Source organism: Talpa occidentalis, unplaced genomic scaffold, assembly GCF_014898055.3.
Source record: "Talpa occidentalis isolate TD23 unplaced genomic scaffold, MPIMG_talOcc4v2.1 talOcc4.4, whole genome shotgun sequence".
Classification (NCBI taxonomy): domain Eukaryota; kingdom Metazoa; phylum Chordata; class Mammalia; order Eulipotyphla; family Talpidae; genus Talpa; species Talpa occidentalis.
In genome coordinates, this window is record NW_023604295.1 from 138,762,929 (window position 1) to 138,907,107 (window position 144,179).

A 144,179-nucleotide genomic window follows, 5' to 3' on the forward strand; every position below is an offset into this window, starting at 1 on the left:
TGAAGCCTGGAAGTCCCAGATCTAGGAGTCAGCATTGTATTCCTCCTCCTTGGTTGGCAAAGTTCTGCCTTCACTCCGTGGCCTCAAGTGACCTTTCCTCTGCTTGCACGTATGTCATTGTCCTAATGCTTTCTTCTAAAAGGACACCAGTCAGGGTGAATCAGGCCCCACCTACATGTTACCTCATTTTCCTTGTGATTTATTTAAAGGTCCTCTCTCTAGATATATTCACATTCTGAGAAACTGGGTGTTAATATTTCAGCATACAGTTTTGGGGAACACAATTCAATCCATAACATACATAATGGGGAAAAATTCTTGAAAATTATATATCTGAAAAAGTTATTATCCAGAACACACACACACACACACACACACACACACACACCCCTCCTACAAGTCAACAACAATAAAGCAAATAACCCTACTTAAAAATCACCAAAGGACTTCTGTTTCTCTAACATAGGATACACCAGTAGCCAAATAGCATATAACTAACGAGGAGATCAAAGAAGAAATTAAAAAATTCTTTGAATTGAATGACAAGGAGGACACCAATATCCTAAATGTATGGGATGCAGCAAAAGCAGTAATAAGAGGAAAATATATAGCAATAGAAGCTCACATCAAAAAACAAGAAAGAACTCAAAGAAACAACCTAATCTCGAAGCTCAAAGATCTAGAAAAAGAACAACAAAAAAACCCCAGAACCAGTAGAAGAAAAGAAATAATAAAAACCAAAGCAGAAATAAATGAAATTGAAACTAAAAAAACAATCCAAAAGATCAATGAAACCAAGAGCTGGTTCTTTGAAAAAATAAATAAAATAGACAAACCCCTAGCCAGGCTCACAAAGGAAAAAAGGGAGAAAGCACAAATACACAGAATCATAAATGAAAGAGGAGAAATCACAACGGACACAGCAGAAATCAAAAGAATAATCAGTAACTACTATGAACAGTTATATGGAAACAAGTTCAACAATCTAGAGGAGATGGACAAATTCCTACAACTCTACAATCACCCAAAGCTAGATAAAGAAGAAATAGAACACCTAAACAGACCAATTACAAGCAGCGAAATTGAAATGGTAATTAAAAACCTCCCCAAAAACAAAAGCCCAGGACCTGATGGATTTACAAATGAATTCTACCAAACATTCAGAGACGAATTAGTGCCTATCCTTCACAAACTCTTCCAAAAAATTGAGAAGGAAGGGACAATACCAAACACGTTCTATGAAGCCAATATTACACTAATACCAAAACCGAATAAGGACAACACAAAAAAGGAAAACTATAGGCCAATCTCCCTAATGAACACTGATGCAAAAATCCTCAATAAAATTTTAGCTATCAGAATCCAACAATGTATCCATAAGATAATTCACCACGACCAAGTTGGATTCATTCCAGGGGCACAAGGATGGTTTAACATCCGAAAATCAATCAACGTTATCCAACACATCAACAAAAAGAAATATAAAAACCATATGATAATATCAATAGATGCTGAGAAAGCTTTCGACAAAGTGCAACACCCATTCATGATAAAAGCCCTTGAAATTCTTGGGATACAAGGAACATACCTCAACATCATAAAGGCCATCTATGACAAGCCAACAGCCAGTATCATTCTCAATGGTGAAAAGCTGAAAGCAATTCCATTAAGATCTGGAACAAGACAAGGATGTCCACTCTCACCACTGCTTTTCAATATAATACTGGAAGTCCTAGCCAGAGCAATAAGACAAGAGAAAGACATCCAAGGAATCCAAATAGGAAAAGAAGTCAAACTATCACTATTTGCAGATGATATGATAATATACATAGAGAACCCCAAAATCTCCACAGAAAAACTAATTCAACTCATCAATCAATTCAGTAAAGTGGCAGGATACAAAATCAACACGCAAAAGTCAGTAGCCTTCCTATACACAAACAATAAATCTGAAGAAGAAGAAATCAAAAAAACCACCCCTTTTATTATCGAAACAAAAAAATCAAATATTTGGGAATAAATCTAACAAAAGAGGTAAAGGACCTATACAAAGAAAACTATAAAACACTGTTAAAAGAAATAGAAGAAGACACAAAGAAATGGAAAGACATCCCCTGCTCATGGATTGGAAGAATAAACATTATTAAAATGGCCATCCTACCAAAAGCAATATACAGATTCAATGCTATTCCAATCAAAATCTCAATGGCATTCTTCAAAGAAATAGAACAATTATTGATGAAATTCATATGGAATCACCAAAAACCCCGAATAGCCAAAGCTCTACTGAAAAAAAAGAAGGAAATGGAGGCATCACACTCCCAGACTTCAAACTATACTACAAAGCCATAATCATCAAAACTGCATGGTATTGGAACAAGAACAGATATACAGACCAATGGAATCGAATAGAAAATCCAGAAATAAACCCACAGATTTATGGTCAACTAATCTTTGACAAAGGAGCAAAGACTATGCATTGGAGCAAAGAAAGTTTGTTCAATAAATGGTGCTGGGAAAACTGGGTCGCTACATGCAAAAGAATGAAGCTTGACCACTACCTCACACCATACACAAAAATCAACTCAAAATGGATTAAAGAACTAGACATAAGACCTGAAACCATAAAATACATAGAAGGAAATATAGGCGAAACACTACGGGATTTGCACATCAAAGACATCTTTACAGACACATCACCCAAAGCAGTGATAGTGAAGAGAAAGATAAACAGCTGGGACTACATCAAATTAAAGAGCTTCTGCACAGCAAAAGAGACAATAACAAAAACAAAGAGAAACCCCACCAACTGGGAGAACATTTTTGCACCCAACACTAATGATAAAGGACTGATCACAAAAATCTGCAAAGAGCTGATGAGACTCAGCAACAACAAAGAAAATAATCCAGTCAAAAAATGGGCAGAAGAGCTAAAAAGAAACTTCTCTGAAGAGGAAATGCAAATGGCCAACAGACATATGAAAAAATGTTCAACATCACTTGTAATCAGGGAAATGCAAATCAAAACTACCATGAGATACCATCTCACACCAGTGAGAATGGCACATATTAAAAAAACTAGCAACAACAAATGTTGGCGAGGATGTGGAGAAAAAGGAACTCTTGTGCACTGTTGGTGGGAGTGCAAACTGGTCCAACCACTATGGAGAGCTGTGTGGAGATTTCTGGACCTACTAAACATAGAGCTTCCATATGATCCAGCAATTCCACTCCTAGGTATTTACCCAAAGGACACAGAAACATCAATTCCAAAGAGCACCTGCACTCCTATGTTTATAGCAGCACTGTTTACAATAGCTAAGCTTTGGAAACAACCCAAATGCCCAAAAATAGATGACTGGATCAAGAAGATGTGGTACATATATACCATGGAATATTACTCAGCATTCAAAAAAGATAAACACATGCAATTTGCAGCAACATGGATGGCACTGGAAGGGATCATGCTCAGCGAAATAAGCCAAAAAGAAAAAGAAAAATACCGGATGGTCTCACTCATAGCAGGAATCTAGAAAACTTAAATAAGGGACCAGGAAAATGAATATAAGAAAGTGAAAATCAAAATCAACAAAAAACTATGAACCAGAGACACTTTTTGGGGGTGGGGGGCGGGAGGGGAAGGATTGGGGTCAGAATGGGGCGTTTGCAATTGTATGGGGGAATATAAAAAAAAAAAAAAAAAAAAAATAGGATTTAAAGCAATTTGATTTTCATTAATATCAGAAATAATAAAATGGTTAGGAATAAATTTAATGAAAAAAAAAAAAAAAAAAAAAAACCTGCCTGATATTACTTGTTAAATAAATGGAAATCAAAACCACAATGAAATACCATCTTATGCTGACTAAGGTGGCTCCTATAAAATAACCAAAATAACAAGGATCAATGAGATAGAAAAACAAAATAAGTTTTATATTCCTGTTTCCTAAAATTAAGGTCTGAGTAAAAATTTTAACTGAGAAAATAAATCCATGCAGAATTAATTAAAATGAGATTAAAATTAAAGTATGTATCACAATTTCTTAGTAAATCTTATATTTAAAAACTAACTGAGATGTACGACAGCTTTGAGTTGGTTTTCCTGAACTATCATGAAACCATTCCATAATATCCATAGCAACTGAGAAAACTATTGAAACGTCTTACTCATTCTCAGTATTTCAACTGCATTGTCACTATACCTCAGTACTGGAAATAATTTCATTAGCCTTGCTATTTCTCTTAAATTATTAGTGTTTTACAGATGCTTTTGGGGTGTTTTCCAAGCTAAGGGGCAGATTCTGCTCCTACTGTGGAAGGGCAACATTGCAAATGCTTAGGCAGGGAATAGAATCAAAGTACTGTCTGGGAAGATTAGTGGTGTTTTATTTGAAAACTTGTGAAAAATGGAGGAGAAAAGACTAGATAAAGTAACACACACTTGGGGCCTCCCTGGTGGTGCAGGGGTTAAAGACAGTACTATCAAGCTGTCGCCAGCCACTGCAGCACAAGTTCCATCCTCAGCTGGCCAGGGAGCTACCCACCCGGCCAGACCTCTCCTGTCTCGCTGCTGCTCCCCTCAGCAGTGTGTCTCTGTAGATCTGCCAGTTCTGCTCCCCACTCTCTCTGGTGAATCCTCTCACCCCCTGCACCTCTGGTCTGCACCTCAGTTCTTGTATGCATAAATAAATAAATCTTAAAAAAAAATGTTTATTCTTCACATACAAGAATGAAAGATATTTAGCCATATACAGGGACTCATCAGAGAGTCAAACCAACTTTACTGAAAGCATAATATAATAAACTAAGTGACAACTAACAGTATTGTTTTCTTCCTGAATAAAAGACCCACACGTTTCTCCACAGCGCTCTAGAAATAGCTTTATTTACAAGGGAGCTGGTGTCTGTAAACTAGGTTGTCTTTAAATAAAGTCTTTGTCATACAAGCTAGTTTTAAGAACTAGCCAAACTTAATGTTTTCCATTTAATTGGCAAAATATTTTTTTGACTGGTAGTTTGGATTACCAGTGATTAGGTGATTGATGGGGTTCTCCGCCGCAGGGAAGTGTTACATGGCGTGATTTCTTTCCCTGAAAATACATGGGCCAATGCAAACGAATGAGTAAAGGATCAAAGAGAATTTGGAAAAAAATCTCCAAACAGGAAAATGATTTGCCATTCCCTTTAGACAGCTAATTTTATAATTTATCTTAATGATAAATCTATAAACCAGCCATCTATTTGTTTTAAACCATATTCTAATCTTTGGCTTCAGCTGCATTTTCAAAAGGTAGAAAATTTCCAAGAGTTTAAAATACTTTCTTTAATCGGAATAAAATTTTAGAGTTCTCCATATTCATATATTTCCAAAAAACTTACAGCTTTATTTTTTCCTTTTTAATTCTGTTAGAACCCAGCTCTGTGTTTCCAAATTTCTGCAATAGTTGCAAGAAGGTTGGTAAAAGTGCCAACTTTCTGGTCTGGGCTAGTGTGATTATATTCGTGGTAGTTTTTGATAGTTGATGCATTTGAATCCATTTGCAGGAGAAATAGAAGCTTTTTCCTTTCTTTCTTTCTTTCTTTTTTTTTTTTTTTTTTTTTTTTTTAAGAAAATGCACTCGTGTAAGGCATGTTTTTCTGGTTTTTTTTTTCAGTATTGTGGAAAAAAAAAACAAACCCAGGAACATCTGTTTTCCTTCAAGTTTCTGTGACTTGCCATGTCCATTCCTCAGTTATTACCAACAACTGGTTGTAAAGTGGGTGATTTTTCTAGGATGCTAAGGACAGAAGAACAGGGAACAAATACACTTGGGAATAGGATATTTTTGAATCCATAAGCGGTGCACTCCAGATTGGCAAGCAATTCTCAGTTCTTAACAAACCAAACTGGGATCTGGGTTAACTTGTTATTTGAATCTGGTTTGGGCTTATCTCATTCCATGCATTCAAGGAAGGAAACATTTGGAAGATGTGGGCATGACACTCAAGGCAGTATGAGGGCCCATGGATTTGTGTAAGCTTTGGGACTTGTTCTGTAGCAAGAGACAATTATTCTGGCATTTTCCTGATACTATCATGAACACATTTAATGATCCTGGAGGAGCACCTTAAATTATCCTCAAATTTCATTAGGAAAATGGACATCAGTGTATTTATATCACTGGGATTTGGTGAATCAATGACAAATATAGATATTCAAAACTTAGGTAGTGGTATACCCAAAGTTAGTTCTAAGTATTTTCTAGTGGTTTATTAGTCTGCTTCGAGTATGACATAAAGCAAAAATTTGACACATGATGGATGTCTAATAAAAGGATACTGGTGAGTGACAAGGACTTGAGCTAAACCCTTTGCCTATAATGCACCTGCAATTTTATAGACTTGCTCACTGAGCTTGTGGATTTCTTTTGAGGGCCTGTTAAATGCAAAGCATAGCATTATTTTATTTTGTTATTTTATAGTTACTACTAGTTCACTTGGTTATCCCCCAGACCCTGTAAAATGTGTATTATTTCCTTCAGTTCCCTGCAACATAGAACTTGAAGTTCAATGTGATGAAAGGACATCTCAGAAATGAATTCAAAATTAGCCTCACTCTGAAACTCAGACCCTATTGATAGGTTTCAGTTACTACGAATTAAAATTGGCCATCTAAGGAGAAAGGGGTGCAGGTTTTGATTATGTTACATTATACAACAAAAGGGATTATGCAGATGCTAGGACTGCTCATCAGTTGACCAGAAAAAGGGGAGTTATGAAGGTGGGCCTGCCCTAATCACATGAATTTTTAAAATCTTTCTTCAACTGGTTGAAGATCAGTAAATCCCAGAGAGTCTAAGCATGAGAGAAACTTTATGTAAGGGAAATTAACTACTGCTAAGATGGTGGTGATGCAAGGGCATGGGAGAGGTCTCTAGGAGAAACTAAATCCTGTCAACAAAATTAGTGAAGACGGAACAGATTCTTCCCCCAAAACCTGCAGACACAGTCCAGTCCACCCAACAGCATGGATTCAGCCTTGAGGGACTTGGCAAGAGGAGTTAGCCCTTGTAGACTTTTGACTTCAAGGCATATAAGTTAATAAAAGGCTATTGATTTCACCTGCTCAGTTTCTGCTAATTTGTTACATAAACATAGAGAACAATATATTGAGTGGTCAAATTCAAATTGTCCGTACTTAGCCACAGATGCCAGGATTGTTCTGGCAATCATGAATTTGGTGACCTACTTGGTAATGGCATCATTTTATCATTGTCCTTCAATAAGAGGAGATTTGTTCACCTGGAGGTAATGCTCTTTATTCGAGCAGGCTGACGTGTGCCAAATCAGAATAATGAGTGGATTATGTCACTTTTTAGGTTTTCTATTGTTTGTTTAAAAAGAGGCTAGAGTTTGGTTTAAAACCTGATATTTCCTAATGCACGAAAAGTGGGCTGTGTTTCCAGTAAGAGAAGTGAAGATGGACCTGGATGTTCAGAGCTTCCTAGGAAACGCAAGCACTGATGTTCAGAAAGGAAACAAATGATCACGAAAAAGCATCTTGTGTACTGTTAAGAATTAAAAATGCTTTGAGTCTACTGGACTATCTGGCAACTTTGCTATAAAGTCTTGTTTTCATTAAGATGGTTTGGGCTGAACCTTTCTTTGATAATTTAAAATTCCTTCCCTCTCTCCCTGCAATCCCCATGCTAAAAACATTATTGGTATGTTGGCAAATTGGTCGAACTTAAAAACAAAACTACTTGCTTACATTTTGTCAAGCATCTGTCTAACAATCACACAAAAACATGGCCATGGGCACGATTCCTCAGGCTGCTATTGTGCATATATTTGATTTTGCCCTTCTTACTGTGAGCTGTGTAATGCATGTAGCACTAACTGCCCTCATCTCTTGCCAGGAGACTTAGAACCCATCAAAATCCTAATTGTCGAAATTGCTGAGACACGGCCATTAAAGCATCCGTCGTGTTGCTGTCTGTTCACCTCTCCAACATTTTAGTAATTTCTTCCTTTTCTCTGAACTTGTTTTGGTTACTAGAATTATGTAACAAACTACAACTGTAAAACTCCAATGACTGTATTATGCTCACTGATTCTGTGGGTGAGGAATTCTAGAAGCACCACAGTGATGACTTGTATCTGCCCCATCATGTCTGGTACCTCAGTGGAGAGTGATTCAAGTGTCTGAGGGCTGGAGTCCTCTGGAGACTTCTTTACGCACTTTTCTGGCCTCTGGCTGGTATGATTCAAAGGCTGGATTCAGCTGGCACTGCCACTGACCTCCCCATGAGGGTTATGATACGTGATGGAGTGGCTAGATTCTATGAGGCGCATACCAAGAGGCCAGGCCCAAAGAACAAGTGCCTCATATGACCCTGATCATAAAAGCAACACGGTGTTAAGACCCAGTCTAGAAAAGCACATTGAAGCACTTTCACCGTATTCCAGTGATCAAAATGGCCACAAGCCCATCCAAATTGAAGGGGAGGGAAGTGGATTGCATTTCTTGATGGGGGGAGTGGCAGACATATTTCAGAGGGACGTTTTGGATGGGATAAATTTGGCGGCCATCTGTAGGAAACAGTTTTCCACAATCTTCTCTCTGACCAAAATAATTTTCATCCCACCACATACAAAATATAGTCACTCTCCCAAGAACCCCAAAAGTCTTATTTTATTTTGACTTCCATCTCAGACTTAAGGTCCACTATCTTGTCATCTAAATCAGGTGAAATGTAGATGAGTCACTCTGAATGCAACTCCCCAACCATGAGTCCTCAATATGATCTGTGAATAAAAGAGGCAGGTTATCTGTCTCCCAAACAGCAAACGCAAAATGACCAAGCAGATTTATAGAGTTATAACCACCATAGACTCTTCTATTCCAAAATCACTGCCCCTCATGATTCTGGAATCCATCCAGGATGTTACCAGTTCCCTGATGAAGACTTTGGTTTATGACCTGAGAGATGTTCTTTGTGGCTTTTGGACCTATCCTGAGCTTTTTGTTCTACCCCCTAAATCTTTCTTTCTTTTTCATAAGCCATAACTCATGCTTATACTTGAGCAGATTTTTGTTGGTTGGTTACTTTACATTTGTTTTTATCCTGTGTCATGTTTGTAGAGAAGTTCAGGGATTTAAAGAACTCTTTTGATTGTGCACAGTCTCTGTTCTAGTTCCAGCAGACAGAATTTTCTTTTTAAAAAATTTTGTGGGTTTGTTACATGTCAATTTATGAACAAAAATCTATATTCTCAAGTCTTATATTTTAGAGATAAGCCCTTTCTACTTCGAATCCTTTGTGTGACTCTATGGAATAACATCCCTAAGATTCTTAGAAACCTATTTTTTTTTCTTAACAGAGACATGCCCCGAAGACCATCAGAAAGCTTTTTGTCCTTCTGAAAGTGTCTACAGGGTATTAATGTGAGTTTTTCTCTGGTCTTCATAAAGGTTTTCATCTTCACTCTGAGACAATGTTTTTTCTGCTAACACTTTGTGTCTGATATTTGAACCCAAGATCGTGTCTGAAAATGCTTTCCTAAACATCTATAGTCTCTTGAAAACTGAACTCCATTTGATTTTTAATCTCTCAGCTCTTATGCTCTGCTGTAGTCAACTAGACAAAGTTGCACGCACCACAGTTTCTCTTCTGAAACCTCCTTGCCTTGCTTATTGAGTGGGTTGGTATATTTCTTATTTTCCGCCTGACTCTGTGTTTCCACTATTGTGTGAGGTTTTCCTGTCCTCTGCCTTCCATTAGCAATCTCTTTCAAACACTCCTGACTCTGCTTGGAGGACTAGATTATTTCTCTAAGGCTGCTGCACCAAATCACCACAAGCTAAGTAATCTTTATTCTTTCACAATTCTGGGGGACAAGTCTAAAATTAGTTTTACTGGGCATCAGCAGTAAAAATAATGGCATCAGCAGGACCGCAGAGTCCTCTGAAAATTAGTGGAGAATCCATTCTTTGCCCCTTCCAGACTCTGTCATGTGTGGCTATATCACTCCAATCTCTGCCTCTGCTTCCACCTTGGCTGCCTTCTCTTTCTTAGAAAGACACTTATGATGACATTTAACCAACCTGAATAATCCAGGATCATGTTCCCATCACAAATCTTTACTCACATCTGCAAAGAACTTTAAATAAAGTAACCTTCACAGATTTCAGGGATGAAGATACAGATTTTTTTGGTGGACATTTCTTTAGCCAACCACGAGGACTTTTTGGACTATTTGACCTGGAGCATAATCTTTTTTTTTTTTTTTTCCATTTCTTTTACTCTTTCAAACTTATATTTGAGGGCCATGACACATGATGGCTTTTAGATCTTGGTGAAGACAGCCACGTCCAGGAACTGCACACAGCCCTCAAACGCCGTCATCGGCTCCTTCAGCATATTGGTTCCAAGTTCACAGTCTTCAGCCCCACCCTGTACTTGAAGTTTCTTAGTTCCACACCCCCGGGAACTGCCTTAGTGGAGCCCCGAGGCGAGCGGGACACGGCGCAAGGTGGGTCTTTTGGTGTCTTTGACTCCAACTATGTCAGACCTTCTGGTAGCCTCTCGCTCCTTCTCGTTCCTCTTCAGCTCCCAAGAGCTCAGTGTCCTCCGCATCTGGTACCTGGAGCTCCCCGCCTGTGGTGTCTTCTGGGGTGCCCAGTGCTAAGAAGCAAACCAAACCAAACCAAACCAAACTGAACGAAACTAAACTAAACTAAACTAAACTAAACTAAACTAAACTAAACTAAACTAAACTAAACTAAACTAAAAATAAAGGCGGGGGCAAAAACCTGCTGATTCCTCATATGGAGATGAAACTGTTTTCTACCCCACATCCTGCCAAAGGTTACAGGTTAAAGTATCTTAATATTGTCAACTCTCAAAGTAAATCCTGGGGACTCTGAATCATGGTGTCTACAAATTACCGGTGGATTTTTCTTTGCATTTGGAAATAAATTAAGGGGGCACCCCTTATAATGTGTGCTGAGCTGTGTATATGGGGGGGTTACTTGTTTTCTGTCTCTTGTCCTCTAGCCTAACGTGCATTTTCTCTCTTTAGGATGAAGGGCAGGTGAACTGAGTAAACTCCGCATTCACAAGGAACAGGGCTCATTAGTAATTACAGATGCCGCTAGAATGTGCAAACAGCTTCTGGCTTTGTCACTTGAGTGTGCACTTAAGCAGTCCAAAAAAATACCATGGGAGTATTTCACAATTTTTTAAAAGTTATCTCTCTGTTATTTTTTTACTTTCCTCCAGCACCATCCATTGCATTCCCTTCACCCTGTCATCCCTTCCCTCTTAACTTCAGAAATCTCACTTTGCTTATTAATGTCTGCTAGTGTTTATGTATTTCAATGCTTTTACATTGAATAGCTATGTAGTTATAAAGTGAACTCAGTAGGCAGGTACCTGGGGTTCAATTCCCTCTGATATCATTTATTAGCTCCACAGTTTAGGAGAATTTCTGTAACTGTTTCATGCCTCAGTATCCTTATTTCTAAAATGGAAATAAGGGGCCTCCCTGGTGGCACAAGGGGTTAAGCATCAGCACTATGAAGCAAGCAATCCACAGCTACTGCAGCACGAGTTCAATCCCCAGCCAGACCTCTCCTGTCTCACCTGCTGCTCCCCTCAGCAGTGTATTTCAGTACATCTGCGTGTTCTATTCCCCACTCTGTCTCTGGTGAATACTCTCACCCCACCCCCACCTCTGGCCTGTACCCCAGTTCTTGTATACATAAATAAATAAATCTTTAAAAAATAAAAAAATAAAATGGAAATAACCTTTACCTACCTCAAGCGATGATGTTATGGGGCTTAAATTAATATCTATGGGCAAAGCACATAGAGTAATATAAAAATAACAAGCACTCAATTCATTCATATTAATAACTCAATTTTGAACTCTCCACACCTATACAATGGCTAAGACTAGACACTTTCCCCCAGACACCTGACCCAACACACACACAAAGAAACGATTCCTTGTGAAACAAATAGCTAAGGAAAGTCTTGTTACTAGCTGATGTGAGTTTTGGACATAATGAACACAGAAGGATTGTTTAACACAAAATTTGAAAAGTCACCGAAGAAAAATTTATATTTTAATACTACGTGTATCGCTTTCTTTTTTGTCTTCATAATTCCCTAGAACGATTGAACTCTTTGGAATGTCTAAATAACTCTCCAAGATGCCTAGAAAAATTTCTTCCTCATTATTTGTTCCTCAGCATCAGCTTTCAGAATGACTTTGGTGACATGACGATAATTATCTCAGGTTCAAGCTTTTGAACTTTGATGTTTGAAGAGGGCTTGAACAGTGTACTCTATCGTTAGTTTGCTGTTTGTGCCTGGGGCAGAGGATATGTTGAGAATTATATTTGAAGAGCATGGAGAATTCACTCATAAATGGGTATCCATTATTTACTTGACATATTGTTCTTCATTGCAAATTTAAAGGTATTCTCTTTTTATGGACTCAAACTAGACCCATTTTAAGAAAACTTACAGCCATTTTGAGAATGAACAGTAAAAACTATGATACTAGAATAATTATAATGTTAATAAAATCAAAGTAAACGAGGTGTGGGGTAGGAAAAGTTGGACATGACAAGTCCCAGAATTTTCAAATATGAGGACTTACTATGTAAAGCACTTAGATTAAGCTTTTCCTTTCATAAGAAGTTGGCCTAAAACTTTTCTGGGTGTAGTTTTGAGCTGTCAAGAATGAGATAAGTAATTTTTGGTTTTCTCATGACCTTTGATCTGTGGCAACATGGGTTTGCCTAGATTCCAGCACCTCCAAAATGGCATGTGAATGTCATCCAAGTTGTTTTGTGGACAAATGATCCTCCCTTTCTCAACTCTCCTCTGCCACTGACTCTTCTATGTGAGTATTTTTCAGTTTGGAAATCTTCCAGTTTCCCCAGAGACCTATTGGTCACTTTGTCAGCCTGTGAAGATATCACTGCCACTCTCAAAGAGAAATTGCTAAGAAAGAGGTTTGTGGGGCCTCCCCTGATGGCCCAGCAGTTAAGCACTGGGCTGCGAAGCTGCCTGCAGCCTCCGCAGCACTGGTTCGATCCCCGGCTGCTGGCGAGGTTCCCACATGGCGCACAGACCTCTCCTGCTGCCCGCTGCTCCCCTCAGCAGTGTACTTCGGTCCTTCTGGGTGCTCTGCTCCCCGCTCTGGCTCTGGTGAATTCTCTCACCCTCCTGCGCTTCTGACTGTACCCAGTGCTTGTTTTAATAAATAAATAAATCTTTAAAAAAAAAAAAAAAAGAGGTTTGTGACCAGAGGTAATTTAGACACTTTTTGTTTCTTTCCAAATTGTGTTTATTGAGGTAAACTAGGCTACATCTTTGTATCTCCTACAGGGGCTATGGGGTCATGTATCTCCTACAGGGGTTATGCGGTCAAACCTCTACAAATGTGTTCTTTCACCCCCTGCCCATCACCACTGGTCCTGCAAACCTCCACAATATTCCACTGGGCTCCTTCCCTCCTCCACTCTCACCTCCTCCTCTAGTTGCTTCAGTTTTGCAGCCAGATGTTAAGAATTTATTATTGGTTTGGTTTGGATTAACCCTTTGTTATCACCGTCATCATCTTCATCATCATCTTCATCATCATCATCATCATGGCTGTCATCATTGTTATTGCTATTTTTGTCCAGTGGAGCCTGGTGGGGTGCTGTTGCAACAAGGGGGCTGGCCATCTTTTTTATTTTTTTCAACTGGGCTGCTTGAACAAGGGGCCAATTCCCAAGCAGTCACCTGTGTGTTCTTGATTCCTGGGATCTCTCTCTCTAAACCTCTTGGTTTACTTTCTTTTGCTGACATGCGTGAGTTTCATTGTAAGTCATAATTTTGCTTGGTAGTATGTGACCCTTGCAATGATCTTTGTGTATTTTACAGTCATAATTCTATGGGGCTAAAGCTGAACATTGTTTTCTGTGATTTATAATGACATGGGAGGAAGATTAGATCTCTCACATAATTATTCAAGGTTTGGCAGATTCTTGAACGGGATTTTACATGATTAGAAGAGAAAAGTTCATTTTGAGCAAATGCCCTTTCACATCCTGGTTTTATTGTGTTTTTGCTTGAGTGCAGCTAAATATGTCTGTAAATATATCAATGTAGTAAATATTTCTGAGCTATTTCCCTCTTATTTCTCATCAGCTTTTGAGGGAGAGTGTTCCAAGAAATATTTGACTTATTGCCTTGATATAGAACCTGAATCCTTCAAATAATTGGTTCACTCCATCAGTTTCCTCTTTGTCATTGCAGGCACATTTGATTTCCTTGACCTCCTCTTTGAGTTTTTACATCAGTCCTAAAGATAAGCACAGTTGGGATCTCCAACCAACTGATAAAATATCTAAGACTTATAAAGGTGAGATAAGGAGTTATTTTGTCTTCAGAATAAATGTTTTTAAGCACTAGCTCCTCATTCTCCAAACCTCTAAATGTAATACTTAAAACTAAAAGGCTAGGATGTTAGAGATTTTTTAAAATCGTGTGAAACATCTAATATGATACCTAATTTATAGCAGGAATTAGCCTGCTATTCTCTCATGTAGCGACTGTGTGATACCAATAGATCAGTGCCTTTTACATAGTTGTATATCTTATAACTTTTTTAGTTCCAATATTGAAATTTCAGTAGTTAAATATATTAATTTTCCAAAGCTTGGCTGTGAAAATGATGATCTAATATCACCTATTTTCTTCTCATCTCTGACTGAAAGCTTTTTGTGTCTACTGGACTAACAAGGATCGTCATCTATATGGAATAGAGTTTAGGTAAGGTTTTAGGTCTTTGGATATTTTGATAGAGATTAGAAGAGATTTCTTAACTTTTGGCTGCTCAAGAGATTGTATAATATCACCTTCATTTGGGGACAGAAGGCAGAAAAAGCAGACTATGTTGAGAAGAGCTGGCTTTCTGAGCTCTGGGGAGATATGTGGGAAACTCTCTATCAGTCCCACATTATTGACGTGATTCTCAAAATCCAAAGAGGAATAGAATCTGCCTTATCTTGAATCTGGGAAGGTAAAAGTCCTCCAAGTGCTTCTGCAGAAACACAACTTCCTAACTACCAACAATGAGCCATAAGGATTAAAACAAAAACATACTTTTGCAAGTAAACAACTCAATAGATAAATTGCAAGAGATAAAAATCACATTTGAAGCTTGAATACTTCACTAGAAGATCAAATGCAAAAACACTTCTGTGTCCATAAAAATACTAAGAAACTGAAAATCTTGATGAAAAGAAAACACATTTGGGAGAATAAGTTTAAGAAGCCAAATATATGACTGATAGGAATTCTGGAGAAGGAATTGTAAAATGGTGAAGAAGCAATAAAGAAATAATATTATACATATATTATGAAAACTGTGCTGTAGTGTGCACGAATTGGGGCTAGATACGTCTGTTGAAAGTGTATTCATTTTTGGAAATGTTTTCGTGTTCTGATGTCATCTTCAACTTGGCAGATATATTTGGATATAGCATTTCCAGTATAGAAATAGACAAATATTTTTCATTCATTGTTTCAGTTTATTTATACTGTAAATGGCAAAAGATATATTGAATTTTCTCATTTGTCAATTGGTTGACTTTTGAACTGTGTCTTACCCTAATTCATCAGTTCAATGACAAAGAAACCCTTGACATCAGTGCATAACATCTGAATCTCCCAAAAAGTATGGTATTGACTCTCTTTTCCAGTAGTTCAACTTCCTTATATTTTTTTGAAAGGCTTGAGCTGAAATTCAATTGTTACCATTTGGTTTCTAATTGAATCAGACTTTGTATTACACACAATAGTTCTGTCAGGCAATGCATTGAAAACAGGAAATATTGAAATGAAACCCATTCCTTTAGTCTGAGACAAGTAAGATTTTCTTTTTAGATATTATCTCGAAAGTTAACTTTTTGAGTTGACTTGGCTATGGGGAATGCATTTCAGAGAATATGAAATTACACGGAAATTTCTGGTTTCATATAAATAGAACTATGTGGCACAGAAGCTCACCAGGCCATAGGGAATTTAAAGTTATTTTGTTATCAAAGGCAGACTAGTTCAACAGACTGCACTCGTGAAAGAACTAAGTTAGCAGGAAAATACGAGAACAAACAATCTGCAAAATCCTCCCTGCGCTTGAGAGGGCACAAGATGGAGAAGGTGCTGTCTAAAGTACTGAACTTACTTTTCATTTGGAATAATCTCATGGGGAGAAAAATAACCAAATTCTTTTGGTGATTAAAAAAAATTGATGAATTGCATTAAATGTATTTAAATTGAAAACATAAATTAACAGTTGACTATTTTAGTCTGTCTGAGGAACACACAAAATAATGGTTAGAGATTTATTAAAAATACTAGCTAAAATAAAATTTGACAGCTTAAGGCTACTTCACACAGATGACACCTTAACAGATGGGATCACTGAGAAAGGGGATGTCTCAGAAGGCTTGTGAGAGGAAAAGAAGACAACAGGGCAGAAGAGAAACATATTTGAGGTGATTTCTGCTAGAAAACTTCCTTTCAAATATGATGATTGTTCATAACATTGTGTGAAATAAAAATACATGGAAAGCTGCCAAACACAATGTTTTAAATTTACTTTCTTGGGCCTCCCCTGGTGGCGCAGTGGTTGAGTGCTGGGCTGCGAGGCTGCCCTCAGCCTCTGCAGCGCCAGTTCGATCTCCGGCCACTGGCGAGGGTCCCACAAAAAAAAAAAATAAATAAATAAATAAAGAAATTTTCTTTCTTACCTGAAACATTTCAACTTCTGTTTGGAAAATATAAATGACACTGGAACCAGAAGAGCCATTTCATAGATCAAAGAGGTCAGAGGTTGCATTTCTGTAACTTTTTGGACCTGAGGAATATTATCTTTTGAGATATAATTCAGCTGGTAGACTGGACAAATCCAGTTGAGTGTCCTAGGCACACCTTACAGCTGCCTCTTAGGGGGGAGGTGTTTGGACAGGGAAGGGAATGAAGACTAAGGACTGTTTATGTCAGACACTGCGTGTTCACCTTGAGGGTGTCCTGCGTACTGCAGTCTGGAAAGAGGTATAATGAGGGAAGACAGAAAAACCACTAGCACTTTCTAACTTGCACTATTAGTTGTATATTCTCTTTGCATCAATTTGGCTTGGCATTTTAATATATTTAAGGACAATCTTCTTGAGAAGTGAGAAGTAACTTTTTGAAACATCATTTACAACCTTTTAATAAGGTGCATCTATTTTAGTCAGAATTTTTTTTTTCAATTCATGGTTATATAATTCAAATTAGGTCATTTCAACATCGTAAGTTAGGACACAAAATGAATGACTACATATTTCTTCATTGTTTGCTCCATAGGCCATTGAGAATAATGATAAAATGTGGAAAAATTAATAGGAACTCTAAGAAAAGTGATTGAATCTTGTGGAATGACTCAATCAAAAAGAATCAATAGAAATTAGATCTGTGTGAGCCAACTATTAATATTCAGGGCAAATGTAACAATTTTTTTCAAGTTGCTTTGGTAGTGACTTTTATTTTTCAATTCTGTTTAATGACATAAAATTTCTAGAGCAGACAAAACACTATGACACAGTGGGCACTGTATATGCAAGAAAACCAGAACGGGGGTAGGGGGGCAGAGGGGAAAAAATAAAAACAGAATCCCACAACAAAGATGTGATCTTATTCCTATAACAAAAACTTAGTGAATCTTGCTTGCATACTTAAAAACAGGCATATTTACAGCATGATTTTATTATGCTTAAAAATCCTCACTTTAATTTCTTAGATGAGTCAACACCAAATAAGAGTTCAAACTATTGGTGATAAGACCCTCCATTCCAACTGATTTCAATCTTTAGACACAAATTATACCCAAGTTGAGCCTGAAGTTCTGTCCAAATGGGCATGAGTACAGGAGGAGAGCTCTTTCTGGAGGACAGTATCAGGACTATGTATCAAGACCTCTAATATACTGATACCTTCAACACATAGGTTCCACAAACAGGAACTAATGTCAGGAACTAGAAAGCACAATGTAAAACACACAGTGTTGCAATAGGAACAGTAAAAATTATAAGGTAAAGAAATGTTCAAATGTAATAGAATAAGTCATAATTTTTTGATCAACTGTAATATGAAATTGTGCAAAATTGAAACACTGTGAAAATGTGCACAAAAAGTACTAAACGTATGAAGCAAATATGTATTAATCACATGACCCCAGTTTTGTATATTCATGAAAATCATCATAAAAATCTATAATGCCAGCAATGACTATGTTTGGATAGTGTGATTGGAAGTCACTTTCATTTTCTTATATACACACTTTTGAATTTTCTACTATAAATGTTTTATTTCAAGATCACATTATTCCCAAATGTATAAAGAGTGAGTCATTAAAGAAGATCATTGCAGAATTACAGTAAAATAAATGTATCACCTGAAAGGTGAAGGTAGTCAATAACATTTAGGCTTTCTCGAATATTCTAGTACGTGGAGGATGGTCTATTTTTTTTATTAACATCAGAGTCAAGTCCAATTTTACTTTTCACTTATCTGTTAGTGTTTTAAAATTATATACACACACATTTTTTGGTCTGGAGATTTTTGTAGTTATATTTTTAAATTTAACTATATTTTAAATAGTTTGATCTCCTGTCTTCCAAGATATCACCATTCTCCACTTTAACTTTTTTTTTAAAATAGAGGCATGCTTTATTTATTTATTTATTTGTTTGTTTGTTTGTTTTTGTTAATACATGCACTGGGTACAGTCAGAAGTGCGGGAGGGTGAGAGAATTCACCAGAGCCAGAGCGGGGAGCAGAGCAGGCAGAAGGACCGAAGTACACCGCTGAGGGGAGCAGCGGGCGACAGGAGAGGTCTGCGCGCCATGTGGGACCCTCCTCTGGTGGCCGGGGAGCAGCTGGGGATCGAACTGGTGCCGCAGAGGCTGCGGGCAGCTTAGCAACCCAGCTCTCAACCGCTGCGCCACCGGGGAGGCCCTCACCTTTAACTTCTAACCCTTTTCAACAAACTATGTTTTCAACCACATGACAGAGCACTCTGCTCACCTTTTAGAAAAGGTAGCCCTGATTTCAGTAGACCCTTATATATTCATTTTCCTTTTAGAAAGGAAAGTATACAAATTTAAATTCAAATATTCTATAAATGGAAGGGAATTCCTAAGACAGCTATTTTTGAGCATAGTTCATATTTCCATAAGAACTGTTAAGTAATTACATCTAGTCCTATAAGCAAGTAATAGACTGAGGACATAGTGTTATTTACTTTGTGCATGGCTCAGTGATATTTTCCAGATCACATTGCCTTTTAAAACAATTCCTTCATATGTAATGTTTCAGGAGTGTTAATTTTTTTTAATTAAAAAATTAATTTATGCATATAAGAACTGGGGTACAAGCCAAAAGTATGGGGGGTGAGAGGATTCACCAGAGACAGAGTGAGAAACAGAACAGGCAGATCTACTGAAATACAGTGCTGAGGGGAGCAGTGGGCGAGTCAGGTATGGTCAGGAGAGGTCTGGTGCACCATGCGGGTAGCTCCCTGGCCGGGGATCAAACTCGTGCTATAGTGACTGCAGATGGCTTCATAGGTTGCATCTTAACCCCTGCGCCACTAGGGAGGCCCAGAAATGTTAATTTTAATGGAATGCCTAAGGCTTATGAGTAAAATGCATTTTATTAAAAACGAAGGAAACTCTTACCAAAATGATATGAGGAATTCTCAATCAAGTAGAAATTTGAACACAAAATTTATCTCCTACTTAATGTCATTAATATTCAGACACTTTAGAATTTTTTTTTGCTCTTTTCCTTTCTTTCTGTCTGTATTTTAAAATATTAATACTGCTCCTTATTCTTAGATATTTATCTTGTTGGTTCATACTTACTCTCCATTCTTTGTATATCTGTATAACTTCTTGCATATTGAAGGACAACTAGTTGGGAAAAATATATTAAAAATACAACATTTCATAATCTTATTGGATGAATGAATAAATTCCAAAATATATTACAACATTGCTTTATATCATCCTTAAGTGGTGATACTTGATTCTATAAGTTTACTCCGTTAAATACTTACATTTTCTCAAGTATTTGCTTTCTCAGAACTTTGTTGCAATTTGTAAATGAAGCTGAATTTCTGAACACTTTAATTGTGGTTTTAAAAGAGGATTTGACAAGCCTAAAATGCTTATAGAAATTACTTATTGAGGGTTTACTATGGATCAAACACTACTTTAAACATTAACTTAATTGCCAATTTTACAAACATCAACCAAGGAACTAAAAAAGTACTTTATTGAAACAACTGTAGCTTTGATTCTTGGTTACCCATGGAATCCCAAAGTTGAAGAGGGTCATCCGTTTGTATCCTTTGCCTGGAAAACCATGGACAGATTGCCATATTTATCTGCAGAATTCGTTTTGCCAATTTAATACTGTATTCATAATAATTGACAGCAACAGTCCTCTGATTAAAGTTCAATATAAGCTCATTACAATATGAGGTGCCTTGATGTATTAACCTTTCAGGCAGAAAAATTTATAATTCATGTTGGGAGCAAAATCCAAGTTATACTTCCAGATACTTTCACAGAAAGCTCAGTCTAGTTTTTAACAAATTCTCTCAGACGGAGTTTCAGGTATAACTTGGGTGTTCTTGAAATAACTTTTCTGTCTACAGAGTTTATTTTTCTCTCATACCACTAGCCCACACTATTCACATTCTCTGTCAGTTCTGAAAGAAATACTTTCTTTGGTTTCAAAATGTTTGATTCATATTCGATTCTTTCTTGCCAATTACAATTTGTACATGACAGGAAATGTGACAAGCTGAATGTTTCCTTTCCAAATTTGAATGCCAAAGATCAAGTCCCCAATTTTTAGGCATCTGGAGATGGGTCCTTTAGGGATATAATGAAGGTTTAATGAGGTCACAAGGGTGGTGCTCTGATAGTGTCTTTTGAGGGAAGTGAGACCAGAGATCTTTATCCCTCTTCAGGCAAAGTTCTCATATCAGGACATGGTAAGAAGGTGGGAATGCACCTGCCTACAACCAGAAAAGAGGTCTCCCCAAAACCAACCCTGACTGCACTTTCATCTTGCACTCTCATCTCTAGAACTGTGAGCAAATAGCTATCTGTGGTTCAGCCTCCCAGTGTATGAAGGGATTCTGTGAAGGCAATGGGCCAGATTAGAGCAGGCCGGAGTGTGGTTAAAATGAAAGGAGGGGCCTCCCTGGTGGTGCAAGTGTTAAAGACAGAGCTATCAAGCTATCACCAGCCACTGCAGCATAGAGTTTGATCCTCAGCCGTGCAGGAAGCAACTCACCCACTGCTCCCCTCAGTAGTGTGTTTTGTGTTTCAGTCTGTTCTGCTCCCCACTCTGTCTCTGGTGACTCCTCTCCCCCTCCCCCCCCACCTCTGGCCTACACCCCAGCTCTTGTATGCATAAATAATTTTTTTTTTGAAAATGAACTGAGGTACCCTCTTCTGACAAAAACTAGGCATATCTGGAAGAGGGAAACTTCGCAGATTCAAAATCCTTGTAAAGTCACTCTTCCTAAGGGAATTCACAACAGTCATTTGCTGAAAGAATTTGCAAAGTCTCTAAAAAAAAAAAAAAGAAACTACAGACCTTCAATGGTCTGTCTTTAGAGCAAAGCACTATTTCTAGGTCATTGCCATTGTCATTTTCAGTTTAAGAGGCATAGGTACAGGTGTATCCTGGACGAATGTGATAATGAAGACTGATATCATGGGGAACTGCATAGTGATGGAGAAAAAATGTAGGCAGACAGAAGTGTGATTAGCACTTCACCTGCCCCTCGCCCCCCCCATGTCCTAAGAAGGTGGACTAAGCCATGTAAGGAGTTTCATGAGCTTTGCAAGAGGCTCAAACAATTGGTGTAATGTGCACTGTTATGTCTGCTGCCTTTCTCTCACCCGCTGAGTGAAATTCCTTAGAGTCAGTATCCCCAGGTCCAAAGAGGTGACTGTGTGACTCTCCTCCTCCTAAAAGGGGGTGAGCCAGTGAGCACCTTCTTATAGTCACAGGACTCATACTTCTGTTTTGTGTGGATCTGGAAGCCAAAGGTTATTTTTCAAAATTCTAATAATGAAATGATTCACTCAAGCAGTTAGCAACTCTTAAAAGCCCCTTCCAAAAAAATAAATCTGGAAACTAAATCTTATAGAACTGCTTATCAAAATATTTTTTCCTAGAGTCCCTTAAATGGAGTGTATAAGGTTAGGTTTCTACGCCAAAAAAAGTTTATAAACTTTGCAAGATTGGATATATTAACTGTTGCCATGTATGCCAGTGTTTTCTCTCATCTTTAGCCTTTAGACTGACTGGATTGGTGATTCCAAAGCCTTAAAGAATATAACATTCTTTATATATATATATATATATATATATATATATATATATATATATATATATAATATAAGCATTATATATATATAAGCATTTTGTTCAATCATATTTGCTTATTTACTAATAATTGTTTCGCTGTCTCTCAAGGTCATCTTCTTAACTGGCACCACCAAATTGCAATGGCTATGTTGTAGCAAAGTGAGATTTTTACAGTTCATATAAAATTGCAAGAATCTCTGGCAATGTTTTGTCTCATCCATGTTATTATTGCTTTGTATCAAAATGATTACATCTCCAGGGACTAATAATTATTTCTTCTGGCACTCCTCAGCCTGTAATTTTTAATTTAGTGATTTTTTTTGGGGGATGGTTACCCTTATATTCTGAGAAGCCATTTGTTAACCCACAGAATTTCTTTAGGATCATCATTTAAATAGTCATTGTATCATTTTCTCATATTCCTTACATGGCCTCGAATTAATTTAAACTTAGATTTTTTTTTCTTAGCTAAAAGAATGAATTCAGATGTACCACAACTCAAAATGATTGTCCAGATTGCTATAACAGATTACATCATGTTTGTTTACTTGGCTCAAAAGAAATGAAAAACGAATTGAATCCCAGCTGAATTTCCTAGACCACTTCAGGCACCAGTTGTTGTCTCTCGCCATCCGGTAGAAAGATATCTCCTTTTGTTATCATCCCTGAATTTGTTCTCTCAGATATATCTTAATAAAACTATACCTGTTGTCAAATTTACTTATCTTCTTTTAGTTTTTTGTTCTTCTGTTCTCAAGTTGGAAAATTACCTAGACCTTAGCTGGTGCATAGAATGTATAATATATATTATTTTCTGCCTACAGAGTCATCTTTCCTAAAAAATAGGAAGATAGTCTTAAGTGTATAATGAGAGAATTCCAGAAGACTACATTTTCCCCACCAATACATGAAAAATCTTTGCAAACTATAGATGTTAAAGTTGTACAAAACAGATAACTGGAATTCAGTACACATTGTATGCAACAAAAATTTTAAAGTCAGTCTTGAAAACACAAGATATTTTTTAGGGTATCAATCACCTAATTAAATATTTCTAATGAAAACAAGTAATTTTGTAGCAAACATTTTGTATTGCACTGAGAAGTCACCAAGTTACTTAAAATATTTTTGCTAAATTAAATTTTCAAGCTTCTAGAGAGTTATCTTTATGTTACTTTATAGAATCTTTCTTCTTTCAGAACTATTTATTTTCTTATGTACTTGTTAGTAGCAATGTCACCAGAAAATAATCAGTCCACTATCAGCAATCTGTATTTGTTTGTATTTATGCAGGCACAATATTTACTCCTAGTGAAGAGTATTTTATGTGATGACTTTTGAAGAATGAGCATTTTAATCTTACTTTCAGTTTATTTTAAATGTATCATGTAGGAACAATTCAGCTCACCAAAAGTATTTTAGCTAGTCAGAAGAAGTAAAATCTTTGGAAAATGTTTTTTTAGTATAATATGTTAGAGCCATTTTAATACATATTGAAGGACATTATACCAACTTAAGACCCTGAATGTGCTCAGGGTATCATTTGCTAAACAGACTCTCTATAAAATATGTTCTTTATGGATTCATTTGGTTATAAATTCAAAAGTATCTTGTGCTAAAATCATTAAATATATTGAGATGAATTTGAGGAACATGTAATAGCAACAGCTGTTCCACTGATATTTCTTTTATAGAAACACACTTATTCATAGCCATCAAACCTGACTTCCTGTTAGAGGAAAAGAAAAAGAGCAGAAGAATATGAAGGTTTTCATAATATCAAGTTTTGCTTATAGTGTAAGATGATAATAGAACGAACTTACCAGCTTATAATACAATTTTCATTTTATTTTAAACATATTTTGCATGATATAAAAATATTGAATCACAGTGAGCTTTACCAATTGTTATTGCTATAAAAATGAATGCAGAAACAATATTTTTAGTGGAAATAAATTATATAGTCATTATTTTTAAATCACAAGAGAAAAACCTCGGCTGTTTGGCCATTGGCAGAAAACCAGTCTTTAAAAAAGGTCTTTGCAGGTGAACTCCAGTCCATTTCTGTAAAGTTGTCCACAAACTTCTGGAAACATTGACTTTCATGTTTGTCCTCAGGGTCCTACAAAGGTCTCTCTGTTCACAAACAGTTCTGAGGTGGTGACACAGATTTCCATGATAGGAAAAGCTGGAACTACGAACTGGAGAACGGTCCAATCTTAGTTCATGTGTGGCCTTTTCCAATAGGAAGGGACACAGCGACACACCTCTTCACTGAATGAAAGTCCCTGCTCACAATGCTTGAGCCGATTAGTACACGGTCGTCTGTAACAACTGGGAAAACAAGGAGTCACACACTCGTTTAAAGATCAAGGTGATGAATTCTTCCTGCTATCATAAATTGCCTTTCGTGTTTGTCTCAATTCCAAACAAAAGCAAAATGACTCATTTTATCATCACATTGTTCTCAGCTTAGTACATTGTTGAAGTTTGTGCTCAGAATTAAAACATAAGAGGGATTGGAAAGCCTGAAATAATAACATCTTGCTTGCTGATATAACACATGGGAAAATGAGATGTTCTAGGCGCTAGTTCTTTTGAAGTGCCCTCTGTTTTGTGGATGAAAGTAACATAAACCAGAGATTATTTAGGGTCTGCCAATTGACTGTGACCCTGTGAGCATGGCAGAGCTGACAAGGGTCTGGGATTTGGATGGAACTCATATATCAGGGATGGGACACAGTCATTTTGGCAGAAGGGGGGTTTTGGGGGGCAGGGAGCACTCCCACCCAAGGTCTCCATGGCAACCATGATGGTGGCTCCCAACTTCTCCACCTGGGCTCCACGTGACCCCATGTGGCAGGATGAATTCACCATGGTGGGCCCTCTCCTCCCACTCTAGACTTCCAGTTTCCAGGAGTGGTGAAAGGACAAATGAGTCTATAACAGAGTAGTTCTATTGCTCCAACAAATCAGAAGTATCTCTGAATAACTGGAGTATAACTCTAGCTCACATGTGCGAATGGGAGTGATTATAAAGGGAAAAATCCAAAACAGCCTCACTTGAGCACACTACGGAAAAGTTACAGATGTGGTTTTGAAATTGTTTCTTTTGCAAAACGAAAAACACATTTAGTTAAATTGTTATTTCTTTTCATTGAAAATAATACATTATGACAAGACCACAGATATTATTAAGTAAAAGGAATAAATTATCAATGAAAGTTGCCAATTAAGGCAGTAGCCCAAAGAATACATACTCTGCCAATCACCTTTGGGAATTTAATATTTATTAAGAGAAAGTGTTATGAAAACAAAACAGTTCAGATTTTCAATATAGTGTAGGTTCATCCAGAAGATTATATAAAATTATCTTTAGTAAGATTTAGTAGTTCTATTCTGTAGTTTTGAAGCATCCTTTAGGTAATTACGTTTATGCAAATAAAATCAGAATATAGTTATTGTGCAAAATATTCAAAAGAGGAAAGAAAACAAAGGTTAACGAATGAGTCTTAAGAACCTTTAACAATATATTATTTCTCTAAATTCCACTAAATATTTAGTGTAAATATTTGCATTTCTAGAGACAAATCTATAGTGATGGTACTATCTTATCATATGTAAATTTTGCAGAAGAATGTTCTATGCATTGAATACTTGTCCTAAGTGGTATCTGATGGTATGTTTTTTGGTGAGGGTAGGTGTACATTGCATAGGCTTATCTTGACAATTCTCTACAGGTGTCTGGGCATTGCATCTGTCCTCCATTGGTACTACCTTAGCCTCCTACCTTAGCCTCTGGGACAAGGATTTCCAGTAGATTCTGAGCTTGATTCTAGTTTGATTCTCAGGACTCCTGACCTGCTTTTGGGAGAGCAAACCTAGTCTCATATAAGCTTAGAACTGGGTTACCAAGTATCAGAATTCATTTTCCAGGCCCACTGGTCTCTTGCTAACAAGCAATTGCCATTTTGGTGAAGAAAACTTCTTTGGACTGAGAAAAGTCTCTCCACTCAAAGAAATGAATACTATGTATGAAGAATTCTTACCTGCATGTTTGATGCTGGAACCTCTTTCCTTTTAAGAAGCATTTTTGGTGATTTTCTGTACATTCACAGGCACATTTTGCAGGGTTTAGGGGCTGATTTCTTGGACAGGTCCTTTTACATACGCACTGGCACGTCTTTTCATCAAACTCTCTGTGGGCCCCACATGAGTTGGGGAAAAGTTTGTTTTTACAGACACACTGGCATGAGTTTCTGTCTAGTTCTTTGTGGGGTCCACAGCTGGAAGGTCGGAGCCCCCCTTTGCAGACACATTGACAGGTCTCTTCATCCAGTTCCTTGTGGGGTCCACAGATGTCATGAGATTCATCTGGAGAATCTGGACAGATGCAATCAGAGCAAACTTAACTACATCAGACTCAATTCTGGGGTAGAATCAAATCAAGCATTTATTTATTTATTTATTTATTTATTTTAAAGATTTATTTTATTTATTTATGCATAGAAGAATTGGAGTAGACCAGAGATGTGGGAGGTGAAAGGATTCACCAGAGACAGAGTGGGGAGCAGAACAGGTGGGTCTACTGAAATACACTGCTGAGGAGAGCAGCGGGCAAGACAGGAGAGACAGGAGAGGTCTGCTCTCTTCTCCATGTGGGTCAGCTCCCTGGCTGGGGATCGAACTCATGCTGCAGTGGCTGGTGATAGTTTACAGCATGGAGACTTAACCTCTGTGCCACCAGAGAGGCCCACCACAAACATTTAAAAGTGACTTTTTATGTTTCTCATGAAAGGCGTGGGCACAAACATGGATAGGTACCTTTACAAATATAAGTTCTAAATGATGCCAACGATGAAGGAGAAAATGTTCCACTGTTTAGTCACTTACATGGTTTTAATATTAAATTATCAGTTACTGAAAACAGGGACACAAACAAGGCATTTAGTTGTCAAAGCATCATTCCGCTTACCATCTCCAGCATTTGAGGAAAAAATAAAATCTTGCTGAGCCAGGCATCTGCAGATGTGATTATTCCACATGTAATTTGTGGGGCAAGTCTTGTTTGCAGCCTGACACCTTCGGAAGAGATAGACCGGTTAAGTGACAGGAAAACTGGTACATAGAGGGGGGTCATCTCTTTCTTACATATAGATTACAAGGCCAATACGTGATTGCAGAGGAGTGTCAAGTAATGTCAGACTATATCAAATGAAATGTCAAATTTCCCTCCCCCATCCATAAGTGCTGTCAAATTCTAGTCTTAGAGTTGACCTGAAGTGGTACCATCTTATGTCACTATCAACCTTGACTTTTTCAAGCAAATACATCTATTGGTATAATCATATAGTGTTTTCAAGCACAAAGATTGTGCTTGCAATTCATGTTTTTTAAAAATAGATTATTGATTCTCAAAAGATACCTATGCCTATTTTTAGGGGAAATAAAACCCATTTCATATTGATATTTCCAAATCTAGTTTAACATTACTGAGATTTTAAACTTATTCCTTTTATTTCAAACTAATAACTACCATAAAAATCATGGTTTCTAACAAAATAATACTTATTTGCTTTATCTTACATATAGTGTATGCCATTTCTTAGTTTTATTTCTTGAAAATATGAAATGTGATTATCAGTTAAAATTACGAGAAAAATGTATATTCAGAGAAGTTCGTTCTGATCCATCTCCCCAGAATGTTGCTGCCTTTCTTAGCTTTTGGTTTATGTACTTAGTGTTTCTTTTTGCAATACATGTCTGTCTGCCGGTGTCTATACATGTATGTAATTTTTGTCATTGTGTTACCTAGAAGATGGCATCCCTTACATAATGTTCTAGACCTTATTTTTTCATTTTTAATTAACTTTTTGTTTTTTACATCATTGTTCATTTTTAAACAATATTTGCTTCCCCACCTCCTCAGGTGTAGTCCCCACAGAATTTCCTTCCCCAAGGCACCTGCGCACCATCACCTCAGTCCCCTGAGCTCCTCCCTCCCTCCAGCTGATCCCTTTCCCTCCTCCCCTGCAGGATGTCTCTGGTTTATAATTGTCTTAAACATTATTTTTTTTCCTCAACATTTCCTGGAGAACACTGTTAAATGTTAAAATGTGAAATCCTACAAGATACCAGTAAATTAAAAAAATATATATTTTAATACAGGAGATTTTCATAACTGCTAAGTGAAGGTCCCTGCTATAAAAGTGATTAGCAAGTTCTTAGCACTCTGAGCTTCGGAGCAATGGGAGGTAAAATTCCCAAAATATTGCTATTTTAGAATGAAAGGAAATACTGCCTTGGTGGGTAGAAGTGTCAGTACAATGTACTTATCTCCTACATATCTTAATCTCCAAAGTGTTTTATCTGATGAAATTTTCTCTTCAAGTTCTAAATATAAATGTGTGCAAAAACATATTAATATTTTATAAATAGGCCATTTTGTATGCTGTATTTGTAACACATATTGATTCATAGACATTTTGCCTACAAAGCAGATTATTTGTTATGTGGATCTGTGTTGAAACTCATATATAATTAACTTACTTTTTATTCTTACTTTCTTACCTTTTCTTTCCTGTCTATACTCACCCAAATACACCATCATCCTGCTTATAATTTGCATTAAGGCCTTGGATACTTTTCTAAGAATTATTTCATTCATTATTTTAAAACTTCATCGGACTTTGGTTGGGTAGTTATTGTTTTTCGCTAGTTTATATCAGAGGGAAACCATTCAAGGCATACGTCTTAGAAAACAACAGATTTAATAAGATCAATCTTATCTTCCATTATTTCTTCCTCATATTAAAAATGAAATTTTGATAGGTTTATATGTTCCATGTAATTTCTGTTAGATTAAATTCTATGTATTGGGTAATAATTAGTAGCTCTTTGAACATGGTAGGCTTTTTTCTCCATAACTTTTTTTATTCATGTCTTCTACTTTTTGGCACTGAAGTTTTCATATACTCAGAAATTCCCTGACTCCCCAAGTTCATATTTAAGGGAATAAGATGCTCTACTAACTTCTGTTCAGCATTAACTATAACTAAACTGAAATATCACTCTTTTTCAAAGAACTATAGTCTTAGTAAAATATTTCCACTGAAAAATTTCATTGCATCCTGAATTATATTAAGCTACTTAATAGGCTACGATACTAAATATCTCTTAAAATGTGTCATAGGTAATTAAAAAATGAATACTAGCATTAATTGAACACAAATTCAAAGTCTAGTATCCAATCTCTATTTTAAAAAGCAATTCTTTCTATGGACATAATTTGTACTATTGATCAATTAATCCCAACTTCAGCTCTTTTAATAAGGCTTCTTCTACTGACTCTGTGGCAAATAAAGTCCATAAATGGGATTCTGAAATTGCTACCTCAACTAATCTTATTAAGTGTAGAATGTGATCCAGTACATTGGTGAAAACATGTACTGAAAACTATCCCACTCTCCTTCAGAGTATCTTTATATCATTCCAAGGGACATCCAATAAGATACTCTGGATTCCATTAAGAAGACATTATGATTAACATCATTCAAACCTGTAATTAAACTATGGAAGAACACCAATCCACAGCCTTTTTGCTCACGATTGACATCTGAGTAGCAGCTGGAAGAGCAACTATATTCTTTTATTATCATAGTTAAAGAGTGCTGGGTATAATGTTTTAACAGTTTTATCCCAAATGTCTTTGAACTGCTATGTTTATTTTGAGTTCATCAGACAAGGCCCTTGGATACACGTAGCTATATCTACACAGATGCTGATTTTTCTCATATAATTGGGAGAATAATTAATATTGAATGGAAATTAAATAGCTAAAGTCAACTCATGTTTACATTCCATGTTATTAATCAGTTCCAGTGCTCTAGGTAGAAATCTGAATTATATTTGTTAATGTTCCATATATGTTGTCTAAAATAAAAGGAATATGTTTAACAGAAACATATTTAGTTAAAATGAATCTGCATAGGGGCCTCCCCTGGTGGAGCAGGCGGCTGAGCGCAGTGCTGTGAAGCTGTCTGCAGCACAGTGCTGTGAAGCTGTGCAGCCTCTGTAGCACAGGTTCGATCCCGGCCAGTCAGCAAGGGTCCCACATGGTGCAGTAGACCTCTCCTGTCTCGCCCGCTGCTCCCCTCAGCAGTGTATTTTGTCAGTCTGCCTGTTCTGTTCCCTGCTCTGTCTCTGGTGAATCCTCTCACCCTCCTGCGCCTCTGGTCTGTACCCCAGTTCTTGTAAATAAATAAAAATCTTTGAAAAAAAAAGTATCTGCGCACACTTCCCTTCTATTGATGTTTATTGACTTCACACTAATTCATGTTTATGTTTTCTGTTGGTGTTAGTATTTGCCTGTGTTTTATTTGTCTACTGACTGGAAGAACATTGGAGATGGGGTTTGTTAGGATATAAAAGGCATTCGGATGGATTAATGAAAATTTCACCGCTTTCACAATTTTTCAGACTTACTATTTAAAATGGCTAACACAAGTGTTGCGTTACTATAAATAAATGAGCTTATAAGTCTAATCTTTCACTTTTTGCGTGAATATAGATGATTGTTTTAGAGCAGAGACCTGCCACCTACAGGAGCTTTTTTTACCATCCGAGACTTGAATGTGAAACAGGAACCACACTGAGCTCTCTCTAGTCAAGGGCAGGTTTCTGGTTGCTGGTTGAGCAAAGGACGGCTCGTTTTGAGTTGGATGGTGACTAGAATTGGGGCAGGGGCACAGGAGAGCAGAAATAGTCTAGAAACTCGTGTCTCCTTTATTAATGTCTTTAGAATTGTTCAGATAAACAAGGTCGAGAGAAGTATGATCGGCTGAAACCCTGAAAATCTAGCTACAACTGTTTTACGTCTTGTCAATTTTTATTTTTATATCTATTTCAAACTAACAAAATTGAATAGAGAGTTGATAAAGGCAAGTCACCAGGACGAATGTCGTTCAAAACAGCTGCTGGTGTTATTAACAGAAAACAATGAAAACAATAATGAAAGGAAACTATGCCCAAGGCAGGAGAGTGCTGATATGACATAAAAATGGCTGGGTGATACCAGGGATAGGGGGTGCTGGGAGGGGTTGGGGGGAAGGCAGGGCTGAACAGGCAGAGCACAGGGGCTGTTTAGGCCAGTGAAACTATTTTGTCTGCTGCCATAACAGTGGATACTTGTCAATGTGCATTTGTCAGAATCCATGGGATGCACAACAGAATGAAGGACCAGAATGCAAACTGTGATGTTAGTTAATAAATATCAATGTTGGTTCATCCAACACTGGAACAAATGTACTACACTATGCAAGATGTTCATAACAGGAGAAACTAGAAGGAGTAGAGATAGTATACGGATACCCTCTTCCTCTCTGCTTTCTCTATAAACTCAAAACTGGTGAAAAACACAAAAGGTTTATTATGAATTTTTAGAAACTTACTGATAGAGTTAATCTAATATAGATATTTCTTTATTTTTTAATATGGGTGTTTTGTTAAAAACAATCATAAATATGTCTTGTTTGAACTTGACATTATGCTTCACAAAATCTTCACTAATAGCCCTCACCTCTAGGTAACATCAGACACAAATTCAGTGCAGATGAAGACTTGGCAGGACCTTCTGAGCCATAAACATTATGATGCAGTTTCTACCAGTTAATCTTTATGTGCTGTGCTTTCTATTATTACTTATCAAAAGGGAGAAACCAGAGTACAAAGGCAGGCACTTTATAGATAGTTATGCTGCAGAATTTAGAATCTCTTATCTGAATTCCATTGGTAAATTGATTCATGTCAATAGTGCTCATTTAACAGTGTTCTACCAAATTTAGATAGTGAGATTTGTAGCACAGAGGATGTAGAGACATGGGAATTAAATTTCAAAACTGTGTAAGAATACAAGTGTTTTGAACTTGCAAAGAGGCTATTTCCAGGCAATAAGGATGCATGCTTTAAAATGCTAGGGAAAAAATAGTTTCTGATCCACTAGTGTAAGACTATGTTCCAATTCAATCAGCATATATATTATGTGTGCATTTCTGTTCTAATATAGTCTGTTAAATGATCATCATAATCTGTTTATCTCTACTCTTTGTAAGGCAACAATGTGTGAACTAAAAGGGAGAGAATGAAAATTATAAAATGGATAAAAGAAACATTAATGGATATTTAAGCTTCTAATCATTTGGACTGCAGATCTGTTCTAAATTAACAGTCCAAAGACACTTAGCAAACAAGTTCTAAATCAAAGGTTGCCTGCCCTATAAATCCACTCCGTGCCTTGGAGTAGAAATGAATTTGCACAGGAATGAAATTTTCCTTACTTAACTTCAGTAACTATAAATTCTTAGAAGCAAACATATTTTATTTATTGTCTTAGTTAGCTTGACACTTTTATAAAAGAAAAAAACAAATAAAACTCAAGTGAGTTTTCAGGCTAGACTTACTCATTTTCTCATCCTTCCTAGCCTTTTCTCCCTTTCTTCACTCAATACGACTCCTTCCCAAAGGCTGATAGAGTCTCTTTATCAGGTTGAAATAATACCTATCCTCTGGTTGTATTAGCCATTAAAAAAACTGAAGATATCTTGGCTGTACTGAACACCAACTTGTCATTCTTCTACCCCAAAAGCTTCCTGTGCTATCTCAACACCTCCATAGATAAGGTGAAGCTCCCTGGACAGATTCTCACAGCTTCATAAACATAGCATTGCCTTTGAAAATTAATCTGTCTACTATTGCTTTCCCAGATGAAATCCAATTCAATTATTCTTGTCTATGCATTGTCACCAGAACACGCCATTTCCTTTGGGAACACTGTCACTGATAACCAATTAACTAACCAATAAATTTGCCACTGTGTAACATTAACTTCAAGGTACTAATTTCTCAACTGTGACATCATTTGTCCATGAGTTGCCTCCTAATATTTAGTATATTGTTTTCCCTTTTATATACTGTCAGAAAATAGGCACACAACTCATTTACTGACTTACCCATTTATACACCAGAACACTCCCATGCCATTAAATACACATACTTGACCTACATAAATAAATATGATCACATCTCAAAAACATACTGTTGAAAGTGAAAGGTAATGTCACCATTTTGACAAAAAATGCCAACAGTCAAAGCTGCACTATGTAATCTCTGGTGGTATGCTTACACGCCCAGATGTCATAAAAATAGAAACACAGGAATGAGGGTAATAAAACACAGAACTGCCAATACACAAACTATGCATGCAAACACGAAATTCTCCTCTTCAACCCCTTCCTGTGAGCAAGTTCCCTGTGGTTTTGAATATCACCCCTCAACTTCTTCCTTTCTTTAAGTTTGATTTTATATATTTATTTTCCTATACCACTGTTCACTTGGGGCAATATTTGATTTCTCCCCTCAGGTATAGTTACCTTAGTTCTCCCACCACCATAGCGCATGTGCCCATCCCCACAATCCCTTGTGCTCTTCCCTCTCCTGTCTTTTTTTTCAAAAGATTTTTTATTTATACAAGAGCTGGGGTACAGGCCAGAGGCATGGGAGGGTGAGAGGATTCACCAGAGACAGAGCAGGAAGCAGAACAGGCGGACAGACAGAAAGCACTGCTGAGGGGAGCAGCGGGTGAGACAGGAGAGGTCTGCTGCACCATGTGGGTATCTCCCTGGCTGGCTGGGGATCGAACCTGCGCTGCAGAGGCTGTGGACAGCTTCACAGCGCTGCACTCAACCCGCTGCACCACCGGGGAGGCCCTTCCCTCCCCTGTGTTGTCCCCTCTCCCTCTCTCTCCTCTGCTGTGTGCCTCAGATATGCGGTCAGCTGGCAAATTCTGTGTTTTTCCCTGACTCTCCCTCTTTGTTTCACCACATATGCAGGTCCTTCTATTTCAACTGTCTTTCTGCCTCTTTCCTTTCCATCGCTGTCTACTGCCTCAGTCCCCACTCTTACTGTTTCCTTACATACTTCAGAAGCTTCCCTTCCAATAATTCCACATCTTACTTTGCTCCCTAACCCACCTAGTATATTGCCACCAGGTGCATGTTCCATAAGAATATGTGGACATCAAACTCCCACAGGTATCTTTTAGTGGTTCTTGAGAGACTTTAAGAAAAAGGTCACCCCCAGTCCGGCATATGCAATTCTCTTTACCAGTTTGGACTTATTCAGGTCTGCTCCACTTCACACATGCTGCAGTCACACATCGAGCATGCTTTTTTTACACACGGATTTCAGTTATGTTTACATGCCTGATACATTTATGGGGTTACCTCTCGAACACTGACCTATCTATCCTTCTATCTCTATAACCCAGCACAGCATTAGTAGTAGCATAGTAGCAGGCACACAGTAACCGCTTGTTGAATGACTGCCTGAAACACAGCATATTGTTTAATACACTCATTATATTACAAATATCTGGGTTTACCTGTACTCTTAAACATGCATTCCTTTTTTTTTTAAATCCCATTTCCTAATACAGTGTTATCCACATAGAGGACTCAACACAAATATCTCATCAATAAACACTACATAGATGTGACCAAGTATGCAAAAAGATAGTATGGTTTAATTATTTTTAAGTATCACTAGCTACATATTTTGGAGGCTATTAACCTACCTGAAACATCTCCCCATTCAGTGTAACATTTAAAGACCCTATAAATCCATACAAGGACAGAGTAAATCCAGTAGTCGCTAAATCCAGTAATCGCAAATGTGGCGGTGATTTTCAGGTAAGATGAAGGCAGCATAATGCCCTCTGTCTATACGCTGAGAAATGAGTGAGGCAGAAAAGAAAGTTTTTTTTTTTTTTATTTTTCAAAGCCAGGGTCAGAACAGAAATAAGATATAAATCAGGAAATGAGAATGGTGTTCAGAGGGTCAGACTTTGTGAAACACAGGCTTGGTGAATAATGGGAGAGAAACAAGAGAGAAGGCTGATGTAGAAGAAGGAGGTGGGAAACGTGCTCCAATCTGTCAGCAACTGAAAGTCACAGATAGTTTCTGGTCAGATGAATGAAAGATGCCGTTTAAAGCCTACTGGTGACATTGTACAGATTTTGGAAGAGTTGATACAAGAAAACTAGTAATGACACCACTGCCTTAAGTCACCCACACATGCAGAGTGAAGTGGATGAGGATGGCAGTGACAGCAATGAAGCCCAACTTACGCTGTCCCCCCCAATAATCGACAGAGCTTGGGTGTGATCGAGGGGACATAATTAGTAACCACAGTGTGATGTGAAGGCATCAGAGAATATGAGCCAATGCTTTCAGTAAATCATTAATAAATCTGGTAATTAACATAGAGTGATATAATTGTAATATATTAACCTATTAGAGTTCCCTTAGTTATAAATAGAGCAATATAAGATGAATCTAGATAAAATATTCTATTTTTTAAATTTTATATATATTTTACATTAGTCTTCCTTTTTGCACAATGCATGCTTTCTCCTCTCAGGTGTAGTCCCCGTATAATTCCCACCACCCACTCACCCGTGCACCATCACCACAGTACCTTGTGCTCTTCCCTCCTGTTGTGATCCCTCTCCCTCCCCCTTCCCTTGCAGAATGTCTCTGATTAATAGTTGCCTGTTAATTTTGTTTTTTAATTTATTATAATTTTTTCCTGATCCCTTATTTGGTTCCCTTACATTCCTCCTATAAGTGAAACCATCCGATATTTTTCTTTTTCTTTGTGGTTTATTTCACTGAGCATAATCCCTTCCAGCTCCATTCATGTTGCTGTAAATGGCATGAGTTTATCTTCTTGGTTGCTGAGTAATATTCCATTATATATATGGACCACATCTTCTAGATCCAGTCATCTATTTTTGGGCATTTGGGTTGTTTCCATATATTACCTATTATAAATAAGTGCTGCAATAAACATAGGCGTGCAGGGATCCTTTTGAACTAATGGATCTGCTGCCCAGAGACAAAGGCTGAGCGCAGAATGTGGGTCACTAAGGGAGATGATCTGTGCAGACTCTGGACATGGACTCCTGGGCAAGGTGCTGCCTCCTCTTGTGTCAGCATGGATATATCACAGGTGTCTGTAAGGTCTTTTCTTTTTCACTTGGGAGGGAACAGATCTCTATCACATAAATGAGACTATTCCCCAGTTTTTCCTTTGTGTCCTTGGAAAATTAAGGCCTCCTGTCTGCCATACTAAGTAAAGCAGCACAAAGAGATTCCAAGGAAAAGGTGCTATTGACATGTCACATTATCAAGTCCCCCAAAATGAGGGTTTTCTCTAAAATTTTTGAAATATATATCTTCTCTCATCAATTTATTTATACTTTTTGTTACCAACATTGGAATTATGTAGATTTTATCCACATGCCCATTCCATATGCACTGGCTATTCTAAAGAACAAAGAGCTACATCCTCACTTTGGGGCAGAAATCTCAGGTTTTAATTCAAAATGGTTCATCATAAACCAGTCACGGGTTCATCCCTGGCTGCTCTTTCTCTGTCCTATGTGATCAAATGAAGCATATGCTGCCACTTACCAATCTAAAAAATTAGGAAATATGAATAACAAATACTGCTTTGAATGTTAATTGGAAGAAAATTAAGAGAAAATTCTTTTATGCACTTAATGAATATTTAAGTATTCAATCCTTGTTGACATAGAAATATGAATAGCTTAACACAAGGAAATAGGTTGAAAAAAAGCAAGTAAAGTGCTGATAGATGTAAAGCACTTTATATATCTATTTTTCTATCAAGGCTAAACTGTTTTTAGCTTTACCATCCTTTGTGAGTTTGTGAACCAGACTTCATGAATGTTACATCTGCTAGCTAAATGATGATCTGAATATTGGTAGGATGTGTGTAAATCCACAGAAATATATATTTTTAAAGATTTCTTTATTTATGCATAGAAGAACTGGGGTGTAGGCTCGTGATGTTAGGGGTGAGAAGATTCACCAGAGAGAGAGAGTGGGGAGCAGAACAGGTGGATCTACTGAAATACACTGCTGAGGGAAGCAGCGGGCAAGACAGGATAGGTCTGCTGTGCCATGTGGGTCACATCCCTGGCCAGGGATCAAACTCGGGCCACGGTGGCATAGTGCTGAGACTTAACCCCTAGGCCATCAGGGAGGCCCCAGAAACACTTCTTTTATAGTGGGAGCTACATTGTCAATAAAATGGGCTTCCTTGTTTCAGCTGAATTTTATTTGCACACTATTAAAATTGTCTTATATTCAATGCAAAGTTTACTAGAGCAAAAATTCTTTTAATGAAAGTAATTTAATTGGAAGTAATTTCATATTAGAATAGGATGCAGGACAAAACCAGATTTAATTCATACTCACTGTGGCAGTGTTGCTGGCAGGGAACGTCTAATAATTGAATGGACTTGTCTGTAAACATCCAGTTTAGACATGCACCGGCAGGAGGTGTGATTGGCAAAACTGATGGTTACTGGTTTGGGGCCTTGAGAGAGAGGCACTGTAATTTCAAACAACTACAAAGAAGGGACAAAAAAAGGGAAAAAATTACATAGATGCTATAGTATAAAGCATTTTTATGGTAAGTCTTGGAATCCAAAAAGAGTGAGATTAACTCTTGATGATTAGGTACTGTTGCATAACATATCCAGGGCACAAAGTTCTTAATGATTACGATGTAAAATCTGTTCTTGCTTCTAATCAGCATTGTATCAGAATAATAAATAGTCCCCGTGCTTATGTCACTATTAAAAGTATAACTGAATTCTGATGGTCAAGGAATGATTACAGAGCAGAGATGTGACAGACACTACGTTTAAGGAAAAGAATTGTTTCAGAGTCCTAAATTATTTGATATCAAAGTTCGTAATATTCCAGGATTTTAAAAATTGCATAGATATAAATATCTTTGTGATGTTTGCGTGAGCTTTGGTCCACAACCTGGAAACATTTGGTGAAGACCTATTTTGTGAAAATTGAATATCTAGACATTATATAGATGTAAAACTGATTTTCATTCCAACTTAATTTTTTACTCACAGTAGTTTTACATTTATCTGAGATCTTTTATAAATTTAAATACAGGGACAATAAACACACCCATTATTTAATAGTTAACACTGTGTTTCTACTATCTTGATATGGCATTATGAAAATTATGAACTTTAAGGTAAGGCATTTTACAAGATTATGCATTAGAGTCTCAAATGTTAGTTCAAGTAAAATTCCTATTCTGAACGCCTTACTTATGGAGAATTTCAGTTCTCTTTCTTCTCCAAGAACAACTTTTAAATTGAACATGTTAATAAATTATTCATTAAAACTAAGTGGATTGTAATTCTTAATTTACTTAAAATCAGAATTACATCAGTTATAACAGGGAAAGTGAAATCCTGGTCATTCACTGTTTGATAAGATCAGTTTGTAGTAGTTAAACTGCGGTTGAGCCAAGTGTTATTTGGAAGCGCCTGGAATCTAAGCTGTGCTAACAAAGATGACATGCTGCAGAGCCTTGTCATTCAGCCCCTTGCTGTAATTTCATGCCTACACTTGACGATCACTGAATGTACTTAGGAAATAGAATGAGTTGCCAATTTTGTCCACACCTTTCGGAGAGATTTATTTAAATGGAAGAGTTAAAGAATTAAAATTGATTAGAAAGTTGTGATTGAAATCTTGGATATTTTCAGTTGGGCATGAATTCGTGGGTGTGATTAGTTGGTGAGAACATTCTGAATGAAAAGAGAAAATGTCTCATAACAGAAAGCTGGGGGATAGGCATATTTAGAGGTGAAAAAAATGCCAATGTCCTAGTAAATAGGGAAGAGGTATCAGGTGAAGATGGAGAAACAAGAGGGGGTGTTGCAAAGTCAAGGGAAGGCAGTGGAGAACATCCCAGAGGCACAGGGCCAAATAGCTCAGCGATTTCAAACTTGAGAAGGATTGAGAGGATCCAACTGGGAACCCGAAGTAGCTCTAAGGGCTGGGGCAGGGTGGGGGCTGCGGACGAGGGGGCGGTGCAGGTGAGGAGACCAGAAAGCCCCACGTGCCAGGAAGAAAAGGTTCACAGGGTCAGGCCACAAAGAACACTTTTGCTTACAGAGCACATGTCATCATTGCAGGATTCGGCATTGTCTTAAGAGACACAGCAGACGAGAGCCTGGCACTCAGGACACAGCATTACTTGTTATAACAGCAATAAGGGAAGGGTTCAAGATGGCTCCAGCCCTGCACCTCAGCGCACCTTTCCTGGTCTCCATGATGGCCACCTGCACCAGACTCCACCTGGCAGCTTTCCAAAGAGAAAGGAGCTCCCAAGGAGCAGTGTCAAAGTTCAGGGACGGACTGCAGCCATTCTGGGGTGAATGACGTCCACAGCCAGGGCGTCCCAAGTGACGTACGTGTGTTCAGGAACTGGGGCTTGAAAGAAAGTACTAGTGAAATGGAGGGCAGTTAAAAGCATGTCAGGAAAGCATATTTCTGAAAAGACAAGCCTGGTTCTGTGCTTTCAAAAGGCGGGCGAAATTTGTGTTGGTAATACACTGACTAAAAGCATAAAGACACAAGAAGCACACACACCCCCCCAAAAAAAAACTGCTTAGAGAAATGTTTTAGCTTGTAAGTTGAAGGCTTTGATAAGTGCTAAAACTTGTACAGTTTGACAGACAAATGTAATTTAATTAAAGGAAAGGAAAATTCAAATTATCGATGCTTCCTATCTTTAGTTTGTGTCCAAGGTGTAGGCAATTACTGAGCTAAATTCAGTCATTCAGTAATTACATCATGAGGAATAAACTGAAAATTAAAATAAAACCCTTTTTCTTGCCTTGAAACACATCCTTCATCTCCAAATTTGACCTGAGATTTTCAAGCAGCTTCTTAACGTTTTTACTTGACTGTGTCAGTGAGGGAAAAGGTATTAGAGTCCAGAGAAAGGTGCCTTTGACCAATTTTAAAAGCAGAAGGGTTCTTGGTAATTGAGGTTTATACATCTTCCAATTTCAGGAAAAGGGGCATCATCTACCGAGTTATGTGCAGAAGGGCATGGCTGAACCTTAGTTCTTATCACCCATGAAAGGAGTGCCATTCATTCTCCAATTTTTCTGCACTGGCTTTAAATATACTTTTAAATATACTTTCTTCATTTAAATGACTAAAGGAGATTTTTCTACTACTGTTTTAAGTTTAGTGAATTCTGTTGTCTTGTTTATAGACTAATTCATGAATGTCAGGTTTAACCCCTATGTCTACTGGCCCTTTTTTCCTAATCAGTGTATGTACCTAGAAAATGTAAACCTCTTGAACTAAAAAAAAAAAAAAAAATCAGAATTACACTATCAAGTCACATGTCCCCCTCCCCAAAGAAACACGTACACTTTTCAAATACCTGGCAACTTCCCCTTCCCTGCTAGAAACACAAGAATAAGCAAGAGTTTAGTCTTATGAAACAGACACTGCATTTTGTGATGACTTGGGAAATTTGTTTACCTTTCTGCACATCCATTTGTTTATCTATAAAATAGGGATTATAAGACTGGGGATTGTCAGGGGTCTGGTTCTCATCTCCCTGCTACCTGTACCCTCGTCATCACCCCAGACATTTGTTAAAATATTATGATTTTTTAATTTCTCTTAAAAATCTTTCTCTGTTTAGTTTTCAATAACTATTAATTGAGAACCTATAAAATGCCATGTGCCAAGCCCTTTTCCAGATTTTTAGGTTAACAGTTATCAAGGATTCTTGCCCTTATATGAAACTAGTAGTTAAATAAAACTAACAGTGAGAGTGAATTAGAAAAACATATATAGAGTTAAATATCTTCCTATGTGAACATAGATACTATTCTAGAATATTTACAATATCAAATAATTTACCTTAAATGCTCTTGGTGAGCAAGAATCTGCAGTTTAACTTAATTATGAAATCTGTGCTTGCCATTATATAAAGATTTGCATGAGCGCAGTAGCCAGAATTCTCTATCAAGAGTTAAGGTATATCCAGACACATCTGTGTTTGAAATGATAAATATATTCTTTATATTTTAACAAAATAAAAGTCATAATACTATTATCATACTATTATGTGCTTTAATGTGTGTAGAATAGTATTTCATATTTTAGAGTTAAGCTTATACAGTGCAAATTTTATCTATTATGTTGAGCATTAGTAATAATTTCAAATATATATGTGTTCTTAGCCAATACCAATTGATGATAATTATCATGTGACATTTTGAATATGATTTTCCAAAAATTATTTTGTTAAAACATGAACTGCAAATAATATTAGCTTGTATTATATTTAGCATCTAAATATTAGTAATATTCATTACGGGGATTGAAGCTATATTATCAGTATAGGCCTATTAAAAGATTTGCTCATTTGGAGAAGATCAAAAGCATTTACATAAAGAGCGCATAGTCAAGACTGGACATCTTTACAAAATCTGATTGTGTATTCTGCAAAACTGTAGTAAACAGGAGGGAATGGCAAGAATTCCGACTAACAGGTTCCCAGTTGTTATGTACTGGAATTCTTTAACAAGAATATGTAATAGTCAATTCTCACCCACAAGAATGGACTTCACATTTTGAAACCCACGTTTTGAAACAATAGGTTGTTGATACCAACATAGCAACAGTGGTGAAGCAATAAAACCAAGTCATTCTTATCTTGCAGGCTATTCAAGAAAAAAGGTGTAGAACTTCCTACTGAGAAGATCCTGGGATGTAGTTTCCCACTCAGTTCAAGAGAAATGTTTCTGTGGACACAATTATGATGCAAAGATTCCTTCCTTTACATCTTTATGCCCCAATAGACAACCAGTTTCTTTTCGGAGGATGATATCTCACCACCATATTTAATTTAATGTTCTAATATGATTTATAATTGTAAAATAAGAGAAAAATCACATTAAATTGAAGGACTAATCCCTAAAAATAGGAAAAAGTGAAAAATGAGGGTTCACTGTTAGCATTTCAAGTGAGAAGACCAACCACATGACCAGCCATCAAGACTCCTGGATCTTTAAATTGGCTCTGGGAAGACCAGGGAATAGCAGGTCCTATCAAATTTACACCTAATCATAACATATTATTATAGACAAAGTGTATACTTGCCACATAAAATGTAACAGTGCTGCAATTATAATGAAGATTTAAACTCAGAAGTCATAGAAATACTGAATATAATATGCAGTGAGATTCTAGATTAATTTTTTTTTCTTAAGGCAATTGTTATTTTTAAGGAAATTTATAATAACTAGTATTGGCACAGAGTTCTTTTCTTACATCTGGATGAAACCTGATTGTGCTCGCCCAATATTAATTAACTAAAGATTCAGAAAAATTCACATTCCATTTGTTGAACACACATGCATGTAATAAATTAATCTTTCAGAATGCCCCAGTGTTCTCTTTAATTAATGAAGAGTTATCTCTGCTGTGCAAAATAATACCTCTCATTTGCATTGGAAAGTGGCACAATTTTCTGTGGCTTAAATATATTTTGCTATAAAAGAAAATTTCATAAAATAGTTTCATTCAAATATAACCTGGAATGCTTTTGTGTATATCTATGCTTATTTCTTTATGAAATAATAAATAAAAATAGCTATTTATTTTTAGTATGGCAACTATTTCTTTTTAATCTGTTCATGTAAATTGGAGTGAGCTGGTAGAAACCTAGGTCCAATAAAGAGCTGGCTCCTTCAATCTGGGACTAGAAAACACAGCACAAAGACTTAGTTTCCTGAATTCTACTACTAAGATTTCCAAGGAAGCCTCATAGAGTTAGTAGTTTTTTAATTCATTCCTATCTTGGTAAAAGTCTGTAAGGTAAATAATGACATTTAAATAACTGTGTTATCCAGCTGTTTGCCTGGGAAGATGACTCTCCTCAGTTCCTTCAGTCATCAAATAATTTACATTGTGCAAAATCCGTTTCCTAATTTTTGGTTATAGTTCTTAAGTATACAATTTCTACTAAGATAATACACGGACAGCATATGTTTATGAAAGAGGTCAGAAAGGCATCCCTCCCAATGACCTTCTCAGAGCCACTTAGCTATTGGGGGGAGGACTCTGAAGCAGTTGTTATTGATTAGTTCACTTTGGAATGTTCAGTGCATATGGTTTTACTTTTCAGCTGACTTTAGTTTGCTCACATTCTGATAACCTGCCTTTGACTGAGCTCCATAAAACATTTCCATGAAGTTTCTGTAAAAAACAGGATTTACATTACTTAAAGTACATTGTCCTTACAATTTATATGAAAAGTCACCAATAGGTGACTTTTGTTGCTCAAAGATGTGTCTGGAACTCCTTTAATGAAACAAAAACTTTTTTTTTTTACTTGCAGAATATAGAGCAGTAAGAAACTTCTTTTCTATGTTTAAAAAGAACTCATCACATTTATTTTAGCTTGATAATATAATAAATGGAATAAACTCAGAAAAAGATGTCATTTAAGAATTAGCTTTTTCAAAGTGCAGTAAGAGTAAAATGTTAAACAGAAATGGAAACATTGTCTTCTGGAATTTCAAGTGTTACTCTGGCTTGCTGTGTAAGCCTCAATAGCCCCATCCACAAACCTTTGCACTGATATTTCTTCTTCACAACACTTTAGACTACTTTTAATTACTTGATAAATGTGGATTCCCCCTGCTAAATTGTAAGCTCCATCAGTGCATCACTGGGAACTCAAGAGACAGCAGCATGAGAAGCACCTGAAGGGTTCTCCAAGCATACTCATTTAATGCATTAGATTCTTCAGATGTGGAGTAAAGACTCTCCTTGGCATGGATTTTGATTTTCTCTTCTGACACATGATTCTCTAAGTATTAACGACCACACCAGGGCTGGAGCCATCATTTGTCAATGGGATGTTTTCCAGTAAATCTCCATGTAAAGATCCAGTTGGCACTCTGTAATTCTAGAATTGTCTGCCCCACCTTTTTCTGCTCTCCCCACTTAAATACCTCTCAGATCTTCAAAACCAGCAGATTCAAAACTTTACTGTTGCCTCTGTTCCCTTTTATTGTGTTTTTTTTTCTATTTAGTGCCAAGTGTTTACATGTGGCCACTACTGTGCTGTGCCCTTGGGCAATAGTCACAGACAACCTCTGGTTTCACGGCACTCAGAGCTCCGGAGTTAAAACAATCTGAGAAGCAGGAAAGGTAAAGATGCTAAATACAGGGAGTAAAGAAAGTCATCAGAGCATGAGAGAGGATGCCAGGCAAGTAACATTTTTTTTGAAGATTTTTTATTTATGCATACAAGAGCTGGGGTACAGGCCAGAGATGCAGGGGTGAGAGGATTCACCAGAGACAGAGCAGGGAACAGAACAGGTAAACTGACTAAAATGCACTGCTGAGGGGAGCAGCAGCCAGAAAGGAGAGGTCTGCTGCGGCATGTGGGTTGCGCCCTGGCCAGCAGGGTATCGAACTTGTGCTGCAGTGGCTGCGGATTGCTTCATAGAGCGGTGCTTAACCCCTTACACCACCAGGGAGGCCCAGGCAAGTAACATTTAAGTATAGTCCTAAGGACTCTCCACAGTAGGAATTAGCTAAGAGTGAGTGAGTGTGAGTGAGTGTGAGTGTGTGTGTGTGTTGTGTGTAAGATGCTTCAAATATACAGTACAGCACTCAGAGGTGCCTCAGGGGCAAGATACATTGACATAGTTTAAGGAGTAAAAGAGTTTGGGCACGGTGGACAGGAAAATTTGAGGGAAAGAGCAGTGCCATTTGTAGCATTTAATAAAGATTTAGGTAGAAATCAGATGATGAAAGTCCAGTAATAGATGTTAAAAGACTTAACCTGAAGAAGAGCAGCATTCAAAATATTTAACAACTCAGAACACTTGTGTCAGCCAGTCAGTCACTAAATGAGTTATGCAATTAAAAAAGACCAGCGTATAAATACACTCGCTAATGCTGGTGCAGTCTCAACAAATGCAATGTTACTGTAAGTTGTTTGCAGTATCTGATTTATCATTTAGAAAAGAAAAAGGTCACTGCTAACACATCACCAATGGGTTGGAGGAAGTGAGAATAGGCTACGAAGCCAGTCAGAAGACTGGTGCAGGTACAGTGTCCAGGTGGGAGGTGAGTGTGGTCTAGACCAGAGTCTAGGGCAGCAGAATTGACACTGGGGTAGATTCTAGAAGTGTTTTCAAGGCTTAACAGGAATTACTGATTGGGCTTAAGTGAAAGGAAGAATAACTTGGATTCACCAAGTTTCATTAATTGAAACGGAGAATACTGGGAAAAAGAAAAGGATTTATTAGCTTGAGAGGGCAGGGTGGGTGGGAAATAGGTTGTAACTCCAGTGTGATGCAGATCGACTTTGACCTGTCAGAGCAAAAGTCAAGTTTCAGGTCTGAGTAGGTGGTTTGGAGGTCACGCTAGGAGTCTGCACTGGAAATGAAGATTGGGAAGCGCTTATCAGGAAGAGCACAGAATGAAGAGAAAAGGAGGAGACTAAGGAGAGAGTGTGAAGTCACAGAAGACAGCGTCTTGAGAACCAGGTACCTTGTTTTCAAGCCACTTCAAATTTTTAGTTCCAAAAATCTGTATATCTTTAACACATTGAGATGCTAAAATGAATACTGCTCAGATGTTATTAATAATGACACATAAACGTAAAGACACTACAGTTTTGTAGACCAGAATTTTTAAGATATGCAAATATTGCAACTATCAAGCTATCAAAAGGCATCAAATCTTGAAGCAACATGAACAATCAGGAAACAGAGACTTCAACAATTTTATAGGAAGTTCTGATTTTTCATGGGATCAGATGATTACGAGACAGCTGATAAAATTAATAATATCAACATTAAAACTCTATTATAAAGGTAATACTAAAATCTGTGAAGTGTGGAGGTAAAAGAACTGACTCCCTATGCTCTAAGGTAGACTTAGTTTCTTATGAAAAGGAAACACTGTATTTGGATTTTAAGTAATGAGGACACTGGATCAAATTCTATTTCACCAATATGTACTTTAAACTTAGCACTAAATATTCTTCCTAGCCCTTCAGACTTTAATTTCTAAAGCCCAAACCTTCTAAAGCCTTGAACTTGAAAGAAGAGTTCGTATGTTATTGAATAATTACCCTTGAATAAGGACTTTCATGCTGATACCAATTAAGTGAATATGAGACCTAATTAGACCAACACAGAGAATAAACTCAGTGGTCGTAGGAAAACCAGTAAAGAAGGCTAAATTTATTTATTCTGTTTTAACTATGTACATTTTGTTTCCCAAGTTTAGATTTTACCTGAAGGGTCTCCTGCTATTTAGCTGACACATATGTAATGTAAACATGTATTTGGTATAAACCTGAAGTAAGTGAATAGAGTGTGTACTTTTCCTCATATTAACTACAATAAGAAAAAGGCAGAATTAGCTCTTATCTATTCAACAGCTATTTTTAAAAAGGTTGAGCTAAAATATATAGCATACTCTTTCATTGGGCATATGGTGTTTACTTATTAAAAAGTTACACAGGTGAGTTAATGATTTGATTATTATTTTAAAAATCTGGTTTTATTATTATTATTAAAATTATTACTATTATTTAAAAAATCTGGTTTTTATTATTATTAAAATCTGGTTCAACAGATAAGGCCTAGGAGGGCAGCTGTGAATCCCTGATACTGATGAATACAAACTGTAGTTTATGGTTCTAAACAATAGTAAAGGCTTTGAAAGAAAAGCATGGCACACTGTAAAGTATTCAAACAAAATAATGGGTCTAATAAAGGAGGCCAGAAAAATAACCATCAAGGACTTCCTTGAGACATGCAATACTTGACTTGAGATCTGAAGAATTTGAGCCTTAGCAAGGAGAATAGAGGCCAGGATGACTTCAGGGCGTGTACAAAGTTCTGGATAGAGGGAGCAGAATGGTCACCAGGGACTGAAGGACCAGAAGCAAGAGAGAGTTGTGTTAGATGATTCCACAGAGGAAAGCAGAGGTAGACATTTGGGCTGTGGTGAAAATTTTGGTCTTATTCTAAAAGCCCAGGGAAATCAATGAAAGACTTTTATGCCAGAGACTGTTGACATCTGATGATGTTAATTCTAAAGGACAAAGGACAGTTGCGAACAGGGAGCCAGATGGTGATGCCATTCCAACTCATTAAAAATAGCTTGGAGAAAACTTTCAAGTCACCAGGGTTTTGTCTTTCAGGGGGAAATTTGCATCAGCCCAGGCGGCAGTTCTCCCAACATTGCTGAGCAGAGGCTGGGCACACAGCGACTGGAACAACACCCCAAGATTGTTGCCAACACATAAGCATGCCTCTGAGAGCCCACTTCCTCTCTGTGGAAGTTCAGGCTGCTCTGTGCATCTGCTCTGAAAATCCTGGGTCCAAATTGAACCCTAGCACGTTCTTCGGTTCTATTATTTAGAAGCTTAAGATCTAATGGGATGGATTTTACAGGCAATTCAGAGTACTTGGGATTTGATGTGAGGATTATTTCCTTTGCTTTTTTTTTTTTTTGAGGGTAGAGTTTTATGAATTTTTTCCAAGTTATGTTTATGGATGTAAAGGAGTTTATAGGTTCCAACCTCTAGAAATATATACTTTATATTTAGTGTGCTAGTTTATTTCAATGCAATATGACTGATTCACAGAACACATACGTGTACTTGTATATTTTGAATCCATAATTTATGCTCTCTATAGTCAAAAGACCATCATTTAAAGGTTTTTCATTGTCAAATGAATGTGTTTATTCTTAAAGATTACAGTGTGTGCATATGATAAGTAATAAGTATATACACAAATGTATATACATATGGATATACACATTTATAGCACATACACATACACACATACATATACAGACACACATATGTATGTAGATTTTTTATGTTCTCCACTTGGCTTTGCTATCATTCTATGAAACAGAGGTCATAAAGCATCAGTTACTTTCTCTGCAACATTATTTCATCAAAACCATGAATCATTGCAAAATTAACCTCATTCCCTACAGGAAATACAATCAGTTTTAAATGAATTCATGCTATTTTTAAAGGACCAGCATTTAGGCAAAAAAATCTGCTCAAGTTGAAGGGTTCTGATGGGGAGGGCGCCCAGGCAGAGCGAAACACCTACCGTCTTGCTGAGGTAACTTGTGCTGGTGTTCATGCACTGTAGCCCCTCGCTGTTGCAGCAGCCCCCACATCTGTAGACGGACACACATGGAGGTTTAAAGAAGGTGTTTGTGGCTGCTCCAAACTCCTTCCCCACATCTATACACACCTCACGTGGCATGCATTGAGTCTTTCTCCACTCATTATCAATACCTGTCGAGTCATAGGGAAGTCCATAAGTTATAGAGAAGCCACGAAGGGGAAAAGGCCATGACAGTTGAAGTCACACACATTTGATTTCAGATGTTAAGATCAAAGTATAATACACAACTTTAACGAAATAGTTGGCAGGATTATAAATGGCACTGTGAACTGGAAAACCATGCACTTAACCGAGCAGCCAGAGATGTTTTCTACAACAGACTTATTTCTGATAACCAGCTTAAAGAGGATCATGTTTTCTGGAAATTATACCCATATCCTACAGCACCTAGGCTGGTTTTCTTTACTCAAGAAATGCAAATGTAAATATAGATTGTTTGCAAGACTTGCAGAGGGTGAGTCATGCCAGTTTGTTACAGTATATACTGTAACAAAGCAAACATCAACAGTTTCATTGCATTCTTCTTTTTAAATCCAGATGTAAGTGAGAAGATGCCCATGGTCCTGGATTCAAAGATTATTTCCAGGCAGGCTATTTACAACTTTGGGTAATGGCAGGGTGGTAGCTACTTGAAATGTTGGAGTATTTTCCATCAGCTGGGACGTTGGCCTGAAATACGATTTTTTAGGACAGTAAAATTTTCCTATTCTTCTCTAATTCTCTTTTTGGAATTTTATTTCCAGTGAGGTAGTTGCTTACTTCTAACACTGCTGACTCCTAAATACACAAATGATGTACTTCATAAATGTTCCATTTTATTTCTCCTCTATTTCTCTTAACATAAAAATTTTGGAGTAAAGGGGCATAAACTATTGGTTATTCAACTATGGAGCCATTTTGTGTATTGGTTTTTGTGCACAAAATACTTTGCAATGTCAACCATTTATAGCAACGAATAACAACTGAAAGGAATTACTTTGAAAAAGTAGTCCACCAATTTGTACTATGCCATTTTCCAGAACATCATAATTATTTGTGAAGTTTTCTGCTAGAGCTTCAGCAACTTTACAAAGCTCAGCAGCCAAGCCACGTGACCGTGAACCAGCAGTCAACAAGCAGTACGAGAAAAGGTGGTTTAGGATGATTTAGGTATTCCAATCAGAAATAAAATTTATGTACAATCATTTTGTAAGATATAGAATGTTAAATGCCTAAACTGCCATAGCGGGTAAAATATTTCTATACATTTTTAAAAATTTTGCAGCAGAATATCACCATAAAAAAAATAAAGTGTATTCATATACACACACATTCTCTATTATCTCAAGAAATCATCACGGTCACTCAAAGTGATATCATAAAATGTGGTACTTGAATAAATTATTAATGTTTTATTTTCATTATGTGCAGCTCTGAAGGTATTCAGTGATACAAAAATGCCGAAATTAAGCACCAGGCCTGCAACTTCCACTGGTTTGATATTGTGTATTTTCTTTCCTGTACTTACTTTTCAAGATCTCTGCATTATAATGTGCTGCAGCAAATTTTATAGTCTCTTCTGTCCTTGTATTGACGTTGGGTTGCTCTCTACTCTGCTGCCAGCCTCCTTTTCTTAACTGACACTTGTACATTTTCCAATATTCCGGGTAGAGTATGGTCATCAGTTCGTCTACACTGGACACTGAACGCAACTGCTCCTCCAGATCTCTGCCTGCATAAGCCTGTCAAAGAAATATGCAATTTGGTTACTAGTCAGATTAAGGAATATGGGAATAAATGCACCGAAAAGCCTTTTGGGTTTATTGTTATATGTGCTAGGATCCTATGAAAAACATTATTAATTTTTATAGCAGCTGAGTTACTTTTCTTGGTAAAATTAGAATCATGTTTTGATTTAAAACACCACAACTAAAATGAAATTAACTAAGACAGTTAAAACTAAAAATATATATTTGGTTGTTAAGACAACAATTTTGGAAAATATAATTTTTTAAATGTTTTTGAAGGAATTCATTTTATTTATAGCTTTTCTACATAAAGGGAAAATTTATTAGTTTGAAAATTTATTCATGTTTATATTACCGCCCAATACAATCAAACTGAAATCCATTCTAATGCTTTGCTTCATTTTCATTATCAACATCAGTAAAATATAATTAAGCAGGACGCTTGTAATTAGGAAATCTTAGTTTAATGAAAACTACTTTAGAGTAACTAATCACACGGAGAATGGGATTTTAATATCAGTGTCACAGTTGAGGGTTATATTTTGGTAAAACCTCCCAGTATTTCTAAAAATAGTGATCATCAAGATTTATATCGCTATAAGAGACACAAAATAGTTAATAACAGAACATCACCTCTGTTTGTAAATGGTTGTCTATATAAATGTATCCAATGAAACAGAATATTCTAAGTTATACTCTGGTAGTAAATATAACTAAGAAAACTACAATGCCTTTTCTAAATTAAACTTTGAAATTATGGCAAAATGGGACACTGTTCAGATTTATATATTTTTAAAGTTCAGTGTGCAAAAATATAATTCAGAAAGTTGTTAATGTTCATGCAAATCCCCGTTGATATTTTTTATTTTTTTATTTTATTTTTTTAATTTTATTTTAATATTTTTTAAAATTTATTTTTATCCAGTTGCGTTTTAGAGGAATAAAGTTCCAGGGACCCACTGATCACACATAGTCCTTAGTAGCTCTTGTGCTGTGGGGCTATTGAAGCCAGCAGAAGCTAACAAAAACCCACTGAAGACACCCAGGCAGCAGTGACCACAGACACACCCATGTACTTTTATAATCAGTTATATGAAACACTGACACACACACAGCAACCGTTAAGAAAAAGGATGACAGTGAAGAGGGACTTTTGGTTAAGTATCATTTGAAACTTTAAAACAAATTGATTTTGTATTTAAAATTTAGAAATGGAAATACATACAGCAATAATTATATTTATAAAAGACTAAGTTCTCTAACAGGTCAAATGAAGAAAAACATAAGTACACAATTCACAGTAGGGAAAATGTAATATTAAAAAATGAAAAAATATACTAGTGAAAAATAAAAGTTGTTATATTTATACTTAGGCAGAAAAGGTGCCTTTCTAAAAGTGATTATAAAAAATAAAAATAAAATCTAAGCTATTTGTTTGGTAGAAAACACTATAAACAAAATAAAAGACAAACAATAAAGTGGGAAAACTGTTTGAAATATTCATGACAGATGGAAAAGACCAATATTCTTAAAATATCACATGAATATGTTAATGAGAAAAAATAAACAGGTACTTCAGTAGAAAAATGGGCAAAGAACTTGAACTGAATATTCACAAAGAATAAATATAATCAATGCATATTTGGTGGTGTCAAAAAGTAAAGAAAACTGTAATTTCTTTTACTCCTGGAGGGATTATAAATCTGTACAGCTATTCAAGGAAAAATGTGTTATTTCAAGTTGAAGGGTCTTAAAAACAAGCCCCATTTTAGATAGCAAATTCACTTTGGAATTAAATTCCCTATCCATAAAAAGTGATAACAAGCCTTTGCTATATATATATGTACAAAGTCATTGTGAGGCTGTCTATAATACTGAATATAAAACCCATAAAGAATTAACTAAATAATATACAGGGAAAACAAATTAACACAGAAAGTAATCTAATAACATTATAAAATAATGATATAGATGTGTAATTTAGACATGAAAAGAAGTAGATAATATATTCCATGATGCACATACATACAATGTTCACATACATAGCTCATGTGTATAAGATTTTTTCATAAAACAAAATTCATATTTAGATAGCCTGAATACATATTTGTATATAGTCTTAAAACCTCTACAGCAAAACAAAAAATAGCTATCATCTCCAAATTGCAGGATTAAGGTAATAACTATGTCCTTCTCTATATACTTCCATACTTAAAATTCTAAATGTTGAACATAACTTTTTATTATCAGAATAAAACTTTAAAAGTAGTTTCTCTGAGCATATCCAAAGGACATAGTATTAATGTTCATTTCTGCATCTCATTCACTATTCTTATTTCTGCATACAGCATGTCTTTTGAAGATTAATTTATACCAATCTGGCAAAAGCAGACACTATCACAGACAAAATGGTATAAAAACAGATTGACATTGAGCGATTTATTTATTCATCCCTACTACATTATATTTTCAGGGAAGAAAAACAAGCTTTTGTAGCAAAAGATCCAGATTTACATCTAGGCTATAGATTTTATTTAATTAACATTAGATTTTCTTTGACCCTCATCTTACTCTGGAAAATGGTAATATTATCTTCCTTATAGAGTTTTTGTGATGATTCAAATAAGCAATCAATGTAGAAATAGATCACAGAAACTGTAGTCAAGGGTTGGATTAATATTATAACATCTTTAGGGAGAAACAGCACATTAGAGATTGGTTTCTAGACAAATCAACTGCCATTTTCACATCACTGTCAAGTGTAACAGTGAGTACTGTACCAGTTTTGCTGCAGTGTTTATTTAGATGTATGCTCTGCATTTCTTTTCTAAATGAGCAGCCACCTAGGAACTGAGCATTGTCAATTTAGTAAGAGAGCTGTTCTGTGAATCAGAGACCAAAATATTGAAGGTCAATACTACCAGGTAGTCATGGCACATTCACATCTCATTTTTGAGGAATTTAAATAGATCCCAGTAACTTAGAAAAATTTCTGAACCAGAAACACCCCAAAATCTTTCCAGTAGAAGTGTTATCCAGATGAAAGTCATGTCCTTTCTCAAGGTTTTCTTGAGTCTCTGTGTTCACCAATATTTTCCAGAATGTTGTCATCTGAATGTTAATATTTTCCTTATTATTTTCCAAAGGAATTTGGTATATCTTTAAAAAAAAAAAGCACCTTTCAAGTGGCTATCCCACTGCAATAAAAGTCTCAAGTAATCTGAAAATGAATCTAATTTTGCACTCCACCTTTGCGGGGTCAATTAGGAATTCAGTAGTTACTCTGATGTAACTTTCAGCACATAATTATTAGTAAGGAGCAAACTACGTGATAGTCGGTGAAGGATTTTGTCATGCTCTGGAAGTCCAAGCTGGTAGGGAGCCAGGGGAGCTAGGAATAAGTCCCTTCCTTGATAATTCACAAACCTAAGAGGTAACAGAAGGATGAAGCAAGAACTCTGAGTCTACACAAGGTCACATGATGAGAAAGAGATTTGGGGTTTCCCATGCACATTATAGTTTTCCTGAGTCATGCGGAGTCATAACATAGAATGAACATCTTAGGAGGCATCGATAGCAGATATAGTTGACTTTACACAGGTATCTCATGAAAATTAGTTTCCTCTTGCTGGTCTGCTTCGACTAGGGGTTGTTCAGATGCCCAATAGGGAGAAAATATAAGAGCACAGAGTTGTCCTATCTTCCAAGAACTGTCATAATCCAGAGAGTCAATAATAAGTAGGAAACCAGAGCAGACACCTAATATTACTATTAATGGCCCTAGATTTGTCAATGAGTGGAACTTAACTTTTAAAAATTCACAAATGCAAATTCAATATCAACAGCCTCTACAAATAACAATCATAAGTTAATTGCTACACCATGTAAAAATTCAGTAATTTTAAATTAAAAATTGATGGGGAAATGCATATACCTCAATTACAGAAAATTTCCTTTAACCTGAAAGCATATCCTCTTATCAAATATGAGTGACCAGTATGAAAAGAATGGGTAGGAGTCCATCAAAGAAAGGTTTGATCACACTGCTGTATTTCCAACGCTGGTTAAAAAGGGTTATAAGCAAATTCGGTTAGTTGCCCGATATATCTATATCTGGGGAAAAGAGAAAAGAACCTATCTTCAAACTGGAAAAAGGGATATTTATATTTTTCTTAAATTGTCCATGCACTGTCTGTAAAAGCTTGGCTCAAGTAATATTTTATATTTGATGAAAAAAAGTACATTGCTACAGACAGTTTCATAAGGTAAAGCAGAGGTAAGCTTTGGTCATTTAATAATATACAATGTTGTAAACCAATGTTAACTCAATAAAAAATAAATAAAAATCAAAATCAACCATGTTATAAAAATTTTCCAAAAAATTATAAAAGGAAATACTTTTCATATTATTCATCTTTATCCTAAGCAACCAAATTATGAAGAGGCATCACTTTATCCTAAAGTAGTTATCAAGATCACCAGCTCTATACTACTGTTGAGTTTTCTTTCTTCTTTGGAAACAGAATCAGAAAGCAGCATTAGAATAAGTAGGTGCTGAAGTTATTCTTCTGCTAAAATAGCATAAGAGCTTGTTTATTCATTTCTTCCCACTTAAATGGCAGTGGCATGCCAGATGGATTTGTCATTCCTCCTGTTTCCTTCAGCAAACTATCCATGATAGGTAAATTTGTATTTTAAAGTATATTCTAGGGGCCTCCTTGGTGGCACATCAGGGAGGTCTCAGCATTATAAAGCTCAGCATTATCAAGCTATCCAGCATGAGATCCATCCCTAGCCAGGGAGCTGAACCCATGGCTCAGCAGACCTCTCCTGCCTCACCCGCTGCTCCCCTCAGCAGTGTATTTCAGTCAATCTGCCTGTTCTGTTCCCCGCTCTGTCTCTGGTGAATCCTCTCACCCCACACACCTCTGGCCTACACCCTAACTCTTGTATGCATAAATAAATAAATCTTAAAAAAAAAAATATAGCCCAGGGCCTCCCTGGTGGCACAGTGGATTGAGCTCCACGCTGCGAAGCTGTCTGCAGCCTCTGCAGCTGGGTTCGATTCCTGGCCATCCAGGGAGATACCCACATGGCGCGGTAGACCTCTCCTGTCTCACCCACTGTTCCCCTGAGCAGTCCGTCTGCCTGCTCTGTTCCCCACTCTGTCTCTGGTGAATTCGCTCACCCTCCCATGCCTCTGACCTGTACCCCAGTTCTTGTATAAATAAATAAATCTTTAAAAAAATTAAAAAAAAACACAAAGTATATTCTAATTATTTAAAAATTTCTTTTTACAACAAAATCTCAGTACTGGGGCAGAGTGGAGAGGGTTTTGGATTTGAGAGGTCATCCAATACATGGTTATAAAATTCAATTTTTTTTTAAAGAATTATTTATTTATTTATTTATTTATTTATTTATACAAGCACTGGGTACAGTCAGAAGCGTGGGAGGGTGAGAGAATTCACCAGAGCCAGAGCGGGGAGCAGAGCAGGCAGAAGGACCGAAGTACACTGCTGAGGGGAGCAGCGGGCGGCAGGAGAGGTCTGCGTGCCATGCTGGACCCTCCTCCGGTGGCCGGGGAGCAGCCGGGGATTGAACCGGTGCTGCAGAGGCTGCTGACAGCCTCGCAACCCAGCTCTCAACCGCTGCGCCACCAGGGGAGGCCCGGAAATTGTATGTTTTAATTAACAAATTTTTTTATTTCTTTGGAGCAACATGGTTTTCAACACTGTGTGTGACTTAGAGGTAAAGGGTCCGAGGCTTCCAGTGTAAATTACCACGGTACCCTGGCCACCAAGGCACTGAGTCAATTTATTTTTTGCCTTATCCTCGAAATTTTTTCAAAAAATGCCACGACAAAGAATGGGCACTATTTATATCTATTATTGTTAGCATGAGTTATATTTTAAAAGAAATTACTTTTTAAGCTTATCACATATAAACTAAAGGAGAAAATCAAATATTTCATCAAACTGTAGGTAGGCTTTTAGGAAATATTACAAATATTCATTTACAATGATGAAATCTTGAGATCACTTTCTAATTCAATGCTACAGCAGGCTACGCGCCCATCCTATCTGCATAGAGGTGGACAAGACACACACGGGGTGCCTTGCACTGAGCACTGACAACCACTCTTCTTGCTTCTCAAATGGCACTGACTTCCCTCCTTTGTAGGAAGATAAAATGATCTCAGAAATATTAATTCTAATCTTTTCCCAGATATAATGACAAAAACAGCAGTAGGTACCTAAAGCCAAAAATACCTGAGGCATTTACCAATTATAAGAGAAGTTCCAAAGTGCTAAAACCTGTTCAAATGTGTCAATATACAGTGACTCTGAGCCAAGGATGGCTGCCTCCCCAGGGTCATTTGGCAATGACCTCTTCTGCGAACCACATGGCTATATATATTGGGTTTGCTTCTGCCTTTTGGATTTGTTCCTTTGATCTTTTTGTCTACCCTTCATCCAGGACCACACTACAGCAGTTTTATCATTTATCTTGATATTAAGTGTATCCCTGGTTTGCACCGGTGATGCCCCATACTTTAAAATGATGGATATACAAAACTTCTTTGCAATTTAATTTCTTATGACTAAGGTCAATCATGGTTTTTGCAACAAATAAGAGATCCTGATAACATTAGGTAATCTAGCAAATGCACGGCCATGTGCCTTACATATACTAGACACAGAGGATAGAGAGTGCTAGTAGCAGTGGTGGCAGTAGCTGTAAACACATGAACAATAATTATACTAAGGGACCCAAATAAAGCTACATAAAAAGGTTCTACTTGAAAGCATATTTTAATATTAACTCTTATTCATTAAAAACCCATGTTCTTAGTGAAATCTCAATTTGCCCAATTATACGTACATAATACTTAAAATTACATAATGCATTCACAGAGATACCGACAAAATGTCCACACCTGAATCTGAGTTCTCTAGGAAGAAGGTTTTTTTGTTGGGAAGCATATGTGTATGATGTAACACAATACTGAAGGCATGTGTTTTAGGCAAATGATAAACCTGTGTTTATAAGCTGTAATCATCAATTTATTCACTTTCCATATGTATGACCTTTGAGGATTATTTTGCCATAAGAAATGTAAGGATTGATGTACAAATTACATGAGCTACTTTGAAATATGTAGGGTCTCCCTGGTGGCGAAAGGGGTTTAGATGCAACCTATGAAACTCTCCACAGCCACTGCAGCAACGAGTTTGATCCCCAGCCAGAGAGCTACCCAAATGGCGCAGCAGACCTCTCCTGTCTTGCCTGCTGCTCCCCTCAGCAGTGTACTTCAGTCAATCTACCTGTTCTGCTCCCCACTCTGTCTCTGGTGAATCCTCTCATCCCCTGAACCTCTGGCCTATACTCCAATTCTTATATACATAAATAAAATCTAAAAAATAATAAAAATCCAGTATTCATTTTTGATTAAAAACTTCCAGTAAACTAGAAAGAGAAAGGATCTTTCTCCAACTCATATAGGGCTTCTATGAAAAGCTCTCAGCTAATATCATACCTGAAGAAAGACAAAATGCTTCTCTTCTATGATACAGAACAAAGCAAGTAAATCCCTTTGCACCACTTTAATCCAACAGAAGATGGAGTTACCTTAATAATGCTAATTAATCAATTAAGACAGAATGAAAAGAAAGCTATAAACTGTCTTTACTTGTGGGCAAAACAATCCTTTCTGTAGAAAATCCTAAGGACTTTATACAAATAAATTTACTAGAACTAAAAATGTGTTTGGCAAGGTTATATAAACCAGTGTGTAAAAATCAATTGTACTTCTATCTACTAGCAATGAACAATCACAAAATGATATCAAGAAACAATTTTCATTCACAGCAACATCAAAAGAATCAACATCTTGGTAATAAATTGAGCAAAAGAGTTCAAGACCCACAGGTGGAAAATTGTAAAACTTTACTAAGAGAAATTTATTTTAATAAATAAATAAAGAGACCTACCACATTAACAGAATGGAACACTCAGTATTATTAAGTTGTCAATTCTTTCAAATTGATTTATAAATTCAGAGAAATCCCTTTCAAAATTTCAACCATATTTTTTTGGTAGACATTTAAGCTGATCTTACACTGTATGCAAAAAATCCAGAACAGCTGGTTTAATTTTGAAAATAGAGAATAGCTTTAGCGGGCTCATTATCAGCTCTCAAACCTTCTGTTAAGCTATAGGAACCAGGGCGGTGTGCTAGTAGCTTAAAAATAGATACAGTATGATCTCACTCATTTGTGGAATATAAAGAAGCAAAACAAACAAACAAAATAAAACTTAGACTTTTGACAACACAAAGGCTGTGCCAGCAGGAAAGGTGGATGTGGAATAGGTGGGGAGGAGCGGTTATTTGGTGGTGGATCTGGTGTGATGCATAGCTGCTCAGGTTAGAAGCTATACATCTGAACTCTACACAGTGTTGTAAACCAACATTACTTTAATTTAAAAAAATTTTAAAAACATTAGCTTGCCAGATCAGAGTCGAGAATCCAGAAACAAAGTATACCTATCCTGATGGTCAAAAGATTTCCCACAAAGTATCAAGGTGAATCAATGGGAAAAGAAGAACTTATTAAACAGATTGACTAAGACAATCAGCAAATTATATGTGAAACAAAGACAAAACAATCCCAAACCCTGAAAAATGGAAAAACTAAACCACTTAGATCTTGCTTTATATCATCCTCATAAATTAAAACAAAATAGTTCACACACCTAAATGCAAGAGCTAAGATCTATAAAACTTTTGAAACAAAACATAGTTTCTTCTTTGTGACTTTGGATTAGGCAATGATTTATAATTCATGACATCAAAAAAAAACATTTTATGAAAGAAAAAATGGTAGGTAGATGAAACTTAACCAAAATTGAAACTTGTGTTCTTGAAATGTTAAGAACTCCAAAAGACAGGTGAAAACTGGGTATCAAAGGCTTATAAATCATATATCTGATGAACACTTGTATTTAAAATATATTATGAACTCTTTCAAAAAATTAAGGCAAATAAAAACCAAGTTTAGGGCCTCCCTTGGTGGCGCAGTGGTTGAGCGCTGGGCTGCGAGGCTGCCCGCAGCCTCTGCAACGCCAGTTCGTTCCCTGGCCGCTGAGGGTCCCACAAAAAACAAAACAAAACAAAACAAAAACCAAGTTTAAAAATGAGGAAGACAAAAAATGTGGACTGGTGTCGTGGCAGCAACACCACACTGATAGAGAAACGGGAGTCGTGGAGCAGGCTGCACCATGCAGGATGCTGCCGAAGAGCAAGATCCTGGCCTTTTATTAATAATTATACAGCACCAGTTGTAAGGGGAAAGAGAAAAAAGAAAAGGGTAAGAGTGAAACTAGAAAATGTGCTGTCAACTATAGCATCAGGGGTTGTGAGGCTGCCCTCCAGGCACTTCTCATCTGCTTGATGACTCAGTATTGTAATTGAGATCAAGCCCTAGTTCCCCAGCTTGGGTTTCAATCTTATCAACAAGGCTTTCCACTGATCAGCTTTTGGGGTCCCTTGTCATCCATTGGTCCTCAGTCCCCACCCCCCTCCCCGGCCCCGAGATTCCCAGTCATACCTCGTGATGCATAGCATTTCCAGAGCAATCAAGCTTTCTGCTCTGGATTGATTTGAAAGGAACCTTGCAGGGTTGGGCTCCTGTAACTAACTGACCGGGCAGTTCTGACCTTGCTTAGGAACACAGAACCAACCCTAGGCAACAAAATGGTGGCTGAGTGGACCACTGAGGATTAACAGACCCACAGACAGGTATTTATCAAAAACAGTATTCCAGTGGCTAACAGATTCATGAAAAGATGCTCAACATCACTAGTTACTAAGGCAAACTATGCAAATTAAACAACTACACAGACCCACAACAAAGGATGTAATCCAAAGGAATCACAATGCCAAATACTGCTGAGGATGTGTGCAAACTGAAACACTCATATGTAGTTCATATAAATGTGAAGTACATATTATTTTGGAACTAGTTTGAAGTTCCTTAAAAACATAACATACACTTATCTTATGGCTCAGTAATTTCACTGCTAATGAAATGAATACATAAGACTATTCAAAGACCTGTATATTAATATTCATAGAACATTAGTCATAATAGCCCAAAGCTGGAATAATTTTAAAAACCTACCAACTGACTAAATGGAAAGCAAATGTGTTATATTGCTATGAAAGAATACTATTCATGAATTGAAAAGAATAAACCACTGATACAATTTATAGTGTGAATGAGCCATAGACATAGCATGCTAAGTGAAAAAAAAAAGAGATGTAAAAGACTGCACTGGCTAATCTGGAATATGCAGGAAACTACAGAAAATAACACAGATGGTGGTTGCCTGAGGGTGGGGATGGGAACAAGGGTTGACTATATGAACACAAGGGAATTTGGGGAATTAGTAAAGATATCGCTAAACTGCATCATGGTGACTGATTATGAATTAACCACTAACACTAACTTTTATTGTAAATAAATTATACTAAGCAAAGTTGTTAAAAATGACATTCTTCAAAAGAAGGAGGGAATATGCTAGTAAAGATAAAGACAAACAATCCAGGAAATTAGTAATTGAATGCTGGAAAGACATGAAGAGCTCAGGTAAGATTTGATATTACCTATCTAGTCACTGGTGGCAGATGGTAGAGGGATCCAGGGAAGAAAAAAAGAAAAAAAAAATAGAATCTATAACTTAACTGCTATGTTTTGTTCACAATTTTCAGTGGAATTTCATAATTATTTTGAAAAGCCTGGGAAAATTTGTGGTAGAGATAAGCAAATAATAATAAATAATTACCAGTTCTCCCCAAACTCTAGAAACTTGAACAAGAAAAAAATGTTACTCACTCAGCAGTAAATAATACCAACAGTGTCAAAATACAATAAATAAAAAACATTTACCATCAAATTCATATATGTCTCCTATAAGATGATGTGTAAATGAACAGTGTGTCTGTGGGCTGGAGGGCGTCAGAGGAGAACAAGTTGGGGGGAGGGTGACAAAATGTGGGGTAAAATGAGGCTCATACAAAGCCAGAATTTGATTAAAAACGTAAATGTAAAAAACTCAAAAAAAGAATATGGAAAGTCTAAAATGGAGGTAACTGCTAATCGTGACCACTAAGTGACTTGAAAGAGGTTGTACCGGAAAGACTTGAAAGAGGTTGTACTGGAACAAAGACTCAGGGAGAGGTAGGGAAGTGTGGGGCAGAGCATTATTCTATTAAGAGACCTGGGATGCTATCTTACCATCATCTATTCTCATGTATCCTTTGATTTAAAAGTTAGTAAATATTCCACAACTTAACAATTTGGTTGAAATGCATGACCTAATATTTTAGCACAGTAATTGAACCACAGTGGAAAAGTTTTAATATCCTATCTCATTCAGAGCCAAATTTTTAAAACGTCTCCCCTCACACCCCAATATGAATCTGTACCAAACCATTCTTGCATTCACATGTTTAATTCACTTCTTACTGCATCCTCTCACTCTTCTCAAACAACTTCCATCTTTTCCTCATCCATCAAAACCGCACAAATTGCTCAAGGTCATGTTTGTATATTAATTGCATCTTGAAGTTTTCTTCAGCCATATTCTCATTTAAAAATTCAGATCTTGGCCCTTGAGGATGCATTCTTTGAATGTGGGGCAGTGACAGCCATCATTAGTAGTGAACACTTGTTGAGTTCTTGTGTGTGACAAACTATTGTGTTTGTGGACATGACTGGCAAACAACTGTGAGGGCTATTGGGTGTGAGAGTGTAGAATATTTGGTTTACAGTTACACAGTGAGGGAGAGGAAACTCTCCATGTGAAGACAGAGCTGCTGGCATTAGTGACAAAGGGTGGACAGAGAACAGCACGGGAGGGTCTGTTTTGGCTACAGGCAAATGATGATTCATTTTGGACTGGCAAGTTGGGAAGCATCAAGGACATCCAAGTGGAAATCCTGAGCTGACAGCAGGATAAATGGTCTGCTGGTCTGAAGCCTACATGGTAGATGTATTTTTTTTTAATTTATTTTTATTTTTGTGTAGAACTGGGGTGTAGGCCAGAGGTGGGGGGGTGAGAGGATTCACCAGAGACAGAATGGGGAGCAGAACAGGCGGATTGACTGAAATTCACTGCTGAGGGAAGCAGCAGGTGAGACATGCTGCACCATGTGGGAAGCTCCCTGACCTGGGAATCAAACTTAGGCCAAGGGGTGACAGTGCTGAGATCTAATCCCTAGGCCACCAGGGAGACCCCCTACCCAGCAGATATAAATGTTTTCCTGTTAGAAAAAAAAGCAAGTGTGTGTTTGAGATTCCTTAGAAGAGAGGACAGAGAGAACAATCTGCCTGGGGTCCTACAAATCTGGGGTGCAGATTCCAGTGCATGAACTAGTGAAATGACTAAAGGAAATGCTGGAGAAAATGGCATCATGAAATCAAGTGTGAGGGAGGATTTCTGAAGGTATGTTTTAAAAAAAATGTCAACTTTTAGGGTTGACTCTGTAAGAAGCTAGGGCAGGGCAGAAAACAAGGTTTGATTAAATTAAAAAGCTTTGATTCATTGACTAAATTACACAAAAGAATGGAAATTCCCCTAAGCAGTTCTAGTTAGTCTGTTAAGAACTGAACCTGTGTTTGGGGATCTCTACTATATATGTTGGCTTGATGAACCCCTAATACAAAGAAAATTTAAAAATGAACCAAACTAGAGGTGTTCAAGGGTGTCTGAGTATACCAATCACAAGATGTGTGACTCACTGGCTTTTCAGAAGAGTTTCAAAACCACCATACCTTTTAGTGGAATTCATGAAAGTGGATAGAAATGGCATGAATAAATGCACAAATATTGCTGTTAGTCAGGATGTGATGTATGGATACATACATGAAAAAAGTAGTTCCTTAAAAAGCATAAAGCACATAGAAATTTCTAGAAGAAAAATCCTGTCATCTTGGGTGAAGCAAAGTTTTCTTATATTGAATATCAACAACAGGATACATGAAATAAAATGCAATAAAAATAACATAACAAATAATATTAAATAAAATTTTAATTATATTTCAAGAAAATAAAAATGTTCTGCTTTTCAAAAGGCACACAAGCCATAGACTGGGAGAAAATATTGACAAAGCACTTATCTGATAAAGGGTTGTATCCAAAACATAAAGGAACTTCCAAATTTCAATGGTAAGACAAAATAATGCCACAAAGTGGGCAAAAAATCTAATCAGATACCCGAACAAAAAAAACAGATGGCAAATAAACACACAAAAATATGTTCATCATTGTTATTAAGCAAACGGTTATCATAATCTTAATGAGAGAATACCTTACATCCATTAGAATGCATAAAGTAAAAAATACAGCAATACTAAATGCTGACCACACTCTATAGTGACAAGCTCTCCTGTAGCTGGAGGAAATGTAAAATTCTAGAGCTACTATGTAAAAAGAGTTTGACAGTTACCTGTAGAGGTAAGTATATGCTTACTACTCATCCCACTGCTAGCTATTTATTTATATAAAGTGAAAACTTATGTTCACATAACATTTGTACATAAAAGTTTATAGACTTTATTCATAATCAGTTGTCCTTTAACAGAGGAGAGACATACAAATACTCTGATACATCCATACAATGGAATACTATGCAGTGATAAAAAGAACAAGCTACTTATATTTGCAACAATATAGGTGAATTTCAACTGCATTATGAGTGAAAGAAACCAGATTCAAAAGGCTGCATACTGCATGATTCTCTGTATATAACATTCTAGAAGAGGCTGACCCATAATCAAAGTAATTGAGCAGTGGTTGTTAAAGGCTAGAGGTAGAGAATGAAACTGACCCCAAAGTAGCACAAGGGAATTATATTTGGAAAAGGATTGTGATTGGAGTGGTGACTGCAGTGGTGATTACACAAATGTATTTTTTTGTCACACTCACTATAAAAATGAATTTATCTACATATTATTACACCTGGATTTAAAAAGAATGGCTCTCAAATGTAAATAAAAGCTAAACACATAAATCTGAAGGTCCTTCAAATATTTTTCCAAAAACAATTTATCTACTTACACTTTTAGAATCAAATGTGAGATTGCCTTTCTTCTTGTTACTTTACCATGGTTAAGTTTAGCAATTGTGTGTGTTTTATTTTAAAACAATTTAAATTTTGACAGTACAACATTGGTCATAGTAGTTAACATTCATATATTTTTTGGATGTAAAAAGGTAGAATTCTGACTCATAGGTTTCTGACTCTGCCCTATTCTTTACACATCATAAAACAGAAAGAAAAAAGAAAGAAGATATTAGTAGACAAATGCCAGCATTACCTTTTCTTTTTTCAGCACTAGAAGCTTTGGACAGAGGCTCCTTGAGGAAACCTCAGAAATTTAATTCTTATCTTTGCCTATTTCAGTGCAGAAGAGTTCAACGGAGCAGGAGATGATGAAATATCACATGGATCACTGCAAGGTTGGTGGACTCTGGAGGATCTAGCACTGACTGCAGTGTGAGTGGAAACCGAGTCAAGCAGTATCAGGTCTGCTGATTCAGAGAAGTGCCTATGAAATTGTCTCAGAGAGGTATATACAAAATTCTTCCTCGATCTTTTGAAACCATATTTTGCAAATTGGTACACCAAAATAGCCTCCTAACATCTTAAAAAAAAGAAAAAAAGCAAGTGCTTTGGTGATGAATTTGCCTTGAGCTCAATATACCTAACTCATTCAAAAATGGATTTGCACCCAATGTTTCCTACTAGAGAAAAGACATCATCACCACCACCTTGGAGCATCATCCATGAAGATTTGTGCATTAATTTTTGTAAGAGAATTCTATAAGGACTCAAGGCCTGAAAACTAATCCTTGAGTAAGAAGGAAAACATCGGGACAATGTGTACTGAAATCATCAAAACAAATGTAAAAGGCTACATGTATGCTTTTGGACAATAACAACTTTGAATTTCATTATTTGTTAAAGTGAACTCATATTTCACGAAAGCTTTCATAATGAAGTCACTGTATTTTGTATAATTATCCTAGAGTTAAATTTTGTGGTGTTTTCTCTTGGTTTAAAACTTAAAGTAACTATTGATGTGTCTATAAACTCAATTAAAAAGTTTGAGCCTAGATTTTACATCTAGCCTCAGAGGCAAAAACTCAGCTGCATTTACATTATTTATTCTATTTGTGCCTCAATTAATTCTCCTGTAAAGAAGATCTAACAAATGTACCTGCCTCACAACCACCTCTAATGATTAAGAGGTGACATGTGTAATGTTTAGTGTACATAACGAATACTCCATAAGTATAAAATGATTTTTTCCTGAAGATCCAAGAGAAGTATGCTTTTTAAAGATATAATTATATATATAAAAGAAATGAAAGAGTTTAGGGTAATATGCATTTCAACGAAATTATTTTTGAAGTCATTTTAAAATGTTTCCACTTTTACAAAATTGTCAAGTATTTCATAATTGCATCAATATTTTTCATTTTTCTGAATAGTGTGCTAGTCACCAAATTAAATATAATTCTCAGCTAAACACACATAATAAGAAGAAAACTGCAGACTACATATTTATTAATGAGCTACACAATGAAGTATAACATTTTAATTTTAAGAATGCACTTTAAAGTAATGATCCTTTAGCTTAACAAATGACAGCAATTATTTTCTTTGAGCTATTCTTAAGTAAAACAGGTAATGTATCAGTAAACATTTTAAATGGTTCTATAAAATATACATAGTTCAGTGGTAACATTAAATACCACCCATTTTGTGACAATGGCTAATAAACACTCTAAGATCAAATGTAAAACCAACACTGAAAAAGCAATGCAAGCTAACATAAAAATTCATTCATTGGAGGAGGGAATAATAAAAAAAAGTTGTTTGAAAATATTTTTAAAATATCATGATTATTAATTTAACACAGAAATTTAAAGTTGAGATTTTTTCAATTCAAAAAGATAATACTAATCCAGAGTTTGTTCAATGTTTCTAAAAATCAATTTGTGTCTCTTAGTATTCACATAACTCATGTAATGCTCATAATTAAAAATTACTTGAAAAGAAAAAATACTTCTCTTGACTTGATGAAAAGGCCCCAAATAACAATTTAAATTCATGCTCTGAACAGAACTGTCACAAAGATAATCTGGTTATAATGATTTTTATAGAATAACTTTGATTTTTTCCCCAAAAAAATTCTCTTTGGAAATCATATCCATTTTCTATAATTTATTTTATCATATTTTATTCCTTAGTGACTATTTAAAAATAATCTATGATTTCCATTACATATAATTACCAAATTGAGTGGAAAATATATTTATATCTTTATAAACTGCAGATGCAGGCAGCTGAAAATGAGCAGAATGTTTTACAGACATGGAGAGTTTTCCACATTTTTTAGTTACTGAATAAAAGCATATGAAATTGAACAAAAATCTCTCTACTGCCCCACTGACAGTGTTAAATATTGGATCCAGGCAAAGGGTGAGAATATACCTTTGAGTACAAGGTTTTGAGATCAAACTTTCAAAATGTAGAGTTCCTTTATGGATCATCTTCTCAAAACAAACCAGACATCGGGGTATAGGTAAATGGGACATTTAAATTGTAGTTTACATTTATTCTTTAGTTTCCTTTTTCATGGTGTATCTCACATTCAAGTAATTCTCAACTTCATTAATTAATGAATACCCTGAGCAGCAAACTTTGTTATTTGTTATCCATTCCTCAACCATTAAGTTATTCATTTCAGTCTGTAAGAATTCACTGAGTTTCTATTTAAGTACAAGGAAAAAATTGACCTGAACTTGGGACAAATGTGAAGTTTGCTGGTGTTTAAGATTTGGGTATATTTACTTTTGAAAACATCTCCATAATCAATAGTAGTTTTTTCTTCTGAACAATTTAAATAGTGGTTATTTAAATAAGTAATTTAAATAAAGGTTAGTTTGACATAAATCCTAACACTGTACTCCAGAAACATTCTCAATATATAACAAACAGGAAAAAAAAAACCTGCTAATACTATTTCTAGCTGATTTAATTGTGAGAATAATGACTTCTGTAAATCACTTTAGTGCCCAGGGCTGTGCCAGCTGGACAATCAACGTTACTGAAGATTATACTGGGACAATGGATGGGCACATTAAAATGTGAGAAATTCAGACCAGAGTCTACTTTGGGGTTTGATTTATCTGGAATAGTTATCTTTAACATGATAGCAATGGGAAATTGCCAAATTACTACTGAATTATGCTGGGTATGTGATGTCTTTGAACTCTAGCTCCTAATTTTAAACTAATAGAGCACACGGTGTCCTATAATCCTAAAATGCATTATGCTGTGAATAATAAAAACAATAAAAAACATAACCTTCATATGAAAAAAAATTATGCTTTAAATTGAAATGGTTGATGCAAACTGTTACTAATTGGGCTGTTCACTGGAAAGAAAAAAATTCTGGAGCATACCCAAGAGCTGCAGAAGAGAAAGGAAAGGTGAATGAGAATGGCAATTATGCTCTTTCTTGGCATGTAACCATATTTGGAAAGAAAAGTTATCCATGATGTAGCATTAAATTAATTCTCTTATTTGGTTAAATGTACCTCTTTTCAGCATCTCTTTCTTTCTATACATTAAGTGCCTGGCTTAAAGAAAAATCCTGAATTTAGTTCAAATTCTTCTACTTGAGATTTGATTGATCTTCAAATAATTATTAATAATTATCAGTGTTAGGTTTGTATTTTCAATCTATTTCATCATCGCTATCTTTGTCTTGTTTTGAAGGCTGCAGCGCTCCAAGTGTTTCATAACAGCATATGACCATTTTCATGTACTTGGTTGGCACTGTGCTTGAGTTGTAAAATTCTAAAATCAAGGTCTACTCTTACTTCTGTTCGAATTCTTCCTAGATTGGTGTAAGTCTTGGCCGTACTATGTGACTTATTAAATTTATTCTGGCAAATATTTAATTCCAAAAATTAAATTTATTCCAACAAATATTTGGCAAGAGTTGGGCCAAGAAGAGTTGGAGATGGCAGTTGGACAATGCTTCCTCTTGAGACAGAAATGGTGCTGATTTCAAAGCAACCAAAGTCAGTCAAACACAGAAGGCAAGAGGAAAAATAAGCTGCTGAGGGCCAGATCTATCAGAGGCTGGTAACCCAGGGAAATGAAGAGTCAGAACAGATCAAGAACGAAGTCTATGCATGGACACAGACCAAGAGACACCCATAGCCACTGCTGCTGCCCATTCTTGCTGTACATCCTCCCTCCCAGGCCCTGGAGAAGGGTTCGGGAATTCAAAAGACTGAGGACTATGTACCCTATATTGGGTATATTGGTATTTAATGTGCCCTATTTATTTGAAAAAGTGAAAAGATACCCAATAGAAAATTATACAGTGGAATCATGAAATAAGGATTAAAAGATACATAAAGATAATAAGATGGAAAAAGGATATGTTATGTACAATTCTGTCTTATTATATATAAATACTTTATACTCTATATAACTATATAATATGCATAGTACTTCAGAATTGAGAATACTTGGTAAGATCTCTTAATAGTAAATGACTTATTTTATGTTCTATTTTTAATGCTTTATATTTCATTTCTTTTGCTTAACTTATATGAATGACAAGTATGTAAATATTTAAGAATATTATTTACTGACTTTAAAAGATTTACCCTGCAAATTAAGTAAATACCAATTTTCTAGCCTCTTCATAATACCACAGTGATGCAAATGTGGAAAAGTTATTGTTTTCTATCCCTTAAATACTATGCTTAAATTGACACAAACATCAATGTTTCCAAAAACTCTGGTCACCATCCAGAATGGAAAAAATAGCCACAATTTCAAGAAACCGTTGTTACTCTCTTTATCTTTTTAAATAGATTAGTTATCCATTCTTAAAGTCAATGCCTGACTCAAAACTTTTCGTGGATAGAGCATTAATGAAATTTGAACGCTGTAAAAATCTCATGCTAAGAAAGAAAAATCACTTTCAGTTGAAAAATGTTTGACAGTAATTAATCCTGGATACACACTACTGTGAATTCATTGAGTCTGCCCATAAAATTACTGATTACAAAATTATTTCAGTTAACTAAATTGTATAATACCACCCTCTACTTTGTAAACCTACTTAATGGGATCTGTGATATGTGAGGTTTTGAGTTGGAATATAAAGAATGTTCAGAATATTTAGAGAATCCAGGGTAACATCCACAATTTAAGGAGAAAAAAATACTCTATTTTCTTGGAAAGTCTAAAGCATCAGGACTAATATTTCCTAGTATTAGAAAGGTATTATAGAAGGATGTATTATATTTTGTAATTATATTTCCTATTCTAGTTCCTTATATTATATTTCCTAATATTAAGACTAAAATGCCTTGACTCATGTCAGGATCTTTTTCTAAACAAAAAAGCAACTCTGTTTCCTTTGCAACTTAGGGACCTAGTGTGAGGCAGCGGAATGCATCTACAGATACAAAATTCAGTGAGACAATATCCTTCCTTCTGGGCCTTATGATCAAGTAGGATATTCATTAGGAGAGATTTTAGCATTTCAATCTGTGTTATTAGGTTTGGGATATGTAGAGTATTAACTTTGATGAGTCGGGAAGATTTTAGTTATGACTCAAGTCAAATGCAAGCAACCACAGTATGAATTTATGGGTGAGGAAATCCAAGTTATAATACTATAAATACATAATTCAATTGGCTGCAAGGGGAGGAAGGTAAGAACCTCTTGACAGTTTGGGAGACTGGCATCCTGAATGCATGGGACTCGGTCCAGGGAGCTCCTGGAATTCTTCCTTCTACAAGGAGGAAATTGCCACTTCTCATGCCTAAGAGTCCCCAGCAATGTTCACCGAACTCTGGAGAGGCTTCAAGCTCATGAGCGTGGAGTCCTGAAGCATCTCGAATTGCTTCAAATCTAATGTCTATATTTATACCAATTTTCAGAAGCATATTACCAGGGCCTTCTGTTAATTTTAACTGCATGTGACTCAGACCTCTAGGTCACTCTATCAGCGGTGTGTTGGGGTTTGTCTCCTCCACTGCCTGTCTATAGAAACAGCCAGGTCAAGTTCCAGGAGCTATCATGTTAAGATCCTCAAGTAATGCAGCCAACAGCTGGCCTAACAACAGCCCCTACGAAAAGTCTGTGCATTTTAGGTATACACAAGTACATCAAGAGCTTGAAAAAGAACGGACAGTTTAGATATTTACAAAACAGGAACGTCCTGCATTGAGGCCTGCTTGGGTGTGTCTAGGCAGATCATAGATGGAGTACTTTGTGTGGGTGCTTTATTTTAAGACAGAAGGGAATGATCCAGATGTCACCTACAGTGACAGTAATACTGAAATTTGAGTCATATAAAATGTTCAGAGCACAAGAGAGCCACAAGAAATATTCAAGAGGATAGGATACATTCTCTCAAGTAGTTATTGGGTTGACATGAAAGACTTCTCTTTTACTCAGGGGACAGAACTAGAATCAATGTACAAAAACAAATTTTTCATTCATTTTTAAGAAATAATTTCCTAAGGTCTCTGTATTTCCAGTAATGTCATGTAGAGTAGGGAGGCTCACATCATACCGAAGCAAAGTAACTCATGAGCGACGGAAGACAGCTGGCCAGAAAATATTAATATCAGAAGATGATGTCATAAGACATTCTCTATTTACTAGTATCTAAATTTTCCCCACCATTTTTATTGAGACAATGTGTCTCTTTGGCTCACAAAAATGCCTTTGTATCCCCACTAACTCTGTGCTACCCTCTGTTCCCAGGCTAGGCCAACGAGGCTCCCCTTTATGGAAATTCTTACAAAGAAACCACACAGGTGATGTCTTTGGAAGTGAACAACTTAATGTCAACAGATTAGAAAGAAAGATGTGAAGTTCTACTCTGACATCCAGAGACAACCAGGAACTTTTCAGTCTTGGCTATGAAATTTTAATGAAATCTCTGCACTATAACAGTATCAACATTTTAAGGAAAAAAATCCCTTTTAATCTACATTCACAGTTAGTAGGTGTCTGTTCTATCATATGTTGAATAATACATTTCTAAAATAGCCTACTCCCCCTTCTAATTCTCACATCTAATTGACTTATTTTTTCTTTTGAGGTTTACAATTTACAAAGTTTTGCAAGTCAGTTTATGTTTTAATACAACTGAAGGTTAAAAAGACTTTGGTTGGTCCATGCTGTGAGTTTTAGTATAAGTAACTCCACCAAGAAGAACTTGGTGACAGTATTAAAATTCAGAATAACACACAAACAAATTAAAACACTATTGAAATTCCAAGCAACCACAAAATTGTCAAAGGTCACCATGCATCAGTTATTCACAGAAAGCCATTAAAGTAAAGCAGATGCCAGATGTTGATAAACTCTTCGTTGCTTAATTTATTAACCAGATGCAGAAATTTATTTATCGCTTGAGTGCTTAGATGCCACTAAGATATGCATGTTAAGAATATATAGAGAGGGAGATAGAAGTGTCTTCTGACTGTATCATGCAGCATGACAATGCATACCAATAAGTAATGTGCTTCTGCTTCCTGTTCCCCATTTACATAATTCAAAACTTTGACATCATGAAAATATATCATGGGATTGCATCCTGTGGCATTATGTATAAAATTTACAGTGTGGTTATAAAAGCTTTGAAAATGGAGGCATAGGGAAAGGAGATGTACTTAAAAACTAACCAAGATGGATTAGGAATTTAAGTTGTGAACTGAACATATTCTTTACTAGGATGCTGTTACAACTAACTGATTTTAATTACTTATATGTAAATAATGATGCCAGTGGTATTCTGAATAATTAACAACAGCAAAAATAAATAGATTAGATAAAAACAAATTTACTTTTTACAGAACAAATATCATAATCGGTCTTCACTTGAAAACTATAATGATATGATTGCAAATCTTTGCTCAGAAACAAAGGTTGGACTTGTCAAGTACATCATGCAAATAAAACTCAAGGTCAACTTCATTACACGGCTTAGAAGGAAGAAGGATAAAATAAGGATCAGGGGAGAGGGAGAAATGGAATTAGACCAAACAGCAGTCATGTTGCTTAGCTATATCTTTAGTTTAGCTTAATATGTTTTAATATATTAAATCCCTTTGGGATTGTCAAAGGTTTTTTTATATATGTATCAAGGCATTCAACGTGTGCCAGCGGTTTTTTGTTTTTTTTTTTTTGTTTTTTAAATTAATTTATTTATTTATACAAGCACTGGGTATAGTCAGAAGCATGGGAGGGTGAGAGAATTCACCAGAGACAGAGTGGGGAACAGAACAGGCAGACTGACAAAATACACTGCTGAGGGGAGCAGCGGGCGGCAGGAGAAGTCTGCGCGCCATGTGGGACCCTCGCTGGCGGCCGGGGATCGAACCGGTGCTGCAGAGGCTGTGAGCAGCTTTGCAGCCCAGTGCCCAACCATTGCGCCACCAGGGAAGGCCCTGTGCCAGCGTTTTTAAAAGAGATTTTCTGGTTTTAAATATAGTTCAGAGGAGCACTGATGCGATGAATAATTTCATCTTCGCTGTAATTACTAACAAAACAATGGACATAGTAGATGGAGTGTGGATCTGGAATAAATGAAGACCTGAGTCCGAATTTGATCTTTGTATGGTTACATGCTATAAAGCCTACTCTACTTGGGACTGTCACCTAACTTTATTAAGTTTCAGTTTCATCATCTGTAAAAGGAGAACAATAATGTCCATATCATTGGGTTGTTCGCAAATGAAATGTAAAAATGCAATTAGCACAGTGTCTGAGTATTTCAGGTACTAGATGAATGACATAAGTATAAATTGAAAGAAAAAAGAAAAGGAGAAAAAGAAAGTGGAGTTAGATGGCAATATTTCACAGCTCATATTAATTTCTCTGTGTCAGTTTTCTCATCTCTAAAATAACACTATCAAGACAAGACCAGTACCACTGACTCGGCAGGTCTGGGGGGTGGTGAGGATAGCATGGGCACCTGTGAAGGGGTAAATATGTAACCCCGAAATGATATCGACATGTAAATGACTGACAAATTATTTTTAAAATGATGTGCACACGTATTAAAACAAAAATAGAGAAGTCCTTGTTAGTTTACATTCTGCAATGTTCAAACCAAAAATAATAAATAGAGTTATGCTATTTTTTGAAACTTTCTCTTCCATTGTATCCAAACATTTGAACTGGGGGGGTTATTTCTGCATCTTTTATATGAAACTGGAGGCCTCCATATAATTAATGGAATTCTTAGAAATTTAAAGCTCTAAGCAAGCAGAAAATGCCAGAGAGGGGGTGCACATAAGGTGCAAGTTATACAGAAAGCAGAGCCTGGGGAGTAAATCCTGTCTGGGGTTGTGGGGCTTTTGCACAGTTCACACTGGTACCTGCAAGGGCATCCTGAACTCTGGAATCTGAGTGTAATAGAAACAGAGTCTTCTGGCTCTAAATAACCAGTTATCCTGCCAACCAAAACTCATTTTCCCCTTCACCCTGACACCTCAGGACAGCACAAAGTCCTCTATAAGAGAGGATAAAATGCAAAGAGAACCAATCCCTTCCTGTTAAAAAGGAAATTGTTTTCTGAGTGGTTAGTCCACCCACAGCTTTGCAAAGCACAAGACGCCCTGTAATTAAACTTTTCATCTAGATGTAAATGTGAACATTGTGTCTATCCATGCAGGGCACTTCTCACACAGACCAAAGGAACTTGGCTTTCCCACAGAAGCTCTACAACTCGGCGAATGAAAAAGCAGGCAGCACAGTGAATGAACGAGTCCAGACCGCCAAGTTGACTGGCTTTGCCATTCACTAGAATGGGTCTTGCAGAAATACTGGTTTCCTGGTTCATGACGTTTGAACGATTATACCTGGGGTCTGATGTTATTTTAAGGCCCAAAGCTGCAGCGCATGACGGATAGCTCGTTCCGCCATAGTGGTGTGACAGCTTATTGTTGGAGGGCAGGAACCAGATGCATGGAATCAGGTTCAAAAGAGCTACTTGGCACAGACAGCAATGAACTAAGACACAATAAGGAGAATTCTGGCATCCCCTGGCTTTCTCTGCCTCTTTTCTACCTGTAGACTGGTCCTATTGACACAGCACGGGACATGTTGCAGCTGTGGCATTCCTAAAGCCTGTCTTGTTTAGGGCTTGGGTTTTTTGTTTGTTTGTTTGTTTTTTGTAAGGGCTAGAAGTAGCAGGGGGTGTCCAAAATGATGCATAGTCTACAGGACAAAATCCTGAGCCCCAGTCCGCTATATCACTGTCTTAGGGAAAGAGGAGCCAGCAGCTTCGCCTTATGGGATTCATTAGCCTTGTGGATTCCTCACCCCTGAGTTGGGATGCATGGAGGGCTGCTACAAAGCCACTCAGCAGGCAGCCCTTTTGGTCACTGGCAGCTGGGATGATCCTTTCATCAGAGATAGTTTATTCTTTTCTGTGTCCCCAAAGAATCTTTGCTAGTATGAAGACAGATGCATAGGAAGACTCAACACACTCTTCCCCCAAAATTTTAGAAAAGCTAGAATCAGAACACACTTTTATAACTCCCGTGAAAATAGGTGACATTGAGAAGTTCAATATCTGATAGTCCACTGAAACATTTTTATTCTTACATAAATGAATTATTTAAATATTTCAATTAAAGGATGGAAAAATTTTAAAATGTGTGATAGAAAAATAGCAATAATGTTTTCATTTTCAGTAAGTAGTAATCTTACAACACAGAGTTGTGGCTTGTAAACCTAACGGGTATTTGTTTATTTGATTCAGAAACACTAAGAAATCTATGAAGTCACAACTATGATGCTTAATTATATCGTTGGCATTACCATTTGCCAACAAAGTCAAATAAGACTTGATGTACTATTTTGTATCTAGAACATAATTTCATGTGGATTATTTAAATACAGTCTTACTACAAACTCCGGAGAGAAGCAAATGTATTATAGTCACTACATTCCAGATTATGAATAAAAAGGCAAGAGATTTAAATGTTAATTGAGCTCAAATAGAGAGGAATTAGGCAGAATTTCAACACAGTGCTGCTTACTCACATTCCAAATTCTTCCCAATAATTTGAAATATTGCTATGATTTTTTAAAATATTGGTCAATTTTTTTTTTATTTAAGGTTGACTTTGTGTTTGATTAGATAGGATGTTTGTTTCCTATTGCTGGAGCGAATTATCACAAATGTGTTACTTTAAGCAACACAAATGCATTATTTCACAGTTCTGGAGGTGATGGTTTTCACTAGGTTAAATCAAGGGGTCGACAAGGTCTTGTTCCTTTGTGGAGGTTCTAGAAAAGAATCCATTTTCTTGCTTTTTCCAGTTTCTAGAAGTTGCCCGCATTCTTTGGCTCATTTGCTTCACCTTCATCTTCAAAACCAGCAATGGCTAACTGAGTCTTTCCCACAGAACATTATTCTGAATCTGACTCTCTTTCTTTCATTGAAAAGGAGTCTTGCGACGACACCAGTCCAATCAGAGAACCCAGGATAATAATAAATCCATCTAAAGATCTTTAGCGTAATCACATCTGCAGTTTCTGTTTCCATGTGAAGTCATCATACTCCTAAATTCCAGGGATTAGAATGTGAACATCTTTGGGGGATCTTTGAGTAGGTGATATTATTGTGTCACCACAGGTTGGTCTGAGTTATCAAAACACTACATATTTTATACCAGTGCATGGTAGAGGTGGATAAATACATGTGGGAACATAGAAAAGCTTGTTAGACTATCTATTGATACCTTGTCTTAAAGTGGACTTTTGTAGATACATTCTTTCTTTGATATATTAATTTAAAAGAATAGCTTAGCACAATGGGGTATAAGGGTGAAGACTGTAAGTAAAGCATAATGTCAGACAGAGCTGGGTTCAAATTCTGCATTGTTCCTGAACACACTGGATAATCCAAGCAATGTACTTATGGCCCACATATTTTTTAAAATCTATTAAATAATCATAGTATTAAACTTAATGATTCTGAGAATTATGAGAGATTATATTTTCTCATTTAATAAAATGTACTAAATGTTTATGAGCATTTTTCTGAATATCAGCTGTGACTTTAGGTTCTGGGCACTCCAAAGCTCCTGGAATTTCAAGTAGAGAGAGACTCAAATGAAGAAATTAAACAATGAATAAAAATAAGAAAATAAAGTAGTGATGACAATAAGTTGAATGTCATGACAGAAACTAGGTGACTATCTTGGAATAGTCCTATTAGAGTGAGAAATAAAAATGAAAGAAGCCATCAAGTTTGTCTACGAAGAAACATTTGAAAACATTCCAGATTGTATAGAAAGAGTATGTTTACATATTAGACAAAAAAAATGTAATCTTTTGAAAAGAGACGTTGTAGCATAGTGTCACAGGGATGAAGTTGAAAGATAATCAGGGACCAGTTGTGATAGGTCTTAGTTGTAGTCCATGGTAGGAGTTTGGATGTTAGTATAAACGTGATGGGAAGAAGCCATTAGTGGGCTACATTGATGGATGACATTATCTCATCTGTAGCTTTACAAACACACCCTGACTACCATGAGTAGATTAGATTCAAAGGGTATAGAGTGGAAACAGATATAAGAATTAGGTTCTTTATAATCATTAAAGCAAGGAATGATGATAGCTTAAATTACAAGGGTAACTGTTGAAACAGTGAAATACATGCATTAGGGATACATTTTAGAAGAAGAGAAGCACTGACTTGCTGAGAGATTGCTGGAGGGTTTAGACAATGAGGCAAAATGAAAATTCTAGTGTGTTTCCTAGATTCATCATGTAAGGTTAGCATAAAGCATCTTGCTTAATGCTTAGCATATTTTAAGCACTCAGTAAACAGTAGTTAGGTAAAACGATTGGTAGATAGTCAAGAGAATTTAAATGCAGATTGGTAAAATGAGGAATAAATAGAAATACTATGTTAATAAGCAGTGGAAATAAGTATATAGATAGAACAGATATTCATTATCAATACATTCTTCCTCTGAGCATCATTAACAATCCACACCTACACAACTACATAATTACATAGTGAACAATGAGGGTTATAAAGAAACACACCTATGGTGCCAGATGTGAAGGTAACACATCTTTTTTTTTTATAATTCAAATTTTATTGTTCATGTTGTATTATTACAGAGAATATATTAAACATTTCCTACAGAGGTGAAGGCAACACATATTAAACATGAAATGAGTGGAATGGAAAATGATTAAGAAGAAAGGGGTCTCTAGATCAGCAATATAAACTTAGAATAGCAATACAGAAATCTCATTACGTAATTACCCTTCCCCTAATCTAACCCATACCACCCCGAGCACAGGGGATTTAACTGTAAGAAATGCATGAACTGTTAACAACTATTTTTAAATAGGCAATAAGAGAAGGCAAGAGTTGCACTGCTAATGTAATAACATTAGTGCCACCACTACATAATTACATCCTAGTGTAAATTCTGAAGTATGAATTACCAAAATTAAAGGACCTGGAATATCAAGAACACAAAAATGTTCTCATCTAATACTTATATTTTATGTTCTTTATTAATGTTTATTTCATCATTTTGAGATATATTTAAATTTTTTTCTTCTAAATATACCTTGTACTAGTTTTACTCATTACTTTAATAATGAAGGATTTTTTTTATTATATTTTATTCTCATGTAAGTGTTCCTATGTTTAAAAAGCAACAGTCTTGCTTAATCTACTTGAAAATTAGCCTAATTAGAAATTCAGTATCTTTCTAGGAATATAATTTAATTATTTTTAATATATTGCCTTTGCCTTCATTTCCATAAAAGTGAAAGCATAATTTCAGTGACCATTTTCTCTATTTCATGAATTTGAAATTATATATTGCATGCCTTGCCACAGTATTTTATAAATTACTCATTCAATAAGGTACATTTGTTGATCATGTAATTATGTGCTAAATTTTGTTTTTAATCTCCAGGAAGGAAGTAAATGATTTAGACATAGTCCCATTACTAGCAGAAAGAAGGAAAAATTGGTCACCAGCAGCAAAGAAAATACCATCCTATATGTGAGGCTTCACTTTTAGAAGACAATTAAGTTGAACTGCTTCAGTTTTTCTTATTAAGATTTATTCCTAATCATTTAGAAGTTTGCCACACTTTAGTTACCTTGCTGATCTGCAATAATAAATATATACCCAGGAGTTAAATTTATTACCCAGTAGTCAATTCATGTTTAGATAAACAAGTGCCAAGCATCACTTAGAAACTTTCTAGTGCAAAGGAGGGGACAGCCTTTTAGTCTTGGCAGCTGGTGCCAGAAAACCTCGTCTTTGATGACTAAAATTGAATTCAGTGTGAATATCAACCTTGATCCAAGTCAGGGATAATAGAAGGTACATTATTAAGTAGCTTCCCAAATAGACACTCTGGATTGCTGCTTTTCTTGCTTTGGTAGCTTATATCCCCAGAAAACGTGTGCCTCTTTAAACCCCAGTTATTAGTGAAAACTACATTTTTAAGGAATAGTTTATACCAAGTAAAGTATATTTTAACAGGGAACAATTAAATCATTTCCAGCATGATTTCATTTTTTCTGAATAAAGATTGGGAAGATAGGGCAAAGAATGGTAAGCTCCAATGGTAAAGTTACAGATATTTTAATATATTTCTATTTTTTAAAAGCTACCTACAAGTAGGGCCTCCCCCGTGGCGCAGTGGTTGAGCGCTGGGTTGCAAAGCTGCCAGCAGCCTCTGCAGCACCGGTTCGATCCCTGGCCACTGGGCGAGGGTCCCACATGGCGTGACAGACCTCTCCTGCCACCCGCTGCTCCCCTCAGCAGTGTATTTCATCAGTCTGCCTGCTCTGCTCTCCCCTCTGGCTCTGGTGAATTCTCTCACCCTCCTATGCTTCTGACTGTACTCAGTGCTTGTATAAATAAATAAATTAATTAAAAAAAAATTTAAAAAAAAAAGCTACCTACAAGTATCTATATTTTTTTCTGTATTCAGAAAAACAATAAATCAAAGGCTACTATAAATTTCATTTTGTGTATGCATTTCAACCAGGATACCTAAGCAGTAGGCTTTTCTCAAAGAGCTGCCCCTAAAGTATAAAAAAATTTCTCCAGTCACTTATCACCTGGTAGTGGTTGGCATATTTAATCTGACTCAATTAAAACTAGCTAAAATGTATTCAGATGATGTTAGACTTTACTGTCTATATATTGTTAATGAATATTTGTCAGCAAACTGAAGACTCCCCAGAGAAGCAGGTGAGAGGAAATGCAACATGAATTCCAGTGCATGGAATTTTTTATTATTCCTTTCCTTATCCAACACTCCCCGTCATGTGTCTACTCTAGAACAACCTTCATACAACTCAAAGCTACTCTGCGAAACATGGAAAGAATTTCTTGAATTTTCCCCCATGATTAGAATTGGAAAAGTCCTTTTTACCTCAGAAATATGTCGTTCATTAATAATATGTTGTTTCCAAAACAAAGATTTTTTTTTAATTGAACAAGCGCCATATTAAGGAAGCTCCAAAATGCTATGGACCTCCATTAGGATGTTGTCTAAGCTTATTATTATAAGCAAAAGATTTTTGTGCACATTAACATCACTCAAAGTAAATATAAATAAGTTTGGCATGCTGAAAATCTGGCCATATTCAAAGTCAAGAATCCCAGGAATTTAAAATCATTGTTCTCTAGAGAGAAAAAATTCCATTATTTTCCTGACCTAACAGAAACAAGTAACAATCCAAAAAATTAATTTAATATGGTTATATTATTCAAAAGTAATGATATGATTACCGATCCTTTGTGGAATTGTCCAAAAATACAGAAAATTAATATAGTTGATAAGCAAATATACTTACCCCTTCTTGATATATTTTTTCAAGTATCACTGAAAATTCTGATAGAAGTGTCTTTAACTTAGTACCAATGAATATAAAACTAGTTGCTATTAAATAAACTCTTCGTGTTTATATGCCCATGTGAGTTTCCTAGGGAGCAAATATACAATTTTTATAGGTCCAATTGTTAGGGGGAAAAGGATGTCCCAAAGCAAATTCCATATAGGCTTTGTGGACTCCACCCCCACCCCAGGTCAAAGCCAAAGACACTGGGAACTCCAAATCCCATCACCACCAAAGGGAAGGTGGCTGGGACCTGAGGGTGGGGTTAAGCAGCCAGGTGGATACAAAAGGCAGACACGTGGGCTTTGGGGGCTCTCTCCATTTTTGGGCTCTCGGCCAGCTCGCAGCGTCCGGCCAGCTCTGAGAGTGACTTTGGGTTTCCAGGTCGGCGGATCGGGTAGGACGCATTAAAGACTTTATTTCCCTATTTTCTCCCTGAGTTGTACATTTTCCTTATTTCTTTTTCTCTTGTAAATAAACCTTTTATTAACCCTTTTGCGTGTGTCTGTAGTAGAGTATTCATAAGTCCCTTTAAAGCGCGCGGGTGAGGACCCACAGCCAGGAACCCGTTTAATATCGGGGTTGCTCTATAACACTCCTCCCCAAAAACATAAAATACTATTCCACAGATTTATTAAGATGACAGGACTTTGCAATGTTGAATACTGCATCAGTGACAACAGTAATATGACAACATATTACTCCCTCTCTCTAGCCTTCCATCCATCCATAACATCATTTCACCATTGTCTCACCTTGCTTCTGAAAGACTAGGGTGGTTAGGGCTTCCCACTTCCGTAAAATAGGCAAGTTATTAAACTTTTCAATAGGATCCTAATTGCAACTCCTCTGTAGAGATGTTGGCTTTAACTCTGTATGGGATAAGGAACTACTCCAAGATCTTAAATAGGAAAGGGGTGGACTGTGACTTACATTTTACTTGTTTAAGATTTATTTTTATTTATTTATGCATACAAGAACTGGGATATAGGCCAGACGTGCAGGGGGTGAGAGGATTCACCGGAGACAGAGCGGGGAACAGAACAGGGAGATTGACAAAATACACTGCTGAGGGGAGCAGCAGGCGAGCCAGGAGAGGTATGCAGTGCCATGTGGGTAGCTCCCTAGCCAGGATCTAACTTGTGCTGGATGGCTTGATAGCTCTGAGACTTAACCCCTTGTGCGACCAGGGAGACCCTGACTTACATTTTAAAAGGCTTTTTTTGTTTTCTTTGGTGAGAATATACTGTTAGGGGGTCAGTGAGACATGAGGTAGCAGTAGACATGAGAACTGGTCAGATTCTCGAGAGACTTTGAAGGCTCAGCCAGGGGAATTGGATTCCTTATGAATTTGGATGTGGGTTACAAAGAACTTAAGGATGACTCATCAATTTTGACATAACCAAGTTAAAGTAGCTTGTTGCCACTGACTGGGTTAGGGAATAGAGGAAATTTGATCAGGAGTGGAGGGGATCAAGAGTTCATTTCTGAACAGGTGAAGTTTTTCATTCAGGTGAATGGAAATGTCAGTGAAGAAGCTGAAATCAGAACTGGCTATATTCTAAAGTTCAGGAGTGAAACGTGTACTAAAGACATAAAATCTTAGGACTGAAGTACATCACCAGGAGAGTGAGTGGATATCAGATATAACTGTGGGCAGTGGATGTGTTAGGGGGAAAAGGCTGTCCTAAAGCTAATTCCATACAGGCTTTGTGGACTCCACCCCCACCCCGGGCCAAAGCCAAAGACACTGGGAACTCCAAATCCCATCCCCACCCAAGGGAAGGTGGCTGGGACCTGAGGGTGGGGTTAAGCAGCCAGGTGGGTATAAGGCCAGACACGTGGGCTTTGGAGGGGTCCCCCATTTTGACTCTCCGCCAGCTCGCAGCGTCCGGCCAGCTCTGAGAGTGCCTTTGGGTTTCCAGGTCGGCGGATCGGTAGGACGCATTACAGACTTTATTTCCCTATTTTCTCCCTGAGTTGTACATTTCCTTAATTCCCTTTCCCTTGTAAATAAACCTTTTATTAACCTTTTGTGTGTGCCTGTAGTGGAGTATTCATAAGTCCCTTGTAAGCGCGCGGGTGGGGACCCACAGCCAGGCAACCCATTTTATATCGGGGTTGCCCTATAACAGATGGAGCCCCCGGGGCACTGAAATTTTCAAAATTCAGGGAAAACAGCCTGCAGTACAGAACAGGAAAGATTAACTACTGAGGTAAAGAAAACCAATCAAGAGAATGTAATCAAGGGCTTGTCACTGATGCAAACGTTGCTAAGGCAGGTATCAAGATGTGTTGTATATATTTATTTTCGGTATATTATGATGTTTTGACATCACCAAATTAAAAAGCCTTTCTGATTGTGGAGAGACTGCCCACTGAGGCTGGCTAATTCTTAGAGGAAGCAAAGAGCTTGGCTTTTGATATGTAAACTAACCAATCTAGAACTATACCTTTTCCATCTGGCCCTTGCAAGCCAGGAGGCAGTATTTCAATGCTTTAATACCCCCAATGCTATATTCCCTCTGTTTTAATAATCCCAGGTACCAGGCAACCACACCACTCCTATAGTTAGAGTGGAGGCAATTATTCAGATTAGGCAATCCTAATCACCTGCCCCTCACCCCCACTAGGTTTGCCTTAAAACCTCAATCAGGGTTCTGGCCTCAGCTCTGCTCTGCTTCCTGTCTTCTCACCATGAGCTATCCTGTGACCCTGAGAGGTCTACAGTGACCTTCTCTCTAGGAGATAGGAGTATAAAAAATGTTGTTTACTTTGTTTTCTTGTTTCTCTAGTGTCACCTCTTGTATCACAGCTGATTAATCATCACATCAAAGAACTCCCAACAAGGAATTCTGATAATTGGGATACTAGCTTTAACAATATGGTGAGCTTTGGTAATGAAGACTATTTTGTATTTACATTTAATTAATAGGTATTTAGATAGCATTATTACTACATCAATAAATGGATATTTCACTGTACTTTATTCATCATAGACTCTCTGATCACAAAATTCAATTAAGGATTCTAAAGGCAAGTCTGATGGGTTCGCAATGGAGTTGCATCCCAAGTTCATTCTGAAGGAGGGAACTAAAGCTTTCTTGGTAGTTAACATGAAATTTTATATGAGGTCACTTATAATGCTATAAGACACTATTTTCCCCAGTTTAAAGTGGAGAAACTGACTCAAAAGCATCAAGATCATACAGCTGCTAAGGTGCAGTGTTAAATTTAAATCCAGTTTTGACTGCAAAATCTATGCTGTTTCAACTACCCCATGCACTCTAACAGTAAAATAAAACAGAATGGTTAAAAAAGGCAGATTTGAATCATCTGGGAATCAAGTATGGACCCCTGTAGCCCCTGAAAATATTATTTCTTTGTAGCCATTATTTAGAAAAATCAGTTAAACATATCCCTACAAGACTTGGGAAGAAATGTTCATTTATTATAAAGAAGTTTTTGGCAACTTAAACATATCTGATAGTTATATATGATCTTGAAGAACAAAATTTGTGTAGGTTAGATACATACAGTTGTAGTTGGATCTTATCCCTCTTTTCCCATTAAACTGAAAATATTTAGAAATGTTAAACTAACAAAAACAAGGTTAATTTCTCTTGGAGCTACTTAATGACGTCAACCAGTATTTTAGCTTAAAATTATTAGGCTATGCTTAAAAAATATTTCTGTATTAGTAAAATTCTTTTCTAAACACACTTAGAGAGTATATTTGCCGACCCATTAAGCCTCTTTTCAGACATGACAAGTCATTTCCAATGCAAAAGGCTAAATCCTAATATTAACAACATTGTTATTGTGGAAACAGCTTAAGATATTAGTCACTAAAATGATTTTCTAAATATATTTAACAGGTTTATTTGGCTACATATGAAACCTCTTTTCAAAACTGACATGTAATTTCCAGTGACCTGAATAGGGTATTTTCCCTGAGAAAGCAGAACCGAATGGTTTCAATGCAGACTTTCCAAACAGAGAATAAAAATAGTATCTAATATATTTTCAACTTTGAAATTATCTCACTTTATTATAGTGTCCTCTGGATCACTGCCCCTGAAAAATAACTGGGTTTCTATTTTAACAACACTCCCTGGAGTTGGTTTAAAGTGATTAGGATACAGAGTGCAATAAAAGCTATGAGAATTTCACTGCAGCTGGCACACATTAAGGCTTCTTATAACTTTGTTTTTCCGTATGATGGGTGCATCCCCCTACACCTCTACCATAGAACAGCTGAATCTGACTTGGCCTCTGAGGTACCCACAAGAATAGCCATTGCTCTCCCCTTTCATCTAATACAACATACTCTCACTTTTCATTCAAATGAAAGTGAAAATAACCATAAATATGCAAAATTTACTTCTCTCAAGGATATTTACATAAAATGAAGAACTGATGCTTGAAATCAAATCATCAAATTCTGATTTAAATATCAGCATATACGGCGATTGTCCATCAGACACCTTCAGAAGAATAACTCAAAACATTAAGGGCAAATAATCCAGTTGCAGGGAAAAACATTTACAATAATATGAACTGTTTTAATCTTATTAGCATATCAGATGATGTTCTATCAAGTAAACAAGGTAAATATTCAGAGTTTAAATATTCTTATAATAGCTGTCTTCTTCCTGATTTGAAATGGTTTTTCATATCAAATTCCCTATAAGTTTGCTCTATGGTCAAAAATTAAAAAAATAAAATTTGTTTAACATATGCATGATTATAAATTTGAATAATAAAATCAATAAGGTAAACTATAAAGGATAATGAGGAAATAGAAAAATGTGGTCTATGCTTCAATAAGAATCAGAAGTACACTAAATGCATTTTTTATGATCTTAGGTTTCCATTTTCTCAGTGAAGAGAGGCACAGGCAGAGGCACCAGAGAGCAGGGGAAGATTCTTTTATCTGCTAGGAATGCAGTTGACACCCTACCTGGGAGAAGTTATGCTGTTTTCCCTCAGTGAGAACAATACAGCTACATCTGTTCCAAGTGTTTTATGGGTAATATGAAGAAATTTTAATCATCCAACTCCCTCTGATGCCTATTTTTTGTCAGTATCACAGTATGCATGATCAATAATCCCATAGGAAAGTTAGAATCTATCTGACAATAGATGTCCCCAACTTTTCATATACACACTTGTGTAAGGGAAAGGAAGAATGGAAATTTTTATCAAGACCAAAATGGCCTTACAAAAGGCACAGGTCAATGAAGAAGAAAGAATGAACATACAGTAGTGGGAGGAATCCATGAGAAAAGAAGTCAAGCTAAATTAGAAAAGTTTCTGTTTCTAGCCTCACAGAAAATATAGAGTGGAAGAAAAATTAATAACAAAATGTTAAAGAAAAAAAATCAAAATTTAAAAACTTAAATTTACTTAATTGGGCATTATTCAATTTGTCTTATAATGAAAGCTACACTAAACCAATATATTTCAAGAGTGACAGCTTTCCCAAGTTCTCCTCTGTTCCCTTGCTTTTGACACAAAAAAGGGCAAGTTTAAATGTTCATGTTCTACAAATTTTTCATAAAAGATATCTCTCCAAACTAGATTTTAAAGTTTTTGAATAGTCAAAAGGTCTAAGGTAGTAACTTTCATCTTACTTAAAAATCAATATTGTCAATAACATTATTCTTTTAGATCAGCATACAAAGAATGCACAAAGATCGTAAGTATGAGGGAAAATGAGAAATTTGGGGAATGACAAATCTTGAAATCACATTGACACGATGTTACAAACACTGCTACTTAGAACCCATTTGCCTTTTCTTTCTTACAAAAAGAGTTCCCATACTGTCTGAAGTTACATGCTTCTCTTGCAGCTAGAAATGCCCAAAAGACAGTTTTGTCCAGTAAGTATTGTCAGTCAAGTAGGGATTTTTGAGAAAGCTTTTGCTTTCTTCTTAAAGCATGAGTCTTCTCTTTTTCCCCCTCCCTTCCTTGGTATAAGTCATAATGCTAAAGAGGTATCAGCCATGTTGCAACTATGAAGGGAGTGAAAAAGAAGGCACCTGGGACAATGGCAGCATAAAGGAGCGCCATATACCACCAGATCTTTAGCTACCTATTGTGGATAAAATATGAACTCAAATATGCTTAAGTTACTGAAGTTTGATTTTTGGTAAATACTGCAACATCACATTTTAACTGATACTTTCAAAGTAGTCGGTAAAGGCACCAGAGGGGAAATAAAAATTTTTTATTGTGTGGTCATAGCTATTAAAAGAAACAAATCTTCCCTAGCATCAAAGAAAAGAAGTATTGGAGAAGCCTTGGGGAAAGGAAACAGAAGAGAGAAGAATAAACAAATTTTTAAAAGGTGTAAAGGCAGCTTCAATTAGTAGAGGTGGTAAATAATGGTGGTATGTGAACAAGGGAAGTAGCAATAACTTATATTTTTTGCTAAGTCATTAAGATGAAGTTATAGTTAATCAACTTTAATCAACATAATAAAACTTCAGTTATTACAGTTAGCATTGCTAATATTAAGGACTCCAGAAAATTCACTTATAAAGACAACCTCCTTTCTTTAAAATATTGAATAGATGATATGTTCATATGCTCTTGCTTGTGGAATTTATTTGTCCACAGAATAAATTTTTAGGAAAGAGAAAATAAAATAGAAAAAAAAAAGTCATCTTGCATTAATTTAATAGAATAAAACTGCATATTAATGAAAATTTATGGATGATGCTTTGAATTATTAAATTCAGAAAAAAATCAACGTTTTAAAAGTAAGGTTTAAATATGATGGAAATTAACATGTATTTTAAAACTTTAGAAGCTGAAATTGACGAATCACTTCTGCTTCTAAGCAACTGCAGTTATGCCAAGCAGTCTACATGTGTTTGTTGAACCTTATTTTATTTTTTTTAAGATTTATTTATTTATTTATTTATTTATTTATACAAGCACTGGGTACAGGCAGAAGCGTGGGAGGGTGAGAGAATTCACCAGAGCCAGAGCCGGGAACAGAACAGGCAGACTGACAGACGAAGGACACTGCTGAGGGGAGCAGCGGGTGGCAGGAGAGGTCTGTGCGCCATGTGGGAACCTCGCCCGGCGGCTGGGGATGGAACCAGTGCTGCAGAGGCTGCGGGCAGCTTCACAACCCAGCGCTCAACTGCTGCGCCACTGGGGAGGCCCCTAAACTCTTATTTTTATAGTAAACAATTATCTCTGCATATGTAAAATGAGGACAGCATATGAAACTATTACAAGTTTTAAGAGGAGTAACAATGATATGAAACTGAAAATTCAAATATCAAAAATCAAGAAATGGAAATATACAACTCATTCTAGAAATTAAAATGATCTTCCTACAAAAACTCAATTAAGTTAAAATACACTTTGTGGTCCAGATGATGTCTTGAAGGAATGCATTAGAACATGTACTTTATTATAGCTTCTGCACATGTCTTGATTTGTATTCTCTGTAAAGTAAGAATAGCCTAGAAACCAATTGGTCCAGCCTCAAACTAGAACCAAGATTGATCAGATTTTACCTGATGTCAAAACACCTTGAGTTTAGGAGATACATTTACAAAAAGTGTAACACACTCCAGATGGGAAATAATGTAGCAAAAGTGAATTTTTTTAATAAAGATTTATTTATTTTTATACAAGAACTGGGGTACATGCCAGAGGCACGGGAGAGTTAGAGGATTCACCAGAGACAGAGCGGGGAGCATAACAGGCAGAAGGACTGAAATACACTGTTGAGGGAAGCAGCGGGCGAGACAGGAGAGGTCTGCCACACCATGTGGGTATCTCCCTGGCCGGCCAGGATTCGAACCAGTGCTGCAGAGGCTGAGGGCAGCCTCACAGCGCTGTGCTCAACCCACTGCACCACCAGGGAGGCCTGCAAAAGTGAATTTAAAACACTGGACTAGAATTTAATAAATCCAGAGCTCTAAGGGGAGACAAGTAACCTTCAGGAAGAAGGCTTGTCAAGGATAAAATCTTATTCATTCCAATTTACTATAGTGTGGCCTATGGATTGCAGTTCCAAAATTTCACAGTTGAGAAAAAAAAAAAATAACTGAAAGAGAAATGCGTAGTGTCGATAAACTATTAGAGAAAATAACAAACTAATGTATGGCTTATTTATTTTTGGATGGGAAATATTTGATGGGAAATTCTGGAGAAATGTTAACTAGAAACTGTATCAGTGTAGAAGGGATTGTATATATTTAAATGTGAGTTGGACAGAATGAATTCTCTGTATGTTAGCCAATCGCATTTTTGGAATCACCTCTAAACATTCCACTGTGCTTTATAATGGCAGTTAAACAGTTCATGTGGCATCTGTAAGCACTTGTTGACAGATGAGAAGATCCTATGCTGTGATTGTATTTCCAGCTGTTTTAAATTTAAATTAAAATTCTTTCCTAATTTTCCATATTGATGACTATGATGCCAACTTCAGGCTTGTGAAAACCTGCAATCCAACATGATTTTTAAGTAGTCCAGGTGTTTAATTATTCATTCATCTCAATGAAGATAAGAACACATATTTTTGGTTTGTACATCTTAGCCTGTCAGTTCCCTCTCCCCAGTCCTGAGAGAAATCTCTTTTACTCTTCTCCCTTGTTGCAATTTTCCAAACAATTAGAGTTGGTCAGGGGTCACTCCCAAGCTATTAACACCTTTCACAGCTACAAGGAGCAAAAGGTATGGTCTCCTTAATAAACAGAACTTTTATTTATTTGAAATGTGGCTATTGAATAAGGTTTCTTAAAATATTTACAATACATAAACATAATATTTAAAAAGAATCCATCAGCAAGGCAAAGCATGTGGGATTATAAAAATACAAATGACTTTAACTCCATGGCCAACAAATTAAGGACATAATAGCACATATTTAGAAAGTTGCTGCATGGTCACCAGTTCATATCAAGAATTCCAACAATTTTAGTCCATGTAAATCTAAAAATATTCTTTGGACAAGCACAAAGTACTTTAAAAAAAATATATAAAGCGTTTTCTGATTTCCAAGGAATAAAACAGGAAGAAAGGCAGTGCCTTATCAGAAAAGCAAAAATTACCCCATCAATCACTATTAGATTTTGTTATATTTTATTGGCCAGAACTACCCTATGGCAGCACTAGCTACAAAGAAACCTGGCCAATAAGTTTTTTAACAGGGTACAAAGAACTCAAACATAATTTGGTGCCAAATACTTAAAAAATTTCCTACTAAATACTCTGAAATACACTAAGAAAATGAAGAGGCATCAGTAAAGCCAAAGCGTAGGACACTTTCAAGTCTGTGATAAGAAAAAAGCAGTACTTGTGTGTCCTGTGATATTTCACAAATGCTGCCAAAGCCACCTACAGACCAGATCTACAAGAATTGCAGCAGGAGGTAGGGGGAGCAATGCAGGACAGAGAATTCCCTCTGCAGATCCCGACCCCCTGCGGCTCAAATCCTAGCTCCAGGACTTTTTTAAGTAAAAAGTGTGAAACCCAGCAATTATGACAAAAATAGGAAATTATTGGCATTCACACCAGTTTTGGGTTTTATTTAGTTTGGTTGTATCTTTCTGTATATAGCAAAATGAACTTGGATGTGTTCATTATAAAAGTTTCCTTAAACTATTAATATGTATAGTCAATATTTATCCTTAATTAATGCTTTAGGTTATGGATAACCCAGTTTTTTATTTCATTAAAAATATTTCATACTTTGATACTATTTGGCATTTCTGGAGAGGAAGCAGTCATTCAATTTTTATAAACATTAATTAGGCTTTGAATAATTCTTTGGCTTAAAGAGTGGCTAAACTTTTCCTAATTCAAATTTTTGTCTATATGTGTATGTCTTTAGCTCTCAAAATGAGTCATCATTATATACATGTGAAAGTTTTAAATATATAAAACAAATTCCACTTGGAATTTTTATTCATTTTCCTCTGATTTTATTTGCTGCTTTAAGCAATGGCATGTAGAATGTAATATCTATTTGACCATCAATAACATTTTAAAATGGTTGATACAGTTATAAAAGCTGCTCTTGCTATACCTAAGACATTGATTTTATACTCAGAATGTGCCAAAACATCTTCTTTGGCTTATTCCGTTTGAAGTTATAATCAAATTCTAAAGAATAATTCATATCTAAGAGAGTCAGTTTTTTTTGTTTATGCTTTTTTTATTTTGCTCACAATTATAATCATCAAAAATGCACTTTAAGCGGAATAATGCATAAATGGGGGGAAAGAGAGGGGAACAGAAGACGAAATGGCTTAACCTGCTGATGACTACTTGTGCCCCATTTTTCACAGTGGACGTATTTGCTGGTGAACCATCCTGGAAGTTACAAAGAATTTCTATCATTATTTGCTCAAACTTTGAATTGGAAGCAAGAAAGACAACCTCAAAAGTAAAAGAAAAACATTTAGGAAAAAGAACAAATAAGTAAATTGTTCCCTCTTCTAGAAAAAGAATGATACTGAAGAAAATCACTATTTTAAAGATGCTCTAACTAAAGGAAAAGTGCATTCTTTCTCCTACACTCAAAGCCCAACAATCCCAAATTATTTAGTACCATGACGTCTATTATACTAAAATGTTGAATCCAGTAGGAATTACCTTGTTAAATAATTTTAAGTAAAGCATGCAGTCCTGACAGCAAGTTGAACTAAAGACGTACAAGGGCCACTGTAAACTGTATTCATCTCTTAATTGCCAGTCTTCTTGAATCGAAGTCAAGTTTTGATAACGAAACTTGACCCAGATATATTTTCACTATGCTTCTACTCCCTGCTGCAAACCATTTCCTCCGATCCAAAGCACCCTCTGGTCTACATGTGTAGGAATTTAACCTCAATTTTGACAAGTGAAAAAAACATCAGAACATGTAGAAGCTGATTTTCCAGAAGAACTTAAGTTCAAATTGATCTTAAATGTAAGACAATCTAATCTGAATATAAATGTTAGCATTCTTTGTAGGGTGACCTCAATATACTGTAATACAAGGTGGTTTAAACAGTGAGTACCTCCTGCCAGAGGTGGTCTTAGTTATTTTGTAATGAGCAAATACTGCTTAAAGTGTGTTGAAAAAGATTTAACTGCAAAACACTAGAAAGATAGAGGAAGGGAAACAAAATCATGTGTAATTTATAATTAAGATTTATATAATACTTGTCTGAAAGGTTGGTTTATAAAGGTGTACTCTTTTATCTATGAGCACCCAAGGGCCTGTCGCCAAGTGGAATACTTCTCTTTAGAGTGAAACATTCGTCTCTAAATCAGGAGGGTTTTTTTTAGCCTTCAAGGGGGACCATGATTCTGTAATTACTGCAGAATTTTCCTACTGCACATACAGCAAACCAGCTCCCATCGGTAGGGAAGCAAAGCACACAGATAGCAAAAAAGAAAAAAGGAATTGAATGAACTAAAATGATGATAGCTTGGGCCAGGAAAACTGAACTCTTTTGGAAAACACTGAACTTAAATATGGATAGAAAACAAATTCCCAGTGCACTGCTGGTAAAAGCAGGCAGCTACAGAGATTCAAGTACACATTTACAATATCGTGATAACATTTTATGAACGATTGAAAATTTTGACACACATACATATTTAAACGGAATTTTTAAAGTTCAGACTGGTGACAGCAGACTCCTTGATATTTTAGAGATAGGTGTCTATTAAAACACATAAATAACCTATTCACTAAGCAAGTATTTAAGACTTATGTGCACTAAACATGGAGTGCATCTGAATATTACAGACTTCATTTTAGCACTAAAATGTCTAAGTTTATAAGTTTCAATTTCAATTGAATTTCAATTTCTGAACAAGAAGTCAAACTTATAGCCTGATTTGGTATGGGAGGAGGAAATCTGAGCTCAGCCCTAAGTCTGAGGCCAATCAGGTGTCTGCTCTCCTTTCTCCTCCCACACTGCAGAAACTTGACAGATGTAATGAAGGTTTCATGAAGTTAAAGTCAGTGTCCAGGATACCTTTAACTTAAAAAATTGGCATACGAAGGTAAAATTTTAATTTCAGGTGTTTTCTGCTAGAGGAAGCTAAGAAGTCCTCAAATTGTGACCTTGGTGTGACTGGGGGAATTCACACCAAAATGTCCTCAGTTTAAGATTTTGAAGGAACTTCTCATGTTAAAAAGGTGTGACGCAAAATGTAACATTGATTTATTTCACTTTCATCTTTGATTCACTAAGTTCTGTGTCATGATACAAAGGTACATTTTTCTGAAGTAAAAAAGATTTGGTCACCAGCTGAGCAGGGCTCACTGTTACCAACGTTTCTCAGGAAAAAAAAAAAATATGCCATTTATACAAAGATTTATGACATCGTTATTTGCTTAATCTGTGTGTATCTAAAGCAGCTTCAAATTACCCAATTTTAAGGGTAATGGTCATGACTCATGAAAAATGTTGGCCTTGATAAAATTCTAATTTGGCAAGGATGGACAGCAAAATTAAAAGAAAGACCTAGGATTCAAGGAAAACAAACACTGAATCACTATCATCTCAAAACCCAAATTTGGCTCTGAGACAAAAGGATTAGTTTGTTTTTTAGGGAAGTCATAAATGTTATGACCCACAAGCAAACATGAATCTAAATAAGTGTTTCATTTTTCAAAGCATAAACTTGGAAGGGGACTTTAAAAAGGATAAAGTAACTGAATCCACACAACAGACACAAACAAAAAGAAAGAATTAAAAATATTCCATGTAGGCAGTGATACTGTAGTAAAGTAAACCAGAGTGGTTTAAAGCAGCAGCACATCTGGTATTTGATATTAACTGGCTACTTCCAGTGGCCTTTGAGTGAGAGGAAATAACAATGCCTTTTACAGAATATAGGAATTCAAACAGAATTCATGGCAGCTGTGTGGTCATTCCAGAAAAAGGAAATCCAGACCATTTTCTTTCAGATGTCAGTCTGATGTGATCTGCATCTACTCTGTTTCAGGGGGTAGGGACAGTAGGGCGTAAGAAAAGACTCCACTTAAGTGTTGACAGAAGAGAAAATGTAGTAGTTCTTTAAGGATAAGTTATAGAGGTTCTACCAACGCATCTTTTTAAGTAAGGCAATTATTTTTGCCACTTCAGAAAAAAGCATTAAACCTTTGAACACTAGTTGGCTTAGAAGACTGTAGCAGGCAGCTCCCTGTTTTCCTAGTCAGTTTCCAGGAGGCCTATGGCCTGTATCAGAAAGGCACCTGCTAAAATATGTGAGAATCTTCCAGATCAACCACAATGTCAAAATCTGGTCTTCATATTTGTAAAATTTTCATCAATGCAGTATTTTAGCAAGTTGAGAGCAAAAGCACTATTGATTTCATGAACATTTCATCTGAACAAAAAAAGACATTAAATAAAGAATGTTTTTAAAATTGATTCTTACCTCCCCAAAGTAAGGACAGCCCTGTCTTTTGGAAAAAGAAATTAGTATGAGAATGAAAAAATACTGTGAAGTATGAATGCAAAATTACATTAAAATTTAAATTGGATGACTATAATACAGCAACATGTAGACATAAAATTTCATAATTTTATAATTACCTACAGTCCTAATTCTGAAATAAAAAATGAAAATCACCAGATCTACATGTAGATTTATATGGATAATGTACATGGATATTTATAGATTCATAAAGATAATTATTATTTAATCCCTTATTCATTTATGTCTTGTCTTTATTCACTTTTGTCCTGTTACCCCCTCTCAAAGCTTTGTTCCAGAAGTAGTCAGAGAAATTTTTGTTTAGCTATGTGGTCGCTGGTCAATAGTTACTAAAATACTCCAAGTGACATCTGTTTTACAATCTTAAGAAAGAGGGCCTCCCCGGTTGTGCAGTGGTTGAGCGCTGGGTTGCGAAGCTGCCCACAGCCTCTGCAGCACCGGTTCAATCCCTGACCGCAGGGTGAGGGTCCCACATGGCGCGCAGACCTCTCCTGCTGCCCGCTGCTCCCCTCAGCAGTGTACTTCGTCAGTCTGCCTGTTCTGCTCCCTGCTCCGGCTCTGGTGAATTCTCTCACCCTCCCGCGCTTCTGCCTGTACCCAGTGCTTGTATAAATAAATAAATCTTTTTTTTAAAAAAAAAGAATCTTAAGAAAGAGAACACTTTCAAGAGGTGATTAAATTCAAACAGACATGACGAGAGTTCTTGAAGAGCTGAGAACTAGGTGCACCCTTTATTTTCAATGTTCTTTTCCTGTCTGCCCCCTGCCTGCACCGGCCAGTCACCATCATGGTGACCAAACAAGTCAATTTTCCTCACTGTCTGCACAGCCAGTAACAAAACCATCAAGGAAAATCTACTGTTGCCCAATGAGTAAACCAGACAGAGACCAGGAGAAGGCCCTTCCTCCATGACACATTCCAATGGCAGCCTCAACAGTGCAACTTAGGGGCCACCAGCAAGGAAGACAGCCCCAAAGCAGCAGAGCAATGACATTTTCCAAGCAAATGCACCAAATTCAACTTGCACATATAACTTTCTTCTATGACATTTCCTTTCAGTGAAGGTATATTTTTCAGATGTTCTAGGCTGATTTTACCATCAATTTAGAATACATATTTATATTTAAGTGTCCACCTAATTTATTACACATTTTTATTATAAGCTTGCTGATAATTTTTCTGATTTGTAACACACGGCAACCGGATACAATATTGACATTTGATGTTTAGTGACCAATCAATGCCAACTAATAATAAAAAGATTTGAGGTGTTTACACACTAAAGTAGCAACAACTGTTCACTTCTTTAAAAGAGATTTAAACTTGAAATATTTAAACTTGGAAAGTACATGCAAGGAATTCATGTTTGTGCACCAAGGTCTTTCTACCCAGTGACAAGTTTGGAACACTTTACGGGATGATCACCAGCCCCAATTCCTTAGTTTGGGGGAACGAAGACCAGCACTGCTATCCCCAAGGACAGACACAAAATAGCACACAGGAAAGGTGAAAATGTCCTTTGAGAGGTTACAACAGGGAGCCTCTCGCTGAGAATGATCAAACACCCTGGGTTCCCCCCAAGTCTCAAAACCAAACATCAAAGCTGGGGTTCCTGAACCCCAGCTCTCATCCACTGCGCTGTCAGGCTTGAGTTATGTCACTGAAGCAAGTGCTGGTCACGTGATTGAAACTGAAATACTGACAGTGAGTTCTTCTAGCCGTGCAAAGCAAAGTGCACGGCTTGTGCCATCAGAAAAAGAGCTAAGCTTCAAACTTCCAGCCTTCTCTGCTTACACCTGCATGCATCACTACTGCATCCAAGGTGGGGAAAATGGGTAATACTTATTTACAAAATAAATAGCCAAATAAAATCTTTATAAGTATAGATATTGCAAAACACAGCTTTTTGATCTACCCCTCAAACACTCCTTGCCTCCCCACCAAACCGACAGTGTTGAAAAGTCTGCCTGTGGAACTCTGAAGTATTGTTATCTGCACAAAGTTGCACATGTGAATATTTCCTGTTTTGTACATCCACTTTGTAATTGGCCTTTGGAGCCTGAATAAATGTTTCCTGGGCATTAAAAAATAAATAATAACAGCTACAAAGTAATTATACTATTTATTTGACTGCTCACTTCCACCCTCTTCCTAGTCTTGTGGGTAGCGTGAACACTTTTAAGCAGATTTTTAAAAGAAGGCATTGCTGGCACACTTTAGGTGACCTCTGTTTCTGTTTTGAATTGCCAGCTGATTTACAAAGAAGTGATTAACCTATGAAGACTCTAATCTCATACACTTTGATAATTTTTATGTTCTTTTTCAAGGAGTTGTCTAAAAGTGTTAGGCTGTCCTGAACAAACTCCATGAATAGGTTTTATAGACTCCACCCCTGCTCCAGACCAAAGAGATCCGAGATACCAAGGACTACAAATCCCATAATGTCATCATCACCGAAGGGAGGGTTGCTGGGAACTGAGGGTGGAGTTAAGCAGCCAGGTTTCGTATAAAACCAGACATGTGGGCCGTGGGGGTCTCTTGGTTTTTCGCCAGCTCTCAGCGTGCTATTGGGGTTCCAGGACACATTCACCAATTTATCTCTCTTCCTTTCTCCCTGAGTTATTCCTTTCTTTATTTTCCCCCTTTTTTTTTGTAAGTGATCCCTTTATTAACCTTTTTGTGGGTGCATGCAGTTGAGTCTCATTATAAGTCCCTCTCAAGGGCGCTGGTGAGGACCCACAGTCAGGCCACCCATTTCACATCAGGGTTGCCCTGCAACAAAAGTATTTAGCTAGGCAAGAAAAAAAAACACACACGCTATGGTTGACCATTTGAAGAACCATTAAGAGGTAAGTGTGTAATCATGACCACTGTTTACACTGCTTGCTCTGTTTGGAATGCAAGCCGTAATAGCAAAGATGTCTGTTATTAATAGACTTTATAAATGTTTCCAGATAGTGCAGTGGTGGCTGCTTACATAACTCAAAAGTGATCATCGCTATCACCATCAGGCACCAGGTGCATATAGAGGAGATCAAGTACCACACTGTCCTGCGAAGGGCAGAAGAACACGGTCACTGCCCAACACCTCCAGGGAACTGCAGTTGAAAGTGGCTTCTGGGAAGCTTTGAGCAGCTCCCACTCTGCTCTGGCAGGTCCCTGCGCACCCTGATGCCAGATCAAGGTCTGCAAACACTGCTTCCAGCCTCTCAGTCAAGAATCTGCAGGGGCCCCCTATGGCTTTCATTCCAAGTGCAAATTTAGTTCCTGCTCTTTAGCTTCATACACTGTCCACACTATTTCCTTCTGTTTCCCTCAAAGCTCTGGACCCCTCGGCCAAAGAAGTCACTCTCTGGGCTTCCCAAAATTCCGTGACCCCATGACATGAGGGTCTGTCCTTGCTCTCATACTTCCATATCTGAAACAGTCCACCCTGCTGCTTCTGTAACCTGCATTTATTCGTTTTTCTTTTTCCTGCCCACCATGCCTCCCCAGCGGCCAGCGCCACAACTGATGGTAAATCATGAGACCTTCTGGCAAAATTTCTTATGCTGCCTGGACTGATAGTTTCGGTCATTTCCAGTATTTTAAAAATTCGTTTCTCGAGAAAGATTTTGTTTCTCGAGAAAGATTATGTTTATTAAAGGCAGGAATCACTATCAACATGTTTTTACCACTCACTGCTTTGCAATTTCCTGCTTAGACCGGAAGCTGTCACCAGTGAGAACCGATTAAACTGTCCCTGAATGGAAGTAACTTGAACTATGGGAATTCAGAGAAAAAAGTACTCATGGGCATTGATGAGTAAAGTGGAGATGGAAGTATCTGCAAGGGCTTCTGAGTATCTTCATTTCCCTTTCCTGTTTCTTCCAGGTAGGGAGAGGAACAGCTCTACCAGACAGTCCCTTATTTTAGGCCTAAGATGGCAAGAGCTTCAGATCTCAGAATTTTCCTTGAAACCCAGTGTACACACATTGTAATATCTCCCACCTCCACCCCACCCCCCACCAGCAGGGGCTGTGGTAGTATCTCATATATCAATACTATTTCTACAATGACATTAGGAATAGTCAAACTTAGAGGATCAATAAATAGCTTTCTATCAGATCAGATCAGATCAGATCAGGGTTATAGCTCTAAGTCATCTGTGGAAATGAACTTTAGATTTCTGAATGGCAGAAAAGGCATGTCAATGCCCTTCTAGAGGAAGGTACTTGGAGGCATCTATTTGATCAATTTCATGATGGAAGCCCCACAAAGCAAATTAGATAGATATAATCTCCCCTATCTCTAACAGTTAAACTATAAACTCTGTGGACAAAAAGCAAATCACCCTAGGATAGGAACCACATGAATAATTCACATGAGTAAATTTCAGAAGAAACTACGAAACAGCCAAATAGAAAATATTTACAGCAAATTATAGCATTAGATTATGAACTCAAATGAACTATTATCTCTTGTTGCAGGAAGTTCCTCACCTCATCTGAGTTTTCTAATGTGAAAATCACTGATACCTTATTTCACATTTATACCAATACCTGGGCTTCCAAAGTTATTGTGCCACAAAATGTAGATCTATATCATAGTGGATGGATATCGACCAGGAGCAACAAATCTGGTGAAAGGTAAAATGCTGTATGCTTGGCAACTGGAAGAGGTGTTAACACCTCTGTCAGCAGAAGGGTATTCTATGCAAATACAGTTATTCACGAGAGGCCATTTGGGGTGACATCGTGATCTATTTTTAACATTTTTAAAATTATTTTTTATATATATTTTACCACTGTTCATTTTTAAACAATGCTCCCCCCACTCAGGTATAGTTCCCATAGAATTTCCTTCTAACACTGGCAAGCCACGGAGCACTGTCAGGACAAGGGGGAGGGTGGCACCCTCCAGTGCACCCACCAATGCACCCCTGCACCATCATCAAGGTCCCCTGTGCTCCTTCCTGCCTCCCTCTGATCCCTCTCCCGTCTCCTCCCCTGCAGGATGTCTCTGGTTTATAATTACCAGTTTTTGCTTTGTTGTGTTTTGTATTGTCACTATTTTTTTACACTGATCTCTTATTTGGTGCCCCTATAGCTTTCACTAAAGTTCTATTAGCGCCATTTAGAAAAATTGCTAAATGATTGTTAGGAATTCTGGGCTCTAGTTAGTGAGTTATTAGGGCTCTAGTTAAATGATCATTCTTCCACGACTGCTATGGGTTAGGCCATCTGTAATCTCTTTAGTCAGAGGCACTCCATGAGGAAAAGAGCAGAAGGAAGTCCACAGTGATGTCAGAGTGTCCCATGGAGGGCAAACAGCACCTAAATAGCTAGCACAGGCCCACCTGCAGAGCATTACTTCTCTTGCATATTACAGAACCTGCAGCAGGAAGGTGCCTGGGGAGGGGGCAGAGTAAGGGAGGTGGGGACAGAAGCAAGAGCTGGGGCACAGGGGGATCCCGCAGACCTGGCGAGTGGTTAGTAACAAAGATAAGTGAGTGGAGGATTATTTGGGTCCTCTGCAAACCTAGAAAGTCCCAAATCAATACCTCACTGTTCTAAAGACAGAAAAAAGAAAGGTGAAATCCTTTATTCTTGTTTATGGTTAAAACATTTGCTTCTCAGGATCTTTAATGAAATGGAATTAACATCTAGCTCATAGAAGAGCAGTGAAAAGCAAAATTACTAGCAAGTTTCTTTCTCAGCATAGGGTATAACACGAACGTTCTCAGGATGTTGCAGATATAAACTGGTCATGATGCAAATGCCTACCCGACACACAGGGGTGTGTATGGGATGGGAGGGGGACTTGTGAAGACGCCTACAGCTGCCACAGACCATGCTGTGCTAAGAACACCAGAAACCCTCACTCTTCCACACCAGCTCCTCTGTCCCAAAGCATCCCAGTGAGAGAGAGGACTCTGCACTCCAGGTTGGGTCCATGTTGATGAGAAGGAGGCCAAGATCTCCTTCTCAAGAAGCCCCACGTTGGAAGGGCAGGTGGGAGCCTTCCAAATCCACCACCCTCCACCCTTCTCAGACTGACAAGCAGGCTAGAAAGAGCGATCCACTGAACTTAAAGATACTCCACTGATACCACTAAGTCACTGCTTCCTATGAAGCCATCTGATGATGACTGTCCTGCAAACAAAGGAATAGTTACCAAGTGTTTGTTCACAATTCAGAAGAAAGACTGCAAATAACTGGGAGCAAAACAGAAGGATGAATAGAGATATTAGGTCCACAGCCATACATACCCAGCATTATGCAGAGTTGTGATGGAAATCTCTTACAAGAGGTGGACCAAACAATGACAGAATCTAAGAAAACGTGTAAGCATCACAACTGTAGAATCAGGCACCTGGGGAAAGCGGGTGGGGATCCAATCATTCAGTGAAGCAATCTTTTGCCCCCTCCGAGGGGAGGGAGTCAAATACCTCTGAGTCTTTAACATAAATTGATGCATACAGAGGTGAAGAGAGATCAAAGGTTTCTACTTTCACAAACATGACACACTTCCCTAGCATTGAACCACCTTTGTGAAGACTGACGGCTGGCTGCTGCCCAGAAGCACGGGACTTGGAAGTAGTTTACAGAATGTTACGCCCACGAAGCACAAGAAGGCTCTAGGTAAATGGCTAAATATTCCAGTCACACTTATGGCCAGTTTCACTCGAATAAAATTTACCTCTTCAATTTTAATGCAGGGTAATAGGATATGCATACTGTTAATTTTCCCTCCGGGATTAGAGTAATATTCATCAAATGCTCAAATACTCTAAATATATTACACAGTTTAAGTCCTGTTGATGCTAGACAATCATTTTCCTTTAATGAGATATAAATTTGTACAGCTTATTTTGCTTTACCAAAGTTTGCCTAGTAAAATCTTAAGTGATCTGCGGAATAATGCCTTCACCATCCCATCATCCATGGGAACCAATCTTGTCCCTTTTCTGAAATGTCCTAAGCATACAAGCAAGACCAACACTTTCCTATGATTAAAACACTGAGGTCAAGGTTAATTTCTTTCACTCCCTTATCTTTCCTATTAATCAGTCCCCAGATTTCTGGGTTCTTCCTCTGTAACAGCTCGTTCTTCTGCCCCATGACCCTTACTTGGCCCTATCATCACTCCCCATCTAGACTGTTACTGCTGCTTCTCAACTTGACCATGACTCCAGCAAAAGTCTTTGACTTCTACTCGCCATCCCATAAATGATTTCAATAGTCTCCTCACTACCTGTCTTTTGGGTGCTTAGATCATGAATAACCTCCATGACCCAGAGTACACTATTCTAGTTCTTAAACTGACTAGGGCACATACAAAGTGACCCCATCTAGCCCTACCAAATTATTCTAACTTGAGAACCTTCTCTCTCAGCTTCATCAAACAGTTCTACTTATTTCCTCACCTTTTCACCCCACCAGATACATGAAGCGGAGGATTGTGTTTGATCTGCTGGAAATTCAGATCCAAGTTACGGCTCAAGCTCTGCTCTTTCCTCAAGGCCCAGCCTAGGCTCTCTCACCCAAGCTTCAGGGCACAGGAACTGCTCAGTGAATAACTGCCTAATATTTCCCAGGAATTCTTTGCATAAACTTTTACTTTTTCCACCTGAATTCTAAATTCCTAGAAAAGAAAAAAAAAATGCATATGTCTTTTAAGATGCCCCATGCTTAATAGGTGACCTTGCAGACTCATCCACTACATAATGAAGATGATAAAAACCAATGAAATGAGTCATTGTTATACACCATAGATCAATGGATCTAAAACTGTCATTGTGCATGTGAATAACTTAGTATGACCTTTAAACATGTGTATTCCTAGACTCCAGCCCAGAGATATGATTGGTTTAGAGTACTGAAGATCAACAATTAATATCCTCCAGGGAATTCTGATGCATTGTCACATTGTACTGCTATGACTTGTTGTGTTCAAAGTACATTGTTGGCACAGATGTATTTAGAAAACCATTGCCACTGATTAATTTGAAACAGTAAATAAAAAATAAAGCAACTACAAAAGTATGCAAAATTATAAACAATGGGGAAAGGAAATCTGGCATGTTGCAAACTACTTGCTTTAATTAGGAAGTTTTTGGTGTTGGTCACTGTAAACCATATGGACTTTCACTGTGTTAATGAAAAATAACTATTCTCATTAAAGTAATTAATGTTGACATTAAGCTAATATACTTTCATATTTAAACTGTAAGTACAGGGATATTTATATACAATAGGATAATTATATTTACTTATTCAAAAATATTTGATCTTCCAGATTATTCACTTGGTTGACACGACTCTAAATCTTTAAGTTTTCTTTGTTGAGTGTAATCTTTAACAAAGGCATTTAAATGTGAGAGATACCCTTCTTGCATTTATTAAATATATAAGAATATATAAGAATATAAGTATTTATACATAAGAATATATAAGAATCTAAGTATTTTTACCTACCAGTCCCAACTACTTTTGTAATAAAGGTTTCATAAGTATGCTTCATGATATGAGCTATTTATTTTTTAAAGTTATAAACTAAGTTTTCTCTTGAAACCAAACTCTGCATGTCTCACCAACCCAAATGAACTCTAGATCACCTTATATAGGAGGGAACTGTATATTGAGGTTTCTTAAAGTATTAAAAATAACTGTATGATTTTAAGACGTTCTCTATTGTCCAGTAAGATTTACCCCTCATACAGGTTGCTGAAGACACCTGTGTAGTCTTGGGACAGAACCATGACATTTCACCTTGATGTTTGAGTCTAGTTTGCCCTTTTTTGGGGGGGGGCATGAATGTGTTTTATATGTAAACATTTACATATAGAGATGTGTGTGTGTGTTTTTGTCACAATTTAAAAGTAGAGGTGACAAACACTGATGTGGTCAGCCTACATTTTTAGTGCCTCAGCTGGATAAAATTGATCCTTTACACTCACATCCCTTCACCATATCCCTTTGGACCCTATCCCCTTTGCAGTTATATTTCTAGGCTTTGTTTTGGTTTAATTTTTTTCAGTTCCTTTGTTTTGTTTCTCTATATTCTACATACAAGTGAAATTATTTTGCTCAGTATAATCCTCTACAGTTTCAATTCTACGTTGTTGCAAATGGCAAAATTTTATCCTTTTTTTCAGCTGAATAGTATTCCATACACACACACACCCATGTATGTATGTATATATACACATACACACACCCATCTTCTTAATCTACTTATCTGTCTTTGTTTCCATAACTAGGCCACTGTAAATTGTGCTGCAATGAACATAGGAGTGCATCAATCCCTTCAAATTAGTGTTTTTGCATCCTGCAGATAAATACCAAAGAGTGGAAATGCTCAATCATACAGTTATTTTTAATACTTTAAGAAACCTCAATATTGTTTTCCATAGGGGCTGGACCAGTCTCCATTCCCACCAGTGGGTGATGGAATGGTGTGGTGATGTACCTCTGAGAAGGCGTAAATCTTTTTAACGCCTGAAACCAATGCCATGTTGTAAACCAGTCAATCCGATCAATAAAATTTCTGATGATCATTTTAAATTATCTTCTCTTTTTTATGAACCCTGGTAGTTGTTTAATCAATTAAACACGTAATATGTTGCTTGCCTTACTTTTCTGAATTAGAATTGCTTGTACAAACATCCTTCAAAGAAACTTTGTAGGGTTTTTCAGTAAAACATACAACTAGGAAAAACTAAAAACACAAACTTAACAAACCTACTAAAGGCTACTATAAATCAAAAAACAAGATTTTATTTACATGTGTCATGTTTTACCTCCAATTTCTGGTTTGACTGGATGGCTAACCTTGGGTCCTAAGTTTGTGAACTATTTCATATTTTTTTAAAATAGAAAAATCTTCTTAAACACAAATTTGTATTGATTGTGAATTATGCATAGTTAGTGTCTTCTGTTTATCTTCTTCTGAAATCTCTTCTCTCTTCCTGTGGTCTATGTAGTTTACAAAAAGTGAACAAACACCTCCTCTCTGGAGCTACATCTAAGCAGGGAGGAGTCTCTGGACCAGTTACCTGGCAAGTATCAAAGCAAGGACTTACTAGGTAGGCTGAAGGCATTAATGACACATGCTCCTCAAACTCACTCAACCACACGGGCGCACTTAGGACAGGAGTAATGTGCTGCCTGCGGTCTATGGAAATAAGACTTAAAGTGATGTTTCCATCTACAGAATAGAATCCATGTTCCATACAGGATATGGACCCATATTCACCATACTGAATACAACAGACAGTTACATAGGAAAAGCAACAAAAATAAAGATTTTCATGACAAAGACAACAACTGATTACATCATCATTTGAAGACAGTTTGGGCATTCAAAAAAACTGATTTTTATCCATCAATTACACACTTATATCACATACACACACCACCTACACACATTCATCCAGGTCTGACCTAGCAGGCAGTGAGTGCCATCAAATTTCTTGGCCTCTGGGGAAAGGTTTCTCATTTTTCTTCCTACTGACACTTTCTTGCTGTCAACCAAAGTAAGTTAGGATAGCAAATGGAGAGGAGTTGCCTTTCTAAGTCATACTTTTCAACAGTTTAACTTTACAGAAACAGAAAGTGAATAGGCATTCACATTACAAGGAACCATTAGGGGGTCCAATGCTACATTTTTGTGGCATTTAAAGACAGGGAAACATTCTCATGCAGGAGTTACACCAATGGAAGCATCTGAGTTGAAAATTATTTTACAATTTACATAATGCATTCCGTTCTGCAAATTAATGTACACAGTGTTTTTACTAAAGTTTTTGTTTCCTTGAGCTCTACTACACACTATCACAAATTCTGATATTTCAACCACTCTCTTCCCCAATTTAAATACAGGCCAGTCGGTGTGACCTTTAAAAATCGATCTTCCCAATCTTAAGGCATATGTCACAATAGAACATGGCAGGCAATTTAATCGCCACGTTAGCAGCTGTTAATAAAGTCAACTAAACGCTGACAGCACACACCACGGGGTCTTCGCCACTTGCCATCAGGTGAAACAGCCACTGCTGCCCAACTCCAGCCGGGGAGGGTGCAGTGTCAGAGCTGAGATTCCCCGGTGTCTCGGATATAAAACTTCTTCAGAGGTCACCAAGGGGGTGTCACCTGCCGTTGCTAGGTCAGGTCTGCACTTGGGAGGTGCGTATATGTGCATGTGCTCCTTTGGAAGGGCAGGTAAGAAGCACACGTGCTAACTCCTTCTCGAAAGCTGGAATACCTCAAGAGTATCTCAGGACCATTTCTTGGCAAAGAGTTAAACATCTCTTATTTTAAATAATAATAATAATAATAATAAAACCACCATTCCACCTTGCTTCTCTGCTCTGCCTTCACCCCCAGATGCAAGAAAGGCAGAGCTGACGAAGCTGGAGAGTCGCGCTTGGGGTGGAACTGGGATCCGGTGGCATCTCCACGCTGACCCCCTTCCAGTGAACCTCAAAGCCGGGTACCGAACTCCTTCGCGCCCTGTCTACACTCGCACCCGCGCCCGGGACTCCGCACGACGTGAGCGCCGCAGGAGTCCCACCCTCTGCGAGGGAAGGAAAAGCGCCCTCACCACCCGGGGCGCCCCGCCGGCTCGAGGGGCAGCGCGGCGGCTCCCGGACTCGGGTGGCCGCGGCCGAGCGCGCGGTGCCGCGGCTTCGGGGCTCTGCACGGCGCCCCTCGTGCCGGGCTCCTCTCGCCGGGGAACTCGCTTCCCCCCTGGGGGACAACTTTCCGCTCCCCAAAGCAGCAAACTTTCCTCGCGGGCGGCGCGCATCCCCCGGGCTCCCCGAGCGCGGGCGCCCCCGCCGCCAGGTCGCCCCGGAGCGCGCGCGCCGCTCGCCGCAGGCGGTGGGGTCCCCGCGCCCCGGCCCCGCGCCCCCCGCGCCCCTACCTTGGCGTCGCCCGCGTCCGGCTCCGCGTCCGAGAAGCCGAGTCCCGACTCGAGGGCGAGGGCGGCGGGGCCCCGGCGCGGCGCGGGCAGCAGCGCGGCGGCCAGCAGGGAGCACGCCAGGGCGCAGAAGCCCAGCGCGCGCATGGTGGCCGGCCCGGGGCGCGAGGCGGCGCGGGCGGGGAGCGGGGGGCGCGCGCCCCGGCGACGCGGCGGTGCCCGGCTCGGCCCGGCCGGGCTGCCCGCGGGCGGGGAGGCGGGTGCGCGCTCGGCCGGCGGCTGTGCTGCCCGCGCCCGGGGCGTCAGGTTCGAGGCTCACGGGAAACCGGACATCCGAGCCCGCGGGCTCCGCCGAGCGAGGGGGGACGGCGCCCCGGCGCGCCCGGCCGGCGGCTGGGGGGGGCGGACGGGGGCGCGGCGCCCACACCCCGCCGCGCTCAGCCCCTCGGCACCGCCGGAGCCCTCGGCCCGCTGCTCCCGGCCCTGCCCCGCGGGAGGACGCGCCGCGCGCCCCGAGCGGCCGGAGAGGCGCTGGCCGGGCAGCCGCGGGCGGGCGGGCGGCGGGCGGCGGGCGGGGCGGCGAGTCCCGGGAGCGGGGCGGCTCGGGCGCCTCCCGTGCGCGCGGGGCTGAGCGGCGGCGGCGGGCGCAGGGGCAGGGCATGACTGACGCGCCCTCTGCCTGCGCTTATGTGAGAGAAAGGGCCGAGCCCGCTTCCCTCCCCTCGCGCGGTTCCCTCGGAAGCGCTCGCCCAGCTCCCCGCCGCCCCGCCGCCTCCCCGCGGCCCCACCTCCCCCCGCCGGCGCGCCCGGCCCCCCTCCCGGCGGGTGGGGGCGCGAGGCCGGCCGGGGGCGGCGAGCGGCCCCACCCGCTGCAGAGGGCGCCGTGCCGGCCGCGCCGGGCGGGAGAGGGCAGGGGATGGGGCGCGGGGGACCGACCCTTTGTCCTCGGCCGCTCCTGGGGTCCTGCCCCCCTCTCCGGGCACGCTGCGCCCGCGGCGCCCTGCTCGAGGTTTGCAAAGGGCCCCGGAGTTTTAGAAGTTCCCAGAGAAAGTCTTCACAATGGCGGAGACCAGGGAGGGACCTGGGGACCAGCAGTGGCCCCCCCAACACACACACACACACACACACACACACACACACACACGGGAATGCAAAGTTGCCCGGCGAAGCCACGAGCACAGTTCTCAGAGGACAGCCAGCTCTGTTGGGGACGATGCTGATGACCCCTTTGGGTGTCTAGAGTCTCGCCCCTGGGGAAGGAAGGGCCACCACCTTCGTGGACAGCACAAGACAGGGACTGAGTTCTTGCAAGGAGCTGGGTCTGTGCGCAAGGGATGCTGAAGAGACACATGTGCTAAGCAGATTGTGGGAAGTGACATCTGCAGGAAAGTGACTGCGTTTCCCATTGCAGGATCTCTGGGGGCTGCGTGCTGGCTAGTCCTCTGGGCCTGTCATCCCCCTGGGAGCAGAGCCAGCAGGTTGGGGGCCACCACCTCGGGTTTCAGCAGCTGCCAGAGCATGCATGAAGTGGCTCACTTTTACTCCCGAGCTACATTCAAATACACTCATCTTATGGGTTCAGAACATCTTCTATGGGGAAGAAACTGTCTTATGTAATTCAAGATCTGAAACGCGCTTCAACCATCACTTACTTGAAAGCTTCAGTAGCTCCCAGGACAAGGAAGCCTCCCCTCTGTGCGACCACCCTAGGCCCAGCTGTGATGGCCCAGCTGCTGGAGTGTGACCCTCCAGCCGTCCCTTGCTTTTGACTTCGGGTCTTTACCCAATAGATCTAATCTAGCTCCCACAGTGAGTTCTTCAGATATGCCATGTTCTTCTGCAGATACTTTTTCTGCCAGTTGATTATCCGCCCCCACACACACCCCTTTTTGGGTATGACATCTCCAAGATCTCTCATCAACCATGATCTAAGTTTTCCATGTTCTTTATATAATGTACTGCCAGAATGTCACTTGTTACTTACAGCGTTCCCACCAGCTCGCAGGCAGGGTCTTCCTTGTCCAGATATTATGCATTTCTTCCTACCACTGGAAGAGCTGGTTTACTTTCTGGCAACCAAATCAGTGTAGACTCAGGAGGGTGCTGCTGTTTGGTCACATCTTCATGACCCTGCATTGTTAAGTTGCTTTACTGTGCCCATGGTTTGAGCTTTGTTAGGTACTTTTATTAAGTTCTAGCCTCTCTGTCAGTCCATCATCACAGCTTGTTGAAATGTTTTGGGATGCTGATGCTGCCCGCACATTATTCTTTTCCCTGCCTTCTGCTCTGTGCACATTGGGTCCATTTGCCATATTTGGCTTCAGATAAGGATGAAGCTGCCAAAAGGGAAAAGTGAAGAACAGCCAGGGTAGGATTGAAGTAGAAACTGGAGTTGCCTTTTAGCTATTTCCTATTACAGAGATTCTCAACTTTGCATTTGGAGACACAGCAGATTTCAAAATCACAGATGCTCGAGGGTTCCATCAGGGATCTGGCTTAAATGGTCAAGAGTAAGACTTAGGGGCCTCCCTGGTGGTGCAAGGGGTTAAGACACAACCTATGACGCTGTTTGCAGCCACTGCAACACGAGTTTGATGCCCCGCCTGTCAGGGAGCTACCCACACAGTGCAGCAGACCTCTCCTGGCTCGCCCGCTGCTCCCCTCAGCAGTGTATTTCAATCTGCCTGTTATGTTCCCTACTTTGTCTCTGGTGGGTCCTCTCACCCCCCCCCACCCTGATCTCTAGCCTGCACCCCAGCTCTTGTATGCATAAATAAATAAATCTTAAAAAAAAAAAAAGAGTAAGACTTAGGCATCAGGATCTTAACAGGCAACCAAGTTGAGGACATTGGCCATAGCCAGTGTCCCGGGGCCTCCATAGTGTGACGATTGCAATATCAACAGAATCAAAATCTATTAAAAATGTATCAGATTGACTATTATTTATTTTATTTGAATTACAGCCATAAGCAAGTATAGTGTTTCTTCAGCTTGAAAATGTTACCTTCTTACCATTTTCAGTAAAGGAAATACTGGCCAAAGATATACTTGAGTGAAAAAAACTGAACAGCCTTAGAGATTAACCTGCATTGTTAAAAACATCTTCTTTTCCTGATTTTTGAGTGTATCATTAGTTTTATACAGATTCTGTTGTACAGTGGGATTTCTAAAACTTGTTTTCAAAAAAGCAAATGAAAATTATGAAAGACTTTGTCACTTCGACATCTGCACAAAATACAACTTTCAAGCTTTTATCCTTCTATTTCGCATCTTCCTTCCTGGGTCTTCTGTTGTCTCAGCCCCAAAACTCTTTCTGACTAGTTCTTCTTCCTTCAGGATAGTCAGAGACTCAAAAGCTGAACTGGCTCTTAAAGTTAACCAGAGCTGAACAGGCTCCTTCTCTGGGAATTTAAACCCTGGTCAAGGCTTAAGCTGAGAGTCATTTCCACAGACTGTCTAAAGCCTATGCAGGTTAAGTAGAAATTTCCAAGGTATTTACGGTTGTGATAGGAACATGTAAATCAGGCTCCTCAGATCTATAGCAATGATTTCTGTTTTATTAGGAACCTCATATGCAATAAAATTGAGTATAAAAAAGCACTTTGGGACATCCCTAGTGACCCAAGGGTTAAAAACAGCACTATCAAGTTATCGCCAGCCACTGCAGCATGAGTTGGATCCCCCGCCAGGGAGCTGATCCACATGGCAGAGCAGACCTCTCCTGTCTCGCCTGCTGCTCCCCTCAGCAGTGTACTTCAGTCAATCTGCCTGTTCTGCTCCCCACTCTGTCTCTGGTGAATCCTCTCACTCCCCGGCACCTCTGGTCTACACCCCAGTTCTTGCATGCATAAATAAATCTTTAAAAAAAATAAAATGAAAAGCACCATGAATACCCTGTGTATGACTTAGTAAATTCCATAGTAAAATCAGAATTTAGGAAAACAAAATTGAGACAACATCTTTGGAATGTCATCTGTACACATAAGCACTCAGACCAAGCACTTGGGGGAATGCAGGGACAGGCTCTCTCATACTTTAGGAAACTCAGACATCGATCTGGGATCATATGTGGCCACAGTCCTGTCGTCACCTTCTCTGAATGGCCTTACACATGACGTAGGGAACCTGATAGCCAAAAAAAAAAAACCTGGAAGGAAAAAAATCATCCAATTTCCAGACTCTCGAACCCTGATGGAAACTAAGAAGAGACAAGAGAAAGCAGGAATTCAATAGAACTGTTCCAAGTCACTCTCAAACATCCATTAATTTCCCATTTCCTTAAACTCCAAAGGAGAATCTTTAAATATTGAAAGAGGATCTTGAAATCTTTGTTTGTCATGGATCCTTTAATATCAATCCCAAACCCTGCCACATAGCCTGCTCCTGAGAATTAAGTTACTCAAGCGGTGGCCCCTCCAAAATCTACAGACTCCCCTGGTTCCAGCTGATAACGTTCATCTTCAGACACTTACAGTGGGATATCATGGGATGTAACACTTGTTTTGGAGGTGGAAATGTGACAAGAAGGCACATAAGGGGGATCTTTAGCCCCTTCAGAACGATTCATGTCACTAGAAAACTTTAGTTGGAAACTAGCAAATTACTTGCCCCAAGGAGGTCAAATTGATCACTGTACTTTCTCAAGGGGAGAAAAGCGTATTAAGGTTGCTGAGGTCATCTCTGTTGCATGTGCCATCTGCATCTGGCACAAAGGTAAAGCCCATGCCCCTGTCCCAGGGCCCTGTGGACGCTCACACGTGGGCTCACGCCATGCCACTTTGCTATGGATTTTGAATGTTCCATTCAGTATTTGCTAGTTTTCAAGGGGGAGCAAAACTTTCATCTGCCGGAAGGGTGTGGTTCTCAAATTAGCAAAAAAGGTTACTTAATTCACTCTAGTGATAAAGAGCTTCATGGCGCTAGAATCGTTACTAGGAAACTGCACAAAGCTTTGCTGTTTACTCAGAAATGTCACTGTCTCTGTCAGCCTCAAGTCTTAGGAAGAATAGAGACAGACAATAGTACTTGATTTTTTTTTAAAGATTTATGTATTTATGCATACAAGAACTGGGGTACAGGCCAGAGGTGCAGGGCGTGAGAGGATTCACAGAGACAGAGTGGCGAGCAGAGCAGGCAGACTTACTGAAATACACTGCTGAGAGGAGCATCTGGCCAGACAGGAGAGGTCTGCCGCACCACGTGGGTTTCTCTCTGGCCTGCTGGGGATTGAACTCGCGCTGCTGAGGCTGCAGATTGCTTCACAGTGGGGTGCTTAACCCCTTGTGTCACCAGGGAGGCCCTATAATTGTTTTCCTTAACTGAAAAGTTATTATAATTTTGTTGCGAATTTCTAATTGTCTATCAATCATGTTGGCTTTAGAAATACATTGAGACTTTCCTTATGACTTTGTATATGCTTGATTATTGGACAGTATTATGTGTACTTTCTTTTTGGGGATATTGTTTATTGTTATAATATTCAAATCTTGTTTGGGAGTGACTTGTCTAAATCTCAGCATAATTGTTCACTTTTTTTTTCTGTACCAAACTCTAATTCCTTCAGTTATTTCTTTCTTTAATTTGATGCTACTCTGTAATCTGAAATGTTCACGTGGATTATATATTTTCATCTAATTTCCTTTTAGTAGGGTACAATATTAATTTATTTTAAACTTCTGATGTGTTTATTTGAAATTCTACTTTTTTGATATTCACATACAGTCTTTGGAATTGATACCATGTATGTACATGGCAAGATGAAACTAGACACCACTTCATCAATGTGATTTAGTTGTTTCTTCTAGGAAATGTTAGCCAGTGAAAAATGAGACGGAATGCTAGCCATGAAATTGACAGTTTCCTCCCGGAAATGCCAACAAATCAATATATAGGCAGATAGTAATCGTACTTCGGGTAACAGTGCATTGATCAAGATTCTAATTTATCTGTGCAGCCAATCCCAAAGAAAATATCATGAACTTTACCCAATCCTAATCATTTCCTACTTTGAGAGGCCCCTCCTTAAGCTAGTATAGTCCGGACCCCATAGTCCTACACTTATTCTACTTTTGTCTGCCCCTTTCAGAGACTCTGTTAAGTCTGTGAAAATGGTATTCTCCCCTTCTGCAGTAAGTTCTTCTAAAAGTAGTTTTTGTTTATCAAAAGTTTTCCTGGTGACATTTGGGGGAGTTCAACAACCTGGAAGTCCTGCCGAGATCAAACTGATTCTTCCTTGTGCTGAAGCCCAAGGCCCTCAATTCACAAATGGTGGAAACCACTGAAGACTAGAAACATGGGGTAAGTCTCTGAGTAGCCCTCAGTCCCACATTCTCCTCATCAAGCCACTCAGTGCTGAGTGTTTGTGTCTCCCAAGATTCCCTGTCAGGAGTCCTGTCATTTTGATCAGCTTTGCAAACATTTATTATCCCTGGAGAAAACTCCTTGCTGCTAGCAACAATGCTTTATCTCACTGTTCTTTTCTTTGGTAGCTGTTGGCGGCTGACAGCAGCAAGTTCATGTCCAAACCTTACCTCTTCCAAGAACTTCCCATTGTCTGGTTCACTATAGGAGTGGAAGAGTCACCAGCTGGGGAGTCTGGGACATAAGGTATGAGGACGGCCCCTTTGCCTGAGCATTGCCAGAGTGTCCTGTGTTTGTCTCAGATGAAGCTCAAGTTCATGTCGCCTGCAGGCTAAACTGTTCGGTATGTTTATACTGTAATTAATACTGCTGAATCTATTTCTAAATGTCATAATTTTATACCAAAAATAATTTAGAATTTCAGTGGCAATTTTGTGAAACTTTTCATAAGAACAAAATTGTTCATTTCAGAAATGCTTTAGAATGGGAAAGGGAGTAAAATTCCAAACATTCGAAGACCTGTGTTTTTTTTTTTTTTTCAGTACAGGAACACTCACAGTAGAAATTCCAGTTCTACGATTCTCTAAGTATTCTGCAAAAGACAAATGAAAATTATGAAAGACTTTGTCTCTTCAACATCTGCACAAAATACAACTTTCAAGCTTTTAGCCTTCTATTCTACAACTTCCTTCCTGGGTCTTCTGTTATCCCGGCCCCCAAACTCTTTCTGACTAGTTCTCCTTCCTTCAGGATAATCAGAGACTCAAAAGCTGAATTGCCTCCTAAAGTTAACCAGAGCTGAACAGGCTCCTTCGCGGGAATTTAAATCCTGGTCAAGGCTTAAGCTGAGAGTCATTTCCACAGACTGTCTAAAGCCTATGCAGGTTAAGCAGAAATTTCCAAGGTATTTATGCCTGTGATAGGAACATGTAAATGAGGCTTCTCAGATCTATAGCAATGATTTCTATTTTATTAGGAACCTCATATGCAATAGAATTGAGTATAAAAAAGCACTTTGGGACAAGGGTTAAAAACAGCACTATCAAGTTATCGCCAGCCACTGCAGCACGAGTTGGATCCCCGGCCAGGGAGCTGATCCACATGGCACAGCAGACCTCTCCTGTCTCGCCTGCTGCTCCCCTCAGCAGTGTATTTCAGTTGATCTGCCTGTTCTGCTCCCCACTCTGTCTCTGGTGAATCCTCTCACTCGCCGGCACCTCTGGTCTACACCCCAGTTCTTGCATGCATAAATAAATCTTTAAAAAAAATAAAATGAAAAGCACCATGAATACCCTGTGTATGACTTAGTAAATTCCATAGTAAAATCAGAATTTAGGAAAACAAAATTGAGACAACATCTTTGGAATGTCATCTGTACACACAAGTACTCAGACAAACAAACACTTGAGAGAATGCAGGCACAGGATCTTTCATACCTTAGGAAACTCAGATATCGATTTGGGAGCATATGTGACCACAGTCCTGTCGTCACCTTCTCTGAGTGGCCTTACACATGACATAGGGAACCTGATAGCCAAAAAAACCTGGAAGGAAAAAATCATCCAATTTCCAGACTCTCGAACCCTGATGGAAACTAAGAAGAGACAAGAGAAAGCAGGAATTCAATAGAACTGTTCCAAGTCACTCTCAAACATCCATTAATTTCCCATTTCCTTAAACTCCAAAGGAGAATCTTTTAATATTGAAAGAGGATCTTGTAAATCTTTGTTTGTCATGGATCCTTTAATATCAATCCCAAACCCTGCCACATAGCCTGCTCCTGAGAATTAAGTTACTCAAGCGGTGGCCCCTCCAAAATCTACAGACTCCCCTGGTTCCAGCTGATAGCTTTCATCTTCAGACACTTACAGTGGGATATCATGGGATGTAACACTTGTTTTGGAGGGTGGAAATGTGACAAGAAGGCACATAAGGGGGATCTTTAGCCCCTTCAGAATGATTCATGTCACTAGAAAACTTTAGTTGGAAACTAGTAAATTACTTGCCCCAAGGAGGTCAAATTGATCACTGTACTTTCTCAGGGGGAGAAAAGTGTATTAAGGTTGCTGAGGTCATCTCTGTTGCATGTGCCATCTGCATCTGGTACAACGGTAAAGCCCATGCCCCTGTCCCAGGGCCCTGTGGACGCTCACATGTGGGCTCACGCCATGCCACTTTGCTATGGATTTTGAATCTTCCATTCAGTATTTGCTAGTTTTCAAGGGGGAGCAAAACTTTCATCTGCTGGAAGGGTGTGGTTCTCAAATTAGCAAAAAAGGTTACTTAATTCACTCTAGTGATAAAGAGCCTCATGGCGCTAGAATCGTTACTAGGAAACTGCACAAAGCTTTGCTGTTTACTCAGAAATGTCACTGTCTCTGTCAGCCTCAAGTCTCAGGAAGAATAGAGACAGACAATAGTACTTGATTATTTTTTAAAGATTTATGTATTTATGCATATAAGAACTGGGGTACAGGCCAGAGGTGCAGGGCGTGAGAGGATTCACAGAGACAGAGTGGGGAGCAGAGCAGGCAGATCTACTGAAGTACACTGCTGAGGGGAGCATCTGGCCAGACAGGAGAGGTCTGCTGTGCCATGTGGGTAGCTCCCTGGCTGGCCAGGGATTGAACTTGTGCTGCAGTGGCTGCCAATAGCTTCACAGTGCTGTGCTTAACCCCTTGTGCCACCAGGGGGGCCCACAATAAAACTTTAAAACCCAAATTAGCACTTGGTAATGTGTCACAGGTCTTCCTTTGAAGTTGAGTGTATCTCTCCCAATTTTGGGTGAATATTGAGCAAAATTGGCAAAGCACTATGAGGGACACAGGGGGTATAACCAGGCTTATCACCAACAGGTCTGGTGGCATTTCCTTCTTGTTCTTCCAAGCAGCCTTTCTATGGCCTAACACACTGACTTTTTGTTGTCGTCTGTAAAAGATATTATAAAAATAAAGTGTGTAGAAACCACATTGGAAAGAAACAATCAGTAATTTTGACCACCGAACAAGAGTTAAACTTAGAAAGTAAATGCCTGGATTCCTGTGCCCCACTGCTGGGCAGGACCAGCTCGAAAATGTGTACACCTTTCCTCTCTGTAGGTATTTTATTTATTGTAAACAAGTTTCTGGATAATGAACCACGGTTGTTATTTCTAATACTGCCTCTGTATCTTAAGTCATTCATTGCTGTGACTCAAATACTGGGAGAAATGTCTACGTGACTTGTCCAAAAACAATAAAGCTCTGTTTTGCCCTCATTCCCCTCTGAGTGCCAACCAGCTCGTGCCAATCCTTTGTTATGAAATATTTGGTTTCACCCATAGTTGGACTCAATCACGAGTTGACTTTTTATATGGAAGACAACACAAGAAGACAGGTAACTGAAGTCAAAACTCCTTAGAAAGAAAGTTTTCTGCCTCCACGGAAACCACATTCAAGGACCAGTTCTGAGAGATAACATCTGTAAACAAGCTTTCATGGAGGAAAGATTTAGAAAGGGAACAAAGAACAGATGGTTTGTATTTAAGACCTGTCTCACATTCACAGACCTTATGAAGAAGGCTTACTGTGGAGGTAAGTCTTGATTGCCTAGTCTACCCCGAGTGACCTCTGTGACCTTTTCACCATATGGGGTTTATGTGCATACTACATTAGCTAATATTTGTAAGGAACTTAAAATAATACTTCACATTTAATAGCCTCTCAATGCATTTTTTGGATAGAGCATTGGTAATAACTCATATGTAAAGTAAATTTTTTTTTATTTTTTTTAACCTCAAAGTACCCTTTATTCTTAAACATGACAGCTTCTATCTGCTACTCTGATCTGTTTATTTTTTCCTGTTAAGGGTCAGTTTCTCCCTGTTAATTTTTAATTTTTTTAGCCTCCACTAAAGTAATAAAAATAGAAGGATACAGTTGTCTGTTATTAATATCATGATAGAGTAGTCTTTATTTCTTCCTTATGTTTATATATATTCCCCCTTTAATTTAAATGACACGAATGGATATAAAATTCTAACATCAGCTGTCTTTTCTTAGGGGCTTTGAAAATGTGATTCCATGTACCCCTTCATTAAATACTGCCACCAAGAAATATTTATAATACTTATTACAGGTCTAGCCAAATATTTATGGGTTTTACATATCTTAATGCATTTATTACTCCCAACAATCTTTTGACATAGAAATGATTATGATCTAGAATAGATAAACAAGGAAACTGAGTTATGGAGTTTGACGTTCTAGAGCGATTATTTGACAGACCCTGGACTCAGCTCCAGCGAGCAGGTGACTAAGCACTGCCCTCTACTGCCTCTTTCAGGATGTTGATAAATGTGTGTGCGTGTGTGTGTGTGTGTGTGTGTGTGTGTGTATGTGTGGGGGTGGGGTGGGAGGTGGGTGTGAGAAAGAGAGAGAGAGAGATTTCCATAAAATCACAGATCATATGTCTTCAAATAATTTATATAAACTTTTCCCCCGATATGTTTCTAGGATTTCTTATATACTGATGTTGGCATTTGGCCTATATATTCATGTGTTAACTTTTCTTGTATTCAGTCCATCTATTTCTTCTATCCTAATGCATTCTGGAATTTTTCACCTGATTTTGAACTTACCTCCCATTATTTATATCAATGATTCTTCCCTTTCTTTCTACGTATGTTTTCATATAAAATGTTCATGCCATAAGTCACATAACATCATCTATTTCACTTTTTGACATGTTTCCATGGTTATTCCAAGAATAATTGAAAGTTCACCACGTACCAAGTGTGATCGCATATCCAATCCTCACGCCCAAGGAATTTTGGAGTTAATTAGTATGTTGCTATCATGGGAAAATATTGGTGTTTTAAAAACATGTTGTTTACAAACATGAGTGGTGTAATCACTATAATAGCTATTTACTCATGAACCGCCTCATAACTGATTAGAACAATTGGCAGACATGCTACTGCTTCTAAAGATTCACATGCTTATAGAATTGATCCCACTGTCTTCCATGGGTTGCATTTTTTTTTTCAGGTAATACCACAACCCACCTTTCTATTTGCCAACCCTGAGAGGAGTGTTCAGTCCCTGTAAACTATCTCACCTCATGGCATTTTTTTCTTGCTTGTTAGACAGGAGAGACAATTCTTTTCAGTCTTGATACTCATTGAAGATACTCATTGAAATACATTTTTTTAAAGATTTATTTAAAAAGATATATTTATTTATGATAAAAAGATATATTTATTTATATATATTTATAAAAAAAGATTTATTTATGCATACAAGAGCATATTTATTTATATATATTTATAAAAAAAAGATTTATTTATGCATACAAGAGCTGGGGTACAAGCCAGAGATGCTGGTTGGGCGGGGGTGAGAGGACCCACCAGAGACAGATTGGGGAGCAGAACAGGCAGATGTACTGAAACACACTGCTGAGGGGAGCAGTGGGCAAGACAGGAGAGGTCTGCTGCGCCGTGTGGGTTACTCCCTGCCTGGGGATCGAACTCTTGCTGCAGTGGCTGTGGACAGCATCATAGGTTGCATCTCAACCCCTTGTGCCACCAGGGAGGCCCCTGAAATACATTCTTTTAAATTCATGATCAAATATTTCCTTCTAATGCATCAAAATGAATTATTTTCTTCTATGTGCTTCCAGAGCATTATAATATAAATATCCATTATTTTAGTGTATTTCAATATCTAAGCATGTGTCTATTTCATGGTGTCTACTTCTTAAAGGGCATTTTCTCAATTATTAGCATCATGTCTAGTAGATTAAAAATACTCGATGAAAACTTGAGCAATGGGTATATCTCTTGCCTCTCTAGTTAAACGAAGCACATTCTTCTTGTAGTTCTCATTTTTCTTTCCTTCTCTTTCTTCTTCCCATCATTAACTTCCTCCCTCTCCAAGTCAGCCTGTTAAGCATTATATTCGTCCTGCCTTTGCCTTCTTGCTTAACTCTAACCAGCTTGTACGTAGGGACTGGATTCTGCTCATTTTCTTCCTTGCAGCAGAATATTATAGTTTACTGAATTTAATTAAAGGGAAGCAAAGAATTTGAAACCAAATTTGCTTATTCATTCATTTAGAATTTTAACCACTTTTAGTAGAATTAACACACAATAATTCTGCACATCTAAAGTATGCAATTTAGTGTTTTCATATGTATCTACCATGACATTTTATCACCAGTATCAAGATTGTGAACATATCCATCACCTGCATAGCTTTTTTCGAGTCATTCCTTTCCCTCCTCCACCTCCAGACAACCATGATCTGTTTTTGGCCATATAGATACATATACATTTGCATTTTCTAGAATTTTTGAAACCATACATTATTGTGCTTTCATTGGGCCTCACGTTTTTTTTTTTCTTAGCATAATGATTTTGAGATTTATCCATGTCGCTGAGCATGTGAAAAGTTCATTCCTTTTTCATGCTGGTTAATTAGTCTTCCATGGTATAGATAGATATACCATATTTTTCATCCATTCATCATGGTGATGAACATTTGCGTTATTCCAGTTTTTGACTATTACAAACAAGGTTGACATGGGCATTCATATAGAGATCTTTCTATGACAAAAGAACAAAAGCTTCCATGAGATAATTATAAGGATTTTCTTTTTAGGTTGAGAGAAGGGGTTATTAGCCCTCTATTTATGAATGAATAAATAGGATGAGAAATAATCATTCTGAGTTCACACACTTCTTCAAAATTCATGTGACTGTCTCCAAAATCTTTCATATTTTTCTCCTTACTTTATTAAATAGGCTACAGTGAAGAAAGAAGAACTGGATGAAAAAGTAGAGACTAGGGAAAAAAACTTAAAAATTTAGGTCTGTTGAAATTGAGGTAGCAAGACACATGAGATTGTCTATGATTTTTGTCCCACTTTGTTGCAACAATTAACTAAGGCTTCAATAAGATCTATGAGATGCCTGAGTCCCTACTTGCTCAGTGTCCTTTGTGCACACGAGATGACAGGAGCTCTTGTTATACATGCCAAGGAATTGCACTAGCATTTTTAGACTGCTGGATCAGTAATGCTTAGAAGAAACAAATATTCAGAAGTTAAGTTATATTAAGTTATTTAACAATCAAACTTGGGATAGATATACCTGCCATGAAATCACTTTTCTGTATACTCAATAACAAAATCAGTACCCAAATTCGACCTCATGCCTTTCTGATTTCCTTTCCTCCTCTCCAAATCTGTATGAATTCTCCAAATATTCCAACTCATCATTTTACCCATAGATTTTCCTCTGTGTATTTCTTCATCCATATCATTGGTCTTTCAGAAACCTACACTTGCTTGTTTCTCATTGACTTAAATCATGTCAACAGCTCTTCATCACCCATAAGATGAAGAGCATATGTGTTTGCATGATCACTTTTTTAATAGACTCTCCAGCTGTTTGTTGTATCTTTTTTGGGGGAAAGATTTATTTATTTATATAAGAACTGGGTACAGTCGGAGGCACGGAAGGGTGAGAGAATTCACCAGAGACAGAGCGGGGAGCAGAACAGCCAGACAGACTGAAAACACTGCTGAGGGGAGCAGCGGGTGAGGCAGGAGAGGTCTGCCACGCCATGTAGGTTGCTCCCTGGCCAGCTGGGAATCGAACCTGCGCTGCAGAGGCTGTGGACAGCTTCACAGCGTGGCGCTCAAAGGGCCGCACCACCGGGGAGGCCCCAGCTTGTTGTATCTTAAATGATGTTAAATCGCTTGGAATTCCTTGAAGAAGTGTTGCCTTTGTTAATGTCTATCACATTTTAAAATCTGAATATGTGTTTTTTTTAATGAATAAACAAGACTACCATTTACTATGTTAAAATACAGTGGGATTCTGCTTCTAGTAGTGATTGAGCAGCTTGATCAGACTAAGTGAGCTGCAAATAAAAATGATAAAATCGGTCCTTCCCTTAACTTTATTCAAGAAGAGAAAACAACTTGACTTAATTGAACAAACTAAAGAAATATACTGGACATAGACCTCTTCTTACCTGGATAAATTAAATCCACACTTGAGTTGACAAATTTAATTTCTAATGAAGTCTCATTCAATTTAAGGATTTATTTACGATTATAGAGTGACAGAAAGTTTAGAAAATGTATTTTTCTATCAATATTCTTTTTACATGCAGTCAATGAACAACTTGACACTCTGTGCTTGGAATGTCCACTATAAGGCATGAATTATGTAGCCCATCATGAACTTGACTTTTGTATTTAAAGGGATTGAGTATTCAGTTTGATGGTTGTTTTCTTAATCTAGTAAACATAAATGTTACAAAATAAAATAATGGGTTTATCTCAAAACAAATGAGATAAAACACAAGTATCAACCATCTCTTGTCTTTAAAAGAAACTGCTGGACTTCTGTGGCAGTAATGGCCTTAATGGCCCCTAAATATTGCTGTCACTGTTGGAAACACTCTACCTGCCATTAATACTTATGCTTTATGATCATTCAAACAGCAAAATATGTGAACATGATGTACCTGCCATCTCAATGACTATTCAGCTTTACTTCTCACATTTATATACACTGAGAAAACTGATAAACCTGCAGTTAATCATAAAGACACCTTGTATTTAACAACTCTGGGAAATAATCTAGATTATTTCCCCCTGAATGATGATCAAGTTGCATTATTGGTAGTGGACTTACCACACTCACACAAGAGAAAAGTCTTTACTCCTAGAGTTTATAAAGACAAAGAACATGTGGAATTCTCTAAAACTGTCAGTGCTGAAATGTCTCAGCTTAATTTGCTTTCCCAAAGATCAAGTCAGGAAAGCTAATATTCTTTTCTAGACACTTAACTTTTTCCCAGGCATTTTTACTTCCCATTTTGCCTGAGAGTCTCTTAAAGAGACTATCATATATTTATTTTTAAAGATTTATTTATTTTTATACAAGAACTGGGGTACAGGCCAGAGGCGCAGGAAGGCGAGAGAATTCACCAGAGACAGAATGGGGAACAGAACAGGCAGATCAACTGAAATACACTGCTGAGGGGAGCAGCGGGTGAGACAGGAAAGGTCTGCCACGCCATGTGGAAATCTCCCTGGCCAGCAAGAAATCGAACCCGCGCTGCAGAGGCTGCGGACAGCTTCACAGCATTGCAGTCAACCCGGTGCGCCACGGGGGAAGCCTGAGAATATCATATTTTGAAGTGGTTCTTTAGTGATGCAAACACAATACTCCTGAATACATCAGTGTCACAGTAATTGTGTTCAGACTTAAGATAAGTTGAGCACTACAAAGCATACACTGAATGCTTTTCCTCCAAGTGGCACTAATCTTCATAAGGCACACAATTTCAGTGACAAACCCACTGCCATTTTAACTGCAGGGACTATCACAAGACATCCATGTTTAAAGGGAATATGAAAAGATGTATCAGGAGTAAAATTAGGAAGTGTAGTCTTTTCTTAAATATTTATGAGCATTGGGGATGTTCCATGAAGATTTAGCTTTTGCTCCTTTTTGCTTACAGTGAAATGGCAGATCCGTGGAGAAGCATTTTTTACTGATGGGTGAATTTTTCAGATGGTAGATTGGTGGCTCCAGTTTTCCTGCTGTCAGAGAGGTGTCCTCAAGCTTCTGAAAGGTCAACAAGCCAACCTGGAACTCATACTTCATTGAACAAGTATTTTGTCTTTCTAAGCAGAGCAAGTATTTTGTCTTTCTATGCAATGGGGGTAGGGGACATTTCAATGCCATTATGAGACGAACATCATCTTCACCTTAAAGTTGAAGGACAAAGTGGAACAAGCAATCAATATAGAAGTGTCCACTCTTTTATCAAAGATCAGGGCTTTGGAGAAAACACACCTGGAACTTGAATCAGAGCCCTGCCTGTTGCTGGTTCTGTGAATTTTAAGGTGGTGTTTGCTCTTATTAGAAAACAAAGGGAAAACACTCAACTTTGAGGCCAGTTCAAATGAGTATTGCTATGGACTAAATGTTTGCAATGCCTCAAAATATGTAAGTTGAAACCCTAACTCCCGAGGCATTCGGAGGTGATTAGGTGATGTGGGCAAAGTCCTCATGAATAGGATTAATGTTCTGATGAAAGACCCCTTGGAGATCTCTGGCCATCTCTCTGCCAGGACATCAAGAAACTGGTCCTGCCCAGACAACCAATGTACCTGTGCTTTTGTCTTACCTCTGAGGCTCCAGAACTGTGAGGAATAAATGTCAAGAAGCCACTCAAGCTCTGGCACTTTGTCATAGCGCCCAAAAGTCTAAGACAGCTATGAAAGGTCTTCACACTGAAGACAAAACGTTTTTAAAAATGAAAACAAGATTGCTACTGATTGGTTTTAAAACATATTAATCAGTTCCCATCACACTTAGAAAAAGTCTAAACTCCTACTCTGCCCCCAGGGTTCTCTCATCTGACTGCACCTTTTAGCTTCCTCACCTACCACACCTCCTATCTGCACCCCAGACTTCTTCATCCTTCCCCATCATTTGTTCCCTGGTCCAGACGCCTGGCTGCCAAGGGCTGGATATATAGGGCTTGGTTCATAGCCCCACATGCCTGCATTCTCCCTGTTATACTTTGCTCTCCTCCTGGTGACCCCCAGGGTCAACCCCACCACCATTTGACTGTCCTGGGCTGCTCTTGGCAACCCAGCCTAGTTTCAAATTCAGTCTCAATTCTATGATTAACTTAAAGTTCATTGACAGTTTTTCTCTACCAAAATGGAAAGTGCATAGGAGCAGGGTCTTTTTCTGAACCCATCAGCGCAAACACTGTGTCTCTTGGTACCCAGTGCAAGGTTGGTCCACAAGATAAATTCCTTCACATCACTAAATAATATCAACAAAATGCAGTGTTAGTCTGGGGAACTAAAAACTCTATAAAGTTCTTATCTTCAGAAATTTGTAATGTAACAAGGGAGTTGTCAACAACAACAAAATATAAATATAAGAATACAAATGGAAGTTAAACCTCAAAATAAAGTTTTGACATATGCCTGAAATCAATGTAAATGGTAGAACATGTTATAGAAGGAATAATAATTGTTTCTTTTTCTGCAGCATTATTGAAAGTTTACATCCTCTTCTTTGCAAAGACAGTGTGCTGTGAGTACTGTGTGTGCCTCTCAGCAAATGTGAATTTGCTTAAAACACAGTGCTATGAAGCTATCCACAGCCTCTGCAGCAAGAGTTCGATCCCTGGCCAGGGAGATACCCACATGGTGCAGCAGACCTCTCCTGTCTCTCCGCTGCTCCCCTCAGTGGTATATTTCAGTCAGCCTGCCTGTTCTGCTCCCCACTCTGTCTCTGGTGAATCCTCTCACCCCCCACACCTCTAGCCTGTACACCAGTTCTTGGATGCATAAGTAAATAAATCTTTAAAAACAATTAAACCCCCAAAAAAGGTGTGGACTGAAGACATAAGGACAGGGAATGACATATGGAAGTATCACAGTGCAAAGCTTTAAAAAAAATTTTAAAGAATGCCTGTAACACTGTGTCGATAATATCAAGTTTTAATTTAATTACTATACTTTTATAGTTTTATGTATAATGAGATAATAGAAATAAAAGAACTGAATTACCGGAATGATAAAATCGATTAGAAAACCATTTTTATATATTTTCTCAACGCATTCAATTTATTTCCTATCCACAAAAGGTTGTCAGCAATGAACTACTGTAGTCAGAAATCTAGGTCAAAAATTATCTTTGGCATGATTTTGAGACAAGACCCTATTGTATACTTTGCATATATTCATGCTGGAAATACTTATTTTGCACTATATATTTTAATAATTTTTGGAATATGCGACTGATTTTAGAAAAAAGTGGTAAATTATCCTACACATTGCTGTTTTATAGTGTTTTCTAAAATCAATTCAAACTGGTCCAGTAAGGAATTAAAAATTCCATCCCTCTATGAAAGCAACAAAATCCTAGCAAAAATTATCAGAATCAACATTCGCAGAAATCTGGAATCTAACCAATAGCTTGCAGCAACCAGCGGAATGCTTAATAAAGAAAAAAAAAAAGGCCGAGTCTCAGTAAGAACACACAGCTTTGTGATGTTTGAACTTACACTGGTCCTGATCCCTACTCACCACCTTGGCGGTGGCCTTGAAGATAACAGCCCACATTCCTGGTATAAGTGCCAGGACTGGAGAAAGCAGAAAGGATCTCATTTGCAAAGAATTGTGGTTGTTTGTTTTGACTTGTATCATGGCTCCCTGGAGGACTAGCTAAAAGGGTATTGTTTATCAGAAACATTTACAGGCAAATATATTATTTGCTGCTGCCCGGGGCAATGGATCAAAGTTGATGTAAAAAATAGACTAACCCAAAAGCTTAGAAGGAAAGTTTGGGAATGACATGTTTGTGAAATAGGACTTTAGAAAGCTCTGATATAGTCCTGGGGATCTAAAAGACCATTTCCATGCCCAGGGCTGTGTGCTTGCTTAGGATAGACCTGAGCAGATCCCAAACTCTCACCTCTGGCTGATCTCTAAGCTGTGAGCAAGCAGGAAGTGGAGGCTAAGGCAGAGTTCAAGCTGCCTAAGCGTGTGTTAAATATGTGGCCTAACACACACACACACACACACACACACACACACACACATCTGAAAACACTGTCCATCACAAGCTTACCACTAAGCTAAAAGAAGAGAGGCTGCAGAGGCCAACAAAAACAAAGAACACAGCCTTTAAGAAATTATTCAGAAAAATAGCTAAACAGTTATAATAAGTAGCAGAAAACAAACCCAGAGGAAGAGAGAGAATCAGATTTTCAGAGTTGTCACGTTGCATTATTTCAGTGTCCAGTCTTCAAAATCAAATTATGAAACACAGAAAGAAATGAGAAAGGATGGTCGACACACAGGAAAAGAACAATTAGTAGAAACTGTCTCTTAAGAAGCCAAGATACTGAACTGAACGCATGAAGACTTTGTCACCTATTTTAAATTTATTTATTTAAATGGATAAAGAAAACCACGGCCATGAACTAAAGAAAACCATGAGAATGGTGTCTCACCAAATAGATAATATCAATGAAGATATGGAAATTATAAAAAGGAGCCAAATAGAAATTCTGGAATTGGAAAGTGCAATATTTAAAATGGAAAACTCACTACAAGGGTCAATTGCAGAATTAAGGAAAGGCAGAGGAAGGAATCAATGAACTTGAAGATAGGTCAATTGGGATCATCCTATCTGATTATTAAAATTAAAATGTGGGCCTCCCTGGAGGTGCAGGGGTGAAAGAGAGAGTGCTATCAAGCTATCGCCAGCCACTGCAACATGAGTTCAATGCCTGGCCAGGGAGCTGACCCACATGGCGCAGCAGACCTCTCCTATCACACCCGCTGCTCCCCTCAGCAGTGTATTTCAGTCAATCTGCCTGTTCTGCTCCCCACTCTCACCCCCTATACCTCTAGCCTATATCCCAGGTCTAGAACGCATAAATAAATCTTTGAAAAAAAAGTCAGTAATCTTTGGTTGTTACTCTTGTTTTCTCCTATTTAATTTAAATGACAGTTACATAAAATAATGATTATAAATCTATATGAATGGACTACTCTGTATAAAGAAATAAAGTGGTACAAAAAGAACATTAACTAAATAGATGCAAAATTTTTATACTATTAAAACTAAGTTAATACTGAATTAAACAACATTGTTCTAAGTTAATGTTAATTATAATGCCAAGAGTTTCCAGTAACAAAAATTATAGTAAAAGTAAAGACAAATGAATTAAAATGTCACACAAGAAAATATCTATTTACTGCAAAGAAGGCAATAATAAAGGAATCAAAGAATAAAAAGATATAAGATATTTAAAATAAACAGAAAAATATCAGAAGTAGATCATCTTTCATCTATAAATATACTAAGTATTCTCTATTTAGAAGCGTTAGATTGGCAAAGTGGATTAAAAAATATGATGTGACTAATAGACTTTTAATTCAAAGACACAAATATCTGGTAAGCAAAAGTATAGGAAAAGCTATTATATGCAAACAATTGGCAAAAGAGTTGGAGTGGCAACACTAAAAGTAAACAAAGATGCTTGCATATTCATAGTAGCATTATTCACAAATGTTTATCAATTGATGAATGGATAAGATATAGTGAATCATACAAAGGAATGAAGTACTGGTTCATACTACCACATAGATGAATCTTGAAAACTTTCACTTGTGCTAATTGAAAGAAGCTAGAAATAAAGGGTCATATGTTGTTAGATTTCTAATTATATCAAATGCCAAGAATGGACAAACCCAGGGCAAATCTAGAGACAAAGTAGTTGCCAAGGGCCACAGGGAGGAGAAAACAGGATTGACTGCTTTACGGACTTAGTGGTTTCCTGATGGAAACTGGACCACAGTCATGGTTGTACAATGTTTTGAATATACTATAAATCACTGAGATGGCTTCAACATCATTTTAAATGCTGAAATACTTTAAAGTGGCTGAAAAGATGACATTGAGCCAAGTGGATTTTATCTGTTGTAAAAAATGATTCTAAACCAAAAGACCTTTGCTTCAGGTCTAATTAATTCAACGATCATCTGCTTTCTAGGTGCTAGAATTCTCAGCCTTCTCCTTTCAATAATGTACACTGTCCTACTAATTAATAATTTGGAGGAAAAAATGCTGTTTCAAACATCTCTGCTAAAATTCAAAGAAGTGGGGATTTCATGGTTTACTTTGAATCTGTTGGTGGTGTAACATGAAGTCAACGTAAAAAATTCTGTAACATAATCACCTTATTGTTGGTTAATGCAGGGAAAATAATGACCTACTAAATTTAGATCCAGCCAAGCTGCTCTTGGTGATAGTTGCCAGACTAGCTATTTGCATGCCCCTGTGTCTTCAAGGCTTCTTTCTTTTAGTGCAAGATTTCTTTCCCCACCTTCTGATCAAAGCTCTCCACCTGACAAACATTCATAAAATGAGTGTGTCTGTACCTTCTCCAAAACACCCTCCTCTTGGGAATGCTGCTGGGACCTTGTCATTCTCTAGTGGCTATTCTCAAAAGCTACATTCCGAGTCGATGGTCACCTCAGCTTTCACCATGTGATACTGTCCTGCGGCGCTCACAGCAGCCGCTGAGCAATTCCTCCTGTGTGACTTCCAGATGATCGTATCTCGTGTTCACCGGGCTGACTCTGCTTGAGCTCTGTTACAGTGAAACGAATTACGTTCATATTTTCTTTCTCACTTTTATTTCTCTATTCTCTTTGCACCCTCTCATGCCAAAAAATATTTTGGAGAATTCCTTTTTTCTATCTTGAGACCCAAGTGGCACCACAGGATGTAGAATTCTAGTAATAGTGTACCTGCATAAAATACTCTTCTCCATCATTGGACAAATACAATGACTGTAATAATCAGTATAAAAACTGTAGCCACCCTATAATAAACTTTTCTCTTTGTACTGAATGACCACAGCAGTTTCTTTTCCTTGCCGAGGTCGGCTCATAAAGCATGTATATTTTGGATCCCACAAGGGAACTTATTGAGACATCGAGAAACAGGTTATACTTTATAAAATTTTGACTTTGGACTAAGTTTTTGTTGGTGATTCCAACCAAGGAAAAATCTAATGTGAATGTAAATTCCTTTTTTGAAAAAATCATCTTAAGAAGCCAGAAAATAGCTGTTTTATGTAAAATTTAAGAATAAGTTTAAACTGAAGACTAAGAATAACAAATAAGAATAACAAAACTAAAGTCATATGAATATGTAGGAGAAGCATGTAGTCTTAACCAATTAATAAGCTACTTTGGAAATTAAATAATATTTTGGTTTAAATGTTCTCTTTTGAAACTAGTTCAGTATCATCTTTTAGTACTTCACATACAAGAACCTCAGAATATTGCAGAAAGCAGTTATGTTTTAGACTTTTGCTATTAAACATAATCACTAATAAAAATATATTCCCTTAAAAATTCCCTGTATATGCTTTTTTTAATTTAAAGCCATTGCATTGCATACTTCTTAATATATTACAATAAATTATAAATTATAAAAATATAGTAAAATGTTATGTGAAAACCCAGAAAAAGCAAGATCTAGTTACACTATTCTAAACAATATTCCATTGACTCTTTATCAAATACCACAGTCCCAATTACTTACATGTAAATCATCTACATTGTCTTTTGCTTGAATTTCTCACTCTCCCTACACTTACAGTTTTGACAGACTGGCAACGAAACCTCCAGGAAGGGAGGATAGAATGGATAATACAATGTGATTGCATAAATATGAGTGGATTTTCCCTTGTTTTTGATTAATTGTGCCAGTCAAGACATTTGAGAAGTATTTTCCAACAGTAAAAATATGTGCAAATATTCTTTCATTAACAAATTGTTTAATGTGCTCCCTCCCTTCCTTTGATAACATCATTGATGCACATTGAAAAGTCCCTACTATTTGTAATGAGCTTTCTTTTCTAAACTCTACTTAAAAAAAATACTCCTCTATATTAAAGAGTGATTTCTAAGAATTTCATTTATACCAGTTGTATTAATCACTAGACTGTAAATTACTTAAGAGTATCTTGCACATCTTGTGATCTATATTGCCTACAGTAGGCAGTCAATATTTGCTGAGCAGAAGTTAAACATTCTTTTATCACTACATTATATCTATTTGGCATAACTTTCATGTTATAGCTGCTTAAACTTGTATTCCAAAACAAAACTCTATTTGTGTCACACAGAGTTACGCAATTTGCTTTTGAAAGACCTTATATATATGTATGATTGAACCAATATTCTGTCTTATGTCACAGCTGTGCACGAAAATTCACTCCTTTAAGTTACAGCACTGCTAATTCCCTGACCAGCTTCCCTAGAAAAAGGGGAATTCTTTTAAGTCTGGTGCTGTGCTGTAAACATACTCCCGTTTATTCCAGCTAATGAGAAACAGGCCGTCTGGAAATGTGTCTCGGAGGAAAATACTGAGCATATCTTTAGAAAAAGCTCTTTAGTTTGATTGAAAAAATAACATTTGGTAATGTATTGTTAGCAAAACATATTATCAAGCTGAAGCTAAGGCAAATTAGTTATAAAATATACTTGTTTATATCAACTTGGGCTTTTGAAAGGGCAAGATACTGATATTTTTGCATGTATCTAGTCTTTTCCCTTGTTCCTTCCTGCAGACCTATTACTGCCTTCCTAACTCCCCACCCCGAGCAGCACTCCCGCTGGGACTCCTTCTCTGGGCTTACTATCTCTCTTTGGGATCAACTGGGTATGCTTCCTCTTTTTCTTTTGTTATGAGGCGTCTAATAGCCTTTTAATCTATGGCTCTTCCTGAAGACAGTTTCAAAAAGCTTCTGGAATGGCTCTAGATTCTTTCATTTGAAAAGTCACTAGCTGTTCAATAATATTCTTTATTGCTGGAATGTTTTGTCATCATTGCTTGCCGAGCACTGATTTTGTCCTAAGAGATAAAAAAAGCAAAGTTTCTTCTGAGGTCCCATTAACCTTTTTTATAGCTTTGAATTTTTATCTATCACACCCCCATTCCTGTTCTCTCGATCTTTATTTTCCCAACTGGGCAAAATGAACAAACATAATTTTTATTTACTGGGAACTGTCTAAAGTTTTTATATTTATGGAATGTCTGTTGCAGACCTAAAAATGTTCTATATACCGTATATATGCACATGTACATATATTGTTTCATTTTTCTTAGATTAGCTGTATTTTATTCTGATATTAATAATATATTTCAGATGAATAAACTGAGGCTCAGAAATACTAACTACTCCAAGATTATAAAAATTCTTGACTCCAAGCATGACTCAAAGTCTGACAAGTCTCTATGCCTACATTCCCTTAAAGATAAATCTTTGAAATTGTATTTTTTTTTTCAGACTTAGGGATGAAGCTAAGTAACTTAGGTAGTTTTAGAATCTAGGATTTCATTTCTGCTTCAAATGAAAATTAGCCTTTGAATGCAGGTATTGAGTTTTTCCCATTTATCCTTATATCTGCAGCATATGGAAAATTATCTGGCACATCCCAATGACCCCGTGAAGCCTGTTTAACTCCTTTCTAATTCTATCTCTACTCCCATTCCTACATTTAATTTATCAAATAATGCTGTTGCTTCTATCTCAAAAATGCTTTTCAAATTTACTTCTCTTTATTCCTCTTGCCACTGCATTTGTGTAGGTCCCTGTTTTACTCTGGACTGTGTCCCTCCTAAGAGTCATCTGTTAAAGCTCAAACTCCCAATGTGACTATATGAAGGTAGGGCCTGTAAACAGGTAATTAACCTTACATGAGGTCAAAAGAGTGACACTAACCCCATATGATGGGTGTCTTTTTAAGAGGAGGGAGAGACCAGGAAGCATATGCATACAGAAAAGCTCCCTTGAAGACACAAGAGAGGCCAAGATGTACAAGCCCATGAAGAAGCTTCAGGAAAAGCTGAACTTGCTGACAACTTGATAGTGGACTTCCAGCCTCCAGAACTCTGAGTTAATTTCTGTTGTCTAAGTTACCCAGTCTGTGAAATTTTGTTACAGCAGTCCTAGCAAAATAATAGAGTGCTCATAAGTTATCATCAAAGAAGTGGAGATAGTTTCTTAACTCTTCCATACTCACTGTATTACTCTTAGGAGGTAGCTTCTAAGTGTCTGATCTCATGTTTTGATGAGATAACTTTCTATTGAGGAGCACAGCTGACTTCATAATGTCTGATTAGCAGACCTCAATGTCCTATTTCCATTTCCAGGAGGAGATTCACGGCTCTCAGAAAGACCTGACTCTGGGGTATAGCCAAAAGCCTCTTAGACAGGTGTTCACAGCTAGCCTTTCCTGTGTCTCTTATTATAGTATTTTTCAATGATACAAATTGTATCATAAAAAGCATTTTTTCATACAAATGTCTCATACGGCTTAATTCTTGAAACAAATCTGTAAGTATATAATCCTCCCATACATAGCAAAAGAAAATGACTGAGAAGGCAAGTCAATTCCTCAATGACTCCAGATGCTGAGTAGCAAAAACATCCTAGAGATGTAATGCTCCTGATTCAAAGCTCATTGCTCTTTTCACTCTATCACATTTAAGAATGACATACCAGATTATATTCATTCGGTATGCACAATGGAGTTGCAGCAAACATATATTTAATTTATCTGAATTAAACTACAAGAAAAGGCCCAGGATTGAAATCACTTAAATTAAACAGAAGATTGTGGCAGACTTCTTCTTCAATAAGCATATGCCCCAGGCAATGGAGTCAATCAAACTTGAAAGAGTAATTTAGATTTGGAAAGTCCTATGAACAAAAATCTTCGTTGATTTCAAGGGGTTTTAGCCATTGACAAAGAGGGAGAAAAGTGTTTATCAACCTTAAGTAAGATGCTAATTTAGGGCTATAGGGAATCATTAAAAGAAAGATAATCTGGTATGTAATTTATTAAGGTAGCGCTATTTCCTCTTTGTAAAATTTCCTTTGGCAAATAAGTAAACTGAATTCACTTCTATATTTTCTATTTCTTTTAAGTGGATCAGTTGAGTAATGTAAATAGGTTTTCTAGTTCTGAATCCCCTCCTTTAGAACCAAAGTAATTCAAGCAATCAAGTTTTCAACCTGCAAAACCAAGGACTAAACAGTGGCTACATACTAAATTTTCCAAGACTAAACAGTATGCTGAATTCATCTAACCATCTTCTCTATCATAATCAAAAAGTCTTTCCAATAGATAAGTCTCCAACCAATCAAACAATTATTTTCACACATATTGTGATGATTAATTTTATGTGTAACATGACTTGGCTAAGGGATGCCCAGACATCTGGTAAAACATTTCTGGGTGTGTCTGTGAGTGTGATTCCAGAAGAGATTAACATTTGAATACAAAGGCTGATTCAAGATCTGCCCTCTCTAGATGGGCAAACATCATCTAATTCCTTGAGGGTCCCAATAACAAAAAGCCAGCAGAAGGACAAAGCCGGCCTCTTTTCTTGAGCTAGGAACTCCAATTTTTGCTGCCCGGGGAGGAAGGAGCTACAAGTTCTTGGGACTTCAGAGTCAGAATGTTAGCACTGGCTTCACTGCTTCTCCAGTTGCAGAAAGCAGACCTTGGGACTTCACAACCTCCATAACAGTGTGAGCCAATTACTATAATAAATTTCTCTCTCCTTTCTCTCTCTCTCTCTCTCTCCCACCTCTCTCTCTCTCTCTCCCCACCTCTTTCTCTCTCTCCTACTTCTCTGAAGAGAACTAATTTACAAAAATTCCTCTTATTATTCAAAATCTGTGTCTAATGCATGGTGATTATCTGTTCCATAGTTTTTGGTATTTGAAGCTTTAATATTACTGTGGTAATAAATAATGAAGAAGACAAAAACAGAGGGCAAAGACATTCTTTGAGTTTGCATATACTTTAGAAGAACATGTGTAAATATGTCAAGGCACTGGAATGGTATTAATAAGGAAATATCTCCTCTCTGCTGAATGTCCTATGGTCTCTCATTTACTGTCTTATCTTTCTATTTTTTTTTCTTGTACATAAGTATATGATTAAATAAAGGATAACAACAAATTTTTATCTCAATCTTCTTGGAAAATATTTTATTATATGTCTAGTTTGTCTACTTTTTCTCAAGCAGACAGTTGTTATATGTTATGATTAAATTGAAAGGAAAAGAAATGCTAATATAGTTAATCAGATTTTATTTGATTCAGTTCTTTATTTTCATCCTTAGCCAGAAAAAAAGATGAGTTACATTTTCCAATTTCTTTGTGTATACTTTGATGCCTATTTTGGGTATGTTTCCTTTCCTATGCTTGAGAGGTATCACAATGGACTATAAGTATAATTATGCAATTTCTATCTCAGCTATAAATATAAGTATTGTGAAGGGCATAGGTATCTAAAATAATTGAAATACTTTCCTTGTGATTATAAAGCTTGTGATATTTCAAAAGAAATTATTATATTTCTTGAATGAGAAAATTCCTTAATAGACGGTAAGTATTTATATAAGTATTCTATGTGACCATGAATATGTTATGTTAGAGGTACTGAATAACATTTTGGAGAATGTTGGGAATTGTTTTAAAGCACTAGAGATATGAGTTATTCCTGTTATTAAAAGAGGAGTTAAAGAAAAAATCACACATAACAGTAAAATGGATACCATTACATTATTTATGAGTGAACACTTCCAGTGATTTGTGACTAAAGCAATTTTGCCAGCACATTAAAACAAAAATTCCACTGGATCCCAGTAATGATATCATTTTAGAAGCTTGACTCATCAATATAAGTAGAGAATTGTTTATTATATTTCAAATCCATCGCAGAATTTTTCATGGTAAATATACCACAGTGTCAGAATTTTAAGTCAACATGTCAAATATATTACAAGTGGTTCAAAAAGAAAGCAAAATCTAAATGATTAATTGTTATACTTTTGTTTTTATTTAACAATAATCTCATTTAGATAAGTTCAATTTTAGATCACCTTTGCATAGTTTTTGATGATAACATTCCATCAAATAAAATTTTTTTTAAAAAAGAGGCATGATGTCCTTGAAATCCATTAAAATGCATAATGAATCTACATTTCTAATTATTGGTCACAGTGTTACATTTTTAATACCCTTATTCCTTGAGGAAGCAAAATGTCTCAGACAAGACCTGGATATAGCTGATAAAAAATTGTTCTTAACAACTATTAGAATACTAATGGTTATTATATCTAAGTTGTTGATGCAATAAGAATTTGCTTGCCAAATCTTTAATTAATGTGACCTTAAATTTGCTATGAAAGATTACCTTCTAATATGATTTCTCACTGAGGATGGCAGCAAAGGAACGATTTTAGTGATTTTTAAGCCCCCATTTCTTAGAACTATGGCATGAATTGCACCTAGGCTTTCTGTGAACACAGTAATAATGTCACTTATTTCTAGTTTAAAGCATTCCACTGGAATTGCTCTGTTTCCTTGTTTATGGTATAATCATGGGAAGTTCACCTAAGGGTAGAGTGGTAAGTGTAGAAAATTCTGGCTGATTGCAACACATCAGGACTGGATTTGGCCTTCCCATAAAGGATTACTTGGTCCAAAAGTTTTAACACACAGCATCTGGTATTCGGGATAACATCATGTTTTTCTAAAAACCCTAGTCAAAGTTTTGGCTGAGTAGCATCCCAGAGTATTTGCAGTCCTCTTGCCAGCTTTTCTTGCCCTGGCAAAACTGCACTGTCATCACTCCACTGGCATCCACTTAATACCTGTTAATAACTAACATACTCCGGTAAGCTCAAAAAGCGAGTCCTTTGTAGGATGGGATAGATAAGAATATAAACCATAATGAATTAACATCGTGCATGAATTGCCATGAAAATCTGAGCTTCAGTCTAATCTAGCAGCAAACAATCTCTTGATAACTACTTAAGTTAATTTGCAATTAGGTAAATTAAGGAAAGTACATAAGCTTTCCTTCGACCGAATGCAAATTAACTTAAAACAAGGAAAAAACTTTTTCCATGATTTTTTGATTGGTGATCGCCATGAATAACAGCTCAACTTGAACGATGGCTAATCTCTGAAAGCTTTTACTTTTAGTGTCTCTTGAAGAATCCAACTCTCCAATTATTACTTTTTAAATATAGGTGCATAACATATTAAAAAAACTAGCAACAGCAAATGTTGGCGAGGTTGTGGAGAAAAAGGAACTCTTCTGCACTGTTGGTGGGAGTGCAAACTGGTCCAACCACTATGGAGAGCTGTGTGGAGATTTCTCGACCTACTAAACATAGAGCTTCCATATGATCCAGCAATTCCACTCCTAGGTATTTACCCAAAGGACACAGAAACATCAATTCCAAAGAACACCTGCACCCCTATGTTTACAGCAGCACTATTTACAATAGCTAAGCTTTGGAAACAGCCCAAATGCCCAAAAATAGATGACTGGATCAAGAAGATGTGGTACATATATACCATGGAATATTACTCAGCATTCAAAAAAGATAAACACATGCAATCTGCAGCAACATGGATGGCGCTGGAAGGGATCATGCTCAGCGAAATAAGCCAGAAAGAAAAAGAAAAATACCGGATGGTCTCACTCATAGCAGGAATCTAGAAAACTTAAATAAGGGACCAGGAAAATGAATAACTATAAGAAAGTGAAAATCAAAATCAACAAAAAACTATGAACCAGAGACACTTTTTGGGGGTGGGGGGCGGGAGGGGAGGGATTGGGGTCAGAATGTGGGGTTTGCAATTGTATGGGGGAATATAAAAATAAAATTTATTATTAAAAAAAAAGATCAAATAGGATGACTTGAAAAATAAATAAATAAATATAGGTGCATAAAGCCTTATTTTAGTTTGAATAACAGCAACAAAAATAGTTTCTGGACCAAGATAGCTCTGGGTTTAAATTCTGTATCCCTGACATGAAATAACCACTTACCAGGTCATGTTCTTCTTCCTAAAATTGAGTAAATACAGGTACACTGTCCCTTATTCACTGTTTTAAAACCAGAAGCCATTGAAAACAACTTTTGTCTTGTTTGGCAGCAAAAGCTGGTCTGAACCCTTTGTCAACAAACCTGAAGAACTGATATGGAAGTATTTACATAACCTTGACTTATTCTATTCAGCTACGTGTTCATACATTTCACTGAGGAAGATTGTTATTGATTACAGGGACATATCTCAGATCTTAAGACTTGAGGATTCTGGATTCTGAGACATAGTTAGCCTGAGGGACTTCTTGTAAGGGATAATGGACCTGTAGTAGCACCAAGAAAGGTTAACATGCAGAGTAAGAAATGACTTTTCATTAATAGTGCCTGACACCAAGGGGATGTGCAACAAATACCCTTTTTCCTTGTTCCTTCACAGAGAAATGTTCTCTGCAAAATTGTCTTCACATTAAACAATTTATTTCTGCTTCCCCCCCCCAAAAAAAAATGTGATGATGTGATGACATCATTTAAAAAGAGTAATTTGGAGTTCAAATCTATAAGATGTAATAAACAAGCCACAATCACAAATTTTGGAATGCTTCCCCACAATTTTACAAAATTTTAAAAGCTGTGCCAGGAACAATTTTTAATAAACTTACTTGTACTTATAGTGTGGGCAGCACAAACTGAAAGACCACAGGACCATGAATTGCTAGAAATAACTCTTAAACAAACAGTTAAAACATTAGACAATGGGGTAAATTATTGAGAAGGAAAGGCTAAGTATTTCAACTGTCTATTTGGCTGATGAAATGGATAAAGAATAGGCTAGAGGACACATATTTGCAGAATATCTCATCCAAGGTCAGGGGGAGAACAGCAAACATGCTAGCGTGAATAGCCTTAACAAACATTAGTTGTTCTCATCCATCAGTTCAAACGTCTGATGGGCCCACTTACCGTTCTGCTTTTTAATTTTCCAGTTTTCCAAGAGTATTTTGGATAGTGCCTTCTTCTTCGGAGACTCTGAGTGCTGTTCACTATGTCCAAATCAGTTGTCTGGAGACACATAGCGATAGCAGCTGCAGTATCTGTTTCATCAGTGGAGTTAATGCTCCTTCAAAAACATGAAACTAGGTTAAAAATATACAAAGAGCAATTTGAGAAGCAAATAAAAACATTTTATGAAGATCCTTTATGTTGCAGGTATTATGACATACAGTAATCATGCCAATTAACACTTCAAGAACAGCAGCAGAAAGTCAATATAGATAAATCCAGATCATCCAGAAGTAGTTAGATTGGTATTGCTCCCCTTAGAGGAGTGAGAGGTACAATGTTATATTTCACACTAGGCTTTCAAGGAGGACTATATTGAAAAGATGTTTCCTTTTAAATAACATTACATTTGACAAATAATACAGCTATAAATAGGAGAATATTGGCAAGTTCTAACATTGTGAAAAATGGAGCATGGCATTTTAAATCATAGGGAAAAGATGTCATGATTCTCCCTCTTGGATTTCCTTGACAGAATGTCAGGAAAATCCTACTGTGTCACTCTAAAGGACAGATGAATGGGGATAGTGGACCTTGTAAGAAGGGAATAGACACTAATTGTTTGTGGGAGCAAAACCAATGTGGGAGATCAAAGTTAAGGAACAGCTGAATAGAGATTTTAGCCCTAGAAAGTTTTAATTACTACCCATCAATTCTTTGACTTACAGGCTCTAAAATGCTTGCATGCGTGCTGTTCAGAATGTCTTAACATGAACTTTGAGAAACGGGTGCTGAATCAGTGTCCTGGTTTGTATCACGTGCCAATTGGCTAGGCCATAAACTCACCCCCATTATGTAACCAAACACTCACCTAGGTGTGGCCAGAAGGTAACTCGTCATGGGGTTAGCATCTATGGTCAGTTGACTCCAGTAAAGATGACTCTAGATAATTTGGACTTCATCCAATCAGCTGGAAAACCTTGACAGCAAAACTCAGATATCCTGGGGAAGAACTGCAGCATTAACTCTAGTCTGAATTCCTGGCTCACCAACCTGCCCTACACAGTCCAGCATTGCAAGTCCTCGCAAGACGTGAGCCAATTCTTAATTGTTTCCCTGGAGAAAGCTGACTTATACAATCACTATATTCTGTTTTATATTCTGGTAAGACAGAGAAATCGCAGTAACTGTACACTCTGGTGGTAAAATCATTTTTCAGGATTGAATATACTGAGAACAGGGATCTACCTCAAAAGAAGGTACTTTGACACTGAGTAAGATTATAAGCAATGATGTGGGGTAAGTGAAGATTGTTTGGGTTTCTGCGCCCTTGGCTTCTGTGGCTATCATGCAGCTTTGAATGCAGGAGGCACGTGAGAGCATGGGCCTGGGGCATGCAGGCCTGATGGCGGGCACCTGGAGTGCGGTGTGGGCATGCGTGAGTGGGCACACCTGAGCCTGGAGGCTGAGCAGGTAAGGGTGGCGTCACTCAGAGAACAGTGGCAGCAGAGAATGACTACGAGAGGAAGAGACCACAAGACCACACCAGAGAAAGCCCAGGGGAGAAAAGACTACCAGCCTCTGCCCTGCCCCAGCCCCTCCATGCCTTGCCAGCCTGTGGGCTTGCCCCATAACAATTGGTGTAGAAAGAGCATTAAGCCTGAAAAGGCACAGAGGGCTCCCGGACTCTCTACCCACCCTACTCCTGGCTGCCTCTCTACAAGGATCAATGAACATTTCTTTCTAATACATGAGAAAATTTCTTGAATCGCATATGGTCTTTTATGTGTTTTCTAAATGGTGATGAGAATTCGAAACTTCACGTCTGGTTAGACCTATATAGTAGCAAATGCCAGCAAGGAAACCTGAGTGCAGATAACACAGAGTTGTGCTAGTCCAGCATGGAAATATTGCTCCCATTGCTTTAAAGCAAATTAAACACACATTTTAAAAATATTTATTTACTTATGCATACAAGAACTGGGGTGTAGGCCAGAGGTGGGGTGTGTGTGAGAGGATTCACCAGAGACAGAATGGGGAGCAGAACAAGCAAATTGACTGAAGTACACTGCTGAGGGGAGCAGTGGGCAAGTCAGGAGAGGTCTGCTGTGCCCTGTGGGTAGCTCCCTGACTGGGCATCAAACTCCTGCTGCAGAGGCTGCCCATGGCTTCATTGTGCTAAGACTTAACCTCTTGTGCCACTAGAGAGGCCCCCAAACACACATTTTTAAGTAATTAGTTTCAAAAGTTGCTCTCATTTGGCTTCACTGCTTTTAGAGTTTTACACAAGTCTTGAATAACTCACAAATCACCTTTCTTGGCAATGCTCTGTACACGGGTAGAAGACAAACTTTTGAAATGAAGCAGATCTGGTATTGAATTCTAGGTTGCTGCTTTCCATCTGGACAAACCAAGAATGGAGGAGGTAAAATATATAATAAACGTAAATATTGTCACATTTTCATCTAGCTTCTTACTGTAATTAATATAACTTTCTAGCTTTAGCACATCTGCATTTAAGATCAGTAGAAGCAAGGCCAGTGGCCAGCCTGGCTCAGCTCTTTCTGGAACACAAGCAAGTCCGCAGCTCTTCAAAGCCAAACGCCTATTCTTCTTGGTCCTCTTCCGGTTCCTTGGACTTTGTTTCTCCACATGAGATTTTGTTTATGCTGAGGATACAGATTTTTCCTCATTTCTACTTGTGATGCCTTAAGAAGCTTTGACATTTGAACTCCGTGCTCGTGTTGTCTTTTTTTTCCCTGCTCCCCCCATTTTCTTTTGTTCATTTGTTACTATTTTTCCTGATGCTCTATAGCTAAATTGCAGCTCAAGATGCAAAATATTTTAAAGTAAGTTTCCACTCAAGAAACATTTTATTGCATTAAAATGTAATAGTCATTATGTTTCATTCTATTTCATTATGAAAAAGCCTTGGACTTTTAATATCTGGAGCCCAGCAAAAACCACGTGTATACGCTAAAGAGTAGAATGTGTTCTGTGTGATCTCTGCAGGGGTCAGGTGCCACATCTTCACAGATGTTCTAATACATCACATTCAAATTATACATCTGCGCATGTGAATATATATCAAAAACATTTTTTAAAATTGAGGTAACATTCATTGGTTTCAGACACTTATGTCTTAGGAGTTCACACCTCTTTAAATGCATGTTAGCACACTACACCATCACCATCTGGTAACCCCAGCTCTGCAGTTGTATTTCAAGGGTCTGAAAAAACATTCTTTTCAGTAGCTACCAAACAACATTGTTAGTCACTTCAACAATGACATCATACTCCTCTTTCCTAGAAAGTATCTTCTAAATGTGACAATTTTGCTTAGTATTGTTATCAATTTCAAGGGATCTTTGTCTGACTTTGATCAGTTAACCCCACCACAGGTTTTGAAAAGCCAATACTAGGTTTCAAATGAGGAGTGTTTATTGTGGATCACACCTGGAAGAGGGCAGCAAATGCCATGGCCCACACTCTTACCTGAGAGTTTTGGGGTCCTGGTTTTGGTGGGTGACGACCAGGGCAGAGCAGCAGCCTGTAGTGGGACAGCATGCTTTAGGTAGGGTGGTTCTGGGGCACAGAAGGGCTGCCTGTTTCTTTATATGTCACGTATCTCAATAGCATAAAATCTCCTATGAGGGGGCGTGTGTTTTAGTAGCTTAAAGGCCTCGGTTGGCAAGGCCATCAGGTTTTAGTTGGTCTGGAGTCTTTGCCCAAAAGCTGGAAGCCTCTGCAGCCTCTGTTCTCTGTGGTGATTGACTGGCTGGGGCCTGTTAACCTTGGGGCCAAATAAGAGGAAAGTTAGGTAAGCAAGGTTTAGGTTCAAGTGGTCCAGTAACAAAGTCACATATTTCTGTCTTGAAGAAAGAAAATATATCTCCTTTTCTGGGATAAGTGCTATCCCAGATAAGGGCCTTTGGCTTCCAGACAACAGATAACTTCCTCAAGCAATTACTTATAGTGGGATACTCCATAAACAATAGAAGCTTTAAAGGCCTCACCAGGGATTAAAAAGAGGGGTATGTGGTTCTGGGTCTGACTTGAACAGAAATGAACTCAGGGAAGCTGATTCCACCAGTTTAAATATGCATAAGAAGTAATCTAACATCTGATGTATTTAAAGTATAATACAAAAGAATTTCTGAAATACTGCAGTGAAACTCCTGTTTTAATGTTTCTTTGCTGACTTGAGAGCAATTTCATAAAGATGAAGACAATACACAGTTCTCAGTGACAAAATCACCAGTTCTATCCACCTAAAGTTCAGTATCAAGCTGTTTTACTTTTGTTTTAATTGAATGGGAACTAGAGTTCTTTCAACTTTTAATGGCTGCATTGTTGATGCTAAAGAAAACTGTAAGAGGGTTTTTTTTGTTGTTGTTGTTGCTCATGGTTTTGCTAGCTATGCATCAAAAGAAAAGGTTTTAACTTAATATAAAGATGAGTGAATGGAGGAACAATGAAGAGACAAATATATTTCACTTGAATGTAGCATTTGGGCGGGGGGGGGGGGGGGGGGGGCGGGTAAAGGAAATGAGAAAGAAAGCAAAAAAAAAAATCAACTCATCTTCCCCATTCAGCCTGTGTCAGCTGAATATTCCATAAACTTTTCTGGGAGAATTTTATCACAATTCTATTGATGAGTCCATTGAGATAAGTAGATTTAAAAATGCTTTACTATATAGAAAAACACAAGTATTTGAAACTACAAAAAACACAACTGACTTGATTCACTTGTAGTGTAACACAAATAGGTAAACTTCATTCCCAAGAGCAGAAAAAAAGAAAATTTTAAGTAGTAAGAGGTGTTTGGATGGCAGAAAATGATTCTTCAACATATACTTATGAAAATTGATAAACAAAAATTTAACTGACTAGAATTTTCCACAATTCTACTTAAAAATCCCATTTTAGCAATCTAACAAATTCTAAATACATTTGTGTAGGAATTTATCTTGCTTGCATCTAGTTTAGATAAGGGAAGTTATTTTTTCAAATAATAATGTTTGAAAGGGGCACATCAAATTTATCATGTTCTCTATTTCCCCCCAAGATTCCACAAAAGTTTCTAAGACCTTCAAAATGTTTAAAATTAAAATTAGCATAAAAATTGTTTTGGGAAATATTGCTTATGTTCCTATTCTGGATTTTCATCCTCTTGTCCACTATATCAAACGGCTTGAAATTCTTTTAATTAGGAACAAATCAGTTCATTCTTTGAAGAGAGTTACAGTTTAAATATTGCCATTGAGTCAGCCTAAGTGTAAGAAAATTGCAAGCTGGTAGGAGAACAGGTAGGCTGGCGTGAACATAAACTCTGTGTGAACAGGTAGGCTGGTGAGTCCTGTCCCAACATTCTGTTCAAACACTTTGGCCCACCAGACTGACTAATGGCACCAGGCTAGTCAAAAACATTAAGTCTTGACTCATGATTATCTCACAATTTCTTGAAGAGAGATAGCTAAGAACCCTCAGTGTAAAGTTGGGAGACAACCTGTCTGAGCATACCTAGGTGTAGCCTCGCTCAGAATAAGCTACTGTGCTGCTGTCCTCTTACCGCCTCATAGACCTGCCCTTAAAGTTCACCTAACTTCTCGCAAGGAGCCAGGCTAAAATTCTCCTTTTCTGTATTGGTTCCCTCATGCACGATTTTCTAATAAAGCTCTGCTTGGTTCACCAGAAGCTCTCTGGTGAATTCTTTCTTCTAGTTCTCCTGATCCACACATTTCTAAGGGTGTATCACACTATGTCATAGAAAAATTTAAAAAAATATAATGAATTACATTAAAATGGAGGTATAATATTTGATATTAGAGTTTATTAAAAACAAGTGTTTCTAAGCTTAATCCATGGTATATTTAGAAAGTCAGGGGCCCTAAGGGTTTATCTCTCAGAGAAAATATTTATAGCAGTAATAGAAATTTGGAGATGAATGAAATTCAGAGATGAATGGCTGGCAACACGAAACAATCCCAGAGTTCAGGGTTTCAGGCAAAATACGTTCAAGGATATGATTTTAATTTAAGGTTAAATTGACAATTTACTCTTGTCCTTCTCAAGACCTGTGAACACACATATGCTAGCCTTACCTGATTTCTATCATGGGGTGAATGAAAAAGTTGAATTTGAGAGACAAAGACAATACTGTTTTTCTCTCCCCACAACAATCCCCTTGGAAAATTTGGCTCAGGTAGGATTATGAGAAGGAAACAGGAACCATAAAAGGTCCATTGTCCTTCCTATTGATTCATTAGCCAAGTAAAAAAGGCCAGCATGGAACCCACATCCTAATTTTCAGATAAAACAGCATTGCTAATATGAATCAGATTTTACACGAGACTTTAACATGCAGAAGAAATAAGATGATGAACAACAGGGTAGATGGATTCTCTTCATTGGGTTTCCCTCACAGAGGGAAACTATGTTTGTTCTTGAAAAACAAGTGAGAAGGCAGGTATTATTCCCCCTTTCTCAATAAGATGAGAGAAATGCTTCTGTCATAAAAATAAGAGGGAAAAAAATCAAACAAATTTAAATGTTTCTTTCCTGCAGGTCTTTTTGAAGATGAATAGACTAAGCTAACTTGTGAATTTTCCTGAGGGGGTGGATATCACTGAGGTTCATGTTCCAACTTCTTTGGCCATGAAGCCATCATGGAGCACCTTCTCTCAGGAGCAGCGGAACAAGAGATGCCATTTGGGAAACGCTGATCAAAAACGGACACGTGGAGACTCACCTCCCAAGTAAATAAATCCTTCCTGCTTAAAACAGCCAATAAGTGTAAAAAATGTATGACCAAGGGCTTTGTAATGCATTGGACTCCAGACAAAAGGCAATGATTGCTGAGAGACGGAAAACAAACAAAGATATCCTTGCAATTTACTCACTTTATTGCTGTGATTGAGTTTCCAGCTGCAGTGTGAAGAGAAGAAACTTGGGCAGAATGCTGTGGAGTCTGTAAGTTAAGGATACAGAGCTAAGAGTCCATGGAAATCGAGGCAGCTAGAATTTCCAGCTGAGTACCAGCGAGAATAGAATTGGGCAGATAAAATTAATTAATGCATTTTACCTCATGTAATTACCTTTTTGTGTGTGTTTGGTGAGATCTACTCTCAGTAAAATTCAATTATACAAAACCATGCTATTAACTCTAGTCACCATGTTGTATTTTGTATTGTTTTTTTCGATGGCACATACAAGTGACACCATATTGTATTGGTCTTTCTATATACAGTTTATTTCACTTAAGGTAATGCTCCCTGCATTCAATCACATTGTTGCAAATGGTGAGATTGCCTTCATTTTTATGGTGAAAGAATGTTCCATGTGCTTCTGAAAATACTCAAAAGCATTTTCTTCAAGCAAAGCAGAAAGCTCCTGTGTGTGGGATTACTACACAGAAATTGTATCATTATCATCAACTCAATCTTCAACTTTCAGAATTAGAAGAGAAATAAGTCAACCTTAACTGCTGTTCTTGTAGAGAGGAAGGACAATATAACATCTTTAATGAAATCATTGC

The 144,179-nt window shown here is 37.7% G+C and overlaps 1 protein-coding gene across 1 annotated transcript; it reads right to left on the reverse strand.

Moving 5' to 3' along the window:
* Positions 1-24,311: 24,311 nt before the first annotated feature.
* VEGFC (vascular endothelial growth factor C) lies at positions 24,312-105,954 on the reverse strand. The gene is made up of 7 exons (XM_037526470.1): positions 105,811-105,954; positions 50,175-50,388; positions 48,587-48,777; positions 37,824-37,975; positions 27,460-27,566; positions 26,534-26,867; positions 24,312-24,818 (listed from the first exon to the last, which is right to left on the reverse strand). The coding sequence occupies exons 1-7, from the start codon at positions 105,952-105,954 to the stop codon at positions 24,704-24,706; spliced, it is 1,257 nt and encodes a 418-aa protein (XP_037382367.1). The 3' UTR covers positions 24,312-24,703.
* Between the last annotated feature and the right edge of the window lie 38,225 nt (positions 105,955-144,179).

Bases quoted from the DNA above. Each gene is read 5' to 3' on its own strand.
- VEGFC (XM_037526470.1), bottom strand. From the start codon at position 105,954: ATGCGCGCGCTGGGCTTCTGCGCCCTGGCGTGCTCCCTGCTGGCCGCC. The intron at 50,389-105,810 runs GTAGGGGCGCGG...TTTCTTTGACAG, and splicing joins CGGACGCGGGCGACGCCAAG to GCTTATGCAGGCAGAGATCT. The intron at 24,819-26,533 runs GTAAGAATTCTT...TTGTTTTCCCAG, and splicing joins TTCCAGCATCAAACATGCAG to TTGTTACAGACGACCGTGTA.